The following is a 121,896-nucleotide window of genomic DNA, read 5'->3' on the forward strand; positions in this document are numbered from 1 at the left end:
CCACAGACTGTCCAGGAGTTGGCGGATGCTTTAGTCCAGGTCTGGGAGGAGATCTCTCAGGAGACCATCCGCCACCTCATCAGGAGCATGCCCAGGCGTTGTAGGGAGGTCATACAGGCACGTGGAGGCCACACACACTACTGAGCCTCATTTTGACTTGTTTTAAGGACAATACATCAAAGTTGGATCAGCCTGTAGTGTGGTTTTCCACTTAAATTTTGAGTGTGACTCCAAATCCAGACCTCCATGGGTTGATAGATTTGATTTCCATTGATAATTTTTGTGTGATTTTGTTGTCAGCACATTCAAGTATATAAAGGAAAAAGTATTTAATAAGAATATTTCATTAATTCAGATCTAGGATGTGTTATTTTAGTGTTCCCTTTTTTTTTTTGAGCAAAAAAAAAAAAAAATATTTAAGTTATTTAAAGATTTAAGTTAAATAACACTTGTTTGTTTAGTTTAGTTTGATAAACCTCTAAAGCGTATATTAGAGGGAAATAATAGCACATGTATCCAAAAAAGAGGAGTGAAGGGGCTGAAGCAGTAAACAGATTAGAAACCGAGATATGTGGTTTGGACAAGACATTTCACAGAAAGCACATTTCAAACAGCCTGCAAATTGAAATTTCAGGTGCATGAAATGTATATCAAAAAGGCAGAATATGCACTATTTAGACTTAGAACCAGTTTTTATGAGGGAGGTGAGAAGACAGGCAGGCTAATAGCAAGACAACTAAAAATGCAGAAAACTTCTAACGTAATTCCAGCAAGAGCAATAAGATGGTGACCTCATCCAGAGATAAACAGTGTGTTTAATTTTTTTATGAAGAGTTCTATATATGCTCCTGTTCAGCGAGCACCATAGACATTGATACTTTTTTGTCTGGTGTAGAATTACCTAGATTATCAGATAACCAGGTAGAGGACCTGGACTGTAATATAACAGAAGAGGAGGTTAGAGATGCCGTTTTATCTATGACAGCAGGGAAATCACCTGGTCTGGACGGCCTTCCTGTAGAATATTATAAAAAGTATATTGACATAGTTGTATTGACAGTGGTTTACCAGGAGGTATTTCAAACTGGCTCCAATCCGGGCACCTATAATGAGACTTTGATATTGCTGATTCCTAAAAAGGATAGAGATACTACAGAACCTGGGAATTTTAGAGCTATCAGCCTCCTTGCGATACGCTTAGAGAAGGCACTACCTTAAAATGAAAGGAATTCATACATAGTGACCAAGTAGGAATTATTAAGAACAAGACCTCAACTGATAATACATCTCGTGGTTAAACCTCTCAAATATAGTTCCTATTGCTGCTGTCTCCTTAGATGCTAAGAAGGCATTTGATAGGGTAGAGTGGGCTTTTCTCTTAAGAACCCTATAAAAATGTTGTTTTGGACCTGACTTTTGTAAATGGATAGGGGTCCTCTATTCCAATTCTAAAGCAACAGGACTTACGAATGGAATTATGTCTCCTTTTTTTTTGTCTTTCTAGAGTCACAAGGCAGGGATGCTCGCTCTCCCCTCTCCTGTTCACCATAGTTTTAGAGCCTCTTGCAACAATGATAAGAACAGATCCAGATATTAGGGGTGTACATGGAGGAGGAAAAGAGCACAAGCTGCTTATCTTTGCAGATGATATTCTACTGCTGGTCTCTGATCCTCTTCGGTCTGTACCATGATTACTTACTTGTATGGAATCATATTTTAGTTTGTCCGGCTACAAAATTAATTGGAATAAGTCGAAAGCAATGCCAATTAATGCCATATGTTATCCTGGAGCCGTTACCCCCATTTAATTTGAAATTAGTTCCTAATGGGATGAAATATTTGGGCATTAAGTTGAGCTCAAATTTGGAGGAAGTGATGGGACTAAATTGTGATCCACTACTAGTCAAGATTAAGATCAATTTAGAAAAATTGGAAAATATAAAACTATATTTATGGGGATAGATCAACGTGATTAAAATGGTTGTAGTCCCACAATGTTACCTATGAATAATCCATACCAGTATTTTAAACAACATGACAAATTAACTAAGTATGTTTTGTGGGATAGGAAAAAAAAACAGGATTAATATAAAGATGTGCTCACCAAGGGATGTAGTAGGCTTGGCTTTACCAGATGTTACATTGTACAATTTATCATTTGAAATGGCTAAATTGGCGAAGCATTGGTTCAAAAGGGACGCTGGCTTGGAATGGATAACAATAGAATGGGAACTAAGTTATCCTTTCACCCCTGTTGATACTCTGAAACATAGTCTTACAGGGGAGAGGTCTGTTGATACTCTGTCACATAGTCTTACAGGGGAGAGGTCTGTTGAAACTCTGTCACGTAGTCTTACAGGGGAGAGGTCTGTTGATACTCTGTCACATAGTCTTACAGGGGAGAGGTCTGTTGATACTCTGTCACATAGTCTTACAGGGGAGAGGTCTGTTGATACTCTGTCACATAGTCTTACAGGGGAGAGGTCTGTTGATACTCTGTCACATAGTCTTACAGGGGAGAGGTCTGTTGATACTCTGTCACATAGTCTTACAGGGGAGAGGTCTGTTGATACTCTGTCACATAGTCTTACAGGGCAGAGGTCTGTCAAACTCCCAACACAATTTTGTTACACTCAAAAGAGGTGTGGAGAACAGTACAAAAGATAAGTGGAATTTCACATCTAAAACAAGGATACTCATCATTGTGGCACAATCCTCGGCTACGGATAGGAAAGAAGTCTGTGTACAGGAACAGTGGCCAATGAAAGGAATTCATACTATAGGTGATCTGTACAATGAAGATGTTTTAATGTCATACTCAGATTTGGTACAAAATATGATGCGGGAGACAAGGGACATTTCTGGAAATATTTAGAATTGAAAGAATGTTTGTTAACCGGCTATCAACGAAATCCAGGAAAGAACCCAATAGCTGAGTATTTGGAATTACCCAAACATAAAGCAGCTATTTTCTACTCAATATTTAGTCATTTGCAGAGTAAAGACTGTAAAAACCTCAGAACAATATGGCAAATTTACTTAAAGTGTGAAATTGATGATGATACCTGGTTGAAGATCTTGTCCAGTTCAGGGAGGAACATAAGGGAAGCCAGGTGGAAACTTACTCAATATAAGACACTACTATTATTGGACCCCAACAAGGCTTCATAAGATGGGGCTGACAAACAATTCTCTGTGTCGGAAATGCCAAAAAGACACAGGGACATTTTTTAAAATTTTATTATTATTATTTTTTTATTTTTTTATTTTACCCCTTTTTCTCCCCAATTTCGTGGTATAGTAGCTACTATCTTGTCTCATTGCTACAACTCCCGTACGGGCTCGGGAGAGACGAAGGCTGAATGTCATGCGTCCTCCGATACACAACCCAACCAGCCGTACTGCTTCTTAACACAGCGCGTATCCAACCCGGAAGCCAGCCGCACCAATGTGTCGGAGGCTACACCGTGCACCTGGCAACCTTGGCTGGCGCGCACTGCGCCCGGCCCGCCACAGGAGTCGCTGGTGCGCAATGAGACAAGGAGATCCCTAACGACCAATCCCTCCCTAACCCGGACGACGCTAGGCCAATTGTGCGTCGCCCCACGGGCCTCCCGGTCGCAGCCGGTTACGACAGAGCCTGGGCGCGAACCCAGGGACTCTGATGGCACAGCTGGCGCTGCAGTACAGCGCCCTTAACCACTGCGCCACCCGGGAGGCCACAGGGACATTTTTACACACAATATGGAAATGTATATTAGTGCTACCTTTCTGGAAGGATGTTTTGAAATGTCTGGTGGAGTGTTGACTCCAGTTTCACCAAGAATATGTCTTTTAGGCGATAGAACAGAGTTACCTAACGTAACAAATTAGGAATTGGCACTGATCACTGCTGGTGTGGTTACTTAGAATTTGGAAGGGTCCTACTCCAACCCGGAAGCCAGCCGGCTAGCGTACACTGCGCCCAGCCCGCCACAGGAGTCGCTGGTGCGCGATGAGACAAGGACACCCCTACCGACCAAGCCCTCCCTAACCCGGGCGACGCTAGGCCAATTGTGCGTCGCCCCACGGACCTCCCGGTCGCGGCCGGTTACGACAGAGCCTGGGCGCGAACCCAGGACTCTGATGGCACAGCTGGCGCTGCAGTACAGCTCCCTTAACCACTGCGCCACCCGGGAGGCCCCCTTGTTTCTATTTCTTTGTTGGCCTAGTATGGTTCCCAATCAGAGGCAGCTGTTTATCGTTGTCTCTGATTGGGGATCATACTTAGGCAGCCCTTTTTCTCACCTGAGATTGTGGGATCTTGTTTTTGCATAGTTTTTACTATGTCGCCTGCAGAACGTTAGGTTCATTTATATTTTGGTGTTTTTTGGTGTTCATCAATAAAGAAAGATGTACGTTTACAACGCTGCACCTTGGTCTCATTCCAACAACGATCGTAACAGAGATACTATTTGACTGTGTATATGTGTTATGTTGGAGGATATGTCTTGATGTCATGCTCAATGTTTTTATGCCGTACAATGCTTATTTTTGTGTTTAATAAATACAACTTTAATAACAAAAAAAATGAATATCACATTTACATGAGTATTTAGACCCTTTACTCAGTACTTTGTTGAAGCACCTTCCGCAGTGATTACAGCCTTGAGTCGTCTTCAGTATGTCGCTACAGGCTTGGCACACCTGTATTTGGGGGATTTATCCAATTATTCTCTGCAGATCCTCTCAAGCTCTTGTCAGGTTGGATGGGGAGTGTCGTTGCAGCACAGCTATTTTCAGGTCTTTCCAGAAATGTTCGACCGGGTTCAAGTCTCTGGCTGGGCCACTCAAGGGCATTCAGAGACTTGTCCCGAAGCCACTCCTGTATTGTCTTGGCTGTGTGCGTAGGGTTGTTTTTATGTTTTTTATATTTTTGTAACCTTTATTTAACTATGCAAGTCTGTTAAGAACAAATTCTTATTTACAATGGCAGCCTACACTGGCCAAACCTGGACGACACTGGACCAATTTTGGCAGCCCTATGGGACTCCCAATCACTGTCGGTTGTGATACAGCCTGGATTTGAACCAGGGTGTCTGTAGTGACACATCTTCAAGACTGCTTCGCCACTCGGGCTGTGTCTTGGCTTGTCTTGGCTGTGTGCTTAGGGTCGTTTTCCTGTTGGAAGGTGAACCTTCACCCCTGTCTGAGGTCGTGAGCGCACTGGAGAAGGTTTTCATCAAGAATCTCTCTGTACTTTGCTCCTTTCATCTTTCCCTCGATCCTGACTAGTCTCCCAGTCCCTGCCGCTGAAAAACATCCTCACAGTATGATGCTGCCACCACCATGCTTCATTGTAGGGATGGTGCCAGGTTTCCTATCGATGTGATGCTTGGCAGTCAGGTCAAAGAGTTCAATCTTGGTTTCATCAGACCAGATAATCTTATTTCTTATGGTCTGAGAGTCCTTTAGGTGCCTTTTGGCAACTCCAAGCGGGCTAGAATGTTCCTTTTACTGAGGAGTGGCTTCCATCTGGCCACTCTACCATAAAGGCCTGATTGATGGAGTGCTGCAGAGATGGTTGTCCTTCTGGAAGGTTCTCCCATCTCCACAGAAAAACTCTGGAGCTCTGTCAAAGTTACCATCGGGTTCTTGGTGTCACGACTTCTACCGAAGGTAGCTCCTCTCGCTGTTCGGACGGCGGTCAACGTCGCCGGTATACTAGCCATCACGATCCATTTTTCCTTTTCTGTTTGTTTTGTCTTTGGTTCTTTTTCACACCTGGTTTCATTTGCGTTAATTTCTGTGTGTATAATTGTAACCTGTTGCCTGCCTAAATTTGTGCGGGATTAGTTATTGATTGTGAGGTGCTCGGTTAAATATTACCGTTATTTGTTTTCACAGGTTCTGAAGTGTATGAGTGTCGGAACTTTGTTTGTTCCTCCATACGTTTGCACGGGTTTTCTGTTGTTGAGGGCGTTGTCCTTTTGATTGTGCCATTCCTGTGTTGGTGGACTTTTTATTAAACACGCTTCTCAGACATCCCTGCTCACCTGCGCCTGACTCCTACACCTACCACCTAGACGCAAATTGTCACACTTGGTCACCTCCCCGACCAAGGCCCCTTTCCCCCGATTGCTCAGTTTGGCCGTGTGGCCAGCTATAGGAAGAGTCTTGGTGGTTCCAAACTTCTTTCATTTAAAAATGGAGGCCGCTTTGTTCTTGGGGATCTTCAATGCTGCAGAAATATTTTGGAACCCTTCCCAAGATCTGTGCCTCGACACAATCCTGTCTCGGAGCTCTACGGACAATTCCTTTGACCTTATGGCTTGGTTTTTGCTCTGACATGCATTGTCATCTGTGGGACCTTATATAGACAAATGTGTGCCTTTTCAAATGTCTAATCTATTGAATTTACCACAGGTAATGGAAACAGGATCCACCTGAGCTCAATTTGGAGTCTCATAGCTAAGGATATGAATACTTATGTAAATGTTACATTTGCAAACATTAAAAATAACTTTTTTCGTTTTGTCATTATGGGGTACTGTGTGTAGATTGATTAAATTGTTTTTCCTCATCAATTTTAGAATATGTCTGTAATGTCACAAAATGTGGAAAAAGTCAAGGGGTCTGAATACTTTCCGAACTAGCTGTATGTTGTGGCCAGACATGACTCTGTGTTGTCATATAGCCTACATGCAGAATAGCATGATTGATTTCCCTGCTGTAACTTGCCACACAACCACACAAGGTCATTTATGGAACTATAGTGAAATGGGATCATCTTGGGAACTTTCCCCCCCAGTTGACTGCAGCATAACAACCTTATTTGCTATCTTGGGTCAGACTCAGATCATAGCCTATAGCACACATCTTTGTATAATTGTATTCAATATTTGAAAGAATCAGGACTCAAACAACCTTGTTTAACATGAGAATAGGATGTTTGACGTCTTCAAGGTGTAAGATGACAACGCAGTGTAACATTTTACATTTCAGAATGGAAGGCAATTCATTATCAGTGGGAGAAGACTACGTTTGCTAGGCAGATCTCGAGAGCTTGTTGGTGATCCAATAGGCCTATGTTGTAGCAGCCTATAAAACAACAATGTTAATACCATATTGTTACCTTTAGTGATAATTAACCTGTTTTTTAAACGACAATGATCGAGAGCTCATTCATGATTTTCAATTAATAAGATTTGACTGCTTTTTTGACCAAAACACAGACTTGACTACAGGTGTTAACCTGCGTATCCAATCACTTTGACTATGGCTGCAAATAGGCTATTGACGGGTTATTATGCTTTACGCAATAATGGACTAAATCACAGATCGAGCACATCATTGCAAAAAGTACACAGTAGCCTAGTGGCAAAATAACTCAATTGATTGAATATGAAATTGAGTTCAGTATGATTGAAAAGCCTTTCTATGCCCATGTATGTAGGTAGTTGTAATACAGCCATCTTGGTTTTCATTTGAAGCATCATTTTATCTTTCACTTGTTAGTAAGAATTGCAGATACTTCGGCAACTTTGTGTTTGTAGTCAGCTTCGTTCGGTTGTTATCCGCAGTCACCCACAGGATAGACATCTTGATTCTATGTTTAGCAGATATATTCTGTTAATGAGGTGATGCAGAAGGGCAAAAAAAAGCATCTAACCATGCACTTTGGCTGCTCTGTTAGTGGTCTATTGATGTTAAGAATTTTGTCGTGGAACTGAACCTGCCCCCCCCCCCCCCCCTCCTTCTAAAAAAAAAATAATTTCAATAAATACAACTACAATAGTTTGTTTCAATGTCTTTATTTTTACTCAGGCGGGGATGTCAGAACATAATCCCTTGTCTGTGGTGCATTTAGAAGTACCGACTGCCCATGGCTGCGACAACCACTTTCATGAACTTCTGCCAGGTTGCCTGAATTTCAGGAGTGAAAGAGGCTCCGAACTTGGCGGCAATGACAATTGTGAGGACGTCAGCCAACACCTGTGGACAAAAGACAAAGGAGGACGTTGTTAAATAAGACTGACGGTTTTCTTTTACCTTTGGAATTAGACGTGTTGCTCTGATTGCTATGTGTGTAGGCTTACATCAGTAAAGCCTAAAATATAAGCCTATTTCTCAAGACAGAAGGCATACCCTGAAATTGTCAGGGTCGACGAAGAGTTTGTTAGCGTGGGTCTCGCTCAGTGACTTGTATGTGGCCAAGATGTTGCCCATGTTCTTCACAGCTTTATCCAGAGCTCCACACACGACCTTGCCGTGAGCAGCAACTTTGGGGTTGCCCATGATTGCTGCGGGAGTGGACACATCTCCGAAAGAGCCGAAATAACGCTGAGTCCAGGGGTAGACGATCAGGACTCTGTCATTGCAAGAACGCCGAAATATGTGAATTATTTTCAAATGTATTTCAATTATATGCCTAATTAATACTCTAACATGCTCCATTCAAATGTAACAATATCAACTCAATATTAATAGTAATGATAAGATAACAGGACACGTATAATAGTGTTATAATTACTCATGATCATCTCCACTATAAACTATATTAGATGATATATTTGAATGAGGCTGAAGCCATAACCTACCTTCCCAGAGCCAGTGGTCCGATCTCATTGATATCTACTTTGCCCCAGACAGCACTGATGGTGCTCTTCTCTGCGTCTGTCCATTCAACCATGTTGTCAGTGTTTGTTTTCCGGTTTTGCAACAAGATTAAACAAATTAATGTCTTGTGTAGGGAGACACTGCATGCAATTTATATTTATGAGTGCTCTCCGCCCACTGAAGGCGGCGCATATGATTGGCTCTGGCAAAGATCAGTATTGACCAAGTGAGCGCTTCATCAATTCCAACATCAATTCCAATAATGTATCTGTTAAAAACAACAGTAAATGTTAATTTATTAGCTGTTACAGAATCAAGTCTGTAGATTAGATCCTAAAAGATGGAAGTTTATGTAAATAGGCCTATACAGTTTATCTAGATTAACAACGTTTCAAAATTCGCATGATAACAGCTTAGTTCTCAGTTTTAATTTATTCCTCTGATGCAAGAATAAAAGCAAGGTTATGGCAAAACTCTTCCGAAGATTACACGTCCTTCATTGCAGTGTATGTATAAGGCTATTCTAATGAAAAATGAATGCAACCACTAAACATTTTTATGAATTTGGAATATGGGATAATTCAACATAATTCCGGCCTACAATTTGGCACAGTTTCTTATCTAGGACAAAATTACGCCTTCCATTTTTTTATCGGGGTATTTCAGACCGGTCCCGCCCATTTTAAGTGATTAATTTCAAGACATTAAATATGATAAGCAGAAATGTCCTGTATTATTTGTAGATAGGTGTGTACCCATGTCCTTGCATGACCTCTTTCTTCCTCTGACTTTTTTTGTCGATCATCATTCGAAGTTCAATCAACCTTATAATTGGGAATCATACATACAGGCCGTCATTGTAAATAAGAACGTGTTCTTAACTGACTTGCCTAGTTAAATAAAAAATACAAATGTGTCACTTTGAATAAATATTTTCGAATTGAATGCAGGTCTTTGAAGGTGGATTTGATTTTTGCAATTTAATTTACCAATGTAGTATATATTATAGCACTCTACAATCAAATATAGAGCCTACCTTTAATGATTTAACATTATGTAGGATAGAACGAAATTTGCATCATAATCTAGGTCTATACAATTTCAAATAGCAAATGAACTGTAAATGAAATATTTGGTTATTTTGGCAAAAAAAAAGCTGCATCTTTTGAATGAACTTATTGGAAATATATGTTCGGTTAGGCTACTCTGAAATATCTCGTTTATGCAACGAAAAAATAAAATAATAGCAATAATTATCTTAATCAAACAAATTGTAAAATTGTTGACATCTGTTTGATCTGGTGCATTTCATTTAAATGCATTGTGTTACAGTACATTCAGAAGATTAAATTGTAAAATACAAAAATAAACAAAAAGTTAATTAGGCCCTTATGATGGATATTATTAGAAACATAGCACTATGACATCTTATTTAATATTTCATAAACGCCAAAACAACGGTTCCTACTCTTTCATTATTTAACGTTATTTAGGATTTAAAATAAAATTTTGCCAATTAACTATAAATTAAATATTTGTTTATTTTGGCAAAAGCAGCTGGAACTTTAGAATTAACCTACTGGAAATATATGCTTAATTACATTGAAATAATTTGTTTTATGCAACAAAATAAATAATAATCTTTATCAATCAAACTGTAAAATTGTTGCATCTGTTGCAACAATTAATGTATTTGCATTGCGCATAAAGGAACAATATTAATGATGGATATTATTAGAAACATAGCCCTCTGACATCTTATTGAAGTTATTAATATAAAACGCTAACTTAATATTTTATAAAAGCCAAGAACGTTTCTTACTCTTGGATTTTGACCAAGATGATTGCAGTGTAGGGGGAGTGTACCCTAGTAGCTGGGTGTGTCTGCCGCTCTACTGTGGTATAAAGGGACCTAGTTGTGTAGGCAGTCATCTTCAGATAATTTCTTGTATATTTAATACAGGCCAATCAGAAAGGAGCAAAATGAGTCTGACAGCAAAGGACAAATCTGTGGTCAAGGCCTTCTGGGGCAAGATTAGTGGAAAGGCAGATGTCGTCGGCGCTGAGGCTTTGGGGAGGTAAGCCTTCTTAATTAAAGAATAATGTGTTTAAACTGATGACAGCGGCCTATGTGCCTACCTCGAATAAGCATTTTAACATACAATAAGTAAACTCATTTCATTACGTTGTAGACACAGACGATGGGAGAAATATGATACTCGTAATGCTTAAAAGTTCAGCATCTAACAAAAACTCCAATATGAATATGAATATTCTGTACCTTCCTTTGCAGGATGCTGACTGCTTACCCCCAGACTAAGACCTACTTCTCCCACTGGGCTGACCTGAGCCCCGGCTCTGGGCCAGTCAAGAAGCATGGAGGCATCATCATGGGTGCAATTGGTAAAGCAGTCGGACTGATGGACGACCTCGTGGGGGGAATGAGTGCTCTCAGCGATCTGCACGCCTTCAAGCTGCGCGTTGACCCTGGAAACTTCAAGGTTTGCCCACAGATAACCTATTGTCTGTATATTGATCACTCTGTCTGTTGCTAAAGCACAATCCTTCAATATTAACTTTTAAAATATACTTTTCAGATCCTGTCCCACAACATCCTTGTGACCCTGGCTATTCACTTCCCTTCTGATTTCACTCCCGAAGTGCACATTGCTGTGGATAAATTCCTTGCAGCCGTGTCCGCTGCCCTGGCTGACAAATACAGATAAGACCATCATGAAAGTCCATCGTTGGACTCCAGTTCCTGCTCTGTTGTTATTACAATAAAATAAACAGGCAATGAATGATGTTACGTCCTCTGTTGTGTCCTTATTCCACCACAGTTCACCATCAAAGTCATATTTGAATTGCATCACTGTCACATCTAGATAGAATACATTGAATGAAGAAAGGAAGGGATTAAGTACTAAATGGTGCTTTAGGTCCACCATCCACTAGCTCACTATGTTATTCTCCATAACTTTGGATAGCCTATCTAATACGTGTAACATGCATTTTGCTGACATCATTTAATATTTGATGAATATGGAGTAGTTACAGATGGGTTGGTAAACTGAATGGGTTATATGAAGACGGTAGAGTCACAAAGAAAACCTATTCAGAGAAGAACAAATATGTATTTTATTTCTAAATGAATTTTAAATAGTTTAATAACTTTTAAAAACGGTAAAAAATGACCATGTAATTTGCAACAAGCTACTTAATAGAATTGGCTATTTTGTATTTCCAATGCAGTGAATTAGAAGAGTAGAGAGACATGTGTATTTAAATTCATATGCAGTTTTGCACCGCAAACTATGCAATAATTATTGGAACACTATTTTGTGTGACTCACCGTTATAGGATTCGTATGAATAAATCCCTGCATCAGTCACCCTAATAATGGTTCATCTATCTGTGCGCCTATTAAGTAAAACATCCAAATCATATTTTAAAATGCATTGTGTTACTCAGTGGCGATTTTAGCATGACACTCTTGGTGGGGGGGGGGAAGGAAAAATGGGATGCATGCCAGCAAAGCCAATACACATAAAAACAGCTGATATGGCAGACTTGCTTAAACAAATGCGGTTTCTACTAACATTTGAGATGTACAAACAGGCTATAACCTGTTTTATAGGCTATAACCACCAAGTTAGAACAATCGGCGGAATTAACATGTGAAAATAGACCAACTTATTAGTGTGAGGCACATTGAACGCCGTTTGGGTCTTTACCTGTCAAACAAGACACGTCATATAACACTGTTTGACGCATTAAATAAGCTTTGAATTTGACACGTCAAATAACACAATTATATTATAGAATGTTGTTTGCTGAATTTGCACGTGCAAGCCAAGCACCAAAACTACTATCAGTAGCACTGTCAAAGCTGTACAAAAAAAGCAGCCAAACAACACACGAACGATGTTTTAACAATCCCGCTTCGGAGAAAATAGACCACATTATTAGGGTGAGGCACAGCATACAATACATTTTTGGAATCACCTTGTGAAGGTGGCTCAGTGGTCCTTTGTTGGCAAATGTTGTCATCAAAGTCTGGCATTTTCTGGATTTATGGTGTGAACTCGGGGGGGGGGGGGGGGGGGGGGGGGGAACAGCCACTCCATTGAATATCAGGCTAACATTAGTGGTTTATTTGCAACGCTTTCAGTTAGCCACTGACTCCTTCCAAACGACTTGTTGAATTTGCGATTTCCAACTTGTGTATATCAGGTACCAAGATAAGACCCATGTGCAGACTGTGTGAAGTAACAATGTTTATTATAACCACAGAGGCAGGCAAACGAGGCAGATTTCAGTAATCAGGAAAAGGTTAAAAAATAAAATAAAATAAAAAATAAAAAAAACAGGAGGACAAGAAAAAAACAGGACAAACGCTGGTAAACTTGACGAACTGACAAAAGACAGACAGAAAAACTCAGAACTCCGAACCAATCATGACAGAAAACTGAGCCAATTAGGCGCAAAGCTCTGTATTTTCTGTTGGCTAGACCCACCACCACAGAAAGCACTGAGCTAGGCTGAAACACCTGCATTTTGGAGCTGCCTTACTCAAGAAAGCAAAAAAGAGATAATGTTTGTATGCGGCTTTATTAACACGTTGATGTTTTTTTTAATGTGACACGGATTAATGCATAAAATTACAAGCAAAACAGGCATGCCCTCCTGTTACTCAATTAATGTGTTTAGGTCCAATGCAGCCGTTTTTATCTCAATATCAAATAATTTCTGAATAACAATTAGGTAGCCTATCCCAAAAAAAGCTTCTTAGCCAAGAGCAATTTCTCAAGTAGGAATGTTGCTTGGACTGTGAGAGTGGTCTGAGTGGAGAGGGGAAAACATAAAACTAGCTTTTATTTGCAAAACTCCATCCCATGAAAACAGGCAAGAATTTCAGGCTGTCTTTTCAAACCACTCTTACACTAAAAGGGCATTATCATCATTTTCTCAATTTCACATTATTATTTCAACCTCATAGTTTTACCGTCCAAAAACGGTAAAACATTTATTGACAGTGGATTGCAGTAATTATTTTGTAAGGAAACCAATACCTAAATATCTAAAAACAAGGAATATAAATATCTAAATATAGTTAGGCCAATATATCACTTTAAAATTAGCCAATATTTGTCCATGTTTTAGGAAAGCATTTGGATTTCAAACTGGAAGATATGTAGCCCTAGGTTTAGGCCTGTATCACCAATTTGAACCCTCTAAAGGCCTAACTACACAAAAAAAGAAAAGGTTCCCGAAGTCCCCTTTATGGTTTCTTCAAATTGAAACTGTGGGGGAACCCCTATAAGTTCTTCAAATAACCCCTTTTAGTGGTTCCTCAAACAACTTTTTGAATAACCTTTCAGGGTTCATTTTTGAACTACTCCCCTCCCCAGTTATTATTCTCATGAATAATAATACGCATAACAATAACAACAATAGCACAATATTTTAGTTCTCAGTGTTTATTGTGATTTTAGTGGCAAAGCAGAATAAAAACATCTAAATATGAGGTAAACTCTCAGCAGTGAAAGGTGTAAAGATCTCCTCAATTTAAGAGAAGGTTTGTCCATTGTATGAACTAAATGTTTATTGTTTTATGATGATCTCTCTTTTCATATTTGTGCAAATCTTTCTAATACAGAAAATGGACACAATTCAATGGATATCAATCAACAAAGAGGCAAGAATATGTAGGCTATAAGAATAGGTTGTTGGCTAGCTGTATTGGGTGCAGATGACTGAACTGATCACAGTTTTGTGTCATCAGGTATACAGACAAGGAGGCATACAAAGGTGTGTTAATTGCTATTGGTATGTTATGCAGATCACATTTGCCATCCTCTTTCCTTATCTCATCAATGAATATCCCATAGGCCTCTAGATTATGACCAATTATGTTTATGTTTATGATGTTTATGAAAACCATCATCAAAACAGTTTTTTTCATTCACATTCCCTCATTTTTAGTGTAGAAACCATGTGCCATAAGTACAATTGCAGGAGAACGTTTTCCATAAAAAACAACACTTCAAAAAGATAAACGCTTTTAAATAGATTTTATTTTTTTCAACATGTGTAGCTATGGCACAGGTTCCAGCCTAACAGACTGGTTTGGAGTGTCATCTCTCTTCCATATTGATGCTGTCGAGTGATGCTCTAGTGGTACTGTCTGCCAAGAGCGGACACAACGACAGCCAGGAACTCCTGGAAGGCTTCCTGAGTATCAGCATTGAAAACGGCGGGACCGAGCTTGGCGGCCACGCACACGGTGATGCAGTCGGCGAGGAGCTGTGGAGAGGGGACCGTAAAGGAACCAGATAGAGAATGTAATATTGAAATAAGCTTTACATCGGCTCATAACGCTATTTAATTCATACAACTATTTATTTTTGTATTTTGTTTCAGTTTGCTAAAGTGTAATACTCACCCTGAAGTTGTCGGGATCCACGTGCAGTTTCTCGGAGTGCATCACACTTTTCTCATGAGTTCAAAGTTATACTGGGAAATATTGAAGGGCAGATTGTCCTTGCTGGAGACATCAACCAAGTGATGGACAATATGATTGATAGAAGTACATTTACAGGTAACTCCACGCCAAAGGATAGACTTGCAATACATACAGTGGGGAGAACAAGTAATTAATTTGCATTTTATTGCATGACATAAGTATTTGATAAATCAGAAAAGCAGAACTTAATATTTGGTACAGAAACCTTTGTTTGCAATTACAGGGATCATACATTTCCTGTAGTTCTTGACCAGGTTTGCACACACTGCAGCAGGGATTTTGGCCCACTCCTCCATACAGACCTTCTCCAGATCCTTCAGGTTTCGGGGCTGTCGCTGGGCAATACAGACTTTCCGCTCCCTCCAAAGATTTTCTATTGGGTTCAGGTCTGGAGACTGGCTAGGCCACTCCAGGACCTTGAGATGCTTCTTACGGAGCCACTCCTTAGTTGCCCTGGCTGTGTGCTTCGGGTCGTTGTCATGCTGGAAGACCCAGCCACGACCCATCTTCAATGCTCTTACTGAGGGAAGGAGGTTGTTGGCCAAGATCTCGCGATACATGGCCCCATCCATCCTCCCCTCAATACGGTGGGCGGCAGGGTAGCCTAGTGGTTAGAGCGTTGGACTAGTAACCGGAAGGTTGCGAGTTCAAACCCCCGAGCTGACAAGGTACAAATCTGTCGTTCTGCCCCTGAACAGGCAGTTAACCCACTGTTCCCAGGCCGTCATTGAAAATAAGAATTTGTTCTTAACTGACTTGCCTGGTTAAATAAAGGTAAAATAAAAAAAAATAAAAACGGTGCAGTCGTCCTGTCCCCTTTGCAGCAAAGAATGATGTTTCCACCTCCATGCTTCACGGTTGGGATGGTGTTCTTGGGGTTGTACTCATCCTTCTTCTTCCACCAAACACGGCGAGTGGAGTTTAGACCAAAAATCTCTATTTTTGTCTCATCAGACCACATGACCTTCTCCCATTCCACCTCTGGATCATCCAGATGGTCATTGGCAAACTTCAGACGGGCCTGGACATGCGCTGGCTTGAGTAGGGGGACCTTGCGTGCGCTGCAGGATTTTAATCCATGACGGCGTAGTGTGTTACTAATGGTTGTCTTTGAGACTGTGGTCCCAGCTCTCTTCAGGTCATTGACCAGGTCCTGCCGTGTAGTTCTGGGATGATCCCTCACCTTCCTCATGATCATTGATGCCCCACGAGGTGAGATCTTGCATGGAGCCCCAGACCGAGGGTGATTGACCGTCATCTTGAACGTCTTCCATTTTCTAATAATTGCGCCAACAGTTGTTGCCTTCTCACCAAGCTGCTTGCCTATTGTCCTGTAGCCCATCCCAGTCTTGTACAGGTCTACAATTGTATCCCTGATGTCCTTACACAGCTCTCTGGTCTTGGCCATTGTGGAGAGGTTGGAGTCTGTTTGATTGAGTGTGTGGACAGGTGTCTTTTATACAGGTAACGAATTCAAACAGGTGCAGTTCAAACAGGTAATGAGTGGAGAACAGGAGGGCTTCTTAAAGAAAAACTAACAGGTCTGTGAGAGCCGGAATTCTTACTGGTTGGTAGGTGATCAAATACTTATGTCATGCAATAAAATGCTAATTAATTACTTAAAAATTATACAATGTGATTTTCTTGATTTTTGTTTTAGATTCCGTCTCTCACAGTTGAAGTGTTCTTATGATACAAATTACAGACCTCTACATGCTTTGTAAGTAGGAAAACCTGCAAAATCGGCAGTGTATCAAATACTTGTTCTCCCCACTGTATACTAGCAGAATACATGGACCTTACAGAAAATATGGATATTAGACCATCCTAATGATAGAGAACAAACTGTTTTCTCCCACTGTCATAAAACACATTCCAGAATATATTTATTCTTGATATCTAATTTGATGGTTACTAATGTGATTGATTGCAAGATTGGGCCCATTGCCCTCACAGATCGTGCTGTAGTAGAGTTACATATTGATATGAGGCGGCAGCCTAGTGGTTAGAGTGTTGGACGAGTAACCAGAAGTTTGCAAGATCAAATCACGAGGTAAAAGTTGTTCTGCTCCTGAACAAGGCAGTTAACCCACTGTTCCTAGGCCTTCATCGAAAATAAGAATTTGTTCTAGTATGGCGCCTAGAAAAATAAATATAAACTCGAAAAATGTGAGGAAGGGTAGATTTAGAATCAGCACCATGCTGTTACAAGATGCGATATTTATCCAATCACTAGCAGATGATCTTAGTTCCTTTTTTGCGATCAACATAGGCTCAACTGAAAATATTTAAGTTAAATAACACTTGTTTGTTTAGTTTAGTTTGATAAACCTCTAAAGCGTATATTAGAGGGAAATAATAGCACATGTATCCAAAAAAGAGGAGTGAAGGGGCTGAAGCAGTAAACAGATTAGAAACCGAGATATGTGGTTTGGACAAGACATTTCACAGAAAGCACATTTCAAACAGCCTGCAAATTGACATTTCAGGTGCATGAAATGTATATCAAAAACACAGAATATGCACTATTTAGACTTAGAACCAGTTTTTATGAGGGAGGTGAGAAGACAGGCAGGCTAATAGCAAGACAACTAAAAATGCAGAACACTTCTAACGTAATTCCAGCAAGAGCAATAAGATGGTGACCTCATCCAGAGATAAACAGTGTGTTTAATTTTTTTATGAAGAGTTCTATATATGCTCCTGTTCAGCGAGCACCATAGACATTGATACTTTTTTGTCTGGTGTAGAATTACCTAGATTATCAGATAACCAGGTAGAGGACCTGGACTGTAATATAACAGAAGAGGAGGTTAGAGATGCCGTTTTATCTATGACAGCAGGGAAATCACCTGGTCTGGACGGCCTTCCTGTAGAATATTATAAAAAGTATATTGACATAGTTGTATTGACAGTGGTTTACCAGGAGGTATTTCAAACTGGCTCCAATCCGGGCACCTATAATGAGACTTTGATATTGCTGATTCCTAAAAAGGATAGAGATACTACAGAACCTGGGAATTTTAGAGCTATCAGCCTCCTTGCGATACGCTTAGAGAAGGCACTACCTTAAAATGAAAGGAATTCATACATAGTGACCAAGTAGGAATTATTAAGAACAAGACCTCAACTGATAATACATCTCGTGGTTAAACCTCTCAAATATAGTTCCTATTGCTGCTGTCTCCTTAGATGCTAAGAAGGCATTTGATAGGGTAGAGTGGGCTTTTCTCTTAAGAACCCTATAAAAATGTTGTTTTGGACCTGACTTTTGTAAATGGATAGGGGTCCTCTATTCCAATTCTAAAGCAACAGGACTTACGAATGGAATTATGTCTCCTTTTTTTTTGTCTTTCTAGAGTCACAAGGCAGGGATGCTCGCTCTCCCCTCTCCTGTTCACCATAGTTTTAGAGCCTCTTGCAACAATGATAAGAACAGATCCAGATATTAGGGGTGTACATGGAGGAGGAAAAGAGCACAAGCTGTTTATCTTTGCAGATGATATTCTACTGCTGGTCTCTGATCCTCTTCGGTCTGTACCATGATTACTTACTTGTATGGAATCATATTTTAGTTTGTCCGGCTACAAAATTAATTGGAATAAGTCGAAAGCAATGCCAATTAATGCCATATGTTATCCTGGAGCCGTTACCCCCATTTAATTTGAAATTAGTTCCTAATGGGATGAAATATTTGGGCATTAAGTTGAGCTCAAATTTGGAGGAAGTGATGGGACTAAATTGTGATCCACTACTAGTCAAGATTAAGATCAATTTAGAAAAATTGGAAAATATAAAACTATATTTATGGGGATAGATCAACGTGATTAAAATTGTTGTAGTCCCACAATGTTACCTATGAATAATCCATACCAGTATTTTAAACAACATGACAAATTAACTAAGTATGTTTTGTGGGATAGGAAAAAAAACAGGATTAATATAAAGATGTGCTCACCAAGGGATGTAGTAGGCTTGGCTTTACCAGATGTTACATTGTACAATTTATCATTTGAAATGGCTAAATTGGCGAAGCATTGGTTCAAAAGGGACGCTGGCTTGGAATGGATAACAATAGAATGGGAACTAAGTTATCCTTTCACCCCTGTTGATACTCTGTCACATAGTCTTACAGGGGAGAGGTCTTGAAACTCTGTCACGTAGTCTTACAGGGGAGAGGTCTGTTGATACTCTGTCACATAGTCTTACAGGGGAGAGGTCTGTTGATACTCTGTCACATAGTCTTACAGGGCAGAGGTCTGTCAAACTCCCAACACAATTTTGTTACACTCAAAAGAGGTGTGGAGAACAGTACAAAAGATAAGTGGAATTTCACATCTAAAACAAGGATACTCATCATTGTGGCACAATCCTCGGCTACGGATAGGAAAGAAGTCTGTGTACAGGAACAGTGGCCAATGAAAGGAATTCATACTATAGGTGATCTGTACAATGAAGATGTTTTAATGTCATACTCAGATTTGGTACAAAATATGATGCGGGAGACAAGGGACATTTCTGGAAATATTTAGAATTGAAAGAATGTTTGTTAACCGGCTATCAACGAAATCCAGGAAAGAACCCAATAGCTGAGTATTTGGAATTACCCAAACATAAAGCAGCTATTTTCTACTCAATATTTAGTCATTTGCAGAGTAAAGACTGTAAAAACCTCAGAACAATATGGCAAATTTACTTAAAGTACTTAAAGTAAAATTGATGATGATACCTGGTTGAAGATCTTGTCCAGTTCAGGGAGGAACATAAGGGAAGCCAGGTGGAAACTTACTCAATATAAGACACTACTATTATTGGACCCCAACAAGGCTTCATAAGATGGGGCTGACAAACAATTCTCTGTGTCGGAAATGCCAAAAAGACACAGGGACATTTTTTTTAAATTTTTTTATTTTATTTTATTTTTTTTACCCCTTTTTCGTGGTATCCAATTGTTGTAGTAGCTACTATCTTGTCTCATTGCTACAACTCCCGTACAGGCTCGGGAGAGACGAAGGCTGAATGTCATGCGTCCTCCGATACACAACCCAACCAGCCGTACTGCTTCCTAACACAGCGCGTATCCAACCCGGAAGCCAGCCGCACCAATGTGTCGGAGGCTACACCGTGCACCTGGCAACCTTGGCTGGCGCGCACTGCGCCCGGCCCGCCACAGGAGTCGCTGGTGCGCGATGAGACAAGGAGATCACTACCGACCAATCACTCCCTAACCCGGACGACGCTAGGCCAATTGTGCGTCGCCCCACGGACCTCCCGGTCGCAGCCGGTTACGACAGAGCCTGGGCGCGAACCCAGGGACTCTGATGGCACAGCTGGCGCTGCAGTACAGCGCCCTTAACCACTGCGCCACCCGGGAGGCCACAGTGACATTTTTACACGCAATATGGAAATGTATATTAGTGCTACCTTTCTGGAAGGATGTTTTGAAATGTCTGGTGGAGTGTTGAGGCTTAACAACTCCAGTTTCACCAAGAATATGTCTTTTAGGCGATAGAACAGAGTTACCTAACGTAACAAATTAGGAATTGGCACTGATCACTGCTGGTGTGGTTACTTAGAATTTGGAAGGGTCATGTGACTCCTACTCTGAAACAGTGGATAGAATCAGTGTTGGAGGTAGCATCTTATGCTTGCTAGTATCACTGGTAGAAATGAAAATTCTAGAAGCTGGACGCGTTTTATTTGTCATGTTTCTAAGACTGTGAGGTGATTACTTATGCTTGTGAACCCATTTAGTTCTGTATTGTAACCTGTGAGATTGTCACGCCCTGACCTTAGAGAGCCTTGTTTATTCTCTATTTGGTTAGGTCAGGGTGTGACTTGGGTGGGCATATTTATGTTTCTATTTCTTTGTTGGCCTAGTATGGTTCCCAATCAGAGGCAGCTGTTTATCGTTGTCTCTGATTGGTGATCATACTTAGGCAGCCCTTTTTCTCACCTGAGATTGTGGGATCTTGTTTTTGCATAGTTTTTACTATGTCGCCTGCAGAACGTTAGGTTCATTTATATTTTGGTGTTTTTTGGTGTTCATCAATAAAGAAAGATGTACGCTTACCACGCTGCACCTTGGTCTCATTCCAACGACGATCGTAACAGAGATACTATTTGACTGTGTATATGTGTTATGTTGGAGGATATGTCTTGATGTCATGCTCAATGTTTTTATGCCGTACAATGCTTATTTTTGTGTTTAATAAATACAACTTTAATAACAAAAAAAATGAATATCACATTTACATGAGTATTTAGACCCTTTACTCAGTACTTTGTTGAAGCACCTTCCGCAGTGATTACAGCCTTGAGTCGTCTTCGGTATGTCGCTACAGGCTTGGCACACCTGTATTTGGGGGATTTATCCAATTATTCTCTGCAGATTCTCTCAAGCTCTTGTCAGGTTGGATGGGGAGTGTCGTTGCAGCACAGCTATTTTCAGGTCTTTCCAGAAATGTTCGACCGGGTTCAAGTCTCTGGCTGGGCCACTCAAGGGCATTCAGAGACTTGTCCCGAAGCCACTCCTGTATTGTCTTGGCTGTGTGCGTAGGGTTGTTTTTATGTTTTTTATATTTTTGTAACCTTTATTTAACTATGCAAGTCAGTTAAGAACAAATTCTTATTTACAATGGCAGCCTACACTGGCCAAACCTGGACGACACTGGACCAATTTTGGCAGCCCTATGGGACTCCCAATCACTGTCGGTTGTGATACAGCCTGGATTTGAACCAGGGTGTCTGTAGTGACACATCTTCAAGACTGCTTCGCCACTCGGGCTGTGTCTTGGCTTGTCTTGGCTGTGTGCTTAGGGTCGTTTTCCTGTTGGAAGGTGAACCTTCACCCCTGTCTGAGGTCGTGAGAGCACTGGAGAAGGTTTTCATCAAGAAACTCTCTGTACTTTTCTCCTTTCATCTTTCCCTCGATCCTGACTAGTCTCCCAGTCCCTGCCGCTGAAAAACATCCTCACAGTATGATGCTGCCACCACCATGCTTCACTGAAGGGATGATGCCAGGTTTCCTTCCGATGTGATGCTTGGCAGTCAGGTCAAAGAGTTCAATCTTGGTTTCATCAGACCAGATAATCTTATTTCTTATGGTCTGAGAGTCCTTTAGGTGCCTTTTGGCAACTCCAAGCGGGCTAGAATGTTCCTTTTACTGAGGAGTGGCTTCCATCTGGCCACGCTACCATAAAGGCCTGATTGGTGGAGTGCTGCAGAGATGGTTGTCCTTCTGGAAGGTTCTCCCATCTCCACAGAAAAACTCTGGAGCTCTGTCAAAGTTACCATCGGGTTCTTGGTGTCACGACTTCTACCGAAGGTAGCTCCTCTCGCTGTTCGGGCGGCGGTCAGCGTCGCCGGTATACTAGCCATCACAACCCATTTTTCCTTTTCTGTTTATTTTGTCTTTGGTTCTTTTTCACACCTGGTTTCATTTGCGTTAATTTCTGTGTGTATAATTGTAACCTGTTGCCTGCCTAAATTTGTGCGGGATTAGTTATTGATTGTGAGGTGCTCGGTTAAATATTACCGTTATTTGTTTTCACAGGTTCTGAAGTGTATGAGTGTCGGAACTTTGTTTGTTCCTCCATACGTTTGCACGGGTTTTCTGTTGTTGAGGGCGTTGTCCTTTTGATTGTGCCATTCCTGTGTTGGTGGACTTTTTATTAAACACGCTTCTCAGACATCCCTGCTCACCTGCGCCTGACTCCTACACCTACCACCTAGACGCAAATTGTCACACTTGGTCACCTCCCCGACCAAGGCCCCTTTCCCCCGATTGCTCAGTTTGGCCGTGTGGCCAGCTATAGGAAGAGTCTTGGTGGTTCCAAACTTCTTTCATTTAAAAATGGAGGCCGCTTTGTTCTTGGGGATCTTCAATGCTGCAGAAATATTTTGGAACCCCTCCCAAGATCTGTGCCTCGACACAATCCTGTCTCGGAGCTCTACGGACAATTCCTTTGACCTTATGGCTTGGTTTTTGCTCTGACATGCATTGTCATCTGTGGGACCTTATATAGACAAATGTGTGCCTTTTCAAATGTCTAATCTATTGAATTTACCACAGGTAATGGAAACAGGATCCACCTGAGCTCAATTTGGAGTCTCATAGCTAAGGATATGAATACTTATGTAAATGTTACATTTGCAAACATTAAAAATAACTTTTTTCGTTTTGTCATTATGAGGTACTGTGTGTAGATTGATTAAATTGTTTTTCCTCATCAATTTTAGAATATGTCTGTAATGTCACAAAATGTGGAAAAAGTCAAGGGGTCTGAATACTTTCCGAACTAGCTGTATGTTGTGGCCAGACATGACTCTGTGTTGTCATATAGCCTACATGCAGAATAGCATGATTAATTTCCCTGCTGTAACTTGCCACACAACCACACAAGGTCATTTATGGAACTATAGTGAAATGGGATCATCTTGGGAACTTTCCCCGCCAGTTGACTGCAGCATAACAACCTTATTTGCTATCTTGGGTCAGACTCAGATCATAGCCTATAGCACACATCTTTGTATAATTGTATTCAATATTTGAAAGAATCAGGACTCAAACAACCTTGTTTAACATGAGAATAGGATGTTTGACGTCTTCAAGGTGTAAGATGACAACGAGGTGTAACATTTTACATTTCAGAATGGAAGGCAATTCATTATCAGTGGGAGAAGACTACGTTTGCTAGGCAGATCTCGAGAGCTTGTTGGTGATCCAATAGGCCTATGTTGTAGCAGCCTATAAAACAACAATGTTAATACCATATTGTTGCTTTAGTGATAATTAACCTGTTTTTTAAACGACAATGATCGAGAGCTCATTCATGATTTTCAATTAATAAGATTTGACTGCTTTTTTGACCAAAACACAGACTTGACTACAGGTGTTAACCTGCGTATCCAATCACTTTGACTATGGCTGCAAATAGGCTATTGACGGGTTATTATGCTTTACGCAATAATGGACTAAATCACAGATCGAGCACATCATTGCAAAAAGTACACAGTAGCCTAGTGGCAAAATAACTCAATTGATTGAATATGAAATTGAGTTCAGTATGATTGAAAAGCCTTTCTATGCCCATGTATGTAGGTAGTTGTAATACAGCCATCTTGGTTTTCATTTGAAGCATCATTTTATCCTTCACTTGTTTGTAAGAATTGCAGATACTTCGGCAACTTTGTGTTTGTAGTCAGCTTCGTTCGGTTGTTATCAGCAGTCACCCACAGGATAGACATCTTGATTCTATGTTTAGCAGATATCTTATGTTAATGAAGTGATGCAGAAGGGGGAAAAAAGCATCTAACCATGCACTTTGGCTGCTCTGTTAGTGGTCTATTGATGTTAAGAATTTTGTCGTGGAACTGAACCTGCCCCCCCCCCCCTTCTAAAAAATAAAAATGTCAATAAATACAACTACAATAGTTTGTTTCAATGTCTTTATTTTTACTCAGGCAGGGATGTCAGAACATAATCCCTTGTCTGTGGTGCATTTAGAAGTACCGACTGCCCATGGCTGCGACAACCACTTTCATGAACTTCTGCCAGGTTGCCTGAATTTCAGGAGTGAAAGAGGCTCCGAACTTGGCGGCAATGACAATTGTGAGGACGTCAGCCAACACCTGTGGACAAAAGACAAAGGAGGACGTTGTTAAATAAGACTGACGGTTTTCTTTTACCTTTGGAATTAGACGTGTTGCTCTGATTGCTATGTGTGTAGGCTTACATCAGTAAAGCCTAAAATATAAGCCTATTTCTCAAGACAGAAGGCATACCCTGAAATTGTCAGGGTCGACGAAGAGTTTGTTGGCGTGGGTCTCGCTCAGTGACTTGTATGTGGCCAAGATGTTGCCCATGTTCTTCACAGCTTTATCCAGAGCTCCACACACGACCTTGCCGTGAGCAGCAACTTTGGGGTTGCCCATGATTGCTGCGGGAGTGGACACATCTCCGAAAGAGCCGAAATAACGCTGAGTCCAGGGGTAGACGATCAGGACTCTGTCATTGCAAGAACACCGAAATATGTGAATTATTTTCAAATGTATTTCAATTATATGCCTAATTAATACTCTAACATGCTCCATTCAAATTCAACAATATCAAGTCAATATTAATAGTAATGATAAGATAACAGGACACGTATAATAGTGTTATAATTACTCATGATCATCTCCACTATAAACTATATTAGATGATATATTTGAATGAGGCTGAAGACATGACCTACCTTCCCAGAGCCAGTGGTCCGATCTCATTGATATCTACTTTGCCCCAGACAGCACTGATGGTGCTCTTCTCTGCGTCTGTCCATTCAACCATGTTGTCAGTGTTTGTTTTCCGGTTTTGCAACAAGATTAAACAAATTAATGTCTTGTGTAGGGAGACACTGCATGCAATTTATATTTATGAGTGCTCTCCGCCCACTGAAGGCGGCGCATATGATTGGCTCTGGCAAAGATCAGTATTGGCCAAGTGAGCGCTTCATCAATTCCAACATCAATTCCAATAATTTATCTTTTAAAAACAACAGTAAATGTTAATTTATTAGCTGTTACAGAATCAAGTCTGTAGATTAGATCCTAAAAGATGGAAGTTTATGTAAATAGGCCTATACAGTTTATCTAGATTACCAACGTTTCAAAATTCGCATGATAACAGCTTAGTTATCAGTTTTAATTTATTTCTCTGATGCAAGAATAAAAGCAAGGTTATGGCAAAACTCTTCCGAAGATTATACGTCCTTCATTGCAGTGTATGTATAAGGCTATTCTAATGAAAAATTAGAAAGAGATGCAACCACTAAAAATGTTTATGAATTTGGAAAATGGGATAATTCAACCTAATTCCGGCCTACAATTTGGCACAGTTTCTTATCTACGACAAAATTATGCCTTATTTTTTTAATCGGGGTATTTCAGACCGGTCCCGCCCATTTTAAGTGATTAATTTCAAGACATATGATAAGCAGAAATGTCCTGTATTATTTGTAGATAGGTGTGTACCCATGTCCTTGCATGACCTCTTTCTTCCTCTGACTTTTTTGTCGATCATCATTCGAAGTCCAGTCAACCTTATAATTGGGAATCATGTCCAACTTCCATTGAACCCCAGTGTAGGAATATATCATAGATACATATTAGGCCGTCATTGTAAATAAGAATGTGTTCTTAACTGACTTGTCTAGTTAAATAAAAAATACAAATGTGAAACACGTCACTTTGAATAAATATTTTCCAATTGAATGCAGGTCTTTGGAGGTGGATTTCATTTACCAATGTAATATATATTTTACATGCTCGATTAGGCTACTCTGAAAGATTTCGTTTTATGGAACGGAAAAAAATAAAACAAAAAATAATAATTGTCTATATCAATCAAACAAATTGTAAAATTGTTGACATCTATGTTGCATCTGGTGCAATTGATTTAAATGCATGTAATTTAGCCAATTAACTAAAAATTAAATACTTCGCTGTTTCGGCAAAAGCAGCTGCAACTTTAGAAATAACCTACTGGAAATATATGCTTACAATGAATGTATTTGCATTGCGCTAAAAGGTTAATTATGGATATTATTAGAAACATAGCCCTCTGACATCTTATTGAAGTTATTAATATAAAACGCTAACTTAATATTTTATAAAAGCCAAGAACGTTTCTTACTCTTGGATTTTGACCAAGATGGTTGCAGTGTAGGGGGAGTGTACCCTAGTAGTTGGGCGTGTCTACCGCTCTACTGTGATATAAAGGGACCTAGTTGTGTAGGCAGTCATCTTCAGATAATTTCTTGTATATTTAATACAGGCCAATCGGAAAGGAGCAAAATGAGTCTGACAGCAAAGGACAAATCTGTGGTCAAGGCCTTCTGGGGCAAGATTAGTGGAAAGGCAGATGTCGTCGGCGCTGAGGCTTTGGGGAGGTAAGCTTTCTTAATGAACGAATGATGAGAATGATTGAGTTTAATCTGATGACAGCGGCCTATGTGCCTACCCCGAATAAGCATTTTAACATACAATAAGTAAACTCATTTCATTACGTTGTAGACACAGACGATGGGAGAAATATGATACTCGTAATGCTTAAAAGTTCAGCATCTAACAAAAACTCCAATATGAATCGAACTATTCTGTACCTTCCTTTGCAGGATGCTGACTGCTTACCCCCAGACTAAGACCTACTTCTCCCACTGGGCAGACCTGAGCCCCGGCTCTGGGCCAGTCAAGAAGCATGGAGGCATCATCATGGGTGCAATTGGTAAAGCAGTCGGACTGATGGACGACCTCGTGGGGGGAATGAGTGCTCTCAGCGATCTGCACGCCTTCAACCTGCGCGTTGACCCTGGAAACTTCAAGGTTTGCCCACAGATAACCTATTGTCTGTATATTGATCACTCTGTCTGTTGCTAAAGCACAATCCTTCAATGTTAACTTTTAAAATATACTTTTCAGATCCTGTCCCACAACATCCTTGTGACCCTGGCTATTCACTTCCCTTCTGATTTCACTCCCGAAGTGCACATTGCTGTGGATAAATTCCTTGCAGCCGTGTCCGCTGCCCTGGCTGACAAATACAGATAAGACCATCATGAAAGTCCATCATTGGACTCCAGTTCCTGCTCTGCTGTTATTACAATAAAATAAACAGGCAATGAATGAAGTTATGTCCTTTGTTTGTGTTCTTTTCCCACCACAGTTCACCATCAAAGTCATATTTGAATTGCATCACTGTCACATCTAGATAGAATACATTGCATTAAGAAAGGAAGGGATTAAGTACTAAATAGCGCTTTAGGCGCACCATCCATTAGCTCACTCTTGGCAGAGCCTCAATTCCAATGGGTATATCCACCGGTACGTTGATGTTAATGTGTTGATGTTCTCCATATCCACAGCCAGAATGATTTTGAGTGCATAGGGATCGAACAGGTTTTCTGTTATACTCATCAGAGGTGTAGGGAGGGAGAAGTCTTTGTATCCCCAAAACAGTAATTATACAGATGATTAACAAAACATGCACACCACCGAATTCATACACTCTAAAAATGAGGGGTTCAACAAGGGTTCTTCTAAGATCCCCAAAGTTCTTTGTAGAACCTTAGGGTTCTTGGAAGGGAAAATGGCCTCCAAAAGGTTATTCCAAGAACCCCATAAGAGGCGGGGAACCTCTTTAGTTGGTGGGGGTTCGTGCAGGAACCTGACTGCCCAACTGAAACTTTTGGATTTGAAAGGGCAGCAGGTGCAGGCACTTAACTGAAAAATGTAAGGATCTCCTCAATTTAAGAGAAGGTTTGTCCATTGTATGAACTAAATGTATAGTGTCTCCAGTGTCTCCTGACCCCTCCTGTCTCAGCCTCCAGTATTTATGCTGCAGTAGTTTATGTGTCGGGGGGCTAGGGTCAGTTTGTTATATCTGGAGTACTTCTCCTGTCCTATTCGGTGTCCTGTGTGAATCTAAGTGTGCGTTCTCTAATTCTCTCCTTCTCTCTTTCTCTCTCTCGGAGGACCTGAGCCCTAGGACCATGCCCCAGGACTACCTGACATGATGACTCCTTGCTGTCCCCAGTCCACCTGGCTGTGCTGCTGCTCCAGTTTCAACTGACCTGAGCCCTAGGACCATGCCCCAGGAATACCTGACATGATGACTCCTTGCTGTCCCCAGTCCACCTGACTGTGCTGCTGCTCCAGTTTCAACTATTCTGCCTTATTATTATTCGACCATGCTGGTCATCTATGAACATTTGAACATCTTGACCATGTTTTGTTATAATCTCCACCCGGCACAGCCAGAAGAGGACTGGCCACCCCACATAGCCTGGTTCCTCTCTAGGTTTCTTCCTAGGTTTTGGCCTTTCTAGGGAGTTTTTCCTAGCCACCGTGCTTCTACACCTGCATTGCTTGCTGTTTGGGGTTTTAGGCTGGGTTTCTCTACAGCACTTTGAGATATCAGCTGATGTACGAAGGGCTATATAAATAAATTTGATTTGATTTGATTTGATGTATATTGTTTTATGATGATCTCTCTTTTCATATTTGTGCATATCATTATAATACAGAAAATGGACACAATTCAATGGATATCAATCAACAAAGAGGCAAGAATATGTGGTTGTAATATGTTGTTGGCTAGCTGTATTGGGTGCAGATGACTGAACTGATCACAGTTTTGTGTCATCAGGTATACAGACAAGGAGGCATACAAAGGTATGTTAATTGCAATTGGTATGTTATGCAGATCACATTTGCCATCCTCTTTCCTTATCTCATCAATGAATATCCCATAGGCCTCTAGATTATGACCAATTATGTTTATGTTTCTGATGTTTATGAAAACCATCATCAAAACAGTTTTTTTCATTCACATTCCCTCATTTTTAGTGTAGAAACCATGTGCCATCAGTACAATTGCAGGAGAACGTTTTCCATAAAAAACAACACTTCAAAAAGATAAATGCTTTTAAATAGATTTATTTTTTTCAACATGTGTAGCTATGGCACAGGTTCCAGCCTAACAGACTGGAGTTGGAGTGTCATCTCTCTTCCATATTGATGCTGTCGAGTGATACTCTAGTGGTACTGTCTGCCAAGAGCGGACACAACGACAGCCAGGAACTTCTGGAAGGCTTCCTGAGTATCAGCATTGAAAACGGCGGGACCGAGCTTGGCGGCCACGCACACGGTGATGCAGTCGGCGAGGAGCTGTGGAGAGGGGACCGTAAAGGAACCAGATGGAGAATGTAATATTGAAATAAGCTTTACATCGGCTCATAACGCTATTTAATTCACAATACTTTATTTTTGTATTTTGTTTCAGTTTGCTAAAGTGTAATACTCACCCTGAAGTTGTCGGGATCCACGTGCAGTTTCTCCGAGTGCATCACACTCAGTGCAGTATAGGTGTTCTTGATGTCATCCAGGTTCTGCACCGCTCTGTCCAGTCCGTGCATCACGGTCTTTCCGTGCTTGGCCACGGCGGGGTTACCCATGATTGCAGCGGGTGTGGATAGGTTGCCGAAGGTGCTAAAGTGCCTCTGAGTCCATGGAGACACGATCAAAAGTCTAAAAATAAATATAACAGGCTGGCATTACAATTATACTTAACAATCAATATGGTCTGTATCGCACCAAAGGTGAACACCGCGATGTCCTACTACGCAATTAGTGCTAATTAGCCTAGGTAGCCTATTATCGTGTTATAATTGAATGATATTTAAATAAATATAATAAGAATGTACCTGGCCAGGGCCTGGGGTCCGATCTCATCCACGCTGATCTTTCCCCACAGGCCTACGATGGCACTGCGCTCAGCATCTGTCCAGTCGACCATGTTGACGTTTGTTTGTTGATTTCCGTTGGTACTTGCAAAATGTTACAAGAGATCCCTGGGGTTTTTGTCTCATGGGACGTCCAATTTATTGATGTTCAGAATCTCCGCCCTGAACAGAACACAGCAAATGATTGGATGAATGTCTTGGGGGGCAAGGTCCTCGAGTGTGGCACATATCGCCATTGAGCCAACTTCATCCCACTTTTAAGATAATGCTTGGTCATTTATTACGGATGGAATAAATAAGTCATGATTAGCCTTCATCGGTATTTTTGTCAAAATTCAGTTATTTACATAGTATTTTTCTGTTCAATGTTCTCTACATACTGCATATAGTACTTAAAACCACAATTCATATTGTTAAGTTCGAAATAATATCTGACACCACTCAAACCAATGAAGGTTCGGAACTTTAATGCCAATTATCTCAGGGTAGAACCTTATTTGGCTCTAAATTCTATTTTAATGTATGTTGTGATATTCACATTGAATTGCAATTTTGGGTCTCATTTGAAAAAGAAAATCCTAGATTGGGAGTAAACTATTAAAGAAAGAGCATGACTCGAAATATGTTTTATCTTCATATTCAGACGGACCCACCCATTTGATAGTTCCATATTTCTTGTATTTTTGAATGATTTATCTAAATGTCAGTTGGTGAAAAGTCGTTTCATCTGCCTTCATCAGGGGAATTACATGATGGGTTCTAACTGGACACTATTCAATGTGGATATCAGCCTATTTACTTCAATGAAACCACAGCTTTTTGTTTAATTCTTCTGAAATACAATGCTCTTAGCCTATATATTGTTACAATGTTTAGTGATAGGCCTAGGGTACGCTTTTTAACCGAAACAAAACCTTTCCGATTATCAGGTATATAATTTGTCTCAGTATTTGTGTTGACTGTGAATATTCACTACATAGGTCAACGTGAATATAGGCCAACACGTCTTGATCTGGTTGCAAATTGTAAGTCAGAGAACTTTGAGGTAAAATGTTGACAGTGTGTATTTTAGCCTATTAGCAGAAAAACGATGTTTCAAGTCAGAATTAGGCAGGTCTAATGCACCAAAAAATATATGATTGCCTACTTCATCTATATTTTATTTTATTTAGCAAAAATAAGTACTGTGTAGTGTAGGAAAAATGCCCAGAGGAGGAGCCGAGATTATATCGGGATGTGCCTTCTCTCATGCCTCAATAAAAACAGCCTCTGAGTTTTCCACCCTCACACACTTCTTTTCTCAGCATCGTTAGTTAAGTGGATAAACGGACAAGACAGCTATGAGTCTCTCAGCCAAGGACAAAGCCAACGTGAAGGCCATCTGGGGCAAGATCCTCCCTAAATCCGATGAGATTGGAGAACAGACTCTTTCCAGGTAATTACATAACGATGTATGATAAATTAAGAACTATAACATGTATTCCATTTATTAACACATAACTCCACAGTCAAATATATGGAGGCTATGAATGCGTATAACTATCTCAGCAAAAATATGGACCGAATCCCCGAACATGTGAATGATTATTAAAACGAATTTTGTCTCACCTCATTTCTAATGTCCACGACAGGATGCTTGTCGTCTACCCCCAGACCAAGGCCTACTTCTCCCACTGGGATTCCGTGGCCCCCGGTTCCGCTCCAGTGAAGAAGCACGGCATCACCATCATGAATCAAATCGATGAATGTGTTGGCAACTTGGACGATCTCTTTGGTTTCTTGACCAAGCTCAGTGAACTGCACGCCACCAAGCTGAGGGTGGATCCCACTAACTTCAAGGTAAGAGAAAAAGACACACAAAGAAAACACACAAAAAATCAGAGTTTTTACCTGAATGAAGGTGAAATAATCTATTTCCCTTTTCCTTTCCAGATCCTGGCTCACAACCTGATTGTGGTCGTTGCCGCCTACTTCCCCGCAGAATTCACCCCCGAGATCCATTTGTCCGTGGACAAGTTCCTGCAACAACTGGCTCTGGCCCTTGCGGAGAAGTACCGCTAAACTGGAGTTCAGCTGCTAAACTGTCATCCGAGCTACAAGCTCTCACAGTTTTACATCAGAATTAGACGTTCATCCATGTTTCTCAAACGCAATGTCCTTCCGATATTGACACACTGACAATAAACCTAAATGAAACTCATACAGAGGTGTTTGTCTGTAATTTTCGTTGTCTCCCATTCAGAGGGGCAATATCCATAGAGAGCACAGGGGCACGTACCCCCTCAGAGTTGTCCTCTTAAAAAACGAAATAATGATAATAATAATATTTTTTCTCTGTAATACTACTAGCCATTTAGCAATTGTATGAAGTTGACTTTAGCTAGTTCAGATGGATTCCCAATCTCCCAAACTCATAACTATCTACCAATAAGCCATTTCAGGCTATCAATCAAGTTAGAGAAGCAAGCTTGTCAAAATACTTAAATTTAAGCACCACCCCACAGCCATCCTCACTTACTTTGTGTCCCCTCAGATTTTTGCGAAGCATGAAGCCCCTGCTTACATTGTCTTGTGATATACAGTGCATTCGGAAAGTATTCAGACCCCTTTACCTTTCACACATTTTGTTAGGTTACAGATGTATTTTTAAATTGATTAACAAGTTGTTTTACCCTCATCAATCTACACACAATTCCATATAATAACACATCAAAAACTGTTTTTTAGAAACGTTAGCAAATGTATTAAAAATAAATAAACTGTCACGTGGGACCGCCGAAGAAGATGGCAGCACTTTAGAGAGCTCCTAATACACACATGTAAAAACTACAATTCCACCGCATATACTTTCATTTTTGTCTTAATATATTGACTTAAAGTACAGCTTAATATAAAGATAGTTTACATTTTGAAACATCTCGCTAAAGTGGCGTTATTGGAATGTCGACACACGCTAAAAATGTATTCAAGCCCAACACGCGGTATTCACAGAAGGCCACATCCGCTAGCAAACAAACAGTAAGTCCTCCCGAACACCCCCACCAAGACATGGATTAACACGTAAACCCAGAGAAATCGTTCAATTTTTAGGATCTATTTGAGCAAATGCGAAAGATGAACACGATATTGTTTGATGTTGCATCCGATGTCTCCACGATAAAAAAAACAACTACCGAGCTAAAGGAAAAAGATGATGCGATACAAGAGAGAGGATGAGTGACGGATTTCAACAGTGAAGGATGCCATCTCCCGTCTGGAGAAGGGTAATGAGAATCATGTGAAAAAAATTGATATATTGTGGAATCGTGTTTAATAATTTGAGAACAGAAATAGGAGAAATACGGTGAGATTGGATAATCTGAAAGAGGGGAGTGAGGCTGGCGGTGGACTAATTTCATGTGTGCAGAAATTCATCGCGGGATTCGGATTTGATAACGTGCACGAATTCGAAATTGAACGAACACGTACCAGTTTAACGATGCCTGGCGAGAATAGGCCCCCCGATAACGGTTCTCATCCGCTTCCTACGATCTACAGCCCGGGACAAAGGTACTTAAAGCGGCGAAAGAAAGGGGTGGCGTTCAGTGGGAAGGCCACCGGCTGTCTCTTTCCCCCAGACTTGTTCAAGGAACTGGCAATGAAGAGGAAGAAGTTTGCAACGGCGAAGAAACAGCTACACGAGCAGGTCAGGCACCCACTGCAGGTTATTTTCTGCAGCATCAAAGACAGTTCTGTGATGATTGACTCATCTGAGAAGCAACGTAAAATTCCTAGTTGCTTTGTTTTATTTTGGGATATGTTTTGGGAAAGGATGACACTTCCTTTATGGGGAATGATCAACGTGATTAAAATGGTTGTAGTCCCACAAATTAACTATATCTCTGCAATGAATAATCCAAACTGGTATTTTAAACAATATGACAAATTAACTAAATACTTTTTGTGGGAAAGGAAATAAAACAGGATTAATATGAAGAAGATGTGCTCACCAAGAGATGTAGGAGGCTTGGCTTTACCAGATGTTACATTGTACAATGTATCATTTGAAATGGCTAAATTGGCGAAGCATTGGTTCAAAAGGGACGCTGGCTTGGATTGGATAACAATAGAACGGGACCTAAGTTATCTTTTCACCCCTGTTGATACTCTGTCACATAGTCTTACAGGGGAGAGGTCTGTTGATACTCTGTCACGTAGTCTTACAGAGGAGAGGTCTGTTGATACTCTGTCACATAGTCTTACAGGGGAGAGGTCTGTTGATACTCTGTCACATAGTCTTACAGGGGAGAGGTCTGTTGATACTCTGTCACATAGTCCTACAGGGGAGAGGTCTGTTGATACTCTGTCACGTAGTCTTACAGGGGAGAGGTCTGTTGATACTCTGTCACATAGTCTTACAGGGGAGAGGTCTGTTGATACTCTGTCACATAGTCTTACAGGGGAGAGGTCTGTTGATACTCTGTCACATAGTCTTACAGGGGAGAGGTCTGTTGATACTCTGTCACATAGTCTTACAGGGGAGAGGTCTGTTGATACTCTGTCACATAGTCTTACAGGGGAGAGGTCTGTTGATACTCTGTCACGTAGTCTTACAGGGGAGAGGACTGTTGATACTCTGTCACGTAGTCTTACAGTGGAGAGGTCTGTTGATACTCTGTCACGTAGTCTTACAGGGGAGAGGTCTGTTGATACTCTGTCACATAGTCTTACAGGGGAGAGGTCTGTGGATACTCTTGTCACATAGTCTTACAGGGGAGAGGTCTGTTGATACTCTGTCACATAGTCTTACAGGAGAGAGGTCTGTTGATACTCTGTCAGGTAGTCTTACAGGGGAGAGGTCTGTTGATACTCTGTCACATAGTCTTACAGGGGAGAGGTCTGTTGATACTCTGTCACGTAGTCTTACAGGGGAGTGGTCTGTTGATACTCTGTCACGTAGTCTTACAGGGGAGAGGTCTGTTGATACTCTGTCACATAGTCCTACAGGGGAGAGGTCTGTTGATACTCTGTCACGTAGTCTTACAGGGGAGAGGTCTGTTGATACTCTGTCACGTAGTCCTACAGGGGAGAGGTCTGTTGATACTCTGTCACGTAGTCTTACAGGGGAGAGGTCTGTTGATACTCTGTCACATAGTCTTACAGGGGAGAGGTCTGTTGAAACTCTGTCACATAGTCTTACAGGGGAGAGGTCTGTTGATACTCTGTCAAATAGTCCTACAGGGGAGAGGTCTGTTGATACTCTGTCACGTAGTCCTACAGGGGAGAGGTCTGTTGATACTCTGTCACGTAGTCCTACAGGGGAGAGGTCTGTTGATACTCTGTCACGTAGTCCTACAGGGGAGAGGTCTGTTGATACTCTGTCACGTAGTCCTACAGGGGAGAGGTCTGTTGATACTCTGTCACATAGTCCTACAGGGGAGAGGTCTGTTGATACTCTGTCAAATAGTCCTACAGGGGAGAGGTCTGTTGATACTCTGTCACGTAGTCTTACAGGGGAGAGGTCTGTTGATACTCTGTCACATAGTCCTACAGGGGAGAGGTCTGTTGATACTCTGTCACGTAGTCTTACAGGGGAGAGGTCTGTTGATACTCTGTCACGTAGTCCTACAGGGGAGAGGTCTGTTGATACTCTGTCACGTAGTCTTACAGGGGAGAGGTCTGTTGATACTCTGTCACATAGTCTTACAGGGGAGAGGTCTGTTGAAACTCTGTCACATAGTCTTACAGGGGAGAGGTCTGTTGATACTCTGTCAAATAGTCCTACAGGGGAGAGGTCTGTTGATACTCTGTCACGTAGTCCTACAGGGGAGAGGTCTGTTGATACTCTGTCAAATAGTCCTACAGGGGAGAGGTCTGTTGATACTCTGTCAAATAGTCCTACAGGGGAGAGGTCTGTTGATACTCTGTCAAATAGTCCTACAGGGGAGAGGTCTGTTGATACTCTGTCAAATAGTCCTACAGGGGAGAGGTCTGTTGATACTCTGTCACATAGTCTTACAGGGGAGAGGTCTGTTGATACTCTGTCACGTAGTCCTACAGGGGAGAGGTCTGTTGATACTCTGTCACATAGTCTTACAGGGGAGAGGTCTGTTGATACTCTGTCACATAGTCTTACAGGGGAGAGGTCTGTTGATCCTCTGTCACATAGTCTTACAGGGGAGAGGTCCGTTGATACTCTGTCACGTAGTCCTACAGGGGAGAGGTCTGTTGATACTCTGTCACATAGTCTTACAGGGGAGAGGTCTGTTGATACTCTGTCACATAGTCTTACAGGGGAGAGGTCTGTTGATACTCTGTCACGTAGTCTTACAGGGGAGAGGTCTGTTGATACTCTGTCACGTAGTCTTACAGGGGAGAGGTCCGTTGATACTCTGTCACGTAGTCCTACAGGGGAGAGGTCTGTTGATACTCTGTCACATAGTCTTACAGGGGAGAGGTCTGTTGATACTCTGTCACATAGTCTTACAGGGGAGAGGTCTGTTGATACTCTGTCACGTAGTCTTACAGGGGAGAGGACTGTTGATACTCTGTCACGTAGTCTTACAGTGGAGAGGTCTGTTGATACTCTGTCACGTAGTCTTACAGGGGAGAGGTCTGTTGATACTCTGTCACATAGTCTTACAGGGGAGAGGTCTGTGGATACTCTTGTCACATAGTCTTACAGGGGAGAGGTCTGTTGATACTCTGTCACATAGTCTTACAGGAGAGAGGTCTGTTGATACTCTGTCAGGTAGTCTTACAGGGGAGAGGTCTGTTGATACTCTGTCACATAGTCTTACAGGGGAGAGGTCTGTTGATACTCTGTCACGTAGTCTTACAGGGGAGAGGTCTGTTGATACTCTGTCACGTAGTCTTACAGGGGAGAGGTCTGTTGATACTCTGTCACATAGTCCTACAGGGGAGAGGTCTGTTGATACTCTGTCACGTAGTCTTACAGGGGAGAGGTCTGTTGATACTCTGTCACGTAGCCCTACAGGGGAGAGGTCTGTTGATACTCTGTCACGTAGTCTTACAGGGGAGAGGTCTGTTGATACTCTGTCACATAGTCTTACAGGGGAGAGGTCTGTTGAAACTCTGTCACATAGTCTTACAGGGGAGAGGTCTGTTGATACTCTGTCAAATAGTCCTACAGGGGAGAGGTCTGTTGATACTCTGTCACGTAGTCCTACAGGGGAGAGGTCTGTTGATACTCTGTCACGTAGTCCTACAGGGGAGAGGTCTGTTGATACTCTGTCACGTAGTCCTACAGGGGAGAGGTCTGTTGATACTCTGTCACATAGTCCTACAGGGGAGAGGTCTGTTGATACTCTGTCAAATAGTCCTACAGGGGAGAGGTCTGTTGATACTCTGTCACGTAGTCTTACAGGGGAGAGGTCTGTTGATACTCTGTCACATAGTCCTACAGGGGAGAGGTCTGTTGATACTCTGTCACGTAGTCTTACAGGGGAGAGGTCTGTTGATACTCTGTCACGTAGTCCTACAGGGGAGAGGTCTGTTGATACTCTGTCACGTAGTCTTACAGGGGAGAGGTCTGTTGATACTCTGTCACATAGTCTTACAGGGGAGAGGTCTGTTGAAACTCTGTCACATAGTCTTACAGGGGAGAGGTCTGTTGATACTCTGTCAAATAGTCCTACAGGGGAGAGGTCTGTTGATACTCTGTCACGTAGTCCTACAGGGGAGAGGTCTGTTGATACTCTGTCAAATAGTCCTACAGGGGAGAGGTCTGTTGATACTCTGTCAAATAGTCCTACAGGGGAGAGGTCTGTTGATACTCTGTCAAATAGTCCTACGGGGGAGAGGTCTGTTGATACTCTGTCAAATAGTCCTACAGGGGAGAGGTCTGTTGATACTCTGTCACATAGTCTTACAGGGGAGAGGTCTGTTGATACTCTGTCACGTAGTCCTACAGGGGAGAGGTCTGTTGATACTCTGTCACATAGTCTTACAGGGGAGAGGTCTGTTGATACTCTGTCACATAGTCTTACAGGGGAGAGGTCTGTTGATCCTCTGTCACATAGTCTTACAGGGGAGAGGTCCGTTGATACTCTGTCACGTAGTCCTACAGGGGAGAGGTCTGTTGATACTCTGTCACATAGTCTTACAGGGGAGAGGTCTGTTGATACTCTGTCACATAGTCTTACAGGGGAGAGGTCTGTTGATACTCTGTCACATAGTCTTACAGGGGAGAGGTCTGTTGATACTCTGTCACGTAGTCTTACAGGGGAGAGGTCCGTTGATACTCTGTCACGTAGTCCTACAGGGGAGAGGTCTGTTGATACTCTGTCACATAGTCTTACAGGGGAGAGGTCTGTTGATACTCTGTCACATAGTCTTACAGGGGAGAGGTCTGTTGATACTCTGTCACATAGTCTTACAGGGGAGAGGTCTGTTGATACTCTGTCAAATAGTTCTACAGGGGAGAGGTCTGTTGATACTCTGTCAAATAGTCCTACGGGGGAGAGGTCGGTTGATACTCTGTCAAATAGTCCTACAGGGGAGAGGTCTGTTGATACTCTGTCAAATAGTCCTACAGGGGAGAGGTCTGTTGATACTCTGTCACGTAGTCTTACAGGGGAGAGGTCTGTTGATACTCTGTCACGTAGTCTTACAAACGAGAGGTCTGTTGATACTCTGTCACGTAGTCCTACAGGGGAGAGGTCTGTTGATACTCTGTCACATATTCTTACAGGGGAGAGGTCTGTTGATCCTCTGTCACGTAGTCTTACAGGGGAGAGGTCTGTTGATACTCTGTCACATAGTCTTACAGGGGAGAGGTCTGTTGATACTCTGTCACATAGTCTTACAGGGGAGAGGTCTGTTGATACTCTGTCAAATAGTTCTACAGGGGAGAGGTCTTTTGATACTCTGTCAAATAGTCCTACAGGGGAGAGGTCTGTTGATACTCTGTCAAATAGTCTTACAGGGGAGAGGTCTGTTGATACTCTGTCACGTAGTCTTACAGGGGAGAGGTCCGTTGATACTCTGTCACGTAGTCCTACAGGGGAGAGGTCTGTTGATACTCTGTCACATAGTCTTACAGGGGAGAGGTCTGTTGATACTCTGTCACGTAGTCCTACAGGGGAGAGGTCTGTTGATACTCTGTCACGTAGTCTTACAGGGGAGAGGTCCGTTGATACTCTGTCACGTAGTCCTACAGGCGAGAGTTCTGTTGATACTCTGTCACATAGTCTTACAGGGGAGAGGTCTGTTGAAACTCTGTCACGTAGTCTTACAGGGGAGAGGTCCGTAGATACTCTGTCACGTAGTCCTACAGGGGAGAGGTCTGTTGATACTCTGTCACATAGTCTTACAGGGGAGAGGTCTGTTGATACTCTGTCACGTAGTCCTACAGGGGAGAGGTCTGTTGATACTCTGTCAAATAGTCCTACAGGGGAGAGGTCTGTTGATACTCTGTCACGTAGTCCTACAGGGGAGAGGTCTGTTGATACTCTGTCACGTAGTCTTACAGGGGAGAGGTCTGTTGATACTCTGTCACATAGTCTTACAGGGGAGAGGTCTGTTGATACTCTGTCACATAGTCCTACAGGGGAGAGGTCTGTTGATACTCTGTCAAATAGTCCTACAGGGGAGAGGTCTGTTGATACTCTGTCAAATAGTCCTACAGGGGAGAGGTCCGTTGATACTCTGTCAAATAGTCCTACAGGGGAGAGGTCTGTTGATACTCTGTCAAATAGTCCTACAGGGGAGAGGTCTGTTGATACTCTGTCACGTAGTCCTACAGGGGAGAGGTCTGTTGATACTCTGTCACGTAGTCTTACAGGGGAGAGGTCTGTTGATACTCTGTCACATAGTCTTACAGGGGAGAGGTCTGTTGATACTCTGTCACATAGTCCTACAGGGGAGAGGTCTGTTGATACTCTGTCAAATAGTCCTACAGGGGAGAGGTCTGTTGATACTCTGTCAAATAGTCCTACAGGGGAGAGGTCCGTTGACACTCTGTCACGTAGTCTTACGGGGGAGAGGTCTGTTGATACTCTGTCAAATAGTCCTACAGGGGAGAGGTCTGTTGATACTCTGTCAAATAGTCCTACAGGGGAGAGGTCTGTTGATACTCTGTCACATAGTCTTACAGGGGAGAGGTCTGTTGATACTCTGTCACGTAGTCCTACAGGGGAGAGGTCTGTTGATACTCTGTCACGTAGTCCTACAGGGGAGAGGTCTGTTGATACTCTGTCACATAGTCTTACAGGGGAGAGGTCTGTTGATACTCTGTCACATAGTCTTACAGGGGAGAGGTCTGTTGATACTCTGTCACATAGTCTTACAGGGGAGAGGTCTGTTGTTACTCTGTCACATAGTCTTACAGGGGAGAGGTCTGTTGATACTCTGTCACATAGTCTTACAGGGGAGAGGTCTGTTGATACTCTGTCAAATAGTTCTACAGGGGAGAGGTCTGTTGATACTCTGTCAAATAGTCCTACGGGGGAGAGGTCGGTTGATACTCTGTCAAATAGTCCTACAGGGGAGAGGTCTGTTGATACTCTGTCAAATAGTCCTACAGGGGAGAGGTCTGTTGATACTCTGTCACGTAGTCTTACAGGGGAGAGGTCTGTTGATACTCTGTCACGTAGTCTTACAAACGAGAGGTCTGTTGATACTCTGTCACGTAGTCCTACAGGGGAGAGGTCTGTTGATACTCTGTCACATATTCTTACAGGGGAGAGGTCTGTTGATCCTCTGTCACGTAGTCTTACAGGGGAGAGGTCTGTTGATACTCTGTCAAATAGTTCTACAGGGGAGAGGTCTTTTGATACTCTGTCAAATAGTCCTACAGGGGAGAGGTCTGTTGATACTCTGTCAAATAGTCCTACAGGGGAGAGGTCTGTTGATACTCTGTCACGTAGTCTTACAGGGGAGAGGTCTGTTGATACTCTGTCACGTAGTCTTACAAACGAGAGGTCTGTTGATACTCTGTCACGTAGTCCTACAGGGGAGAGGTCTGTTGATACTCTGTCACGTAGTCTTACAGGGGAGAGGTCCGTTGATACTCTGTCACGTAGTCCTACAGGCGAGAGTTCTGTTGATACTCTGTCACATAGTCTTACAGGGGAGAGGTCTGTTGAAACTCTGTCACGTAGTCTTACAGGGGAGAGGTCCGTTGATACTCTGTCACGTAGTCCTACAGGGGAGAGGTCTGTTGATACTCTGTCACATAGTCTTACAGGGGAGAGGTCTGTTGATACTCTGTCACGTAGTCCTACAGGGGAGAGGTCTGTTGATACTCTGTCAAATAGTCCTACAGGGGAGAGGTCTGTTGATACTCTGTCAAATAGTCCTACAGGGGAGAGGTCTGTTGATACTCTGTCACGTAGTCCTACAGGGGAGAGGTCTGTTGATACTCTGTCACGTAGTCTTACAGGGGAGAGGTCTGTTGATACTCTGTCACATAGTCTTACAGGGGAGAGGTCTGTTGATACTCTGTCACATAGTCCTACAGGGGAGAGGTCTGTTGATACTCTGTCAAATAGTCCTACAGGGGAGAGGTCTGTTGATACTCTGTCAAATAGTCCTACAGGGGAGAGGTCCGTTGATACTCTGTCACGTAGTCTTACAGGGGAGAGGTCTGTTGATCCTCTGTCACGTAGTCCTACAGGGGAGAGGTCTGTTGATACTCTGTCACGTAGTCTTACAGGGGAGAGGTCTGTTGATACTCTGTCACGTAGTCTTACAGGGGAGAGGTCTGTTGATACTCTGTCACGTAGTCTTACAGGGGAGAGGTCTGTTGATACTCTGTCACGTAGTCCTACAGGGGAGAGGTCTGTTGATACTCTGTCACGTAGTCTTACAGGGGAGAGGTCTGTTGATACTCTGTCACGTAGTCTTACAGGGGAGAGGTCTGTTGATACTCTGTCACGTAGTCTTACAGGGGAGAGGTCTGTTGATACTCTGTCACGTAGTCCTACAGGGGAGAGGTCTGTTGATACTCTGTCACGTAGTCTTACAGGGGAGAGGTCTGTTGATACTCTGTCACATAGTCTTACAGGGGAGAGGTCTGTTGAAACTCTGTCACATAGTCTTACAGGGGAGAGGTCTGTTGATACTCTGTCAAATAGTCCTACAGGGGAGAGGTCTGTTGATACTCTGTCAAATAGTCCTACAGGGGAGAGGTCTGTTGATACTCTGTCAAATAGTCCTACAGGGGAGAGGTCTGTTGATACTCTGTCAAATAGTCCTACAGGGGAGAGGTCTGTTGATACTCTGTCAAATAGTCCTACAGGGGAGAGGTCTGTTGATACTCTGTCACATAGTCTTACAGGGGAGAGGTCTGTTGATACTCTGTCACGTAGTCCTACAGGGGAGAGGTCTGTTGATACTCTGTCACATAGTCTTACAGGGGAGAGGTCTGTTGATACTCTGTCACATAGTCTTACAGGGGAGAGGTCTGTTGATCCTCTGTCACATAGTCTTACAGGGGAGAGGTCCGTTGATACTCTGTCACGTAGTCCTACAGGGGAGAGGTCTGTTGATACTCTGTCACATAGTCTTACAGGGGAGAGGTCTGTTGATACTCTGTCACATAGTCTTACAGGGGAGAGGTCTGTTGTTACTCTGTCACGTAGTCTTACAGGGGAGAGGTCCGTTGATACTCTGTCACGTAGTCCTACAGGGGAGAGGTCTGTTGATACTCTGTCACGTAGTCCTACAGGGGAGAGGTCTGTTGATACTCTGTCACATAGTCTTACAGGGGAGAGGTCTGTTGATCCTCTGTCACATAGTCTTACAGGGGAGAGGTCCGTTGATACTCTGTCACGTAGTCCTACAGGGGAGAGGTCTGTTGATACTCTGTCACATAGTCTTACAGGGGAGAGGTCTGTTGATACTCTGTCACATAGTCTTACAGGGGAGAGGTCTGTTGTTACTCTGTCACGTAGTCTTACAGGGGAGAGGTCCGTTGATACTCTGTCACGTAGTCCTACAGGGGAGAGGTCTGTTGATACTCTGTCACATAGTCTTACAGGGGAGAGGTCTGTTGATACTCTGTCACATAGTCTTACAGGGGAGAGGTCTGTTGATACTCTGTCACATAGTCTTACAGGGGAGAGGTCTGTTGATACTCTGTCACATAGTCTTACAGGGGAGAGGTCTGTTGATACTCTGTCAAATAGTTCTACAGGGGAGAGGTCTGTTGATACTCTGTCAAATAGTCCTACAGGGGAGAGGTCTGTTGATACTCTGTCAAATAGTCCTACAGGGGAGAGGTCTGTTGATACTCTGTCAAATAGTCCTATAGGGGAGAGGTCTGTTGATACTCTGTCACGTAGTCTTACAGGGGAGAGGTCTGTTGATACTCTGTCACATATTCTTACAGGGGAGAGGTCTGTTGATCCTCTGTCACATATTCTTACAGGGGAGAGGTCTGTTGATCCTCTGTCACGTAGTCTTACAGGGGAGAGGTCTGTTGATACTCTGTCAAATAGTTCTACAGGGGAGAGGTCTTTTGATACTCTGTCAAATAGTCCTACAGGGGAGAGGTCTGTTGATACTCTGTCAAATAGTCCTACAGGGGAGAGGTCTGTTGATACTCTGTCACGTAGTCTTACAGGGGAGAGGTCTGTTGATACTCTGTCACGTAGTCTTACAAACGAGAGGTCTGTTGATACTCTGTCACATAGTCTTACAGGGGAGAGGTCTGTTGATCCTCTGTCACATAGTCTTACAGGGGAGAGGTCCGTTGATACTCTGTCACGTAGTCCTACAGGGGAGAGGTCTGTTGATACTCTGTCACATAGTCTTACAGGGGAGAGGTCTGTTGATACTCTGTCACATAGTCTTACAGGGGAGAGGTCTGTTGTTACTCTGTCACGTAGTCTTACAGGGGAGAGGTCCGTTGATACTCTGTCACGTAGTCCTACAGGGGAGAGGTCTGTTGATACTCTGTCACGTAGTCCTACAGGGGAGAGGTCTGTTGATACTCTGTCACATAGTCTTACAGGGGAGAGGTCTGTTGATCCTCTGTCACATAGTCTTACAGGGGAGAGGTCCGTTGATACTCTGTCACGTAGTCCTACAGGGGAGAGGTCTGTTGATACTCTGTCACATAGTCTTACAGGGGAGAGGTCTGTTGATACTCTGTCACATAGTCTTACAGGGGAGAGGTCTGTTGTTACTCTGTCACGTAGTCTTACAGGGGAGAGGTCCGTTGATACTCTGTCACGTAGTCCTACAGGGGAGAGGTCTGTTGATACTCTGTCACATAGTCTTACAGGGGAGAGGTCTGTTGATACTCTGTCACATAGTCTTACAGGGGAGAGGTCTGTTGATACTCTGTCACATAGTCTTACAGGGGAGAGGTCTGTTGATACTCTGTCACATAGTCTTACAGGGGAGAGGTCTGTTGATACTCTGTCAAATAGTTCTACAGGGGAGAGGTCTGTTGATACTCTGTCAAATAGTCCTACAGGGGAGAGGTCTGTTGATACTCTGTCAAATAGTCCTACAGGGGAGAGGTCTGTTGATACTCTGTCAAATAGTCCTATAGGGGAGAGGTCTGTTGATACTCTGTCACGTAGTCTTACAGGGGAGAGGTCTGTTGATACTCTGTCACATATTCTTACAGGGGAGAGGTCTGTTGATCCTCTGTCACATATTCTTACAGGGGAGAGGTCTGTTGATCCTCTGTCACGTAGTCTTACAGGGGAGAGGTCTGTTGATACTCTGTCAAATAGTTCTACAGGGGAGAGGTCTTTTGATACTCTGTCAAATAGTCCTACAGGGGAGAGGTCTGTTGATACTCTGTCAAATAGTCCTACAGGGGAGAGGTCTGTTGATACTCTGTCACGTAGTCTTACAGGGGAGAGGTCTGTTGATACTCTGTCACGTAGTCTTACAAACGAGAGGTCTGTTGATACTCTGTCACGTAGTCCTACAGGGGAGAGGTCTGTTGATACTCTGTCACGTAGTCTTACAGGGGAGAGGTCCGTTGATACTCTGTCACGTAGTCCTACAGGCGAGAGTTCTGCTGATACTCTGTCACATAGTCTTACAGGGGAGAGGTCTGTTGAAACTCTGTCACGTAGTCTTACAGGGGAGAGGTCCGTTGATACTCTGTCACGTAGTCCTACAGGGGAGAGGTCTGTTGATACTCTGTCAAATAGTCCTACAGGGGAGAGGTCTGTTGATACTCTGTCAAATAGTCCTACAGGGGAGAGGTCTGTTGATACTCTGTCACGTAGTCCTACAGGGGAGAGGTCTGTTGATACTCTGTCACGTAGTCTTACAGGGGAGAGGTCTGTTGATACTCTGTCACATAGTCTTACAGGGGAGAGGTCTGTTGATACTCTGTCACATAGTCCTACAGGGGAGAGGTCTGTTGATACTCTGTCAAATAGTCCTACAGGGGAGAGGTCTGTTGATACTCTGTCAAATAGTCCTACAGGGGAGAGGTCCGTTGATACTCTGTCACGTAGTCTTACAGGGGAGAGGTCTGTTGATCCTCTGTCACGTAGTCCTACAGGGGAGAGGTCTGTTGATACTCTGTCACGTAGTCTTACAGGGGAGAGGTCTGTTGATACTCTGTCACGTAGTCTTACAGGGGAGAGGTCTGTTGATACTCTGTCACGTAGTCCTACAGGGGAGAGGTCCGTTGACACTCTGTCACGTAGTCTTACGGGGGAGAGGTCTGTTGATACTCTGTCACGTAGTCTTACAGGGGAGAGGTCTGTTGATACTCTGTCACGTAGTCTTACGGGGGAGAGGTCCGTTGACACTCTGTCATGTAATCTTATGGGGGAGAGGTCTGTTGATACTCTGTCACGTAGTCTTACAGGGGAGAGGTCTGTTGATCCTCTGTCACATAGTCTTACAGGGGAGAGGTCTGTTGATACTCTGTCACATAGTCTTACAGGGGAGAGGTCTGTTGATACTCTGTCACATAGTCTTACAGGGGAGAGGTCTGTTGATACTCTGTCACGTAGTCTTACAGGGGAGAGGTCCGTTGATACTCTGTCACGTAGTCCTACAGGGGAGAGGTCTGTTGATACTCTGTCACGTAGTCTTACAGGGGAGAGGTCTGTTGATACTCTGTCACATAGTCTTACAGGGGAGATGTCTGTTGATACTCTGTCACGTAGTCCTACAGGGGAGAGGTCTGTTGATACTCTGTCAAATAGTCCTACAGGGGAGAGGTCTGTTGATACTCTGTCAAATAGTCCTACAGGGGAGAGGTCTGTTGATACTCTGTCACGTAGTCCTACAGGGGAGAGGTCTGTTGATACTCTGTCACGTAGTCTTACAGGGGAGAGTTCTGTTGATACTCTGTCACGTAGTCCTACAGGGGAGAGGTCTGTTGATACTCTGTCACATAGTCTTACAGGGGAGAGGTCTGTTGATACTCTGTCACATAGTCTTACAGGGGAGAGGTCTGTTGATACTCTGTCACATAGTCTTACAGGGGAGAGGTCTGTTGATCCTCTGTCACGTAGTCTTACAGGGGAGAGGTCCGTTGATACTCTGTCACATAGTCTTACAGGGGAGAGGTCTGTTGATCCTCTGTCACGTAGTCCTACAGGGGAGAGGTCTGTTGATACTCTGTCACATAGTCTTACAGGGGAGAGGTCTGTTGATACTCTGTCACGTAGTTCTACGGGGGAGAGGTCTGTTGATACTCTGTCACGTAGTCCTACGGGGGAGAGGTCTGTTGATACTCTGTCACGTAGTCTTACGGGGGAGAGGTCCGTTGATACTCTGTCACAAAGTCTTACGGGGGAGAGGTCCGTTGATACTCTGTCACGTAGTCTTACGGGGGAGATGTCCGTTGATACTCTGTCACGTAGTCTTACGGGGGAGAGGTCCGTTGATACTCTGTCACGTAGTCTTACGGGGGAGAGGTCCGTTGACACTCTGTCACGTAGTCTTACGGGGGAGAGGTCTGTTGATACTCTGTCACGTAGTCTTACAGGGGACAGGTCTGTTGATCCTCTGTCACGTAGTCTTACAGGGGAGAGGTCCGTTGATACTCTGTCACGTAGTCTTACGGGGGAGAGGTCCGTTGACACTCTGTCACGTAGTCTTACGGGGGAGAGGTCCGTTGACACTCTGTCACGTAGTCTTACGGGGGAGAGGTCCGTTGACACTCTGTCACGTAGTCTTACGGGGGAGAGGTCTGTTGATACTCTGTCACGTAGTCTTACGGGGGAGAGGTCCGTTGATACTCTGTCACGTAGTCTTACGGGGGAGAGGTCCGTTGACACTCTGTCACGTAGTCCTACGGGGGAGAGGTCTGTTGATACTCTGTCACGTAGTCTTACGGGGGAGAGGTCTGTTGATACTCTGTCACGTAGTCTTACGGGGGAGAGGTCCGTTGACACTCTGTCACGTAGTCTTACGGGGGAGAGGTCTGTTGATACTCTGTCACGTAGTCTTACGGGGGAGAGGTCTGTTGATCCTCTGTCACGTAGTCTTACAGGGGAGAGGTCCGTTGATACTCTGTCACGTAGTCTTACGGGGGAGAGGTCCGTTGACACTCTGTCACGTAGTCTTACGGGGGAGAGGTCTGTTGATACTCTGTCACGTAGTCTTACGGGGGAGAGGTCTGTTGATACTCTGTCACGTAGTCTTACGGGGGAGAGGTCCGTTGACACTCTGTCACGTAGTCTTACGGGGGAGAGGTCTGTTGATACTCTGTCACGTAGTCTTACGGGGGAGAGGTCTGTTGATCCTCTGTCACGTAGTCTTACAGGGGAGAGGTCCGTTGATACTCTGTCACGTAGTCTTACGGGGGAGAGGTCCGTTGACACTCTGTCACGTAGTCTTACGGGGGAGAGGTCTGTTGATACTCTGTCACGTAGTCTTACGGGGGAGAGGTCTGTTGATACTCTGTCACGTAGTCTTACGGGGGAGAGGTCCGTTGATACTCTGTCACGTAGTCTTACGGGGGAGAGGTCCGTTGACACTCTGTCACGTAGTCTTACGGGGGAGAGGTCTGTTGATACTCTGTCACGTAGTCTTACGGGGGAGAGGTCTGTTGATACTCTGTCACGTAGTCTTACGGGGGAGAGGTCCGTTGACACTCTGTCACGTAGTCTTACGGGGGAGAGGTCTGTTGATACTCTGTCACGTAGTCTTACAGGGGAGAGGTCTGTTGATCCTCTGTCACGTAGTCTTACAGGGGAGAGGTCCGTTGATACTCTGTCACGTAGTCTTACGGGGGAGAGGTCCGTTGACACTCTGTCACGTAGTCTTACGGGGGAGAGGTCTGTTGATACTCTGTCACGTAGTCTTACAGGGGAGAGGTCTGTTGATCCTCTGTCACGTAGTCTTACAGGGGAGAGGTCCGTTGACACTCTGTCACGTAGTCTTACAGGGGAGAGGTCCGTTGATGCTCTGTCACGTAGTCTTAGAGGGGAGAGGTCTGTTGATACTCTGTCACGTAGTCTTACAGGGGAGAGGTCTGTTGATACTCTGTCATATAGTCTTACAGGGGAGAGGTCTGTTGATACTCTGTCACGTAGTCCTACAGGGGAGAGGTCTGTTGATACTCTGTCAAATAGTCCTACAGGGGAGAGGTCTGTTGATACTCTGTCAAATAGTCCTACAGGGGAGAGGTCTGTTGATACTCTGTCACGTAGTCCTACAGGGGAGAGGTCTGTTGATACTCTGTCACGTAGTCTTACAGGGGAGAGGTCTGTTGATACTCTGTCACATAGTCTTACAGGGGAGAGGTCTGTTGATACTCTGTCACATAGTCTTACAGGGGAGAGGTCTGTTGATCCTCTGTCACGTAGTCCTACAGGGGAGAGGTCTGTTGATACTCTGTCATGTAGTCCTACAGGGGAGAGGTCTGCTGATACTCTGACACATATTCTTACAGGGGAGAGGTCTGTTGATACTCTGTCACGTAGTCCTACAGGGGAGAGGTCTGTTGATACTCTGTCATGTAGTCCTACAGGGGAGAGGTCTGCTGATACTCTGACACATGGTCTTACAGGGGAGAGGTCTGTTGATACTCTGTCAAATAGTCCTACAGGGGAGAGGTCTGTTGATACTCTGTCACATAGTCTTACAGGGGAGAGGTCTGTTGATACTCTGTCACATAGTCTTACAGGGGAGTGGTCTGTTGATCCTCTGTCACGTAGTCTTACAGGGGAGAGGTCCGTTGATACTCTGTCACGTAGTCCTACAGGGGAGAGGTCTGTTGATACTCTGTCACATAGTCTTACAGGGGAGAGGTCTGTTGATACTCTGTCACATAGTCTTACAGGGGAGAGGTCTGTTGATACTCTGTCACATAGTCTTACAGGGGAGAGGTCTGTTGATACTCTGTCACGTAGTCTTACAGGGGAGAGGTCTGTTGATACTCTGTCACATAGTCTTACAGGGGAGAGGTCTGTTGATACTCTGTCAAATAGTCTTACAGGGGAGAGGTCTGTTGATACTCTGTCACGTAGTCTTACAGGGGAGAGGTCTGTTGATACTCTGTCACGTAGTCTTACGGGGGAGAGGTCTGTTGATACTCTGTCACGTAGTCTTACGGGGGAGAGGTCCGTTGATACTCTGTCACGTAGTCTTACGGGGGAGATGTCCGTTGATACTCTGTCACTTAGTCTTACGGGGGAGAGGTCCGTTGACACTCTGTCACGTAGTCTTACGGGGGAGAGGTCCGTTGACACTCTGTCACGTAGTCTTACGGGGGAGAGGTCTGTTGATACTCTGTCACGTAGTCTTACAGGCGAGAGGTCCGTTGATGCTCTGTCACGTAGTCTTACAGGGGAGAGGTCCGTTGACACTCTGTCACGTAGTCTTACAGGGAAGAGGTCCGTTGATACTCTGTCACATAGTCTTACAGGGGAGAGGTCTGTTGATACTCTGTCACATAGTCTTACAGGGAAGAGGTCTGTTGATACTCTGTCACGTAGTCTTACAGGGAAGAGGTCTGTTGATACTCTGTCACGTAGTCTTACAGGGGAGAGGTCTGTTGATATTCTGTCACATAGTCTGACAGGGCAGAGGTCTGTCAAACTCCCAACCAAATTTTGTTACACTCAAAAGAGGTGTGGAGAACAGTACACAAGGTATGTGGATTTTCACATCTAAAACAAGTATACTCATCATTGTGGCACAATCCTAGGCTACGGATAGGGAAAAAGACAGTGTACTGGAAACAGTGGCCAATGAAAGGAATACATACTATACGTGATCTGTACAATTAAGATGTTTTAATGTCATACTCAGATTTGGTACAAAAATATGATATGGGAGACAAGGGGCATTTCTGGAAATACATGAACAAATGCTTGCTAGGATCACTGGTAGAAACAACAATTCTAGAAGCTGGACGCATTTTATTTGTCATGTTTCTAAGACTGGGAGGTGATTACTTATGCTTGTGAACCCATTTAGTTCTGTATTGTGACCTGTATTGACTGTGTATATGTGCTATGCTGTGTATATGTGCTATGACTGTGTATATGTGCTATGACTGTGTATATGTGCTATGACTGTGTATATGTGTTATGTTGGAGGATATGTCTTGATGTCATGCTCAATGTTTTTATGCTGTACAATGTTTTATTTTTGTTTAATAAATACAACTTTAATTAAATAAAAACAAATTTAAAAAAATATGACATTTACATAAGTATTCAGACCTTCTCTAAGTACCTTGTTGATGCACCTTTGGCAGCGATTACAGCCTCAAGTTGTCTTGGGTATGATGCTACCAGCTTCGCACACCTGTATTTGGGAAGTTTCTCCAATTCTTCTCTGCAGATCCTCTCAAGCTCTGTCAGGTTGGATAGGGAGCGTCGCTGCACAGCCATTTTCAGGTCTCTCAAGAAATGTTCAAGTCTGGCCTCTGGCTGGGCCACTCAAGGAAATTCAGAGACTTGTCCTGAAACCACTCCTGCATTGTCTTGGCTGTGTTCTTAGGGTTGTTTTTATGGTTGGAAGGTGAACTTTCTTCCCAATCTGAGGTCCTGAGCTCTCTGGAGAAGGTTTTCATCAAGGATCTCTCTGTACTTTGCTCCTTTCATCCTTTCCTCAATCCTGACTAGTCTCCCAGTCCCTGCCACTGAAAAACATCCCCACAGCATGATGCTGCCACCACCGTGCTTCACCGTAGGGATGGTGCCAGGTTTCCTTCAGACGTGAAGCTTGGCGTTCAGGCCAAAGAGTTCAATCTTTGTTTCATCAAACCAGAGAATCTGTATTCTCATGGTCTGAGACTCCTTTAGGTGCCTTTTGGCAACTCCAAGCGGGCTGTCATGTGTCTTATACTGAGGAGTAGCTTCCATCTGGCCACTACCATAAAGGCCTGATTGGTGGAGTGCTGCAGAGATTGTTGTCCTTCTGGAAGGTTCTTCCATCTCCACAGGGTAACTCTGGAGCTCTGTCAGAGTGACCATCGGGTTCCAGGACACCTACACCACCCGATGTCACAGGAAGGCCATAAAGATCATCAAGGACAACAACCACCCGAGCCACTGCCTGTTCACCCCGCTATCATCCAGAAGGCGAGGTCAGTACAGGTGCATCAAAGCAGGGACCGAGAGACTAAAAAACAGCTTATATCTCAAGGCCATCAGACTGTTAAACAGCCACCACTAACATTGAGTGGCTGCTGCCAACACACTGACTCAACTCCAGCCACTTTAATAATGGAAATGGATGGAAATTGACGTAAAAATATATCACTAGCCACTTTAAACAATGCTACTTAATATAATGTTTACATACCCTACATTACTCATCTCATATGTATATGTATATACTGTACTCTATATCATCTACTGCATCTTTATGTAATACATGTATCACTAGCCACTTTAAACTATGCCACTTTGTTTACATACCCTACATTACTCATCTCATATGTATATACTGTACTCGATACCATATACTGCATCTTGCCTATGCCGTTCTGTACCATCACTCATTCATATATCTTTATGTACATATTCTTTATCCCTTTACACTTGTGTGTATAAGGTAGTAGTTTTGGAATTGTTAGGTTAGATTACTCGTTGGTTATTACTGCATTGTCGGAACTAGAAGCACAAGCATTTCGCTACCCTCGCATTAACATCTGCTAACCATGTGTGTGTGACAAATACATTTGATTTGATTTGATTCTTGGTCACCTCCCTGACCAAGGCCCTTCTCCCCCGATTCCTCAGTTTGGCCAGGCGGCCAGCTCTAGGAAGAGTCTTGGTGGTTCCTAACTTCTTCCATTTAAGAATGATGGAGGCCACTGTGTTCTTGGGGACCTTCAATGCTGCAGAAATGTGTTGGTTCCCTTCCCAAGATCTGTGCCTTGACACAATCAGAGACCTGGCAGTGTGGTGCCAGGACAACAACCTCTTCCCTCATTGTGAGCAAGACAAAGGTGCCGATCGTGGACTGCAGGAAAAGGCGGGCCGGACAGGGCTGTAGTGAAGCGGGTCGAGAATTTCCTTGGTTCCTTGGTGTCCACATCACCAACAAGCTATCATGGTCCAAACACACCAAGACAGTCATGAAGGGGGCACGACAACACATTTTCCCCCTCAGGAGACTAAAAAGATTAGGCATGGATCCCTGGGTCCTCAAGGAGTTCTACATCTGCACCATCGAGAGCATCCTGACTGGTTGCATCGCCACCTGGTATGGCAACTGCTCGGCATCTGACCATAAGGCGCTACAGAGGGTAGTGCTTACAGCCCAGTACATCACTGTGACCAAGCTTCCTGCCATGCAGGACCTACATAATAGGCGGTGTCAGAGGAAAGCCCCAAAAATTGTCAGACACTCCAGTCATAGACTTGTAAGTCATAGACTTCTCTGCTACTGCACGACAAGCGGTACCGTAGCGCCAAGTCTAGGACCAAAAGGATCCTTTACTGCTTCTACCCCCAAGCCATAAGACTGCTGAACAATTAATCAAATGGCCACAGTACTATTTACATTGACCCCCCCATTTGTTTTGTACACTGCTGCTACTCGCTTTATATTATCTATGCATAGTCACCTCTACCTACATGTACCGATTACCTCGACTAACCACATTGACTCGGTACCTGTACCACCTGTATATAGCCTATTTATTGTTATTTTATTGATACTTTTCAATTATTTTTGACTTTAGTATATTTGGTAAATATTATCTTAACTCTTCTTGAACTGCCCTGTTGGTTAAGGACTTGTAAGTTAGCATTTCATGGTAAGTATTTTATTGTGTTGTATTCGGCGCATGTGACAAAGTTTGGTTTGATTTGATTTAGATGCCCATGTATGGAGGCTGTTTTTTAATACAGTCATCTCGGTTTTCATTTGAACCATACTTTTATCCTTCACTTGTTTGTAACAATTGCAGATACATCGGCAACTTTGTTTTTGTAGTCAGCATCGTTCTGTTATTATCCGCAGTCACAGTCAGACAGGCTAGACATCTTGATTCTATGTTTAGCAGAGATCTTCTGTAAATGAGTGACGCGGAAGTGCAAAAAAGCATCTAACCATGCCCCTCGGCTGCTCTATTAGTGGTCTGGATCACTCGTAGATATGCATAGGTTTTTAATAAGAGCGTTTTTAAGAGCCACGTTACTGACGAGGCCTCTGGGAAACGACTCGGCTACTAAAGACAATAATGTTCTAGTAATGATCTTAAGGCTATGAAGGCTCGGGGAAACGATGCCCTGAGACTTATATGTATGCTTTGTAAATATTACCTGTAAATAGTTTATTAAAGTGTTCTGCATATCGTACTGGCCGCCCACTTGTTTTCTTTCTTCGATTACCTACCATATAGGGGTTTAGCTCCACTTCCCTCATCTAAATAGGGTATAGCCTAAAATAAAGATGTTAAGAATTTTGTGGTGGAACTGTCCCCCCCCACCCCCCTTCTAAAAAAACATGTTTGTATAAATACAACTACAATAGTTTGTTTCAATGTCTTTATTTTTACTCAGGCGGGGATGTCAGAACATAATCCCTTGTCTGTGGTGCATTTAGAAGTACCGACTGCCCATGGCTGCGACAACCACTTTCATGAACTTCTGCCAGGTTGCCTGGATTTCAGGAGTGAAAGAGGCTCCGAACTTGGCGGCAATGACAATTGTGAGGACGTCAGCCAACACCTGTGGACAAAAGACAAAGGAGGACGTTGTTAACTTCTTGATTCTACTTGAGACGCATATGTCTCAAGTAGGCACCTGGAAATGCAAATGCGCTACGCTAAATGCTAAATGTACTCGTTAAAACTCAAACCTTGATCAAAATTCACAAGCAGGGTATTGAATTAAAGCTACACTCGTTGTGAACCTAGCCAACAAGTCAGATTTTTAAAATGCTTTTCGGCGAAAGCATGAGAAGCTATTATCTGATAGCATGCACCACCTCAAAATGCCTGAATGCGACGTAAACAAAGACTCTGCTTATCCGACGCAGCACAAAACGCAGAAATAAAATATAAAACATTCATTACCTTTGACGAGCTTCTTTCTTGGCACTCCTATATGCCCCATAAACATCACTATTGGGTCTTTTTTTCGTTTAAATCGGTCCATATATACCCAAAATAGCTTTCTATGGAAGCTGTGTCATTCAGAAAAAAACATCGTTTTTAAACGCTGCGTCATTTTTTTAAATTAAAAAAGTCGACGATAAACTTTCACAAAACACTTCGAAATCCTTTTGTAATCCAACTTTAGGTATTAGTAAACGTTTATAATCTATCAAAATGATTACAGGGCGATGTATATTCAATAGCTCCTCGTCTGCAAATCAATGGCTGCCAATGTCCACATTTACAGCGTCCTGGTGGAGACTGGAAGAAACGGAAGCCAGATAGTTGGATTTTCCAACAAAAAATTCAATTGAAAATGATGACAATGGCGACATCGTGTGGAATTTGTATGAATTGCATGCAGGTCGATATTAAATTTTGTCCTCTTTTAACAACCCATGAAAGTGACTTATGGAAATTATTTTTAGCTTTCAGAGAGCAGTTTTTCTTGCGTTTTTCAATGAAACACACGATCTGTTATAGTCGCAGCCGTGATTTAACCCGTTTTAGAAACTTCAGAGTGTTTTCTATCCACACATACTAATCATATGCATATACTATATTCCTGGCATGAGTAGCAGGACGCTGAAAAGTTGCGCGATTTTTAACAGAATGTTCGAAAAAGGAGGGGGTAGAAGTAAGAGGTTTTAAATAAGACTGACGGTTTTCTTTTACCTTTGGAATTAGACGTGTTGCTCTGATTGCTATGTGTGTAGGCTTACATCAGTAAAGCCTAAAATATAAGCCTATTTCTCAAGACAGAAGGCATACCCTGAAATTGTCAGGGTCGACGAAGAGTTTGTTAGCGTGGGTCTCGCTCAGTGACTTGTATGTGGCCAAGATGTTGCCCATGTTCTTCACAGCTTTATCCAGAGCTCCACACACGACCTTGCCGTGAGCAGCAACTTTGGGGTTGCCCATGATTGCTGCGGGAGTTGATACATCTCCGAAAGAGCCGAAATAACGCTAAGTCCAGGGGTAGACGATCAGGACTCTGTCATTGCAAGAACACCGAAATATGTGAATTATTTTCAAATGTATTTCAATTATATGCCTAATTAATACTCTAACATGCTCCATTCAAACTTAACAACATAAACTCAATATTAATAGTAATGATAGATAACAGGACAAGTATAATAGTGTTATAATTACTCATGATCATCTCCACTATAAACTATATTAGATGATATATTTGAATGAGGCTGAAACCATAACCTACCTTCCCAGAGCCAGTGGTCCGACCTCATTGATATCTACTTTGCCCCAGACAGCACTGATGGTGCTCTTCTCTGTGTCTGTCCATTCAACCATGTTGTCAGTGTTTGTTTTCCGGTTTTGCAACAAGATTAAACAAATTAATGTCTTGTTTAGGGAGAAACCCTGCCTGCAACTTATATTTATGAGTGCTCTCCGCTCACTGAAGGCGGCACATATGATTGGCTCTGGCAAAGATCAGTATTGGCCAAGTGAGCGCTTCAGCTCTCGAATTTGATGACATCAATTCCAATAATGTATTTGTTAAAAACAACAGTAAATGTTAATTTAATAGCTGTTACAGAATCAAGTCTGTAGGTTAGATACTAAAAGATGTAAGCATATGTAAATAGGCCTATACAGTTCATCTAGATTACCAACGTTTCAAAGTTCGTATGATCCCTAGCTAAACAGTTTTAATTTATCCAACTGATGCAAGAATAAAAGCAAGGTTATGGCAAAACTCTTCCGAAGATTACACGTCCTTCATTGCAGAGTATAAGGCTACCCAAATGAAAAAATAGAAAGAGATGCATTCAATATACATTTCTATGAATTTGGAAAATGTGACAATTCCTGCTAATTCCGGTTGGGGGAGATTTTCGGCACAACACAGTTTCTTATCTACGACAAAATGACGCCTTCCTTTTTTTATCGGGGTATTCAGACCGGTCCCGCCCATTTTATGTTAATAATTTCAAGACATTAAATATGACAAGCTGTAATGTCCTGTATTATTTGTAGATAGGTGTGTACCCATGTCCTTGCATGACCTCTTTCTTCCTCTGACTTTTTTTTGTCGATCATCATTCGAAATCCAATCAACCTTATAATTGGGATTCATATCCAACTTCCATTGAACCCCAGAGTAGCATATCATAGATACATACAGGCCGTCATTGTAAATAAGAACGTGTTCTTAACTGACTTGCCTAGTCAAATAAAGGTTCAACTAAAAATAAAGAAATACAAATGTGAAATACGTCACTTTGAATAAATATTTTCCAGTTGAATGCAGGTCTTTGGAGGTGGATTTGGTTTTTACATTTAAATTCACCAATGCAATATATCTTATAGCACTCTACAATCAAATATAAAGTCTACCTTTAATTATTTAACATTATGTAGGATAGAACGAAATTTGTGTCATAATCAAGGCCTATACAATTTCAAATAGCCAATAAACTATGAATGAATTATTTGCTTATTTTGGCATAAGATGCGGCATCTTTTGAATCGATTTATTGGAAATAAATGCTCGTTAGGCTACTCTGAAATATTTCGTTTTATGCAACGAAAAATTAAAATAATAATAATAGTAATAATTTATCTATATCAATCAAACAAATTATACAATATTGTTGACATCTCTGTTGCATCTGGTGCAATTGATATAAATGAATTGTGTTACAGTACAGTCAGAAGATTAAATTGTAGAGTACAAAAATAAACAAAAAGTTAATTAGGCCCTAATGATGGATATTATTAGAAACATAGCACTATGACATCTTATTGAAGTTAGTTTCGCTAATTTACCAAGATGATTGCAGTGTAGGGGGAGTGTACCCTAGTAGCTGGGTGTGTCTGCCGCTCTACTGTGATATAAAGGGACCTAGTTGTGTAGGCAGTCATCTTCAGATAATTTCTTGTATATTTAATACAGGCCAATCAAAGAGGAGCAAAATGAGTCTGACAGCAAAGGACAAATCTGTAGTCAAGGCCTTCTGGGGCAAGATTAGTGGAAAGGCAGATGTCGTCGGTGCTGAGGCTTTGGGGAGGTAAGCCTTCTTAATGAAAGAATGATGAGAATGAGTGTGTTTAACCTGCTGACAGCGGCCTACGTGCCTACCCCGAATAAGCATTTTAACATACATTAAGTAAACTAATTTCATTACGTTGTAGACACAGACGTTGGGAGAAATATGATACTCGTAATGCTTAGAAGTTCCGCATCTAATAAAAACCCCTATAATACGAACTATTCTGTACCTTCCTTTGCAGGATGCTGACTGCTTACCCCCAGACTAAGATCTACTTCTCCCACTGGGCTGACGTGAGCCTCGGCTCTGGGCCAGTCAAGAAGCATGGAGGCAGCATCATGGGTGCAATTGGTGAAGCTGTCGGACTGATGGACGATCTCGTGGGAGGAATGAGTGCTCTCGGCGAGCTGCACGCCTTCAAGCTGCGCATGGACCCTGGAAACTTCAAGGTTTGCCCACAGATAACCTATTGTCTGTATATTGATCACTCTCGACATCAACTCTGTCTGTTGCTATGGCTTAATCCTTCAATATTAACTTTTAAAATATACTTTTCAGATCCTGTCCCACAACATCCTTGTGACCCTGGCTATTCACTTCCCTTCTGATTTCACTCCCGAAGTGCACATTGCTGTGGATAAATTCCTTGCAGCCGTGTCAGCTGCCCTGGCTGACAAATACAGATAAGACCATCATGAAAGTCCATCATTGGATTCCAGTTCCTGCTCTGCTGTTATTACAATACAATAAACAGGCAATGAATGAAGTTACCTCCTCTGTTGTGTCCTTATTCCACCACAGTTCACCATCAAAGTCATATTTGAATTGCATCACTGACACATCTAGATTGAATACATTGAATGAAGAAAGGAAGGGATTAAGTACTAAATGGTGCTTTAGGTCCACCATCCACTATCTCACTATGTTATTCTCCATAACTTTGGATAGCCTATCTAATACGTGTAACATGCATTTTGCTGACATCATTTAATATTTGATGAATATGGAGTAGTTACAGATGGGTTGGTAAACTGAATGGGTTATATGAAGCCTCTACCATTTTCATATAACCCCTTCAGTTTACCAACCCCTACTGTATCTGTAACTACTCCAAATGCATGTTACACAAAGAACACCATCCCAACTGTGAAGCACGGGGGTGGCAGTATCATGTTGGGGGGGTGATTTGCTTCAGGAGGGACTGGTGCACTTCGTGAAAAAGATAGCTTCATGAGGGGGGAAAATTACATGGAAATATTGAAGCAACCTGTCAAGGCATCAGTGTAACATGCAGTGGTTGCAAATGGGTCTTCCAAATGGACAATGACCCCAAGCATACTTCTAAATTTGTGGCAAAATGGCTTAAGGACAACAAAGCCAAGGTATTGGAGTGGCCATCACAAAGCCCTGACCTCAATCCCATAGAAAATTTGTGAGTAAAACTGAGAAAAAAAAACGGAAAAAGTGTGTGCGAGCAAGGAGGCCTACAAACCTGACTCAGTTACACCAGCTCTGTCAGGAGGAATGGGCCAAAATTTATTGTGGGAAGCTTGTGGAAGGCTACCCGAAACGTTTGACCCAAGTTAAACCATTTAAAGGCAATGCTAACAAATACTAATTGAGTGTATGTAAACTTCTGACCCACTGGGAATGTCATGAAAGAAATTAAAGCTGAAATAAATCATTCTCTCTACTATTATTCTGACATTTCACATTCTTAAAATTAAGTGGTTGTAAGGGAGTGCGTAATTGGTGGCAGGGAAGTTAGGCGCATGAGAGCAAAACTGGGTGATCAACGAAGCAGTTTTATTCATAAAACCACCGGAAACTAGAACAACAAACAAATGGGTACAAAACCCGTCGCGCACTAGAGAAAACGTGCACATGCACTTACAAAAAACAATTCCCCACAAAGACATAGGGGGAACAAAGGGTTAAATACACAACATATAATGAGGGAATTGAGACTAGGTGTGTGGGAAGACAAAACAAAAGGAAAATGAAAAGTTGATCGATGAAGACCGGTGACAACGACCGCCGAGCGAACAAGGAGAGGAACCGAATTCGCCGGAAGTCGTGACAGTACATCCCCTTGACGTGCGGCTCCAGCAGCGCGCCGACACCGGCCTCGGGGACGACCCGGAGGGCGAGGCACAGGGCGATCCGGACGAAGACAGTGGAACTCCTGCAGCATTGAACATGTCCTCAACCGGAACCCAGCACTTCTCCTCCGGACCATACCCCTCCCACTCCACAAGGTACTGAAGGCCCCTCGCCCGACGCCTCGAATCCAGTATTGAGCTAACGGAGTACGCTGGGGCCCCCTTGGTGTCCAGAGGGGGCTGAGGAACCTCCCGCACCTCAGACTCCTGGAGCGGGCCAGCCACCACCGGCCTGAGGGAAGACACATGGAACGAGGGGTTAATAGGGTAATCGGGGGGAAGCTGTAACCTGTAAAAAACCTTGTTCACTCTTCTCAGGACTTTAAATGTCCCCACAAACTGCTGGCCCAGCATCCGGCAGGGCAGGCGGAGGGGCAGGTTTCGGGTCGAGAGCCAGACCCGGTGACGGTCTGCGCTGTCTTTCTGGCACAGCACGGCCCGCTGAAGGTGATCACGAACAGCTTCCCATGTCTCCTCCGCGCGCCTGAACCAGTCGTCCACTGCAGGAGCTTCGGTCTGACTCTGATGCCACGATGCCAGAACCGGCTGGTATCCCAGTACGCACTGGAAGGGGGAGAGGTTAGTGGGGGAGTGGCGGAGCGAGTTCTGTGCCATCTCGGCCCAGGGCACGAACGCCGCCCACTCCCCCGGCCGGTCCTGGCAATAAGACCGCAGAAACCTGCCAATATCCTGGTTTACTCTCTCCCCCTGTCCATTACTCTCGGAGTGAAACACACTTTTGAAGTGTACAGCATTTTTGGACTCTCGTTGTGAAGATGGCCCAGCAGTCTTTTGTTGGCACATTTTGTCATCAAAGTCTGTCATTTTCTGGATTTCGGGTGGGAACTGGGGGGAAAAAACACAAGCAAGCTAACGTTAGTGTTTTTTTTGCAACGCTTGTGTTAGTGGTTTCTTTGTAACTCTTGCAGTTAGCCACTGATTCCTTCCAAACGACTCATTGTTGAATTTGCGATTTCCAACTCGTTGTGTAATCTGTACAATGGCCGATGAGCACTGATACGTTTTATCTACAATTTCTCTTCATTATTTCTCTTCATATGACAAGGATTTGCCAGTAGATTGTCGAGTTGATGACAACTGATGATGACTGCTAGCTAAGACTTTGAAAGTAAGATGTTGACATGACCAGTCCAATCAAAGCTACAATGTGATATAATGTGATATGATGTCATTCTATCTGTGGCTAATGACCTTGAGCCTTCTTGGATGGGCACTTCTAATATAACTCTATGGCAGACTACAAGGGGTTAAAAGTGTTCGATCTCTACCCTTAGAATTGGGGATGACATACTGTCCCATGAGTGACAGAAAACTGAGCCAATCATGACAGAAAACTGAGCCAATCAGGCGCAACACTCTGTATTTTCTGCTGGCGAGCCCCACCACCACAGAAAGCACTGATCTAGGTTGAAACACCTGCATTTTAGAGCTTCTTCTTCAAAGAACCCTTTTTAATGGATCCTTAAATAACTTTTTTAATAACCTTTCGGGGTTCATTTTTGAACTACCCCCCTCCCCAGTTATTATTCTCATGAATAATAATATGCATAACAATAACAATAGCACAATATTTTAGTTCTCAGTGTTTGTTATGATTTTAGTGGCAAAGCAGAATTTAAAAAACTAAATATTAGGTAAACTCTCAGCAGAGCCCCAAGTCCAATGGGTATATCCTCTGGTACGTTGATGTTAATGTGTTGATGTTCTCCATATCCACAGCCAGAATGATTTTGAGTGCATGGGGATCGAACAGGTTTTCTGTTATACTCATCAGAGGTGTAGGGAGGGAGAAGTCTTTGTATCCCCAAAATAGTAATTATACAGATGATTAACAAAACATGCACACCACATAATTCATACACTCTAAAAATGAGGGGTTCAACAAGGGTTCTTCTAAGATATCCAAAGTTATTTGAAGATCCTTAGGGTTCTGAAAATGGTCCCTAAAAGGTTCTTCCAAGAAGGAGGCATACAAAGGTATGTTAATTGCTATTGGTAGGTTATGCAGATCACGTTTGCCATCCTCTTTCCTTATCTCATCAATTAACAACCATTAGGCCTCTAGATTATGACCAAGTATGTTTATGAAAACCATCATCAAAACAGTTTTTTTCATTCACATTCCCTCATTTTTAGTGTAGAAACCATGTGCCATCAGTACAATTGCAGGAGAACGTTTTCCATAAAAAACAACACTTCAAAAAGAGAAATGCTTTTAAATAGATTTTATTATTTTCAACATGTGTAGCTATGGCACAGGTTCCAGCCTAACAGACTGGAGTTGGAGTGTCATCTCTCTTCCATATTGATGCTGTCGAGTGATACTCTAGTGGTACTGTCTGCCAAGAGCGGACACAACGACAGCCAGGAACTTCTGGAAGGCTTCCTGAGTATCAGCACTGAAAACGGTGGGACCGAGCTTGGCGGCCACGCACACGGTGATGCAGTCGGCGAGGAGCTGTGGAGAGTGGACAGTAAAATAATATTGTTATACACTTTACATCGGCTCACACCGCTATTTAATGCATAAGACTATTTTCCCCTAATTGCCTCGAAGGAAAATTGGTCATACCTTAAAAAATATATAATAATTGTATGAAGCACAAAATTGTAGGCTATATGTATTACGTTTAGTACTCACCCTGAAGTTGTCGGGATCCACGTGCAGTTTCTCTGAGTGCATCACACTCAGTGCAGTATAGGTGTTCTTGATGTCATCCAGGTTCTGCACAGCTCTGTCAAGTCCGTGCATCACGGTCTTTCCGTGCTTGGCCACGGCGGGGTTCCCCATGATGGCAGCGGGTGTGGATAGGTTGCCGAAGGTGCTAAAGTGCCTCTGAGTCCATGGAGACACGATCAGAAGTCTAAAAATAAATTAAACAGGCTGCCATTACAATACGAAATTAGTGGTAATTAGCCTAGGTAGCCTATTATCGTGTTATTATTTAATGATATCTACATAAATATTTTATAAATGTACCTGGCCAGGGCCTGGGGTCCGATCTCATCCACGCTGATCTTTCCCCACAGGCCTACGATGGCACTGCGCTCAGCATCTGTCCAGTCGACCATGTTGACGTTTGTTTGTTGATTTCCGTTGGTACTTGCAAAATGTTACAAGAGATTCCTGAGCTTTTTGTCTCATGGGACGTCCAATTTATTGATGTTCAGTATCTCCGCCCTGAACAGAACACAGAAAATGATTGGATGAATGTCTTGGGGGGGCAAGGTCCTCGAGTGTGGCACATGTCGGCATTGTGCCAACTTCATCCCACTTTTAAAGATAATGCTTGGTCATTTAGGCGTTTCCAAATTCTAATTAATACGGATGAAATAAACAAGTCATGATTAGCCTTCATAAACACATGCATACTTAATTATACAATCTAACATAATTTCAAAAAGTAAAATGTATAGATAGACCTTTAAAAGTTCCTTTAGCCCTAAATACTATTTGAATTGATCGTTGTAATATTGGCATTGAATTGTAATATTATCTTCATAAAATTATAATTATTGATGTAAGTGTTTATTTAGGATCTCATTAAAAAAAGAAAAGCCTAGATTGGGAGTAAACTATTAAAGAAAGAGCATGACTCGAAATATGTTTTATCTTCATATTCAGACGGACCCACCCATTTGATAGTTCCATATTTCTGGTCTTTTTGAATGATTCATCTAAATGTCAGTTGGTGAAAAGTATTTTTATCTGCCTTCGTCAGGGGAATTACATGATGGGTTCTAAATGGACACTATTCAATGTGGATATCAGCCTATTTACTTCAATGAAACCACAGCTTTTTGTTTAGCTCCACTGAAATACAATGCTTGTAGCCTATATATTGTTACAATGTTTAGTGATAGGCAGAGGCAACGTTTTGCTACCAGAACAAAACCTTTCCATCGATTTTTCCATCGAATCTTTTGTAGGTTACAGAATCGATTTTTCCATCGAATCTTTTGTAGGTTACAGAATTACTCACCAATGAGTGCTGCAATATTAGACCTTACGAGTAGTATTACTTACGACTAAACTTTTAATGCCTCAATATTTTCTTTACAATTAGTGTTTCAAAAACCCGTCGTTATTCAATCTATATGAAATAAATACAACACTTTTTACAAACGAAGGTATTATGTGCTAAGGTCATATGTTGGGCATTACACGAATTGGCTCGGTTGCATAATTATAACGTATAAAAAACATGAATCATGTCTTGGACAAATTCCCAATCAGAGGTGGAGCCAAGATTATATCGGGGTGTGCCTTCTCTCATGCCTCAATAAAAACAGCCTCTGAGTTTTCCACGCTCAAAAGCTTATTTTCTTAGCATCTTCATTTAAGTGGATAAACGGACAAGACAGCCATGAGTCTCTCAGCCAAGGACAAAGCCAACGTGAAGGCCATCTGGGGCAAGATCCTCCCTAAATCCGATGAGATTGGAGAACAGGCTCTTTCCAGGTAATTACATAACGATGTATGATAAATTATAGAGTATGTACATGTAGACTGTTGAAATTATTAACACATAATTCCTCAGTCAATTTGGAAGCTATAAATGTGTAGCCTACACTCTGAGAAAAAAGGTGCTATCTGGAACCTAAAAGGGTTGTTCAGCTGTCCCCATAAGATTACCCTTTGAAGAACCGTTCTTGGTTCCAGGTAGATAACCCTTTTGGTTCCATGTGGAACCCTTTTCCCAGAGGGTTCTACCTGAAACACAAAAGGGTTCTACTTGGAACCAAGAAAGGATCTAACTGGAACCAAAAAGGGTTATCTTATGGGACAGCCGAAGAACCCTTTTGGAACCCCTTTTTCTAAGAGTGTTTTGTCGGCGAAGATATGGACGGGAACCCCGAACGAATGATTATTTAAGATGAATTTGGTCTCACCTCATTTCTAATGTCCACGACAGGATGCTTGTCGTCTACCCTCAGACCAAGGCCTACTTCTCCCACTGGGCTTCCGTGGCCCCCGGTTCCCCTCCAGTGAAGAAGCACGGCATCACCATCATGAATCAGATCGATGAATGTGTTGGCAACTTGGACGATCTCTTTGGTTTCTTGACCAAGCTCAGTGAACTGCACGCCACCAGGCTGAGGGTGGACCCCACCAACTTCAAGGTAAGATCATTTAAAAAATAATAATAATAAATAACACTTTTACCTGTGTGAATGTGAAATAATCTATTTCCCTTTTGCTTTGCAGATCCTGGCACACAACCTGATTGTGGTCATTGCCGCCTACTTCCCTGCGGAATTTACCCCCGAGATCCACCTGTCCGTGGACAAGTTCCTGCAGCAACTGGCTCTGGCCCTGGCCGAGAAGTACCGCTAAACCGCAGTTCAACTGTCAATCTGTCATCCGAGGAATAATGTCCATCCAATATCGACACACTGACAATAAATCTAACTGAAACTCATACCGAGGTGTTTGTTGTTTGTCATTTTAATTGTCTTACATTGTCTTGTGATTTATATCGTAAGCTACATTTGGGTTATCTTGTAGAATGGATTTGTCAAGTCAAGTATAAAATAAAGTTAACACCCTATTTCACAGTATTTCAAGGGTATTTCATAAAAATGATGCACTTCACAATAAATGTATATTTTTACTCCACCTTTGCATACACCTTGACATTAAGTTCCAAATGTACGTGCCTGAGACCAAAATGTTATGGCCAGACATCACTGGTCCGCCATGGACGTCACCAGGACCTGGCTTTCAGGGCTTTAGCCCGCTATGATTTGGGTCAGCCCTGAATCTTTTGCGCTGCTGCAATGGTTTAAAAAAAGTGTAGTCAACTGAATGCGCCACTTAGTTCATGGATCTGTGGTTACTTGAACCCCCCGAAGTCATCCAACAGTTATAACCAGGAGTGTAGTGCTGCGGGTCCACAGCGGAGCGACGCTCTGCAACTTCTTAAAATGGTGATATGTCTCGCAAGATCACTTCATGATTGATTTGTATTCTACATAACAAACCACCTGTAATAGCATGATAATGTCAGGCTACTGTCATACCAAAAACACCCTGTAATTTCTTAATTTAGGATGATTGTGCTGAAATGTAAAAAAAAAAAAATTATATATATATATATATATATTTTAAAGATCATGTGGTGGCTGTGTTTACTATTCTAAAATGTGATTAGTTAGGCCAGTTAACCCCCCTTACTTACATCATTCAAGAAAATTGAAATGCGTATTCCCATGAAACTGATTGGGATCAAATGGTTGGCATGCATGCAGCATGGACGTTTCACCTGTACAACGTGAATAATTATCATTATCATCGACAGTGATGATGGCCTGATTTATCATGAGGTAGGCCTAATTTGGTGTTTTAATATTTAAAAAATAGAACATTTTCCTTTAGCCACTTACAGTATGTGTAGGCATAGGCAATCATGCAATTTGGTTGATGCGTTGTATGTAGCCTACATTCTATAATTATTTTATACAATTGGCTTCATGATGGTATGTGTGGTCAACTGATGATTCTAGCATCGTTTTGATTGGACAGCATCACTGCGCTGCTTTGAGACAAGGAACTCAGCTTGATAAATCAAGACATCAATCAATGTCACATGTTTGTTTTCACTGGATCTCCGTTTGGATATTTGGTTACAATTAGGCTGGGAAATGTTCTCATGATCATTAGTCTAGTAATTGAAAGCAACGCAGATCTTCTATGCGAACACACGTTAGGCCTACTGTGTAGTCTACCCGATGAGCTTCCCTGATGTTTTCCTGAACTTTCCAATACTTTTCTGATGCATTTCAGTCATTTAGCCTACTGATGCGAATACACTTTTTTTTTTTTTTTTACACTTTTCTCATAGGCTAGTCATTTGACATATTTTTTACGTCGTTGTTGAGACGTCGTCTCAACAACAATATAGCTGAAACCACTATTGGCTTCTTTGACTTACTGAGACCACTTGCTGATAGATCCTTTTAAATATTATTGTAACAGTAGGCCTACCTACACAATAACCACATATGGCGTTACTGACCACAATCGATTGAATTATTAAGAATTGGTGATTTGGCTTTGGGGAGAGCACAGCGCATGGAAGAAAACATAGCGCTACAGAAAGGGGTCCTGGAAGTGATGCAGAGAAATTGAAATACATTTGCCAAATTATGTAATTAGTGTGAGTATTTGTAAAATGTGACACTTTCTGAAATGTTTTTTTTTTGCAGAACACCTTCCAGAATCCTCGCATTGTCTTAACCCCTGACATGATACCATTCTAAATAGCATAGAAACTCTTCTACACTAAAATACAATAAAAAAATAAAGAGACCACATTTTTTAAGTCGATACTGGAAAATTGGGACACCTTGATTGGCAAAGTGGGACACTTAATTATTTATTGTAAAGGATAAATTAAAGAGTATATGAGTAATTTCAATATTTTAATGATAAACTTCAATTATTCATACAAATTAAACGATTTAAAATATTATTTATTTATTTTTGTGGAACATTAAGAATTATCATGTATAATAATCATTATTATTATCATTATTATTATTATTCTTATCATCATCATACCTGATTATAATTATACTATGTAGCCTGTATGTAATTGTATAGCCTATAAATAAAATATAATGAACTTGATGCAAGCCTATCAGCTCAACATTCTCAACACTACATACATGGACATGTTCTAGAACGAAACCAGAAAGACCTTCCCGCTTAACAATTTCAATTAATGTTTTATTGTCACCAGAGTCAAATACTGCGAAATAAACTGCTTTTAGTATGGATATGAATATAGCTAGGATTTTTTATGTTGGTGGGGTAATATCTTTCTAAGTAAAATGCAGCTATGCTATCTCTTTCTAGCAAGCAAGCTGATAGCAGATTTGAGGAAATTTAGGATGTACATTTTATCCTATTTAGAAAAATGATTTCTGTTAATAAGAAACCACACACAGAGACGCATACATAGCTCTCCCTCGCCCTCCATTTGGCAAATCTGACCATAATTCTATCCTCCTGATTTCTGCTTACAAGCAAAAATTAAAGCAGGAAGTACCAGTAACTCGGTCAATAAAAAAGTGGTCAGATGAAGCAGATGCTAAACTACAGGACTGTTTTTCTAGCACAGACTGGAATATGTTCTGGGATTCCTCCGATGGCATTGAGGAGTACACCACATCAGTCATTGGCTTCATCAATAAGTGCATCGATGACGTCGTCCCCAAAGCGACTGTACAGTACGTACTTACCCCAACCAGAAGCCATGGATTACAGGCAACATCCGCACTGAGCTAAAGGGTAGAGATACCTCTTTCAATGAGCAGGACGCTAACCTGGAAGCTTATAAGAAATCCCGCTATGCCCTCCGACAAACCATCACACAGGAAAAGCCTCAATACAAGACTAAGATCAAATCGTACTACACCGGCTCCGATGCTCGTCAGATGTGGTAGAGCTTGCAAACTATTACAGACAACAAAGGGAAGCACAGCCGAGAGCTTTCCAGTGACACGAGCCTACCAGATGAGCTAAATAACTTCTATGCTCTCTTCGAGGCAAGTAACACTAATGCATGCATGAGAGCATCAGCTGTTCCAGGCGACTGTGTGATCACGCTCTCCACAGCCGATGTTAGTAAGACCTTTAAACAGGTCAACATTCACAAGGCCGCAGGGCCAAACGGATTAATAGGGCGTGTACTCCGAGCATGCGCTGACCAACTGGCAGGTGTCGTCACTGACATTTTCAACCTCTCCATGTCTGAGTCTGTAATACCAACATGCTTCAAGCAGACCACCATAGTGCCTGTGACCAAGAACACTAAGGTAACCTGGCTAAATGACTACCGGCCCATAGCCCTCACGTCTGTAGCCATGAAGTGCTTTGAAAGGCTGGTCATGGCTCACATCAACAGCATTATCCCAGAAACCCTAGACCCACTCCAATTTGCATACAGCACCAATGGATCACAGCTGATGGATCCACAGCTTCAAGTTCCTTGGTGTCCACATCACCAGCAAACGAACATGGTCCAAGCACACCAAGACAGTTGTGAAGAGGGCATGACAAAACCTATTCCGCCTCAGAAGACTGAAAAGATTTGGCATGTGTCCTCAGATCCTCAAAAGGTTCTACATCTGAACCATCGAGAGCATCCTGACGGGTTGCATCACTGCCTGGTACGGCAACTGCTTGGCCTCCGACCGCAAGGCACTACAGAGGGTAGTGCATATGGCCCAGTACATCACCAGGGCCAAGCTTCCTGCCATCCAGTACCTCTATACCAGGCAGTGTCAGAGGAAGGCCCTAAAAATTGTCAAAGACTCCAAACACCCTAGTCATAGACTGTTCTCTGCTACCGCACGGCAAGCGGTACCGGAGCGCCAAGTCTAGGTCCAAGAGGCTCTATTGAACAAGGACAACCAAATCTGCTAGAGTGATTGTGTGATCTGCAGTCGGCTAAACACAAAGGCCACAATAATTGCTACAAAACATGACTCCATTCATTTTTAGATCCGACAGCAGGCTCTATCAACCAATGACATTATTGGTTGAACTTTCCCAGGTGCAAAAATGAAATAAATAAAGCTATAGCGCATAATTATGTCTGTCTGTTGTGCCCATACAGAATGATAGAGGCCTCTAGTGGCCAAAAGCACCATTGAGGGCTTCCACCATGCTTCTGCCATTTTAAAGTAGGCCTAGTCAAAGTAGTCAACTGGGTGGGGATTCCTATGGGCTGTAGCCTCAATGTCGCTGCTGTCACAGACGCTAGAATGGCACAGATATAAAGATGAGTCCTCTATCTATATCTATGAGTGTGCCTCTTCGATAACTCCAATGTATGCTTAGGTAGGTATCTCTTATATGAAAGTGTGAGAGTGCCCTCTGCTGGAGATTTGATTGAGGGGGGAAATATCCAGGAACTGCTTCCAATAAAAAGAAAGCGCCACAACGTGCCAGATAGTAACAGCAGAGGGCGCTATTAGATTTGTAATAGGAAGACCTCATTTCTCCTTGATGCGTGGCTCTATTGTACACATTTCTGACCATATTACAACTCTACTAATATGGAACTTATTAGGCCTATGACAAATATGAAACGTGTCGTATTGGCTATTGAGGATCGCTATTGTCAGTTTGCACTTGCCCACGAATTTACCTAGCCTGTAATCGTACTTTATTGAAATTAGATAATTATTAAATATCCATAGGCCTATACCCTACAGGCCCAAAAGGCACAATCAATAAAGGAAGATAACACGGCCTAACTCCTTGCCAGGTTGTGGTCTATAACTATATGTTGCTTTGAGTTAAATCATATTCAAGTGAGTGAGGTACTTGGGGCCCTTGTTAAGGTCATCGGCACCATGAACTTTACCAAGTACCAAGACATTTTAGCCAAAAACCTGGTTGCCTCTGCCAAGAGGCTGACATTTGGCCGCAAGTGGATCTTACAGCAAGGCAATGACCCCAAGCACACATCAAAATCCTCAAAGAAATGGTCAATTGACCACAAAATCAACAAATCAATATCAGTCTCGGAACCTCATTGAACCCCATTGAAAACCTCTGGTTTGAATTAAAGAGGGCAGTCCAGTCAATTGAGCAATTTAGTTAGTAGCCTATAAGATGAGGATAAAAAGCAGAAACCCGCACACTGTTCTTACTAGTATCACTGCTCTTTATTAAGCTGTACTTATCGGCCTCGAGGCCTTCGTGAACAAGAGATACCTACCTCAGATGTGCGAGTGCCTGATGAATTTTCAATATGAGTAGGCCTATAAAATAATATAATTGTCCCATTTTTTTTAGTATACAATATAGCTCAGAATTTGTATTATTTATTTTATACAGTATTTTGTGCACATCTTAATAAAATCAAATTGTATTTGTCACATGAGCAGAATACAAAAGGTGTTGACTTTACCGAGAAATGCGTACTTACAAGCCCTTTCCCAACAATGCAGAGTAAGTAAGAAAAATGGGTGCCAATAATTTGGTCAAAAGTAAACCTTTCCATTCACGTTACATTATCTCAGTAAAATTTGTGACGATTGGCTTTACAGCCTACTAACATGACCACACCCATCGCTGTGTTTAGGGAGGAGTGTACTTAAAAAACGCTGCTCAAACAAAGTATAAGTGCATGGGGTTCCTTAACCTCCATTAAGAACCCTGTCAAAGCAACCTCATAGCCAGCAACATGGTTGAGTGGACAGACTTTGAGCGCGCCACAATCCAAAGCATCTTCTCAAAGATGGACTACGATGACGTGGGCCCCGCGGCTCTTTCCAGGTAGGCTACCTTTAATACCCTATTTGATGTCAGCGTTATGGTGCCTTCAACACTGTTGCCGACAAATTATTGGAATTAGTCATGTTGTTAACGCTTTTTTTTTTTTTTTGGTTATTATTTGACATATCCGCGTAATTTACGCATAATGGATATCTCCAAACGACAAAAACAATTTATTTATGTGCATTGAGTGTATGCATATATCACATTTGTGTAATTATTGACTGTTAATTATTTCTACAGGTGTCTGGTTGTGTACCCCTGGACCCAGAGGTATTTCGGTAACTTCGGAAACCTGTACAACGCAGCTGCCATCCAGGGAAACCCAATGGTCGCCGCTCACGGAAAGACCGTCCTGCGCGGACTGGACCGGGCTGTCAAGAACATGGATGACATCAAGGCCACCTACGCAGAGCTGAGCGTGCTGCACTCCGAGAAACTGCGCGTGGATCCCGACAATTTCAGGGTAAATTAGTTATCCTTTTCTAATCCACAAGGTCACATTATATTTGCCTATCTTTTAAAATAGTGTGGTAGAATGCGTTTTCTTACAATGGTGTGGCAGAATGCGTTTTCTTACAATGGTGTGGCAGAATGCGTTTTCTTACAATGGTGTGGCAGAATGCGTTTTCTTACAATGGTGTGGCAGAATGCGTTTTCTTACAATGGTGTGGCAGAATGCGTTTTCTTACAATAGTGTGGCAGAATGCGTTTTCTTACTTGTCCATTTGCTCCTTTATTTTGTAGCTGCTGGCTGACTGCCTTACTATTGTCGTAGCTGCGAGAATGGGTGCTGACTTCACCGCTGATGTCCAGGGCGCTTTCCAGAAGTTCCTGGCCGTCGTGGTGAGCTCCCTGGGCAGACAGTACCACTAGAGCCCCTCCACTCAGAGACGGACGACCACCAGAGGACCAACAAGCCCGGAGGACCAACAAGCTCAGAGGACCAACAAGCTCAGAGGACCAACAAGCTCAGAGGACCAACAAACTCAGAGAACCAACAAGCGCAGATCATTTGTTTAGAGGCACATGTTGTTCCTTCTACTAAAGCAAATAAAATCTTCCGCAAATATTTTTTATCTGTGCCTTATTTTCTTGCATGAACATCAATATGGTTAATCAGATATTGATCATGTGCAATATACAAATATTTAGCAAATAACCAAAATATTTGCCAATTAACCACACTGACATGTTACATTAGCTGTGCATGAACTAACCAATGCAACTAATAAATACAACCGTGTGTTTAATGGTGCAGAATTGATACTATGCGTTTAAATGACATCAGGACTGCAATGATTCATTCCTGATTCAACACACAATCATCTCCTTCATAAAATTTGAAGAGAACTTTTCATAACAGATCTGGTATTCAATGTTAGGTTCATGTATTAGTCTGGCAAGAAATTGTTGATTGGTTGAGAGTTTAAACCTAGACTCCCTAGTTGCTACAGTTGAAATCGGAAGTTTACATACACTTATGTTGGAGTCATTAAAACTCGTTAACAAACTATAGTCTTGGCAAGTCGGTTAGGACATCTACTTTGTGCATGACACAAGTAATTTTTCCAACAATTGTTTACAGACAGATTAGTTCACTTATAATTCACTCTATCACAATTCCACAGGGTCAGAAGTTTACATATACTATGCTGACTGTGCATGTAAACAGTTTGGAAAATTCCAGCAAATGATGTCATGGCTTTAGAAGCTTCTGATAGGCTAAATGATATAATTTGAATCAATTGGACGTGTATCTGTGGATTGATTTCAAGGCCTACCTTCAAACTCAGTGCCTCTTTGCTTCACATCATGGGAGAATCGAAAGACATCAGCCAAGACCTCAGAAAAAAAATTGTAGACCTCCACAGGTCTGGTTCATTCTTGGGAGCAATTTCCAAATGCCTGAATGTACCACGTTCATCTGTACAAACAAGAGTACGCAAGTATAAACCCCATGGTACCACGCAGCCGTCATACCGCTCAGGAAGGAGACGCGTTCTGTCTCCTAGAGATGAACGAACATTGCTGCGAAAAGTGCAAATCAATCACAGAACAAAAGCACCTTGTGGACCTTGAGGACCTTGTGAAGATGCTGCAGGAAATAGGTGCAAAAGTATCTATATCCACAGTAAAACGAGTCCTATATCGACATAACCTGAAAGGCTGCTCAGGAAGGAAGAAGCCACTGCTCCAAAACCGCCATAAAAAAAGCCAAGACTACAGTTTGCAACTGCACATGGGGACAAAGATCGTACTTTTTGGAGAAATGTCCTCTGGTCTGATGTAACAAAAATAGAACTGTTTGGACATAATGACCATCGTTATGTTTGGAGGAAAAAGGGGGAGGCTTGCAAGCCGAAGAGCACCACCCCAACTGTGAAGCACGGGGGTGGCAGCATCATGTTTTTTTTATTTGACCTTTATTTAACTAGGCAAGTCAGTTAAGAACAAATTCTTATTTTCAATGACGGCCTAAGAACAGTGGGTTAACTGCCTGTTCAGGGGCAGAACGACAGATTTGTACCTTGTCAGCTCGGGGGTTTGAACTTGCAACCTTCCGGTTACTAGTCCAACGCTCTAACCACTAGGCTATGTTGTGGAGGTGCTTTGCTGCAGGAGGGACTGGTGCACTTCATAAAATAGATGGCAGGAAATGAGGTAGGAAAATTGTGTGGATATATTGAAGAAACATCTCAAGACATAGGTCAGGCAGGAAGTTATAGCTTGGTTGCAAATGGTTCTTCCAAATGGACAATGACCCCAAGCATACTTCCAAAGTTGTGGAAAAATGGCTTAAGGACAACAAAGTCAAGGTATTGGAGTGGCCATTACAAAGCCCTGACCTCAATCTTATAGAAAATTTGTGGGTAGAACTGAAAAAGTGTGTGCGAGAAAGGAGGCCTACGAACCTGACTCATTTAAACTAGCTCTGTCAGGAGGAATGGGCCAAAATTCACCCAACTTATTGTGGGAAGCTACCCAAAACGTTTGACCCAAGTTAAACAATTTAAAGGCAATGCTACCAAATACTAATTGAATGTACAGTATGTAAACTTCTGACCCACTGGGAATGTGATGAAATAAATAAAGCTGAAATAAATAATTATCTCTACTATTAGTCTGACATTAAAAAAGACAGGGAATTTTAACTTTGATTAAATGTCAGGAATTGTGAAAAATGGAGTTTAAATGTATTTGGCTAAGGTGTATGTAAACTTCCGACTTCAACTGTACATCGATTTTGGAAATTAATAATATATACCCATTGATTCTTAAAGAATATAACTTATAAATGCCTCATGAGCTCAGTTCAACTGTCGTACCCCATCAGAACCCAATATATAAGCTTGTTTTACTCTTTTACTCTGATTGCAAACAAATTAAATGTAAACAGACACTGCATAGCCTCAAAACATGGTTAAAACTATAATGCTGATATCATGGATAGTCAGTCCTTGCATCCATAGCTCTGTCTAGGATTTTGAGAGTGGTCACATCTCTCTATGCCCATCCCTCAGCTTTTTACCAAAACAGACCATGACTACTTTGTCATTGTTTCAACTAAGGATTCTAGCTTTATCCAGATCAACATGAGATACATTTTTGTTTATTAATAACAATAAATCAGTTAGTCAAAAGAACCCTATAAAATACAAAATACATTTATCAGAGGCACCTCCTGTCCTTGACAACTTTGAGTTTAGGAAATTGTATTTTATAAATACTATCAATCCATTCATAATATAAACATATTCCTTAATTAGTCTAATTATATAATATATATTACTTTGTTATATCAAATCGTTTTTTCCAATTTGTTTATGTGTTCCTATGTCAAATAGTTTGTTCAATCTTGTTAATCAATAGCAAGTTCTAAGCGAGCCATTTGATTGATCTATAGGCTACTATTTCAACTTTGTTTCCCTTCTCTGATTTCATTTATTTACTTCTAAACTTTTACTGCTAAGTTCTCTAAGGACCGCTTTGTGTGGAAATGTTTTGCATATAGTTTCCATTTTCTTTATGAATACCTTTTTGACTTTCGATGTCTTTCAGACTTGCAAACAGCAACTTATTTAATCATATCAGGTCCTGTTCTCTACAAAACAACTAATTAAAAACCAAAGTAAAGACCAAAAAACGTAATTATGTGCGTTTTGACATTTAATTATATTTTAGAACAATACAGAGCTGAGCACAGTGCTGATCAATGCTGCAATCCGTCTGGTCTGATGCCTTCTGTCCACATCTTATCGGTACTTCTCAGACAGAGCCCGGCCCACCGCTGCCAGGAACTTGTCCATGGCCACATGAGCTTCGGGGTTGAAATCATTGGGGAACAAGATAGCCAGCACCACCAAGATGTTGTGGGACAGGATCTACAGGACGAAAGGAATGAACATTAGTACGCTACATGTTTTAATAGGATATTTTATTTAATAATCTACGTTGTCCATTTTACTGTAAAGAGTACCCGATATATTTTAAATGCATTTTAACGATACATTTTCATTTGGTGTCAACGGTAAACAAATTATTATAAATAATGCTGTGACTGTCCTGACCTTGAAGTTGGCGGGATCGACACGCAGCTTGAAGGCATGCAGCTCGCTGAGGGCGAGGAGACCTGCGCTGATGTCGTCGATGCTGGCCACGGCTAAACTGATGCCTCCCATGATGGTCCCACCGTGCTTCCTGACTGGGGCAGAGCCGGGGCTCAGGTCCTTCCAGTGGGAGAAGTAGGTCTTGGTCTGGGGGTACACAACCAGCGTCCTGCACCGGAAGAAAAAAAAACAGGTCAAGAAAGATGGAACACTAACACCAAACAGTCTACATTTTTACTTCAAAAACAGCTATAAGATTAGCAGCACGACAGCCATTACCTAGACAGAGCATCGCAGCCGATGTCCTCAGCCTTACCGGCCACCTTAGCCCAGAAGGCCTTGACCATTTTCTTGTCCTTAGCGGTGAGACTCATGGTTGTAGTTAAAGACGATGCTGGAGTAGAAGTTCAGTGATGAGCTCTTACAAACGAAGACTTTTTATATTAGCCGCGAGCCCCACCCAATGCAGACCCACCTCCAAGATAAACAAGATACAACATCCATTTTGTTAATGTTCAATAGGCACAATCCCTCACACGTTATTACATTTCACTGCTTATTTTACTGGACAAAAACACAAGTTGGTACAATCCTCCATACAAGACGTACAAAGACATTGTTAGCACTTTCTGAGCAGCACACAATATCAAACATAAAACACACAGGGTAGAGATGGATAAAAACATATATATACATGATTATGACAGTCATTGAAGTCTACGAAGTTTTTAGTATTAGAGATGTGTTAAGAGGTTTTTTAATGCTGGTAGTTTTCACAAGGGAGTCGGTAATATCCATATTTTATTTCAGTACAAAATAATTCAATATTCGTTTATTTATTTATTTATCACTCTGGCTTTATGGTATTTAACCAATAAAGAGAAGTCTACTTGTATTTTCAATAGGTAAATTGCTTGTATCATAAGTAAGAAATAGAAGCCTGTATTCAGAAATATGGAGAAGTTGACAGTAGAGATGCATTACCCCCAAATAGACTGGAATATTGCAACTATAAAAATTAATATTAAATGGGGTCGACCTTACTAGCACAGCAAGAACATAGAGGTGAAATATCAATTCATTTGTTTAGAAATGTATTACAAGGATACAAATGATGTTCTATCTTAGTAGGCTATTTCATATATCTTAGTAATATATTAATATCGTAGTTATATCGTACTAATATCTGACTATAGGCATACACAGAGATAGTTGAGAAATGTTTCTCAAAGTAATTGAATCCCCAACAAGTGTAATTAATGTGCAATAGGTATATATCTTCAGATATAGATGTGTGTTGAGAATGGTATATTTCCCCACTATTTGGGGCTTATTTTTGTTAATATTTCTAATAATGTAATAATTGGTATGTAACCTAATACTTAAATTAATGATTTCATCATGGATTTTAGGACAATGTATTATTGTCAAATTGCTTTTAAACATATATGGTAAACAGTAAAACTTCACATTATTATCTCAGTAAAATCTGTGACTTTTGGCTTATACATACATCCCCTTACCATGACCCCACCCATCGCTGTCTTTAGGGAGGAGCGTCCCGATCCTTTTAAAAACGCTGCTCAAACGAAGACAAAGTGTAAATGATTCGTTAGCCTCTGTGAAAGAAACTTCAACAGCTAGCAACATGGTTCAGTGGACAGACTTTGAGCGCGCCACCATTCAGAGCGTCTTCGAGAAGATGGACTACGATGACGTTGGGCCCGCGGCTCTTTCCAGGTAGTGCGTTTAAAACTGTGGTCTACAAATTATTGGAATTAGTCATGTTATTATACTGTTATTATATTATTATGCGCTTGTTATTATGATTTTCAAGACGAAGTCGTATTTGAGACAAGCGTGTAATTAACGCGTAATTGACATCTCCAAATGACACATTAATTGATTTCCGTAAGATATGTGTGTATGCAGATATCACCTTTGTGTAATTCTTAACTGTTTATTATTTCTACAGGTGTCTGGTTGTGTACCCCTGGACCCAGAGGTATTTCGGTAACTTTGGAAACCTGTACAACGCCGCTGCCATCCAGGGAAACCCAATGGTCGCCGCTCACGGAAAGACCGTCCTGCGCGGACTGGACCGGGCTGTCAAGAACATGGATGACATCAAGGCCACCTACGCAGAGCTGAGCGTGCTGCACTCCGAGAAACTGCGCGTGGATCCAGACAACTTCCGGGTAAATTGAAATGTTCTACTTCGCACAAGTTACTTGCCTATCTATGGGGTGGCATAGATGGTGTGGCAGAATGCGTTTTCTTACTTGTCCATTTGCTCCTTTCTTTTGTAGCTGCTGGCTGACTGCCTTACTATTGTCGTTGCTGCGAGAATGGGTGCTGACTTCACCGCTGATGTCCAGGGCGCTTTCCAGAAGTTCCTGGCCGTCGTGGTGAGCTCCCTGGGCAGACAGTACCACTAGAGCCCCTCCACTCAGAGACCGACGACCACCAGAGTACCAACAAGCGCTGATCATTTGTTTAGAGGCACATGTTGTTCCTTCTACTAAGAGAAATAAAATCTTCCACAAATTAATATTTTTTTAATCTGTGCCTTATTTTCTTGCATGAACATCAATATGGTGGCACATATGCATTATGAACTAAGTGTGTAAATATTTCAACCTTGTTAATCAGATATTGATAATGTGCGATATACAAATATTTAGCAAATAACTAAAATATTTGCCAATTAACCACACTGACATGTTACATTAGCTGTGCATGAACTAACCAATGCAACTAATAAATACAACCTTGTGTTTAATGGTGCTTGAATTAATACTATGCGTTTAAATGATATCAGGACTGCAATGATTAATTCCTGATTCAACACACAATCATCTAACTCAAAAGTTCAAGTAAACTTCTCATAACAGTTCTGGTATTCAATGTTAGGTTCATGTATTTGTGTGGCAAGAAATTGTTGAGTGATCGAGAGTTTAAACCTAGACTCCCAAGTTGCTGCAGTTGAAGTCGGAAGATTACATACACTTATGTTGGAGTCATTAAAACTCGTTTTTCAACCACTCCACAAATATCTTGTTAACAAACTATAGTTTTGGCAAGTCGGTTGGACATCTACTTTTGTGCATGACACAAGTAATTTTTCCAACAATTGTTTACAGACAGATTAGTTCACTTATAATTCACTGTATCACAATCCCAGTGGGTCAGAAGTTTACATACACTAAGTTGACTGTGCCTTTAAAAAGCTTGGAAAATTCCAGAAAATTATGTCATGGCTTTAGAAGCTTCTGATAGGCTAATTGACATAATTTGAGTCAATTGGATGTGTACCTGTGTATGGATTTCAAGGCCTATCTTCAAACTCAGAGCCTCTTTGCTTCACATCATAGGACATTCAAAAGAAATCAGCCAAGACCTCAGAAACAAAAATGTAGACCTCTACAAGTCTGGTTCATTCTTGGGAGCAATTTCCAAATGCCTGCATGTACCACGTTCATCTGTACAAACAAGAGTACGCAAGTATAAACCCCATGGTACCACGCAGCCGTCATACCGCTCAGGATATGACGGCTGCGTGGAGATGAACGAACATTGCTGCGAAAAGTGCAAATCAATCACTGAACAAAAGCACCTTGTGGACATTGAGGACCTTGTGAAGATGCTGCAGGAAATAGGTGCAAAAGTATCTATATCCACAGTAAAACGAGTCCTATATCGACATAACCTGAAAGGCTGCTCAGGAAGGAAGAAGCCACTGCTCCAAAACCGCCATAAAAAAAGCCAAGACTACAGTTTGCAACTGCACATGGGGACAAAGATCGTACTTTTTGGAGAAATGTCCTCTGGTCTGATGTAACAAAAATAGAACTGTTTGGACATAATGACCATCGTTATGTTTGGAGGAAAAAGGGGGAGGCTTGCAAGTCAAAGAGCACCACCCCAACTGTGAAGCACGGGGGTGGCAGCATCATGTTGTGGGGGTGCTTTGCTGCAGGAGGGACTGGTGCACTTCATAAAATAGATGGCATTATGAGGGAGGAAAATTGTGTGGATATATTGAAGAAACATCTCAAGACATAGGTCAGGCAGGAAGTTAAAGCTTGGTTGCAAATGGGTCTTCCAAATGGACAATGACCCCAAACATACTTCCAAAGTTGTGGCAAAATGGCTTAAGGACAACAAAGTCAAGGTATTGGAGTGGCCATTACAAAGCCCTGACCTCAATCTTATAGAAAATTTGTGGGTAGAACTGAAAAAGTGTGTGCGAGAAAGGAAGCCTACGAACCTGACTCATTTAAACTAGCTCTGTCAGGAGGAATGGGCCAAAATTCACCCAACTTATTGTGGGAAGCTACCCAAAACGTTTGACCCAAGTTAAACAATTTAAAGGCAATGCTACCAAATGCTAATTGAATGTACAGTATGTAAACTTCTGACCCACAGGGAATGTGATGAAATAAATAAAAGCTGAAATAAATAATTCTCTCTACCATTAGTCTGACATTAAAAAAGACAGGGAATTTTAACTTGGATTAAATGTCAGGAATTGTGAAAAACTGTACATCGGTTTTGGAAATTAATAATATATACCCATTGATTCTTAAAGAATATAACTTATAAATGCCTCATGAGCTCAGTTCAACTGTCGTACCCCATCAGAACCCAATATATAAGCTTGTTTTACTCTTTTACTCTGATTGCAAACAAATTAAATGTAAACAGACACTGCATAGCCTCAAAACATGGTTAAAACTATAATTCTGATATCATGGATAGTCAGTCCTTGCATCCATAGCTCTGTCTAGGATTTTGAGAGTGGTCACATCTCTCTATGCCCATCCCTCAGCTTTTTACCGAAACAGACCATGACTACTTTGTCATTGTTTCAACTAAGGATTCTAGCTTTATCCAGATCAACATGAGATACATTTTTGTTTATTAATAACAATAAATCAGTTAGTCAAAAGAACCCTATAAAATACAAAATACATTTATCAGAGGCACCTCCTGTCCTTGACAACTTTGAGTTTAGGAAATTGTATTTTATAAATACTATCAATCCATTCATAATATAAACATAGTCCTTAATTAGCCTAATTATATAATATATATTACTTTGTTATATCAAATCGTTTTTTACATTTTGTTGATGTGTTCCTATGTCAAATAGTTTGTTCAATCTTGTTTATCAATAGCAAGTTCTAAGCGAGCCATTTGATTGATCTATAGGCTACTATTTCAACTTTGTTCCCCTTCTCTCGATTTCATTTATTTACTTCTAAACTTTTACTGCTAAGTTCTCTAAGGACCGCTTTGTGTGGAAATGTTTTGCATATAGTTTCCATTTTCTTTATTAATACCTTTTTGACTTTCGATGTCTTTCAGACTTGCAAACAGCAACTTATTTAATCATATCAGGTCCTGTGCTCTACAAAACAACGAATTAAAAACCAAAGTAAAGACCAAAAAACGTAATTATGTGCGTTTTGACATTTAATTGTATTTTAGAACAATACAGAGCTGAGCACAGTGCTGATCAATGCTGCAATCCGTCTGGTCTGATGCCTTCTGTCCACATGTTATCGGTACTTCTCAGACAAAGCCCGGCCCACCGCTGCCAGGAACTTGTCCATGGCCACATGAGCTTCGGGGTTGAAATCATTGGGGAACAAGATAGCCAGCACCACCAAGATGTTGTGGGACAGGATCTACAGGACGAAAGGAATGAACATTAGTACACTACATGTTTTAATATGATATTTTATTTAATAATCTACGTTGTCCATTTTACTGTAAAGAGTACCCGATATATATTTAAATGCATTTTAACTATGCATTTTCATTTGGTGTCAACGGTAAACAAATTATTATAAATAATGCTGTGACTGTCCTGACCTTGAAGTTGGCGGGATCGACACGCAGCTTGAAGGCATGCAGCTCGCTGAGGGCGAGGAGACCTGCGCTGATGTCGTCGATGCTGGCCACGGCTAAACTGATGCCTCCCATGATGGTCCCACCGTGCTTCCTGACTGGGGCAGAGCCGGGGCTCAGTTCCTTCCAGTGGGAGAAGTAGGTCTTGGTCTGGGGGTACACAACCAGCGTCCTGCACCGGAAGAAAAAAAAAACAGGTCAAGAAAGATGGAACACTAACACCAAACAGTCTACATTTTTACTTCAAAAACAGCTATAAGATTAGCAGCACGACAGCCATTACCTAGACAGAGCATCGCAGCCGATGTCCTCAGCCTTACCGGCCACCTTAGCCCAGAAGGCCTTGACCATTTTCTTGTCCTTAGCGGTGAGACTCATGGTTGTAGTTAAAGACGATGCTGGAGTAGAAGTTCAGTGATGAGCTCTTACAAACGAAGACTTTTTATATTAGCCGCGAGCCCCACCCAATGCAGACCCACCTCCAAGATAAACAAGATACAACATCCATTTTGTTAATGTTCAATAGGCACAATCCCTCACACGTTATTACATTTCACTGCTTATTTTACTGGACAAAAACACAAGTTGGTACAATCCTCCATACAAGACGTACAAAGACATTGTTAGCACTTTCTGAGCAGCACACAATATCAAACATAAAACACACAGGGTAGAGATGGATAAAAACATATATATACATTATTATGACAGTCATTGAAGTCTACGAAGTTTTTAGTATTAGAGATGTGTTAAGAGGTTTTTTAATGCTGGTAGTTTTCACAAGGGAGTCGGTAATATCCATATTTTATTTCAGTACAAAATAATTCAATATTCGTTTATTTATTTAGTTATCACTCTGGCTTTATGGTATTTAACCAATAAAGAGAAGTCTACTTGTATTTTCAATAGGTAAATTGCCTGTATCATAAGTAAGAAATAGAAGCCTTTATTCATAAATATGGAAAAGTTGACAGTAGAGATGCATTACCCCCAAATAGACTGGAATAGTGCAACTTTAAAAATAAATATTAAATGGGGTCGACCTTACTAGCACAGCAAGAACATAGAGGTGAAATATCAATTAATTTGTTTAGAAATGTATTACAAGGATAAAAATGATGTTCTATCTTAGTAGGCTATTTCATATATCTTAGTAATATATTAATATCGTAGTTATATCGTACTAATATCTGACTATAGGCATACACAGAGATAGTGGAAAAATGTTTCTCAAAGTAATTGAATCCCCAACAAGTGTAATTAATGTGCAATAGGTATATATCTTCAGATATAGATGTGTGTTGAGAATGGTATATTTCCCCACTATTTGGGGCTTATTTTTGTTAATATTTCTAATAATGTAATAATTGGTATGTAACCTAATACTTAAATGAATGATTTCATCATGACCCCACCCATCGCTGTCTTTAGGGAGGAGCGTCCCGATCCTTTTAAAAACGCTGCTCAAACGAAGACAAAGTGTAAATGATTCGTTAGCCTCTGTGAAAGAAACTTCAACAGCTAGCAACATGGTTCAGTGGACAGACTTTGAGCGCGCCACCATTCAGAGCGTCTTCGAGAAGATGGACTACGATGACGTTGGGCCCGCGGCTCTTTCCAGGTAGTGCGTTTAAAACTGTGGTCTACAAATTATTGGAATTAGTCATGTTATTATACTGTTATTATATTATTATGCGCTTGTTATTATGATTTTCAAGACGAAGTCGTATTTGAGACAAGCGTGTAATTAACGCGTAATTGACATCTCCAAATGACACATTAATTGATTTCCGTAAGATATGTGGGTATGCAGATATCACCTTTGTGTAATTCTTAACTGTTTATTATTTCTACAGGTGTCTGGTTGTGTACCCCTGGACCCAGAGGTATTTCGGTAACTTTGGAAACCTGTACAACGCCGCTGCCATCCAGGGAAACCCAATGGTCGCCGCTCACGGAAAGACCGTCCTGCGCGGACTGGACCGGGCTGTCAAGAACATGGATGACATCAAGGCCACCTACGCAGAGCTGAGCGTGCTGCACTCCGAGAAACTGCGCGTGGATCCAGACAACTTCCGGGTAAATTGAAATGTTCTACTTCACACAAGTTACTTGCCTATCTATGGGGTGGCATAGATGGTGTGGCAGAATGCGTTTTCTTACTTGTCCATTTGCTCCTTTCTTTTGTAGCTGCTGGCTGACTGCCTTACTATTGTCGTTGCTGCGAGAATGGGTGCTGACTTCACCGCTGATGTCCAGGGCGCTTTCCAGAAGTTCCTGGCCGTCGTGGTGAGCTCCCTGGGCAGACAGTACCACTAGAGCCCCTCCACTCAGAGACCGACGACCACCAGAGTACCAACAAGCGCTGATCATTTGTTTAGAGGCACATGTTGTTCCTTCTACTAAAGCAAATAAAATCAGCAAAATAATATTTTCATCTGTGCCTTTTTTTTCTTGCATGAACATCAATATGGTGGCACATATTGCAGGTTAATAGGCCTTATATGGTAATATGATTGGCTGTGGGTGTGAATATCGCAATAACCTTGTTAACCAGATATGGATAATGTGCAATATATAGAAATATTTAGCAAATAACACATCTTTTTTTTGCAATTAACAACAATGACATGTTACATTAGCTGTGCATGAGCGACCCATATAATGAAGACAAACGTGTGTCCAGAGATGCAGCATTGATACATTGAGTCAAATAAGAGCAGTGCTGCAATGATAAATTCCTGTTTAATTACACACAATCGTCATTCATAAAGGTTCAACAGAACTTTTCAGAACAGATCTTGGTTGATGTATTAGCGTGGCAAGGAATTGTTGAATGTTCGAGAGTTTAACCAGATCAAAATGATTTTTTTTTAAATGAATAATAAATAATACGTCAGTTGGTCAATAGAACCCTATAAAAACATTTATCAGAGGTACCTCCTAAAGTGTTCAGATAGGACTCTATTAAAGTCATTAGATTACAGATGTGTAACGGCAGATTTCCTCCTAAGGATCGGACCAAGATGCGGCGTGGTAAGTGTTCATGACGATTTTATTAAGAAAAGCACTGAACACTATGAAATCCAAAAACAATAAACTAATACGTGAAATAAGCAAACCGAAACAGTCCCAAACACTGACACAGGAAACAAACACCCACAAACCAACAGTGAAACCCAGGCTACCTAAGTATGATTCTCAATCAGAGACAACTAACGACACCTGCCTCTGATTGCGAACCATACTAGGCTGAAACAGAAACCTAAACATAGAAACACAAAACATAGACTGACCACCCCAACTCACGCCCTGACTATACTAAATAAAGACAAAACAAAGGAAATAAAGGTCAGAACGTGACAAGATTATTAAATCAATGAATTAATCAACCAATATTCTTAAGAAATTCAACAAGCTATACTGTCTGTGTATTTCATTTTACATCATGTATAAATGCAACTTGTAACTTTTCACATTTTATGACAACTAAACCCCATTGGTTTATAAAAATGCATTAACAATATGTTACAATTATAGCATGATCAGCAAAACCACTAGGTTATGTTTTACACGTTATATACGTTTTTATGTGTTTAGGAAATGTAATTAATAAATAATATTAATCAATTCATGATATATATATATATATATATATATATATATATATATATATATTTATATGAGTCCTTAATTAGCCTAATTATCTAACATATGTTATTTTTGTATGTCAAATTGTTTTTGTTTATGTGTTCCTATGTCAAATAGTTTGTTCAATATTGTCGATCAGTAGCAAGTTCTAAGCGAGCCATTAGATTAATCTATTAACTACTATTACAACTTTGTTCCCCTTCTCGATTTTTTAAATTGTACTTTTTAAACTTGTACTGCTAACTTCTCATTAATAGTAGACTGATGAATCAATTAATTAATCAACCAATATTTCTAAGAAATTTAACAAGATATACTGTGTATTTCATTTTAAATAGTGTAAAATTTGACATTGAACTGTTGACATTTTATGGAGACTGAACCACATTGTGTAATACAAATAAATGAATAATATGTTACAAATATAGCATGATCAGCCAATCAAAATCATTAGGTTATGTTTTACGTTTTAGTTTTATAGATAATCTCAGATTATAATCTATCCATAATGTTTACAAATAATATGTTGGTAGTCGATCAAATCCTTTCCCGATGTTGTTTACAAGCATTTCGCTACACCCGAAATAACATCTGCTAAACATGTTTATGTGACAAATAACATTTGATTTGATTTGTTTGTATGTCAAATTGTTTGTTCCAATCTTGATTTTCAATAGCAAGGTCGAGGAGGGCTATTTGATTCATCTATGGGCTACTGCCGGTATTTGTACTTAGAGTTCCTCGTTACCCCTTTAATATTTTTAGGCTACATACGAAACCTTTACTGCAAACTTCTTAGAGGACTGCTCATGGACATGCGGCAATGTTTTGCATTGTCTCAGTTTTCTATATGAATACGTTTTTGCATTTCGTCAAGATTTTGAGAAATAGTTATTTCAGCAACGTATTTCAAATAGCAACGTATTTCATCATATCAAGTCTAGACGTATTTCATCATTTCAAGTCTACAACACGACTCATTAAAAAGCAAAGTAAAGTCCAGATAACATGGTTATGTGCGTTTGAACATTTATTCATAATTTAGAACAAGACAGAGCATTGAGCACATGCTGCCATATGTCTGGTCTGATGATGCCCCACAATTAATCTGTACTTTTCGGCCAGAGCCAGGGCCAGTGCGGCCAGGAACTTGTCCACGGACACACGAACCTCTGGGGTGAAGTCAGCGGGGAACAAAATGGCCAGCACCACCAATATGTTGTGGGACAGGATCTACAAGAGGAAATAAATGGAAATAAGTTCGTATGCATCTTTAATGTAGGGTATTTTAGCATACGTTGTATATTCTACTGTAAAACGTAGCCTACTGAAATGTAAATAAATATTATACTGTACTCACCTTGAAATTGGCTGGATCTATACACAGCTGGAAGGCGTGCAGCTCGCTGAGGGTGAGGAGACCTGCCGTGAGGTCGTCGATCTTGATAGTCTTGCCATGCTTCCTGACCGGGGCAGAACCGGGGCTCAGGTCCGGCCAGTGGGAGAAGTATGTCTTGGTCTGGGGGTACATCACCAGCATTCTGCACGGGTGGAAAAATACATGTCGAGATTTAAGGCTAGCTGACACCAAATTGTATATTCTAAAACAACAATATAGCATTTGGATAATTCCATTACCTAGAAAGAGCATCGCATCCGACGTCCTCAGCCTTGCCGGACACCTTAGCCCAGAAGGCCCTGACCACGGCCTTGTTCTTTTACTGAAGTAAAAGTTCAGCGATGAGCTGTTACAAACGAACGTTTTTATATTAAACAAGCTACATGGCAGACCCCAGACCCACCTCCAAGATACGTGCCAACTTGAACGTATTCCATTTTTTGTTGAAATTGGAGTATTGCCAATTTTCATAGATAAGAAGTTGAAACACAGATGACTCGTTTTTAAACGTAAGATTTAACATGTTCAAGACACTTACACATTGAGATGTACGGGGATGGGCCTCGTTTCCCAGGTGCGATGTTATTTAAGCATTACGATGGTCCTACCAGATACACCCTTATTTACAAGCCAACTTTATAAGAGTTTGTTGTTTCCCAAACAAGCACATAAAGAGAATGTTCGCTAAGTGCGTCGATACTGATATAATCCAAAGAAAAGCAGTGCTGCTCTCAGATCAGCTTTCGCTCACCTTAACATAAGAATTATTCCACAAGAATACTGACGACGGATCAGCACCTAGAGAGAAATTGCGACCTATGGCTGCAAGTAGGCTATTGGGGCAGATTATTAGCCTATGCTTTCCCAATAATAATGCACTAAATTACATATTGGATCCCCATTGCTCACATATTTTCACACATCATGAAACACATTGAGACAAAAAGGACCTAGTTGCAAAATATAACTCAATTAACTGAACATGAAATTGATTTCAATATGATTTAAATAGCCTACATAGGCCCATGTAGCATATGTATCTTTCAATGCAGTCATCTCAGTTGTATCCTTCACTTGTTTGTAACAATTGCAAATACTTTGGCAACTTTTTATTTTTTGTCGACTTCGTTCTGAGGTTATCGGCAATCACAGTCAGACAGATAGCCTAAACATATTGATTATATGTTTAGCGGAGATTTGTAAATAAAGTGACCGGGAAGTGCAAAAAAGGTTTCATTTGGTATATGACTTATTTATTTGATGCATAATTATCGTAAACAAAGGGTAATAATTTGGATAATAATTGTGTATGATTTTATATGAGCGAGACTGATTTAGATTGACTAAAGTGAATAAATTGATTTCTAATCCTGACCCCGCAATTAATTAATATCAAAAAAATGATTTACTTATCAGTTAATACCATGTTGCCCAATACATTCAACGTATTGAGATGGTTGTTGCCAAGAAAAGGGTGTTTCTAATCAGAACAAGGCAACCAATTGGAGCTTTTAGGGTGGAACTCATTCAGAATGGCAAGATAAACGTGAGCCTATACTTCACTGATAAACAGCCCTTTAGCTCGGTCCCTTTCAAGAAAGTCAACTTCTTTCGTTCTCAAAACATTCTTGCTGTCTACCACATTTTGCAGTGACTGGTGGTAATTTCCAGTCTTTGTTATAGTAATTCACAAAGCTAGCACTGAAAAATAGAAAACTACTGTTATCTACAGGCTGTATCACATCCGGCCGGGATTGGGTGTCCTATAGGGCGGCGCACAATTGGCCCAGCATCGTCTGGGTTTAGCCGGGGTAGGTCTTGATTGTAAATACGATTTTTTTCTTAACTGACTTGTCTAGTTAAATAAAAGTTTTTTAAAAAACGTCTTGATGGTGCTTTTATAAGGTACTAACAAAAGAGACACATATTGCCGGTGTGAAACTTTTCCATAAGTCGACCTCAGTTGCCGTTTAGGCATTTGGCAGAACTATGACTATATGGTGTTGGTCGATAAGACCAGCTGGTTGGCAAGGAATGATAGATTACCATTAACTTTTTATGGACATTTGATGTCGTTTTTGGCATGAATCCTCCAAGTTTGATTCGTCCATTGGGTCGGAGGGATTCAACAGAAATTAAAACGCCCCAGTGCCGGACACTGACAGATCTCACAGATAAACATGGTTGACTGCATAGTTGAAAAGCGGAAGCTCATCATAGAGACCTGGGGAAAAATCAAGGTCAAAGTGGTTAGACCCCTTGCTTTGAGATGGTCGGCATATAATAATGCACGGAAATAAAATATATTGATAATATATAATTTGGCTGTTCTAGTCTTGTTTTAGATGTGTGCGAAATTCTATGGATTCGTTGAATTAAATTGATTAATTTATATGATGTATAGTTTAATGTAATGTGTATTTTCCAGGTGTCTTATTGTATATCCATGGACTCAGAGGTACTTTGGAACCTTTGGAGACTTAAACAGAGCAGCGGCTATCATGGGCAATAAAACAGTTGCCAAGCGTGGCATCACTGTGCTGAACGGCATCAAGCTGTTCAGCACAGCGAGCTGTGTATATACAGTGCCTTGCGAAAGTATTCGGCCCCCTTGAACTTTGCGACCTTTTGCCACATTTCAGGCTTCAAACATAAAGATATAAAACTGTATTTTTTTGTGAAGAATCAACAACATGTGGGACACCATCATGAAGTGGAACGACATTTATTGGATATTTCAAACTTTTTTAACAAATCAAAAACTGAAAAATTGGGCGTGCAAAATTATTCAGCCCCTTTACTTTCAGTGCAGCAAACTCTCTCCAGAAGTTCAGTGAGGATCTCTGAATGATCCAATGTTGACCTAAATGACTAATGATGATAAATACAATCCACCTGTGTGTAATCAAGTCTCCGTATAAATGCACCTGCACTGTGATAGTCTCAGAGGTCCGTTAAAAGCGCAGAGAGCATCATGAAGAACAAGGAACACACCAGGCAGGTCCGAGATACTGTTGTGAAGAAGTTTAAAGCCGGATTTGGATACAAAAGATTTCCCAAGCTTTAAACATCCCAAGGAGCACTGTGCAAGCGATAATATTGAAATGGAAGGAGTATCAGACCACTGCAAATCTACCAAGACCTGGCCGTCCCTCTAACCTTTCAGCTCATACAAGGAGAAGACTGATCAGAGATGCAGCCAAGAGGCCCATGATCACTCTGGATGAACTGCAGAGATCTACAGCTGAGGTGGGAGACTCTGTCCATAGGACAACAATCAGTTGTATATTGCACAAATCTGGCCTTTATGGAAGAGTGGCAAGAAGAAAGCCATTTCTTAAAGATATCCATAAAAAAGTGTTGTTTAAAGTTTGCCTCAAGCCACCTGGGAGACACACCAAACATGTGGAAGAAGGTGCTCTGGTCAGATGAAACCAAAATTGAACTTTTTGGCAACAATGCAAAACGTTATGTTTGGCGTAAAAGCAACACCCTGAACACACCATCCCCACTGTCAAACATGGTGGTGGCAGCATCATGGTTTGGGCCTGCTTTTCTTCAGCAGGGACAGGGAAGATGGTTAAAATTGATGGGAAGATGGATGGAGCCAAATACAGGACCATTCTGGAAGAAAACCTGATGGAGTCTGCAAAAGACCTGAGACTAGGACGGAGATTTGTCTTCCAACAAGACAATGATCCAAAACATAAAGCAAAATCTACAATGGAATGGTTCAAAAATAAACATATCCAGGTGTTAGAATGGCCAAGTCAAAGTCCAGACCTGAATCCAATCGAGAATCTGTGGAAAGAACTGAAAACTGCTGTCCACAAATGCTCTCCATCCAACCTCACTGAGCTCGAGCTGTTTTGCAAGGAGGAATGGGAAAAAATTTCAGTCTCTCGATGTGCAAAACTGATAGAGACATACCCCAAGCGACTTACAGCTGTAATCGCAGCAAAAGGTGGCGCTACAAAGTATTAACTTAAGGGGGCTGAATAATTTTGCATACCCAATTTTTCAGTTTTTGATTTGTTAAAAAAGTTTGAAATATCCAATAAATGTCGTTCCACTTCATGATTGTGTCCCGCTTCTTGTTGATTCTTCACAAAAAAATACAGTTTTATATCTTTATGTTTGAAGCCTGAAATGTGGCAAAAGGTCGCAAAGTTCAAGGGGGCCGAATACTTTCGCAAGGCACTGTACATCAAGAACGCCTACGCCAAGCTGAGCGTTCTGCACTCTGAGAAACTTCATGTGGATCCCGACAACTTCAGGGTAACATTTTGTAGTTGAAAAGACATGAATAATATGAGTACTAATGGCGTGCCTAAAACAAAATTAACAATACGTTTTACCTCATTGATTTACATCCAAGAGGATACTGCTATTGCAAATAAATGATTAACGTTTCAATCGTTTCCTTCTCCCAGCTGCTGGGCGACTGCCTCACGGTTGTTCTGGCCTCCCAGATGAGGCGCGGCTTCACGCCAGACGTCCAAGCGGCCTGGCAGAAGTTCCTGACCGTGGTCATCTCTGCGCTAGGCAGACAGTACAACTAAAGACATGTTCTATAGTGGAATACACATATTTTATTATAGAATACATTTTGTATGAATAATAAAATATTCTGTTGAGCACACGTCCATGCTCTTCATTTCATTCTGTTTGAGGGGGCAGTAAAATAGGAGCCAATAGAAAATGTAGCCAAGCCTACTTGAACTCTTATGCCTTTGGCCTAAGTGAGATTGAGAAACCTCTCTTTGACGCTGGGGTCACGAGAGAGAGTATATTTGGTCAAATATCACAAGCAGCAACGAATTCTAATCAACTGAATAATCAATACATTCATCAGTATTATGTTATAGTAATTATATCAAAACGTTCCTTCTTTTCTAATACACTACCGTAGGAAAAGTAACGTAGTCTATCAGAAAATATGTTGCCCAGGTTAACTTTTATTTGCCTCAGGTAGGCGGAATTTGCATAGACAGTATCAGTCAAAAGTTTGGACACACCTACTCATTGGAACCGCTATTATCTTTACATTTTTAGAACACACTCAAGAACCTCCAGAAGCTAACCAGCTAACTGGCTGGCTACAAGCTATTTGGTCATTGTTAGTTTTCTAACCTGGATAATCACTCGCCAGTCCAGCTTCCCTGCCCCATCCACCGCTGCCCCTTGGACACTGATCACTTGGCTACATAGCTGATGCATGCTGGACTGTCCATTAATCACGGTAATCCATTCTGCTTGTTTATGTTTTATCTGTCGGCCCCAGCCGCACTTAGGCTCTGTGTGTAGTTAATCCGACCCTCTCTGCCTAATCAATCGCCATTCTACCTGCTGTTGTTGTGCTAGCTGATTAGCTGTTGTCTCACCTACTGTTTTAGCTAGCTCTCCCAATTCAACACCTGTGATTACTGTATGCCTCGCTGTATGTCTCTCTCATATGTCAATATGCCCTGTATACTGTTGTGCAGGTTAGTTATCATTGTTTTAGTTTACAATGGAGCCCCTAGTTCCACTCTTTATACCCCTGTTACCTCCTTTGTCCCACCCCCCACACATGCGGTGACCTCACCCATTACAACCAGCATGTCCAGAGATACAACCTCTCTCATCATCACCCAGTGCCTGGGCTTACCTCCGCTGTACCCGCACCCCACCATACCCCTATTTGCGCATTATGCCCTGAATATATTCTACCATGCCCAGAAACCTGCTCCTCTTATTCCCTGTCCCCAACGCCCTAGGCGACCAGTTTTGATAGCCTTCAGCCGCACCCTCATACTACTCCTTCTCTGTTCCGCGGGTGATGTGGAGGTAAACCCAGGCCCTGCATGTCCCCAGGCACCCTCATTTGTTGACTTCTGTGATCGAAAAAGCCTTGGTTTCATGCATGTCAACATCAGAAGCCTCCTCCCTAAGTTTGTCTTACTCACTGCTCTAGCACACTCTGCTAACCCTGATGTCCTTGCCGTGTCTGAATCCTGGCTCAGGAAGGCCACCAAAAATTCTGAGATTTCCATACCCAACTATAACATCTTCCGTCAAGATAGAACTGCCAAAGGAGGAGGAGTTGCAGTCTACTGCAGAGAGAGCCTGCAAAGTAATGTCATACTTTCCAGGTCCATACCCAAACAGTTCGAACTACTAATTTTGAAAATTACTCTCTCCAGAAATAAGTCTCTCACTGTTGCCGCCTGCTACCGACCCCCCTCAGCTCCCAGCTGTGCCCTGGACACCATTTGTGAATTGATCGCCCCCCATCTAGCTTCAGAGTTTGTTCTGTTAGGTGACCTAAACTGGGATATGCTTAACACCCCGGCAGTCCTACAATCTAAGCTAGATGCCCTCAATCTCACTCAAATCATCAAGGAACCCACCAGGTACAACCCTAACTCTGTAAACAAGGGCACCCTCATTGACGTCATCCTGACCAACTGGCCCTCCAAATACACCTCCGCTGTCTTCAACCAGGATCTCAGCGATCACTGCCTCATTGCCTGTATCCGCTACGGAGCCGCAGTCAAACGACCACCCCTCATCACTGTCAAACGCTCCCTAAAACACTTCTGTGAGCAGGCCTTTCTAATCGACCTGGCCCGGGTATCCTGGAAGGACATTGACCTCATCCCGTCAGTTGAGGATGCCTGGTCTTTCTTTAAAAGTAACTTCCTCACCATTTTAGATAAGCATGCTCCGTTCAAAAAATGCAGAACTAAGAACAGATATAGCCCCTGGTTCACTCCAGACCTGACTGCCCTCGACCAGCACAAAAACATCCTGTGGCGGACTGCACTAACATCGAACAGTCCCCGCGATATGCAACTGTTCAGGGAAGTCAGGAACCAATACACACAGTCAGTCAGGAAAGCTAAAGCCAACTTCTTCAGGCAGAAGTTTGCATCCTGTAGCTCCAACTCCAAAAAGTTCTGGGACACTGTGAAGTCCATGGAGAACAAGAGCACCTCCTCCCAGCTGCCCACTGCACTGAGGCTAGGTAACACGGTCACCACCGATAAATCCATGATTATCGAAAACTTCAACAAGCATTTCTCAACGGCTGGCCATGCCTTCCGCCTGGCTACTCCAACCTCGTCCAACAGCTCCCCCCCCCCCGCAGCTACTCGCCCAAGCCTCTCCAGGTTCTCCTTTACCCAAATCCAGATAGCAGATGTTCTGAAAGAGCTGCAAAACCTGGACCCGTACAAATCAGCTGGGCTTGACAATCTGGACCCTCTATTCCTGAAACTATCCGCCGCCATTGTCGCAACCCCTATTACCAGCCTGTTCAACCTCTCTTTCATATCGTCTGAGATCCCCAAGGATTGGAAAGCTGCCGCAGTCATCCCCCTCTTCAAAGGGGGCGACACCCTGGACCCAAACTGTTACAGACCAATATCCATCCTGCCCTGCCTATCTAAGGTCTTCGAAAGCCAAGTCAACAAACAGATCACTGACCATCTTGAATCCCACCGTACCTTCTCCGCTGTGCAATCTGGTTTCCGAGCTGGTCACGGGTGTACCTCAGCCACGCTCAAGGTGCTAAACGATATCATAACCGCCATCGATAAAAGACAGTACTGTGCAGCCGTCTTCATAGACCTTGCCAAGGCTTTCGACTCTGTCAATCACCGCATTCTTATTGGCAGACTCAGTAGCCTCGGTTTTTCGGATGACTGCCTTGCCTGGTTCACCAATTACTTTGCAGACAGAGTTCAGTGTGTCAAATCGGAGGGCATGCTGTCCGGTCCTCTGGCAGTCTCTATGGGGGTGCCACAGGGTTCAATTCTCGGGCCGACTCTTTTCTCTGTATATATCAATGATGTTTCTCATGCTGCGGGCGATTCCCTGATCCACCTCTACGCAGACGACACCATTCTATATACTTCCGGCCCGTCCTTGGACACTGTGCTATCTAACCTCCAAACGAGCTTCAATGCCATACAGCACTCCTTCCGTGGCCTCCAACTGCTCTTAAACGCTAGTAAAACCAAATGCATGCTTTTCAACCGTTCGCTGCCTGCACCCGCACGCCTGACCAGCATCACCACCCTGGATGGTTCCGACCTTGAATATGTGGACATCTATAAGTACCTAGGTGTCTGGCTAGACTCTAAACTCTCCTTCCAGACCCATATCAAACATCTCCAATCGAAAATCAAATCAAGAGTCGGCTTTCTATTCCGCAACAAAGCCTCCTTCACTCACGCCGCCAAACTTACCCTAGTAAAACTGACTATCCTACCGATCCTCGACTTCGGCGATGTCATCTACAAAATTGCTTCCAACACTCTACTCAGCAAACTGGATGCAGTTTATCACAGTGCCATCCGTTTTGTCACTAAAGCACCTTATACCACCCACCACTGCGACTTGTATGCTCTAATCGGCTGGCCCTCGCTACATATTCGTCGCCAGACCCACTGGCTCCAGCTCATCTACAAGTCCATGCTAGGTAAAGCTCCGCCTTATCTCAGTTCACTGGTTACGATGGCAACACCCATCCGTAGCACGCGCTCCAGCAGGTGTATCTCACTGATCATCCCTAAAGCCAACACCTCATTTGGCCGCCTTTCGTTCCAGTTCTCTGCTGCCTGTGATTGGAACGAATTGCAAAAATCACTGAAGTTGGAGACTTTTATCTCCCTCACCAACTTCAAACATCTGCTATCTGAGCAGCTAACCGATCGCTGCAGCTGTACATAGTCTATTGGTAAATAGCCCACCCATTTTCACCTACCTCATCCCCATACTGTTTTTATTTATTTATTTTTCTGCTCTTTTGCACACCAATATCTCTACCTTTACATAACCATCTGATCATTTATCACTCCAGTGTTAATCTGCATAATTGTAATTATTTGCCTACCTTCTCATGCCTTTTGCACACAATGTATATATAGACTCCCCTTTTTTCTACTGTGTTATTGACTTGTTAATTGTTTACTCCATGTGTAACTCTGTGTTGTCTGTTCACACTGCTATGCTTTATCTTGGCCAGGTCGCAGTTGTAAATGAGAACTTGTTCTCAACTAGCCTACCTGGTTAAATAAAGGTGAAATAAATAAATAAAAAAATAAAATTCAAGGGTTTTTCTTTATTTGTACTATTTTCTACATCAAAACTGTGAAATAACACACATGGAATCATGTAGTAAGAACAAAAGTGTTATTAAGCAAATCAAAATATAGATTTAGATTCTTCAAAGAGCCACCGTTTGCCTTGATGACAGGTTTCAACACTCTTGGCATTCTCTTAACCAGCTTCACCTGGAATGCTTTTCCAACAGTCTTGAAGTAGTTCTCACATATGCTGGCTGCTTTTCCTTCACTCTGCAATCCAACTCATCCCAAACCATCTCAATTGGTTTGAGGTTGTGTGATTGTGGAGGCCAGGTCATCTGATGCAGCACTCCATCACTCTCCTTCTTGGTCAAATAGCCCTTACACAGCATGGAGCTGTGTTAAGTCATTGTCCTTTTGAAAAACAAATGATAGTCCCACTAAGCGCAAACCAGATGGGATGGAGTATCGCTGCAGAATGCTGTGGTAACCGTGCTGGTTAAGCATGCCTTGAATTCTAAATAAATCACTGACAGTGTTACCAGGAAAGCACCCCCACACCATCACACCACCTCCATACTTCACAGTGGGAATCACAAGTCTCACAAAGAAATGGCGGATGGAACCAAAAATCTCACATTTTGACTCATCAGACCAAAGGACAGATTTCCACGGTCTGATGTCCATTGCTCGTGTTTCCTGGCCCAATCATGTCTCTTCTTCTTATTGGTGTCCTTAAGTAGTGGTTTCCTTGCAGCAATTCAACCATGAAGGCCTGATTCACGCAACATCAACTGTTGTCGAACAGTTGATGTTGAGATGTCTGTTGATTTGTTTAACCCTTTTTTGGTAACTACATGATTCCATTCATGTTATTTCATAGCTTTGATGTCTTCACTATTATTCTACAACTGCCACGCCCTGATCTGTCTCACCTGTTCTTGTGATTGTCTCCACCCCCTCCAGGTGTCGCTTATTTTCCCCAGTGCATTTATCCCTGTGTTTCCTGTCTCTCTGTGCCAGTTCTTCTTGTATGTTTTCAAGTCAACCAGCGTGTTTTTTCCTGTGCTCCTGATTTCTATTCTCTTTTTCTAGTCTTCCTGGTTTTGACCCTTGCCTGTTTTTCTGGACTCCGTACCCGCCAGCCTGACCCTTCTGCCTGCCTTGACGTCGAGCCTTTCTGCCACTCTTTACCTCTTGGACTGGTTTTGACCTTTTGCTTGTCCACGACCGTTCTCTTGCCTACTCCTTTTGGATATAAATAAACTACAAAGACTCTAACCATCTGCCTTCTGTGTCTGCATCTGGGTAAAGAAAAACCCTGGAATGAGTAGGTGTGTCCAAGCTTTTTACTGGTACTGCAGCTGAACGTTGGCATTCCAAATGGGTTTGAAGAGCAACGTGCCTAGTGTTCGGAAAAGCACCTGAATTGAAACACTATTTAAACAAGACGACCCAAGAGGACTTTAACATTATTATAACATCATTACAACACATTAGGAAGTGTGTAGCGTTATCATTAGGCATGGTGCTGGATCCATCCTATAAGTAGGCATATAAAAAATGCAGATATAGGCTATTTTACTAGTTGCCTTTTGGTGACGAAATAGGCTAATCGCGTTATGCTATGGGATAGGAAACAAAAAGGGTAAAACATATTGTGAACATGATAATCATTGGCTCACCTTTCCTCGTTATCTCTCTGGTCGAGAGAAGTGGAGGTGCCGAGGTTAGAGTAGCCTTCACATTAGTTTCACCAGCGCCACCCTTTGAAAAGCAAGTGAGATATACTTCAATTATACACGTACAGTGCCTTGCGAAAGTATTCGGCCCCCTTGAACTTTGCGACCTTTTGCCACATTTCAGGCTTCAAACATAAAGATATAAAACTGTATTTTTTTGTGAAGAATCAACAACAAGTGGGACACAATCATGAAGTGGAATGAGCTCAGTGAGGTTGGATGGAGAGTATTTGTGAACAGCAGTTTTCAGTTCTTTCCACAGATTCTCGATTGGATTCAGGTCTGGACTTTGACTTGGCCATTCTAACACCTGGATATGTTTATTTTTGAACCATTCCATTGTAGATTTTGCTTTATGTTTTGGATCATTGTCTTGTTGGAAGACAAATCTCCGTCCCAGTCTCAGGTCTTTTGCAGACTCCATCGGGTTTTCTTCCAGAATGGTCCTGTATTTGGCTCCATCCATCTTCCCATCAATTTTAACCATCTTCCCTGTCCCTGCTGAAGAAAAGCAGGCCCAAACCATGATGCTGCCACCACCATGTTTGACAGTGGGGATGGTGTGTTCAGGGTGATGAGCTGTGTTGCTTTTACGCCAAACGTAACGTTTTGCATTGTTGCCAAAAAGTTCAATTTTGGTTTCATCTGACCAGAGCACCTTCTTCCACATGTTTGGTGTGTCTCCCAGGTGGCTTGTGGCAAACTTTAAACAACACTTTTTATGGATATCTTTAAGAAATGGCTTTCTTATTGCCACTCTTCCATAACGGCCAGATTTGTGCAATATACAACTGATTGTTGTCCTATGGACAGAGTCTCCCACCTCAGCTGTAGATCTCTGCAGTTCATCCAGAGTGATCATGGGCCTCTTGGCTGCATCTCTGATCAGTCTTCTCCTTGTATGAGCTGAAAGTTTAGAGGGACGGCCAGGTCTTGGTAGATTTGCAGTGGTCTGATACTCCTTCCATTTCAATATTATCGCTTGCACAGTGCTCCTTGGGATGTTTAAAGCTTGGGAAATCTTTTTGTATCCAAATCCGGCTTTAAACTTCTTCACAACAGTATCTCGGACCTGCCTGGTGTGTTCCTTGTTCTTCATGATACTCTCTGCGCTTTTAACGGACCTCTGAGACTATCACAGTGCAGGTGCATTTATACGGAGACTTGATTACACACAGGTGGATTGTATTTATCATCATTAGTCATTTAGGTCAACATTGGATCATTCAGAGATCCCCACTGAACTTCTGGAGAGAGTTTGCTGCACTGAAAGTAAAGGGGCTGAATAATTTTGCACGCCCAATTTTTCAGTTTTTGATTTGTTAAAAAAGTTTGAAATATCCAATAAATGTCGTTCCACTTCATGATTGTGTCCCACTTGTTGTTGATTCTTCACAAAAAAATACAGTTTTATATCTTTATGTTTGAAGCCTAAAATGTGGCAAAAGGTCGCAAAGTTCAAGGGGGGAGAATACTTTCGCAAGGCACTGTATCAAGCAAGGTGTATTAGCTTACCCAATCAATCAATATTCTTATTGACAAAACGTATTACTCCGATTTTGTCCACGCACCTAGCAAATGGCGACATGCTCCTTATAAGCTGCTACTACGACATCAGGCTAGATATTGGTGAACAAAGCCTATGCCGGATATACCCTCATGCAAGGCACACACATATGCATTTACCTATATGTGGGGAAATCTGAGTGACATCGCACGACGTGGTAAGGACTATAGATATTCAGCAGCATGTGACTTGAACGACAGACCTGGCCTAACCGTAACTACTGACCTACTGAGAAAATGTAAATCAACCTTCAACACACCTTACCGGAAGGGGTGAACACAAGTGTTGCCTTGCTGTTGCACAGATAAGAAAGCAATCTTGGCACTCAACCTTTGCCAACGAGATTTCCATTATCATTTGTTTGGTACCACCCTTGACAAAACAGGGTCAGATGAATGAGAAGTACCTTCTGTACATTTTGGTCATTGGAGTAGGCCTATTTACTGAATGAATGTATTATCCAATTCATTAATGAATGATTACATAAACGAATTAATCAATGAATGAGTCAATAAAACAAATGAACGCCTAAATAGCCAAAATAATAGCAATCAGACATATTCCAAAGACCATTCCTTGTGCATAAAACGTCCTGCTTACAGTATTCATTATATTATAAGAAGTATAAAATACATTGTTGCATCATGCATAATGTAGCCTTTAGATTCATGACAATTTGAAGCATGATTGTTCCGTTTTCCAGCACTATCGTCATGACACTTACACATACTGTATATCCGTGCGTAAAAGGTAACATTTGTGACTGATCATAATGCAATAGCAATATATTGCTGGTACATAACGGATGGCTATCACCAAACTCTACATTGTGTACATCCAATGACTTCCAGTTGAAGGTGGAGCTAAGCCAAAGAGATCTTTACAGACCATATAAATACTCCCAGTGTCCACTCTTATGGCACCAGCAATATATTGTGTCCTAGAAACCGCTAGAATGAGTCTCACAGCCAAGGACAAACAGATCGTGACAGCCTTTTTTGGAAAGGTGTCTGGCAAAGCAGAGGACATCGGAAATGAGGCTCTCTCTAGGTAACGACATCTTTATATATTGAACAGATTGTTCTGTAACAGAGTTATGCGGTGCATTTACGCACGTTAAATCATAATACATCATCACATGTTTTTATTTCCAGGACCCTGGTGGTGTACCCCCAGACCAAGACCTACTTCTCCCACTGGACGGACCTGAGCCCCGGCTCTGCTCCCGTCAAGAAGCACGGTCTGACCGTCATGGGAGGCGTCCTGGAAGCGGTGACCAAGATCGACGACCTGGCCGGTGGTCTTCTGACCCTGAGCGAGCTTCACGCCTTCACGCTGCGTGTGGATCCCGCCAACTTCAAGGTGACTAAATAACTTACTGAATCAATAAAACGATTCACCCTTTCTCAAAATATCACAGCGGCAACAGTGTCCAAATTTGAGTCCTATGTATGTATTTTGTGAAGGTTCCAATTGAATCTTCAGAAACACTATATTTTGCATATGGACTGGGCCTAAAACGCTTGATAATAATATATCTATTCCCTCTACATCTACAGATCATCAACCACAACATCCTGGTGGTGCTGGCCATGCTGTTCCCTGACGACTTTACCCCTGAGGTGCACGTGTCTGTGGACAAGTTCCTCGCCAAGTTGGCCCTGGCGCTTTCCGAGAAGTATCGTTAAAAGGCGAGAAGATAAATCCTCTCGGTTTTCTGTGTTGATCATAAATTTGCGCATGTTGTATGATATGAATCATGGAATAAAAATACCGTCATCAACAACTGTTTATCTTGATCGTTTTTATTTAAAGGGAAAGCGGATTTTGCAATGTAAACAATTGTGTGGCGAAAACAGCCAGGCTTAGCATTATGCATCAATTAAACATGACACAAACACAATAGGTTTGGAGAGCCCTGTTATAACATGCATCTTTCAATTGCAACGTCTGCTTATGCCCACACATGTTGTCTCAAGAACATTTTATATTTGTAATTCCCTCAAACACTAAGTTAGGCATACCTCATTTCAAAATAGGCCATCATCACTGTCAATCGTGGATGATAGTTATTACCGGCAAAACTGCGTCTTTATTCCAATAATTTGATAGGTCTTAATTAGTTTCATGGAAATAGTCTATGTATTTTGATCTTGTTGAATGACTATTTAGAGCAGATGGTGTTAACAGACCTAAAGCCTTTCTTGTATTTTGTTTCAATCAAAGCATATATCCCGTTGAGTTTTGGCGCATGATACTTTTTGTTTTGTTTTGTTTGTACTATTCAGCTTCAGCTAACCATTCTAAAATCTCATTAGAAATGATGAAGTGTTTTTGGTGCAACAGTAACATTAGCCTATCGGCCTATTATGCTATGCTATTATATTTGGTTCTGTTATGTAAAATAATAATTCATCGTTATGTGATCTTACGAGACATTGATTCAGCTTTGATCTAACTTTACTAAACGAGCACCATTGTGAGAAGTGCTAATCTTCTATTTGTAATAATAATAATACGTGATGAGTAAGACTATTAGGCTTAAGCAACAGATCTTGATGAGTGTTATTGTAACAGATTGGAGAGCCTTCATGGTTCCAAAAGGACAGCGCGAAATTAACTTTGATTTGATAAGCTTGAACACATGGTTACAATATTCCCTATTACAGAATAAAATAAAAACATAGGGGTAAATAATCAATTCATATTATTTATTTGCAAAGATTGAATCAATAAATCAATTGATCAAATAGCGCACATAAATCATTACTACGTAGAATTAAAGGAAATTCGTTTTAAAACAGCCATAAAATCATGATTTTGCTGTGGTGTCACGTTCTGACCATAGTTCTGTTCTTTTATTCTTTATTCTGTGCTTTGGTCCGATCCTTACTCCTCCTCAGACGAAGAGGAGGAAATCCTTTACATGTGGTGTATTTATGCATCTCAATAAACTATGATCTAAATGCACTTCCAACTTGGCCCAATACAGCCTGGTTCCTCTCTAGGTTTCTTCCTAGGTTCTGGCCTTTCTAGGGAATTTTTCCTAGCCACTGTGCTTCTACACCTGCATTGCTTGCTGTTTGGGATTTTAGGCTGGGTTTCTGTACTTTGAGATATTTGCTGATGTAAGAAGGGCTTTATAAATACATTTGATTTGATTGGAGGCGTACCAGTAGAAATAAGCTGCACAACTTCTAGACTTACATAAACCACAAAAAAAGATGTAGGTCTATTGACGTGGACCTTTCATTTGTTTAAAATAGATGTTAATGTAGGCCATACATGTTGACAAACGAACACATAATGAAAGCGATGACAAATATATTTTCGATTTAGCACTTTATTTTCCCTTTAGAATCGATACATTTATGATACATGCAATGCAGGGCGCTGGATGTTGCTCTGTTTCTGTTGAACGCTCTAGTGGTACTGTCTGCCCAGGGAGCTCACCACGACAGCAAGGAACTTCTGGAAAGCACCCTGGACGTCAGCGGTGAAGTCAGCACCCATTCTTGCAGCAACGACAATAGTCAAGCAGTCAGCCAGCAGCTGCAAAATAAAAAATAAAATTGACATGTATAAAAATGCATTCTGGCACACTATTGAGAGTAGAATATGACCTTGTGAAGTATAAAAGTATAACTAATTTACCCGGAAGTTGTCGGGATCCACGCGCAATTTCTCGGAGTGCAGCACGCTAAGCTCTGCGTAGGTGGCCTTGATGTCATCCATGTTCTTGACAGCCCGGTCCAGTCCGCGCAGGACGGTCTTTCCGTGAGCGGCGACCATTGGGTTTCCCTGGATGGCAGCGGCGTTGTACAGGTTTCCAAAGTTACCGAAATACCTCTGGGTCCAGGGGTACACGACCAGACACCTGTAAGTGAATAATGGGATTTTGAGTGACTGCATTAATCATGTAATATGCACGAGGTCAAATGTAAATGTAGGCCTATTTTTAAGGAGGCATGACAAAGAGCAAAGACCTGGAAAGAGCCGCGGGGCCCACGTCATCGTAGTCCATCTTCTCGAAGATGCTCTGGATTGTTTTGCGCTCGAAGTCTGTCCACTGAACCATATTGACGTTTGTGATGTATCACTCAAGATGATATGTACTGTTCATGCTACTGAAGGGACAGCTTATATACGCGTTTTGTCTCCACACCAAAAGCCAACTATTGGTCTAGCTGTTTTGAGTGGGCTGGGTTAACAATGGTTGTAGAAATTCATTGCAGTACCACGCCAGCCTACTGTAGATTACAACGACCGAAAGGAACAAATCACCAAGACAGTGACGATAGTTCTCATGTGCCTTTTATGCTCATTCATTAATTATCATCATTATTTATTACCAATTCATATTTGAAATGATTTAAGTGGCGTTGGTGGAAACATGGACAGTGTAATATTCCCGTGACTGCCGTGTATAGACAAATAATTAACACTTTGTTTTTCAGAAAGTCAAATTAAGAAAAAAGTTCTGCCAAAAGCCGATAAAGAAAATATGTTGCCTGCCTTTTATTTTATTTGATTTAGGCCTAATAAAACATGCATTTTAGTGTTTTTTAAAATAATTTATTTTCCTTTTATTAATCTACATTTTTTTGATGATAAAGCATGTTTTCATTCACAATACCATTTTTTTTACTATAGTATTTTATTGAATAATATGACTTAAAATTACGATATCAAGATGTGTGTGCCTATGTTTTTTCAAGTAAGTGCACGTTTGAGCAATTATTTAAATAATGATTGGTGTATGAAGTTGTATAATATTAAATGGTGCAAACTAACCTAATAAATTACCTATTGTAGTCATCTTTGTAAGAGCTGGGCCATTCTCATGTAAAGTTTGGGTCAGAAATCTGATCCAAGACCAGTGCTTCTGGCTTATTGATTATTTCATGAAATAATAACCTGGTCTAAATACTGGTAATGCAGGTCTCCAGAAGACAAACAGTAATGACATATATCACATAAGGATGTAAGGTCATATCATGTATTGTATTTAATTTTATTTCACCTTTATTTAACCAGGTAGGCCAGTGGAGAACAAGTTCTCATTTACAACTGCTACCTGGCCAAGATAAAGCAAAGCAGTGCGATAAAAACAACAACGTACAGTCATAATGATTGTGATACAATAATGGTAGCCTAATAATGATAATGATGATCATGATGATAATAATGATAATGAAGGTGGTGGTTACCTATTACTAAAGTAATTGCTATTACTATCAATGGCATTTTTTTTTGATTTCACCTTTATTTAACCAGGTAGGCTAGTTGAGAACAAGTTCTCATTTGCAACTGCGACCTGGCCAAGATAAAGCATAGCAGTGTGAACAGACAACAACACAGAGTTACACATGGAGTAAACAAAACATACAATCAATAATACAGTAGAACAAACGAAAGAAAAAAAAACAATGTGGACCCACAGTGGAGTAGTTTTCAACTTTGTGGATAGTGGATATATTTGTGTTATTATTTCAATCATCAATAATTATATCAATAATCTAGGTCTATCAATTAAATAAATAAGTAACTAAACATTAAAACACATATAGCCTACGATTAATCACCAAGGACAACAACGTTTCAGATTCGATCCGTAGGATTCATTTATTGCAACTTTTCATTTCAATTGGTACCCTACAAAGATTGTAAAGTGGAAATCTGTCTCATTGCTTAACGGAACTTCTCAGACAGAGCCAGGGCCAGCTGGGCCAGAAACGTGTCTGTGGCCACGTGCAGCTCAGGGGTGAAGTCGTCAGGGAACATCATGGCCAGCGTCACCAGCATGTTGTGGTTTAAGATCTGGGGATGTGAAAAAAGAGCAGAAACATTATTAGAAGCATATTTCACGAGTATGTTTCTGAAAATTGAAATCCATACATTAAGCTATTACAGTATTCAAACTTGGACGGTTGCTAATGGAAAAAATCTACCAGTGAGAAAGAAAACAAGTGCATTTTTAACTATTTACTAACCTTGAAGTAGACAGGATCCACTCTCAACATGAAGGCGTGCAACTCGCTGAGTATAAGAAGACCAGCACTAAGGTCGTCAATCTTCCCAATGGCATCCAGGACGCCTCCCATGCCCCTGACCGGGGCAGATCCGAGGCTCAGGTCCTTCCAGTGGGAGAAATATGTCTTGGTCTGGGGGTACACCAGCAGCGTCCTGGGAGGTTGAAAACATACGTCGGTTAAGCGTGGCATGTTTATCGTTGTACTATATGACCCCACTGTTTAATTTGATTTGCATGTGCGAGTTCCATTTTTACGCACGTGTATGGTAAGGAATTTTCAACCATTCACAAGTAATTAAAATGTCTTAAATACTTGTATTGATCAATTACTTGTATTAATAATTCAATAATTGTAATTACCTGGAAAGCACCTCGTTGGCAACATCCTCTGCCCTGCCGTCAACCTTGCCAAAAAGGCCTTGACAATTGCCTTGTCCTTAGCGGAGAGACTCATTGTTGCTTCAACTTCTTGACTTGCTGCCAACCAACTCAATAGAGCTCACTCTTTCGGGGCACTTTTTGTGTATTGTCTGATCTGCCCAAGCACAATGCTGCTGCCCAGAAACCACCTCCAAAAGAGACCCGTTGGTTATCTCTTATCATAGCGTGCCATCTTAGTTGTTTACAACTCATGGCACACAGCCAAGTATAGATAAAAAAAAGTTATGGGCGTATGGCAAGGTTATTCAACCGTTATTTTCTTCTTTCTTTTAGTGGATTTGTTATTATTATTTTATTTAGAATGTTATGAATATCGCTGGCAAAACAGCATAAACGAATGTTGAATGGCATACCGAGAGTAGAAAAGAGGAGCATACATTTTTTTTATTATGTCAACTTTATTTCTCAACTCCTAATATTGAGCCCAATAACACTCACTGGAGAATCTGACCTATGCTTTGAAAAAGGACCTGCTAATAGGCTAGTGCCGCAAGTGCTGCTGGCTGCTGTTAAGCTTTCTTGACTTGGACATTCCTTTGTTTATCCAGCTAAACAGCTGTTTTTAGCGAAAATGTGTTTGGAGTTTACACTTCCTCTTCCACCTATAACGGAGGAGGTCAACATAATTAAAAACAATCTACCAAATTAATATATATTCATTTTGAAATGTTGATTACTTCTCCTTGCCATTGACACTACATGACCAAAAGTATGTATCCACCTGCTCATCGAACATGGGAATGATTTGCTGCAAGAACAGCCTCCACTCTTCTGGGAAGGCTTTCCACTTGATGTTGGAACATTGCTGTGGGGACTTGCTTCCATTCAGCAACAAGAACATTAGTGAGGTCAGGGACTGATTTGGGCTAGTCGGCATTCCAATTCATCCCAAAGGTGTTCAGTGAGGTTGTGGTCAGAGTTCTTCCACACAGATCTCGACAAACCATTTCTGTATGGACCTCACTTTGTGCATGGGGGAAATGTAATGCTGAAACAGGAAAGGGCCTTCTCCAAACTGTTGCCCCAATGTTGGAAGCACAGAATTGTCTAGAAGGTATGTATGTTGTAGCGTTAAGATTTCCCTTCACTGGAACTAAGGGGCCTAGCCCAAACCATGAAAAACAGCCCCAGACCCATTCCTCCTCCACCAAACTTTACAGTAGGCACTATGCAATCGGACAGGTAGCGTTCTCCTGGCATCTGCCAAACCCAAATTAGTCAGACGAACTGCCAGATGGTGAAGCGTGATTCATCACTCCAGAGAATGCGTTTCCTCTGCTCTGCTCCAGAGTTGGCAAGCGTTACACCACTCCAGCCGAAGCTTGGCATTGTGCATGGTGATCTTAGGCTTGTGTGCGGCTGCTCGGCAATGGAAATCCATTTCATGAAGCTCCTGACAAATAGTTATTGTGCTGACGTTGCTTCCAGAGGCAGTTTGGAATTCCAGAGTGAGTGTTGCAACCAAGGACAGACGATTTTTACGCGTAATGCGCTTCAGCACTCGGCGGACCCATTCTGTGAGCTTGTGTGGCCTACCACTTTGCGGCTGGGCAATTGTTGCTCCTAGACTTTTCCACTTCACAATAACAGCACTAACAGTTGACCAGGGCAGCTTTAGCAGAGCAGAAATTTGACAAACTGACTTGTTGGAAAGGTGGCATCCTATGACTGTGCCACTTTGAAAGTCACTGAGCTCTTCAGTAAGGCCATTCTACTGCCAATGTGTGTCTATGGAGATTACATGGCTGTGTGCTCGATTTCAAACACCTGTCAGCAACGGGTGTGGCTGAAATAGCTGAACCCATTCATTTGAAGGGGTGTCCACATACTTTTGTCCATGTAGTGTACTTTTGTATATACAGTATAGTGTATCATTCACCTGATCATAAGACAAGATGTGGATTTTTTTCCCGCTAACTTCCTATGGGGTTCCTTGGGTCGCCGGTTTGACAGGGCAAGACAATTTTGAAGACCCCTGGCCCCTGGAGATATGGATATTCAACAACAATGAGTGAACTCCCATTCTCAACAGAATGAAAACAGGAGTCCACAACACTTTAGAGCTGGACAGTAGGGTCAAAGCCTTTGTCACAATTTAAGCTTATACTTTGTCAACATTTGGCCATAACACGACAACACAAGGATTCTCTTTAGACTGTGAAAATGTTGTGCTGAAAGGACAGCTCCGCTAATCGGTCAGGATGCAGCATAGAGACAGCGATGGTCAGGATGAACTTGGTGGTGCTGAAGAACAGCTCCAAAATTTAGAGAAATCGTACTGATGATGAGGGCACACTTTGTCTCAACAGCTACCAAATATTAGCCACTGTAATAGTTTTTGTAGTTTCATCCTAATAACTATATTTATATGGATTCATTGAATGAAATTGATTAATTTATATTATGTATCTTATAATATAATTTGTATTTCCCAGGTGTCTTATTGTATATCCATGGACTCAGAGGTACTTTGGAACCTTTGGAGACTTAAACAGTGCAGCGGCTATCATGGGCAATAAAACAGTTGCCAGGCATGGCATCACTGTGCTGAACGGCATCGAGCGAGCTGTGTAGAATATGGACGACATCAAGAACACCGGCACTCATTGATTTACATCCAAGAGGATTAATCCAACTTAAAATTCTCTTTTTTATGTCAGTTAGGATCACCACTTAATTTTAAGAAATTTTAATGTTACAATAAAGTAGAGAGAATTATTATTTCAGCTTTAATTTATTTCATCACATTCCCAGTGGGTCAGAAGTTTACATACTGTACACTCAATTAGTATTTGGTAGCATTGTCTTTAAATTGTTAAACTTGGGTCAAACGTTTTGGGTAGCCTTCCACAAGCTTCCCACAATAAGTTGGGTGAATTTTGGCCCATTCCTCCTGACAGAGCTGGTGTAACTGAGTGAGGTTTGTAGGCCTCCTTGCTCACACACGCTTATTCAGTTCTGCCCACACATTTTCTATAAGATTGAGGCCAGGGCTTTGTGATGGCCACTCCAATACGTTGACTTTGTTGTCCTTAAGCCATTTTGCCACAACTTTGGAAGTATACTTGGGGTCATTGTACATTTGGAAGACCCATTTGTGACCAAGCTTCAACTTCCTGACTGATGTCTTGAGATGTTGCTTCAATATATCCACATAATATTCCTCTATTCCATCTATTTTGTGAAGTGCACCAGTCCCTCCTGCAGCAAAGCACCCCCACAACATGATGCTGCCACCCCCTTGCTTCACGGTTGGGATGTTGTTCTTTGGCTTGCAAGCCTCCCCCTTTTTCCTCCAAACATAACGATGGTCATTATGGCCAAACAGTTCTATTTTTGTTACATCAGACCAGAGGACATTTCTCCAAAAAGTACGATCTTTGTCCCCATGTGCAGCTGCAAACTGTAGTCTGCCATTTTTATGGCGGTTTTGAAGCAGTGGCTTCTTCCTTCCTGAGTGCGCCTCCACAGTCCAGTACGTTCTGTGCCTCCTCCTCGCACTCGCCCTGAGGTGCGTGTCATCAGCCCGGTGCCACCTGTACCGGTCCCACGCATCAGATCTCCAGTGCGCCCCCACAGTCCAGAGCTTCCGGCGACAGTTCCCAGTCCAGAGCTTCCGGCGACAGTTCCCAGTCCAGAGCTTCCGGCAACAGTTCCCAGTCCAGAGCTTCCGTTGACAGTTCCCAGTCCAGAGTTTCCGGCGACAGTTCCCAGTCCAGAGCTTCCGGTGACGGGCCACAGTCCAGAGCTTCCAACGACGGGCCAAAGTCCGGAACCTCATACGACGGGCCACAGTCCGGAACCTCCAACGACGGACCACAGTCCAGAACCTCCTACGACAGGCCACAGTCCGGAACCTCCAACGACGGGCCACAGTCCGGAAACTCTAACGACAGGCCACAGTCCGGAACCTCCAACGACGGGCTACAGTCCGGGGCCTCCAGTGACGATCCCCGGGGCCTCCGGCAATGATCCTCAGTCCAGAGCCTCCGGAGATGATCCATGGTCCGGTTCCACAAAAGCGGAAGGATCAGCGTAAGGAGGGGGGGCTGCATCAAGAACCGGAGCCGCCACCGAAGGTAGATGCCCACCTGGACCCTGCCCTATAGGTTCAGGTTTGCGGCCGGGAGTACACACCTTTTGGGGGGGTGGGGTACTGTCACGCCCTGACCTTAGATATCTCTGTTTTCTATAGATTTTCTATAGATTTTGGTTAGGTCAGGGTGTGACTAGGGTAGGTACTCTAGTGTTGTATGTCTAGGGTTTTGTAAAAAGTTTTAAAGATATGTGAAGAGGGGGGGCTGCATCAAAACCGGAGCCGCCACGAAGGTAGATGCCCACCTGGACCCTGCCCTATAGGTTCAGGTTTGCGGCCGGGAGTACACACCTTTTGGGGGGGTGGGGTACTACACGACCTTAATACGTCCTACTGATTTTCTATAGATTTTGGTTAGGTCAGGGTGTGACTAGGGTAGGTACTCTAGTGTTGTATGTCTAGGGTTTTGTATGTCTAGGGTTTTGGGGATCACATTTAGGCAGTCCTGTTTCCCACTTTCTGTTGTGGGATCTTGTCTATGTGTAGTTGCTTGTCTGCACTATATTGTATAGCTTCAGGTTTGTTTGTTATTTTGTTAGTTTGGTGTTCATTCTTTTAAATAAGAGAATGTACGAATTCCACGCTATGCCTTGGTTCGTTCCTTATAACGAACGTGACACTCACTATATGACGGCTGCATGGTCCCATGGTGTTTATACTTGCATACTATTGTTTGTACAGATGAACGCGGTACATTCAGGCATTTGGAAATTGCTCCCAAGAATGAACCAGACTTGTAGAGGTCTACATTTTTGTTTCTCAGTTCTTGGCTGATTTCTTTGATTTTCCTATGATGTGAAGCAAAGAGGCACTGAGTTTGAAGGTAGGCCTTGAAATCCATACACAGGTACACATCCAATTGACTCAAATTATGTCAATTCGCCTATCAGAAGCTTCTAAAGCCATGACATAATTTTCTGGAATTTTCCAAGCTGTTTATTAAAGGCACAGTCAACTTAGTGTATGTAAACTTCTGACCCACTGGAATTGTGATACAGTGAATTATAAGTGAACTAATCTGTCTGTAAACAATTGTTGGAAAAATGACTTGTGTCATGCACAAAGTAGACTTGCCAAAACTATAGTTTGTTAACAAGATATTTGTGGAGTGGTTGAAAAACGAGTTTTAGGGGCCTCCCGGGTGGCGCAGTGGTTAAGGGCGCTGTACTGCAGCGCCAGCTGTGCCATCAGAGTCCTGGGTTGATAAACAAGATTGAAAAAACTATTTGACATAGGAACACATAAACAAAATGCAAAAAAACGATTTGATATAACAAAGTAATATATATTAGATAATTAGGCTAATTAAGGACTATGTATATATTATGAATGGATTGATAGTATTTGTAAAATACAATTTCCTAAACTCAAAGGACAGGAGGTTCCTCTGATAAATGTATTTTATAGGGTTCTTTTGACTAACTGATTTATTGTTATTAATAAACAAAAATGTATCTCATGTTGATCTGGATAAAGCTAGAATCCTTAGTTGAAACAATGACAAAGTAGTCATGGTCTGTTTTGGTAAAAAGCTGAGGGATGGGCATAGAGAGATGTGACCATTCTCAAAATCGTAGACAGAGCTATGGATGCAAGGACTGACTATCCATGATATCAAAATTATAGTTTTAACCATGTTTTGAGGCTATGCAGTGTCTGTTTACATTTAAATTGTTTGCAAACAGAGTAAAAGAGTCAAACAAGCTTATATGTTGGGTTCTTATTGGGTATGACGGTTGAACTGATCTCATGAGGCATTTACAAGTTGTATTCTTTAAGAATCAATGGGTATATATTATTAATTCCCAAAATCGATGTACAGTTGAAGTCGGATGTTTACATACACCTTAGCCAAATACATTTAATCTCAGTTTATCACAATTCATTTAATTCTGACATTTAATCCAAGTTAAAATTCTCTGTTTTATGTCAGTTAGGATCACCACTTAATTTTAAGAATTTCGAATGTCAGAATAATAGTAGAGTGAATGATCTATTTCAGCTTTTATTTATTTCATCACAGTCCCAGTGGGTCAGAAGTTTACATACTGTACACTCAATTCCTGAGCAGCCTTTCAGGTTATGCCGATACAGGACTCGTTTTACTGTGGATATAGATACTTTTGTACCTGTTTCCTCAATCCAGCATCTTCACAAGGTCCTTTGCTGTTGTTCTGGGATTGATTTGCACTTTTCGCACCGATGCACGTTCATCTCTAGGTGACAGAACACGTCTCCTTCCTCCTCCTCCCTTCTTCCTCCTCCTCCCTCCTCACCTTAGATATCTCTGTTTTCTATAGATTTTGGTTAGGTCAGGGTGTGACTAGGGTGGGTACTCTAGTGTTGAATGTCTAGGGTTTTGTATGTCTAGGGTTGTTGTAGGTCTAGGGGTTTTGTATTTCTATGTTGGCCTGATATGGTTCCCAATCAGAGACAGTTGTTTATCGTTGTCTCTGATTGGGGATCATATTTAAGCAGCCCTGTCTCCCACTTTCTGTTGTGGGATCTTGTCTATGTGTAGTTGCCTGTCTCCACTATATTGTATAGCTTCACGTTTCGTTTGTTATTTTGTTAGTTTGTTTGGTGTTCATTCTTTTAAATAAGAGAAGGTACGCATACCACGCTGCACCTTGGTTCGATCCTTATAACGAACGTGACAGAAGATCCCGCCATTTAAGGACCAAGCAGCGTGGTCAGGAGGAATGGACCTGGGAGGAGATTCTGGATGGAGCCGGACCCTGGACGCAGGCTGGGGGAGTATCGCCGTCCTCAGGAGGAGATAGAGGCAGCGAAAGCAGAACGGCGATATTACGAGGAGTTGTACCAACGAGACAAGCACGAGAGGCAGCTCCAAAAAAGTTTTGGGGGGGTGCATACGGAGTGGTCGGCGGAGCCGAGGGCTGAACCAGAGCTCGATGCAAGTGAGGAGCTTAACACAAGATTCCGGAGAGAAGTGCTAGCATTGAGAGCGTTGCAGAGCGGGCGTGCTGAGGAACGTGTGACTGGTCAGGCACCGTATTATGCAGTGATGCGCATGGTGTCTCCAGTTCGCATTCATAGCCCGGTGTGCTGTATTCCAGCTCCCCGCATTGACCAGGCTAGAATGGGAATCCAGCCAGGACGGATGGTGCCGGCTCAGCGCTCCTGGTCTCCAGTATACCTCCTTGGACCAGGATATCCTGCGCAGGTTCTGTGAACTGTGTCTCCGGTATGTCTGCACAGCCCAGTGCATCCTGTGCCAGCGCCCCGCATTTGCAGGGCGAAAATAAACATCCAGCCAGGACGGGTTGTGCCAGCTCTACGCTCCAGACCTCCAGTGCGCCTCCACAGTCCAGTAAGTCCTGTGCCTCTTCTCCGTACTCGCCCTGAGGTGCGTGTCATCGGCCCGGTGCCACCTATACCGGTCCCACGCATCAGGTCTCCAGTGTGCATCCACAGTCCAGTACGTCCTGTTCCTGCTCCTCGCATTCACCTTGAGGTATGTGTCCCCAGCCCGGTACCACCATTGCCGGCACCACGCATCAGATCTCCAGTGCGCCTCCACAGTCCAGTAAGTCCTGTGCCTCCACTCCACACTCGCCCTGAGGTGCGTGTCATCAGCCCGGTGCCACCTGTACCGGTCCCACACATCAAGTCTCCAGTGCGCATCCACAGCCCAGTACGTCCTGTGCCTCCTCTCCGTACTCGCCCTGAGGTGTGTGTAATCAGCCTTGTGCCACCTATACCGGTCCCACGCATCAGGTCTCCAGTGCGCCTCCACAATCCAGAGCTTCTGGCGACAGTTCCCAGTCCAGAGCTTCCGGTGACAGTTCTCAGTCCAGAGCTTCCAGCGACGGTTCACGGTCCGGAGCTTCCAACGATGGGCCAAAGTGCGGAACCTCTAAGGACGGGCCACAGTCCGGAACCTCCAACAACGGGCCACAGTCAAGGGCCTCCAACGACGGTCAACAGTCCGGGGCCTCCAGCGACGGTCCCCAGTCCGTTGTCTCCAGCGACGGTCCCCAGTCCGGGGTTTCCAGCGACGGTCCGCAGTCCGGGGCCTCCAGCGACGGTCCCCAGTCTGGGGTCTCCAGCAACAGTCCCCAGTCCGGGGTTTCCAGCGACGGTCCCCAGTCCGGGGTCTCCAGAGATGATCCCCTCTGGCGATGATCCGCAGTCCAGAGCCTCCGGAGATGATCCATGGGGGGCTGCGTCCAAAACTAGAGCCGCCACCGAAGGTAGATGACCACCTGGGGCGGCAGGGTAGCCTAGTGGTTAGAGCGTTGGACTAGTAACCAAAAGGTTGCAAGTTCGAATCCCCAAGCTGACATGGTACAAATCTGTTGTTCTGCCCCTGAACAGGCAGTTAACCCACTGTTCCTAGGCCGTCATTGAAAATAAGAATTTGTTCTTAACTGACTTGCCTAGTAAAATAAAGGTAAAATAAAAAAATTAAAAACCTGGACCCTCCCCTATAGGTTCAGGTTTGTGGCCGGGAGTCCGCACCTTTTGGGGGGGTGGGGTACAGTGTTGTATGTCTATAGATTTTGGTTAGGTCAGGGTGTGACTAGGGTAGGTACTCTAGTGTTGTATGTCTAGGGTTTTGGGGATCATATTTAGGCAGTCCTGTTTCCCACTTTAGTTTGTGGGATCTTGTCTATGTGTAGTTGCCTGTCTGCACTATATTGTATAGCTTCAGGTTTGTTTGTTATTTTGTTAGTTTGGTGTTCATTCTTTTAAATAAGAGACTGTACGCATTCCACGCTATGCCTTGGTTCGTTCATTATAACGAACGTGACACTATATGACGGCTGCATGGTCCCATGGTGTTTATACTTGCGTACTATTGTTTGTACAGATGAACGCGGTACATTCAGGCATTTGGAAATTGCTCCCAAGAATGAACCAGACTTGTAGAGGTCTACATTTTTGTTTCTGAGGTCTTGGCTGATTTATTTGGATTTTCCTATGATGTGAAGCAAAGAGGCACTGAGTTTGAAGGTAGGCCTTGAAATCCATACACAGGTACACATCCAATTGACTCAAATTATGTAAATTAGCCTATCAGAAGCTTCTAAAACCATGACATCATTTTCTGGATTTTTCCAAGCTCTTTAAAGGCACAGTCAACTTAGTGTAAACTTCTGACCCACTGGAATTGTGATACAGTGAATTATAAGTGAACTAATCTGTCTGTAAACAATTGTTGGAAAAATGATTTGTGTCATGCACAAAGTAGATGTCCAACCGACTGGCCAAAACTATAGTTTGTTAACAAGATATTTGTGGAGTGGTTGAAAAACTAGTTTTATTGACTCCAACATAAGTGTATGTACTCTTCCGACTTCAACTGTAGCAACTTGGGAGTCTAGGTTTAAACTCTCGATCACTCAACAATTTCTTGCCACACAAATACATGAACCTAACATTGAATACCAGAACTGTTATGAGAAGTTTACTTGAACTTTTGAGTTAGACGATTGTGTGTTGAATCAGGAATTAATCATTGCAGTCCTGATATCATTTAAACGCATAGTATTAATTCAAGCACCATTAAACACACGGTTGTATTTATTAGTTGCATTGGTTAGTTCATGCACAGCTAATGTAACATGTCAGTGTGGTTAATTGGCAAATATTTTAGTTATTTGCTAAATATTTGTATATCGCACATTATCCATATCTGATTAACAAGGTTGAAATATTTACACACTTAGTTCATAATGCATATGTGCCACCATATTGATGTTCATGCAAGAAAATAAGGCACAGATTAAAAAAATATTAATTTGTGGAAGATTTTATTTGCTTTAGTAGAAGGAACAACATGTGCCTCTAAACAAATGATCAGCGCTTGTTGGTACTCTGGTGGTCGTCGGTCTCTGAGTGGAGGGGCTCTAGTGGTACTGTCTGCCCAGGGAGCTCACCACGACGGCCAGGAACTTCTGGAAAGCGCCCTGGACATCAGCGGTGAAGTCAGCACCCATTCTCGCAGCAACGACAATAGTAAGGCAGTCAGCCAGCAGCTACAAAAGAAAGATGCAAATGGACAAGTAAGAAAACGTATTCTGCCACACTATTGTAAGAAAACGCATTCTGCCACACCATTGTAAGAAAACGCATTCTGCCACACCATTGTAAGAATACGTATTCTGCCACACCATTGTAAGAAAACGCATTCTGCCACACCATCTATGCCACACCATAGATAGGCAAGTACCTTGTGTGAAGTAGAACATTTCAATTTACCCGGAAGTTGTCTGGATCCACGCGCAGTTTCTCGGAGTGCAGCACGCTCAGCTCTGCGTAGGTGGCCTTGATGTCATCCATGTTCTTGACAGCCCGGTCCAGTCCGCGCAGGACGGTCTTTCCGTGAGCGGCGACCATTGGGTTTCCCTGGATGGCAGCGGCGTTGTACAGGTTTCCAAAGTTACCGAAATACCTCTGGGTCCAGGGGTACACAACCAGACATCTGTAGAAATAATAAACAGTTAAGAATTACACAAAGGTGATATCTGCATACACACATATCTTACGGAAATCAATTAATGTGTCATTTGGAGATGTCAATTACGCGTTAATTACGCGCCTGTCTCAAGTACGACTTCGTCTTGAAAATCATAATAACAAGCGCATAATAATATAATAACAATATAATAACATGACTAATTCCAATAATTTGTAGACCACAGTTTTAAATGCACTACCTGGAAAGAGCCGCGGGCCCAACGTCATCGTAGTCCATCTTCTCGAAGACGCTCTGAATGGTGGCGCGCTCAAAGTCTGTCCACTGAACCATGTTGCTAGCTGTTGAAGTTTCTTTCACAGAGGCTAACAAATCATTTACACTTTGTCTTCGCTTGAGCAGCGTTTTTAAAAGGATCGGGACGCTCCTCCCTAAAGACAGCGATGGGTGGGGTCATGGTAAGGGGCTGTATAAGCCAAAAGTCACAGATTTTACTGAGATAATAATGTGAAGTTTTACCGTTTACCATACATGTTTAAAAGCAATTTTACAATAATACACTGTCCTAAAATCATCAATTTAAGTATTAGGTTACATACCAATTATTACATTATTAGAAATATTAACAAAAATAAGCCCCAAATAGTGGGGAAATATACCATTCTCAACACATGGAAATACATGTAATATGCCTACTATCTGAAGATATAGACCTATTGCACATTAATCACACTTGGTGGGGATTCAATTACTTTGTCTGAGAAACATTTTTCAACTATCTCTGTGTATGCATATAGTCAGATATTAGTAAGATATAACTACGATATTAATATATTACTAAGATATATGAAATAGCCTACTACGATATTACATATTTTTTATCCTTGTAATACATTTCTAAACAAATGAATTGATATTTCACCTCTATGTTCTTGCTGTGCTAGTAAGGTCGAACCCATTTAATATTAATTTTTATAGTTGCACTATTCCAATCTATTTGGGGGTAATGCATCTCTACTGTCAACTTCTCCATATTTCTGAATACAGGCTTCTATTTCTTACTTATGATACAAGCAATTTAGCTAATGACAATACAATTAGACTTATCTTTATTGGTTAAATACCATAAAGCCAGAGTGATAAATAAATTAACGAATATTGAATTATTTTGTACTGAAATAAAATATGGAAATTACTGACTCCCTTGTGAAAACTACCAGCATTAAAAAACCTCTCAACACATCTCTAATATTAAAAACTTCGTAGACTTCAATGACTGTCATAATCATGTATATATCTATATATTTTTTATCCATCTCTACCCTGTGTGTTTTATGTTTGATATTGTGTGCTGCTCAGAAGGTGCTAACAATGTCTTTGTAAGTCTTGTATGGAGGATTGTACCAACTTTTTGTCCAGTAAAATAAGCAGTGAAGTGTAATAACTTGAGGGGGATTGTGCCTATTGAACATTAACAAAAGGCATGTTGTATCTTGTTTATCTTGGAGGTGGGTCTGCATTGGGTGGGGCTCGCGGCTAATATAAAAAGTATTGGTTTGTAAGAGCTCATCACTGAACTTCTACTCCAGCATCGTCTTTAACTACAACCATGAGTCTCACCCCTAAGGACAAGAAAATGGTCAAGGCCTTCTGGGCTAAGGTGGCCGGCAAAGCTGAGGACATCGGCTGCGATGCTCTGTCTAGGTAATGGCTGTCATGCTGCTAATATTATAGCTGTTTTTGAAGAAAAATGTAGACTGTTTTTGTGTTAGCATACCATCTTTCTTGACATGTTTTTTTTCTTCCGGTGCAGGACGCTGGTTGTGTACCCCCAGACCAAGACCTACTTCTCCCACTGGAAGGACCTGAGCCCCGGCTCTGCCCCAGTCAGGAAGCACGGTGGGACCATCATGGGAGGCATCAGTTTAGCCGTGGCCAGCATCGACGACATCAGCGCAGGTCTCCTCGCCCTCAGCGAGCTGCATGCCTTCAAGCTGCGTGTCGATCCCGCCAACTTCAAGGTCAGGACAGTCACAGCATTATTTATAATAATTTGTTTACCGTTGACACCAAATGAAAATGTATCGTTAAAATGCATTTAAAATATATCGGGTACTCTTTACAGTAAAATGGACAACGTAGATTATTAAATAAAATATTCTATTAAAACATGTAGCGTACTAATAATGTTCATTCCTTTCGTCCTGTAGATCCTGTCCCACAACATCTTGGTGGTGCTGGCTATCTTGTTCCCCAATGATTTCAACCCCGAAGCTCATGTGGCCATGGACAAGTTCCTGGCAGCGGTGGGCCGGGCTCTGTCTGAGAAGTACCGATAAGATGTGGACAGAAGGCATCAGACCAGACGGATTGCAGCATTGATCAGCACTGTGCTCAGCTCTGTATTGTTCTAAAATATAATTAAATGTTAAAACGCACATAATTACGTTTTTTGGTCTTTACTTTGGTTTTTAATTAGTTGTTTTGTAGAGCACAGGACCTGATATGATTACATAAGTTGCTGTTTGCAAGTCTGAAAGACATCGAAAGTCAAAAAGGTATTAATAAAGAAAATGGAAACTATATGCAAAACATTTCCACACAAAGCGGTCCTTAGAGAAGTTAGCAGTAAAAGTTTAGAAGTAAATAAATGAAATCAGAGAAGGGGAACAAAGTTGAAATAGTAGCCTATAGATCAATCAAATGGCTTGCTTAGAACTTGCTATTGATTAACAAGATTTAACAAACTATTTGACATAGGAACACACAAACAACATGGAAAAAACGATTTGATATAACAAAGTAATATATATTATATAATTAGGCTAATTAAGGACTATGTTCATATTATGAATGGATTGATAGTATTTATAAAATACAATTTCCTAAACTCAAAGTTGTCAAGGACATGAGGTGCCTCTTATAAATGTATTTAGTATTTTATAGGGTTCTTTTGACTAACTGATTTATTGTTATTAATAAACAAAAATGTATCTCATGTTGATCTGGATAAAGCTAGAATCCTTAATTGAAACAATGACAAAGTAGTCATGGTCTGTTTTGGTAAAAAGCTGAGGGATGGGCATAGAGATATGTGACCACTCTCAAAATCGTAGACAGAGCTATGGATGCAAGGACTGACTATCCATGATATCAAAATTATAGTTTTAACCAATGTTTTGAGGCTATGCAGTGTCTGTTTACATTTAATTTGTTTGCAATCAGAGTAAAAGAGTAAAACAAGCTTATATATTGGGTTCTGATTGGGTACGACAGTTGAACTGAGCTCATGAGGTCTTTACAAGTTATATTCTTTAAGAATCAATGGGTATATATTATTAATTCTCAAAATCGATGTACAGTTGAAGTCGGAAGTTTACATACACCTTAGCCAAATACATTTAAACTCAGTTTTTCACAATTCCTGACAAAGAGGATACTGCTGTTGCAAATAAATGATTAACGTTTCAATCGTTTCCTTCTCCCAGCTGCTGGGCGACTGCCTCACGGTTGTTCTGGCCTCCCAGATGAGGCGCGGCTTCACGCCAGACGTCCAAGCGGCCTGGCAGAAGTTCCTGACCGTGGTCATCTCTGCTCTAGGCAGACAGTACAACTAAAGACATGTTCTATAGTGGAATACACATATACATTTTATTATAGAAGACATTTTGTATGAATAATAAAATATATTGTTGAGCACACGTCCATGCTCTTCACTTTATTCTGTTTAATGGGGCAGTAAAATAGGAGCCATTAGAAAATGTAGCCAAGCCTACTTGAACTCTTATGCCTTTGGCCTAAGTGAGATTGAGAAACCTCTCTTTGACGCTGGGGTCACGAGAGAGAGTATATTTGGTCAAATATCACAAGCAGCAACGAATTCTAATCAACTGAATAATCAATACATTCATCAGTATTATGTTATAGTAATTATATCAAAACGTTCCTTCTTTTCTAATACACTACCGTAGGAAAAGTAACGTAGTCAATCATGTTGCCTCAGGTAGGCAGAATTTGCATAAACAGTATCAGTCAAAAGTTTGGACACGCCTACACATTCAAGAGTTTTTCTATATTTTTACTATTTTCCTACATTGTAGAATAATAGTGAAGACAGCAAAACTATGAAATAACACATATGGAATCATGTTGCAACCAAAAAAAGTGTTAAACAAATCCCAAAATATATTTTATATTTGAGATTCTTCAAATAGTAAGTTAAGAACAAATTATTATTTACAATGACAGCCTACCGGGGAACAGTGGGTTAACTGCCTTGTTCAGGGGCAGAACGACAGATCGGGGATTCGATACAGCAACCTTTTGGATACTGGCCCAACACTCTAACCACTAGGCTACCTGTCACATTCACTCATACAGCTTCACCTGGAATGCTTTTCCAACAGTCTTGAAGCAATTCCCATACATACTAAGCACTTGTTGGCTGCTTTTCCTTCCCTCTGCGGTCCAACTCATCCCAATCCATCTCAATTTGGTGGAGGCCAGGTCATCTGATGCAGCACTCCATCACTTTCCTTCTTGTTCAACTAGCCCTTACACAGCCTGGAGGTGTGTTGGGTCATTTTCCTGTTGAAAAACAAATGATAGTCCCACTAAGCCAAAACCAGATGGGATGGTATATTGCTGCAGAATGCTGTGGTAGCCATGACGGTTAAGTGTGCCTTTAAATCTGAATCACAAACAGTGTCACCAGCAAAGCAACCCCACACATCCTCCTCCATACTTCACGTTGGGATCTACACATGCGCAGCACTTGATGGTTTTTGCGACTGCACATGAGGAAACTTTCAAAGTTCTGGAAATGTTCCACATTGATTGACCTTTGTGTCTTAAAGTAATGATGGGCTGTTTATTATCTTTGCTTGTTTGAGCTGTTCTTGACAGAATATGGGCTTGGTCATTTAAATAGGGCTATCATCTGTACATCACCCCTACCATGCCACAAGGGTGGCTACTTTGAGGAATCTCAAATATAAAATATATTTTGATTTGTTTAACACTTTTTTCGTTACTACATGATTGCATATGTGTTATTTCATAGTTTATGTCTTCACTATTATTCTACAAAATTGTAAAAATAAATAAAAACCCTTGAATGAGTAGGTGTGTCCAAACGTTTGACTGGTACTGTATATAGGCCTATAAAACGAACACACAATTGGAAATAATGTGAATTTAAACTTGTCTAGCAGTGAGCTCATATTTGGACGATTTGGTGCTCTAACAAGAGGTGGGGTGCATATTGAGAAAGGGCATCTATCTTTGTCTCTGCTTATCTCAAAGGAAACATGCGTCAGTTTTATCATTGTGTTCTGGTTCCACCCTAGTCGCTCAGTTAGCGTGGCACTGGGATGGTATGCATGTACTTCGATTCAGAGAATATTTCCGGGATAGTATGCCCTACGACATCAGAGTCACTTTCCTTGTTTGAGGTCAATTGGCTATTAATAGCATATATATTAGGCACATTCTGAACATTTGACCTTTTTGTAAGAAA

The 121,896-nt window shown here is 41.9% G+C and overlaps 19 protein-coding genes and 3 pseudogenes across 21 annotated transcripts; 11 read left to right on the top strand and 11 right to left on the bottom strand.

Moving 5' to 3' along the window:
- Positions 1-7,777: 7,777 nt before the first annotated feature.
- Positions 7,778-10,405, bottom strand: LOC139421249 (hemoglobin subunit beta-1). Its single transcript, XM_071171948.1, has 3 exons — positions 8,580-10,405; positions 8,128-8,350; positions 7,778-7,974 (listed from the first exon to the last, which is right to left on the bottom strand). Exons 1-3 carry the CDS (start codon positions 8,669-8,671, stop codon positions 7,846-7,848), a joined length of 444 nt encoding a protein of 147 aa, XP_071028049.1. The 5' UTR covers positions 8,672-10,405; the 3' UTR covers positions 7,778-7,845.
- Positions 10,406-10,445: 40 nt separating this feature from the next.
- On the top strand, positions 10,446-11,407 carry LOC139421250 (hemoglobin subunit alpha-1). The gene is made up of 3 exons (XM_071171949.1): positions 10,446-10,676; positions 10,892-11,099; positions 11,196-11,407. Exons 1-3 carry the CDS (start codon positions 10,582-10,584, stop codon positions 11,322-11,324), a joined length of 432 nt encoding a protein of 143 aa, XP_071028050.1. The 5' UTR covers positions 10,446-10,581; the 3' UTR covers positions 11,325-11,407.
- Positions 11,408-14,697: 3,290 nt separating this feature from the next.
- On the bottom strand, positions 14,698-25,519 carry LOC139421253 (hemoglobin subunit beta-1). Of its 3 annotated transcripts, XM_071171953.1 has the most exons (4): positions 25,363-25,519; positions 24,911-25,133; positions 24,689-24,757; positions 14,699-14,832 (listed from the first exon to the last, which is right to left on the bottom strand). In XM_071171953.1, exons 1-4 carry the CDS (start codon positions 25,452-25,454, stop codon positions 14,773-14,775), a joined length of 444 nt encoding a protein of 147 aa, XP_071028054.1. In that variant the 5' UTR covers positions 25,455-25,519; the 3' UTR covers positions 14,699-14,772. The 3 variants fall into 3 exon arrangements, with proteins under 3 accessions (XP_071028053.1, XP_071028054.1, XP_071028052.1); XM_071171952.1 differs by lacking the exon at positions 24,689-24,757 and having other exon boundaries at positions 14,698-14,904; XM_071171951.1 differs by lacking the exon at positions 14,699-14,832 and having other exon boundaries at positions 24,561-24,757.
- Positions 25,520-26,799: 1,280 nt separating this feature from the next.
- On the top strand, positions 26,800-27,795 carry LOC139421252 (hemoglobin subunit alpha-1-like). Its single transcript, XM_071171950.1, has 3 exons — positions 26,800-27,054; positions 27,280-27,487; positions 27,584-27,795. The coding sequence occupies exons 1-3, from the start codon at positions 26,960-26,962 to the stop codon at positions 27,710-27,712; spliced, it is 432 nt and encodes a 143-aa protein (XP_071028051.1). The 5' UTR covers positions 26,800-26,959; the 3' UTR covers positions 27,713-27,795.
- A 1,788-nt stretch (positions 27,796-29,583) lies between these two features.
- Positions 29,584-32,494, bottom strand: LOC139421254 (hemoglobin subunit beta-like). The gene is made up of 4 exons (XM_071171955.1): positions 32,014-32,494; positions 30,367-30,567; positions 29,968-30,190; positions 29,584-29,830 (listed from the first exon to the last, which is right to left on the bottom strand). Exons 2-4 carry the CDS (start codon positions 30,456-30,458, stop codon positions 29,699-29,701), a joined length of 447 nt encoding a protein of 148 aa, XP_071028056.1. The 5' UTR covers positions 30,459-30,567; positions 32,014-32,494; the 3' UTR covers positions 29,584-29,698.
- LOC139421255 (hemoglobin subunit alpha-4-like) lies at positions 31,691-32,605 on the top strand. Its single transcript, XM_071171956.1, has 3 exons — positions 31,691-31,840; positions 32,037-32,244; positions 32,338-32,605. Exons 1-3 carry the CDS (start codon positions 31,746-31,748, stop codon positions 32,464-32,466), a joined length of 432 nt encoding a protein of 143 aa, XP_071028057.1. The 5' UTR covers positions 31,691-31,745; the 3' UTR covers positions 32,467-32,605.
- A 21,676-nt stretch (positions 32,606-54,281) lies between these two features.
- Positions 54,282-56,290, bottom strand: LOC139421257 (hemoglobin subunit beta-1-like; annotated as a pseudogene).
- Positions 56,291-57,797: 1,507 nt separating this feature from the next.
- Positions 57,798-58,694, top strand: LOC139421259 (hemoglobin subunit alpha-1-like). Its single transcript, XM_071171959.1, has 3 exons — positions 57,798-57,942; positions 58,166-58,373; positions 58,483-58,694. Exons 1-3 carry the CDS (start codon positions 57,848-57,850, stop codon positions 58,609-58,611), a joined length of 432 nt encoding a protein of 143 aa, XP_071028060.1. The 5' UTR covers positions 57,798-57,847; the 3' UTR covers positions 58,612-58,694.
- A 3,623-nt stretch (positions 58,695-62,317) lies between these two features.
- On the bottom strand, positions 62,318-63,293 carry LOC139421256 (hemoglobin subunit beta). Its single transcript, XM_071171957.1, has 3 exons — positions 63,088-63,293; positions 62,749-62,971; positions 62,318-62,565 (listed from the first exon to the last, which is right to left on the bottom strand). Exons 1-3 carry the CDS (start codon positions 63,177-63,179, stop codon positions 62,434-62,436), a joined length of 447 nt encoding a protein of 148 aa, XP_071028058.1. The 5' UTR covers positions 63,180-63,293; the 3' UTR covers positions 62,318-62,433.
- Positions 63,294-64,346: 1,053 nt separating this feature from the next.
- LOC139421258 (hemoglobin subunit alpha-4-like) lies at positions 64,347-65,530 on the top strand. The gene is made up of 3 exons (XM_071171958.1): positions 64,347-64,569; positions 65,024-65,231; positions 65,317-65,530. Exons 1-3 carry the CDS (start codon positions 64,475-64,477, stop codon positions 65,443-65,445), a joined length of 432 nt encoding a protein of 143 aa, XP_071028059.1. The 5' UTR covers positions 64,347-64,474; the 3' UTR covers positions 65,446-65,530.
- Positions 65,531-71,311: 5,781 nt separating this feature from the next.
- On the top strand, positions 71,312-72,279 carry LOC139421260 (hemoglobin subunit beta-like). Its single transcript, XM_071171960.1, has 3 exons — positions 71,312-71,403; positions 71,647-71,869; positions 72,151-72,279. The coding sequence occupies exons 1-3, from the start codon at positions 71,312-71,314 to the stop codon at positions 72,277-72,279; spliced, it is 444 nt and encodes a 147-aa protein (XP_071028061.1).
- Positions 72,280-75,659: 3,380 nt separating this feature from the next.
- LOC139422225 (hemoglobin embryonic subunit alpha-like) lies at positions 75,660-76,387 on the bottom strand. The gene is made up of 3 exons (XM_071173393.1): positions 76,293-76,387; positions 75,975-76,182; positions 75,660-75,788 (listed from the first exon to the last, which is right to left on the bottom strand). The coding sequence occupies exons 1-3, from the start codon at positions 76,385-76,387 to the stop codon at positions 75,660-75,662; spliced, it is 432 nt and encodes a 143-aa protein (XP_071029494.1).
- Positions 76,388-77,661: 1,274 nt separating this feature from the next.
- LOC139421261 (hemoglobin subunit beta-like) lies at positions 77,662-78,451 on the top strand. Its single transcript, XM_071171962.1, has 3 exons — positions 77,662-77,753; positions 77,989-78,211; positions 78,323-78,451. Exons 1-3 carry the CDS (start codon positions 77,662-77,664, stop codon positions 78,449-78,451), a joined length of 444 nt encoding a protein of 147 aa, XP_071028063.1.
- A 3,126-nt stretch (positions 78,452-81,577) lies between these two features.
- LOC139422226 (hemoglobin subunit alpha-2-like) lies at positions 81,578-82,307 on the bottom strand. The gene is made up of 3 exons (XM_071173395.1): positions 82,213-82,307; positions 81,894-82,101; positions 81,578-81,706 (listed from the first exon to the last, which is right to left on the bottom strand). The coding sequence occupies exons 1-3, from the start codon at positions 82,305-82,307 to the stop codon at positions 81,578-81,580; spliced, it is 432 nt and encodes a 143-aa protein (XP_071029496.1).
- A 1,151-nt stretch (positions 82,308-83,458) lies between these two features.
- LOC139421262 (hemoglobin subunit beta-like) lies at positions 83,459-84,248 on the top strand. The gene is made up of 3 exons (XM_071171963.1): positions 83,459-83,550; positions 83,786-84,008; positions 84,120-84,248. The coding sequence occupies exons 1-3, from the start codon at positions 83,459-83,461 to the stop codon at positions 84,246-84,248; spliced, it is 444 nt and encodes a 147-aa protein (XP_071028064.1).
- Positions 84,249-86,621: 2,373 nt separating this feature from the next.
- LOC139422529 (hemoglobin embryonic subunit alpha-like) lies at positions 86,622-87,881 on the bottom strand (annotated as a pseudogene).
- A 1,278-nt stretch (positions 87,882-89,159) lies between these two features.
- LOC139422530 (hemoglobin subunit beta-1-like) lies at positions 89,160-91,541 on the top strand. The gene is made up of 4 exons (XM_071173687.1): positions 89,160-89,251; positions 89,408-89,528; positions 91,168-91,257; positions 91,413-91,541. The coding sequence occupies exons 1-4, from the start codon at positions 89,160-89,162 to the stop codon at positions 91,539-91,541; spliced, it is 432 nt and encodes a 143-aa protein (XP_071029788.1).
- Positions 91,542-100,278: 8,737 nt separating this feature from the next.
- On the top strand, positions 100,279-101,050 carry LOC139421263 (hemoglobin embryonic subunit alpha-like). The gene is made up of 3 exons (XM_071171964.1): positions 100,279-100,412; positions 100,517-100,724; positions 100,922-101,050. Exons 1-3 carry the CDS (start codon positions 100,279-100,281, stop codon positions 101,048-101,050), a joined length of 471 nt encoding a protein of 156 aa, XP_071028065.1.
- A 1,735-nt stretch (positions 101,051-102,785) lies between these two features.
- On the bottom strand, positions 102,786-103,440 carry LOC139421266 (hemoglobin subunit beta-like). Its single transcript, XM_071171967.1, has 3 exons — positions 103,349-103,440; positions 103,017-103,239; positions 102,786-102,914 (listed from the first exon to the last, which is right to left on the bottom strand). The coding sequence occupies exons 1-3, from the start codon at positions 103,438-103,440 to the stop codon at positions 102,786-102,788; spliced, it is 444 nt and encodes a 147-aa protein (XP_071028068.1).
- Positions 103,441-105,053: 1,613 nt separating this feature from the next.
- On the bottom strand, positions 105,054-105,850 carry LOC139421267 (hemoglobin embryonic subunit alpha-like; annotated as a pseudogene).
- A 9,959-nt stretch (positions 105,851-115,809) lies between these two features.
- On the bottom strand, positions 115,810-116,711 carry LOC139421264 (hemoglobin subunit beta-like). The gene is made up of 3 exons (XM_071171965.1): positions 116,620-116,711; positions 116,162-116,384; positions 115,810-115,938 (listed from the first exon to the last, which is right to left on the bottom strand). The coding sequence occupies exons 1-3, from the start codon at positions 116,709-116,711 to the stop codon at positions 115,810-115,812; spliced, it is 444 nt and encodes a 147-aa protein (XP_071028066.1).
- A 1,276-nt stretch (positions 116,712-117,987) lies between these two features.
- On the top strand, positions 117,988-118,717 carry LOC139421265 (hemoglobin subunit alpha-1-like). The gene is made up of 3 exons (XM_071171966.1): positions 117,988-118,082; positions 118,192-118,399; positions 118,589-118,717. The coding sequence occupies exons 1-3, from the start codon at positions 117,988-117,990 to the stop codon at positions 118,715-118,717; spliced, it is 432 nt and encodes a 143-aa protein (XP_071028067.1).
- The last annotated feature ends 3,179 nt before the right edge of the window (positions 118,718-121,896 follow it).

The sequence above is a fragment of the Oncorhynchus clarkii genome, chromosome 12 (assembly GCF_045791955.1).
Source record: "Oncorhynchus clarkii lewisi isolate Uvic-CL-2024 chromosome 12, UVic_Ocla_1.0, whole genome shotgun sequence".
In the NCBI taxonomy this organism is placed as follows: domain Eukaryota; kingdom Metazoa; phylum Chordata; class Actinopteri; order Salmoniformes; family Salmonidae; genus Oncorhynchus; species Oncorhynchus clarkii.

Coding starts and splice junctions, on each gene's coding strand:
- LOC139421249 (XM_071171948.1), bottom strand. CDS start 8,671: ATGGTTGAATGGACAGACGCAGAGAAGAGCACCATCAGTGCTGTCTGG. Junction 8,351..8,579: donor GGACCACTGGCTCTGGGAAG/GTAGGTTATGGC, acceptor TTGCAATGACAG/AGTCCTGATCGTCTACCCCT. Junction 7,975..8,127: donor TCGACCCTGACAATTTCAGG/GTATGCCTTCTG, acceptor TTTTGTCCACAG/GTGTTGGCTGACGTCCTCAC.
- LOC139421250 (XM_071171949.1), top strand. CDS start 10,582: ATGAGTCTGACAGCAAAGGACAAATCTGTGGTCAAGGCCTTCTGGGGC. Junction 10,677..10,891: donor GGCGCTGAGGCTTTGGGGAG/GTAAGCCTTCTT, acceptor CTTCCTTTGCAG/GATGCTGACTGCTTACCCCC. Junction 11,100..11,195: donor TTGACCCTGGAAACTTCAAG/GTTTGCCCACAG, acceptor TATACTTTTCAG/ATCCTGTCCCACAACATCCT.
- LOC139421253 (XM_071171952.1), bottom strand. CDS start 25,454: ATGGTTGAATGGACAGACGCAGAGAAGAGCACCATCAGTGCTGTCTGG. Junction 25,134..25,362: donor GGACCACTGGCTCTGGGAAG/GTAGGTCATGTC, acceptor TTGCAATGACAG/AGTCCTGATCGTCTACCCCT. Junction 14,905..24,910: donor TCGACCCTGACAATTTCAGG/GTATGCCTTCTG, acceptor CCCTCTCCACAG/CTCCTCGCCGACTGCATCAC.
- LOC139421252 (XM_071171950.1), top strand. CDS start 26,960: ATGAGTCTGACAGCAAAGGACAAATCTGTGGTCAAGGCCTTCTGGGGC. Junction 27,055..27,279: donor GGCGCTGAGGCTTTGGGGAG/GTAAGCTTTCTT, acceptor CTTCCTTTGCAG/GATGCTGACTGCTTACCCCC. Junction 27,488..27,583: donor TTGACCCTGGAAACTTCAAG/GTTTGCCCACAG, acceptor TATACTTTTCAG/ATCCTGTCCCACAACATCCT.
- LOC139421254 (XM_071171955.1), bottom strand. CDS start 30,458: ATGGTCGACTGGACAGATGCTGAGCGCAGTGCCATCGTAGGCCTGTGG. Junction 30,191..30,366: donor GGACCCCAGGCCCTGGCCAG/GTACATTCTTAT, acceptor ATTTATTTTTAG/ACTTTTGATCGTGTCTCCAT. Junction 29,831..29,967: donor TGGATCCCGACAACTTCAGG/GTGAGTATTACA, acceptor CCCTCTCCACAG/CTCCTCGCCGACTGCATCAC.
- LOC139421255 (XM_071171956.1), top strand. CDS start 31,746: ATGAGTCTCTCAGCCAAGGACAAAGCCAACGTGAAGGCCATCTGGGGC. Junction 31,841..32,036: donor GGAGAACAGACTCTTTCCAG/GTAATTACATAA, acceptor TGTCCACGACAG/GATGCTTGTCGTCTACCCCC. Junction 32,245..32,337: donor TGGATCCCACTAACTTCAAG/GTAAGAGAAAAA, acceptor TTTCCTTTCCAG/ATCCTGGCTCACAACCTGAT.
- LOC139421259 (XM_071171959.1), top strand. CDS start 57,848: ATGAGTCTGACAGCAAAGGACAAATCTGTAGTCAAGGCCTTCTGGGGC. Junction 57,943..58,165: donor GGTGCTGAGGCTTTGGGGAG/GTAAGCCTTCTT, acceptor CTTCCTTTGCAG/GATGCTGACTGCTTACCCCC. Junction 58,374..58,482: donor TGGACCCTGGAAACTTCAAG/GTTTGCCCACAG, acceptor TATACTTTTCAG/ATCCTGTCCCACAACATCCT.
- LOC139421256 (XM_071171957.1), bottom strand. CDS start 63,179: ATGGTCGACTGGACAGATGCTGAGCGCAGTGCCATCGTAGGCCTGTGG. Junction 62,972..63,087: donor GGACCCCAGGCCCTGGCCAG/GTACATTTATAA, acceptor ATTTATTTTTAG/ACTTCTGATCGTGTCTCCAT. Junction 62,566..62,748: donor TGGATCCCGACAACTTCAGG/GTGAGTACTAAA, acceptor CACTCTCCACAG/CTCCTCGCCGACTGCATCAC.
- LOC139421258 (XM_071171958.1), top strand. CDS start 64,475: ATGAGTCTCTCAGCCAAGGACAAAGCCAACGTGAAGGCCATCTGGGGC. Junction 64,570..65,023: donor GGAGAACAGGCTCTTTCCAG/GTAATTACATAA, acceptor TGTCCACGACAG/GATGCTTGTCGTCTACCCTC. Junction 65,232..65,316: donor TGGACCCCACCAACTTCAAG/GTAAGATCATTT, acceptor TTTGCTTTGCAG/ATCCTGGCACACAACCTGAT.
- LOC139421260 (XM_071171960.1), top strand. CDS start 71,312: ATGGTTGAGTGGACAGACTTTGAGCGCGCCACAATCCAAAGCATCTTC. Junction 71,404..71,646: donor GGCCCCGCGGCTCTTTCCAG/GTAGGCTACCTT, acceptor TTATTTCTACAG/GTGTCTGGTTGTGTACCCCT. Junction 71,870..72,150: donor TGGATCCCGACAATTTCAGG/GTAAATTAGTTA, acceptor TTTATTTTGTAG/CTGCTGGCTGACTGCCTTAC.
- LOC139422225 (XM_071173393.1), bottom strand. CDS start 76,387: ATGAGTCTCACCGCTAAGGACAAGAAAATGGTCAAGGCCTTCTGGGCT. Junction 76,183..76,292: donor GGCTGCGATGCTCTGTCTAG/GTAATGGCTGTC, acceptor CTTCCGGTGCAG/GACGCTGGTTGTGTACCCCC. Junction 75,789..75,974: donor TCGATCCCGCCAACTTCAAG/GTCAGGACAGTC, acceptor TTCGTCCTGTAG/ATCCTGTCCCACAACATCTT.
- LOC139421261 (XM_071171962.1), top strand. CDS start 77,662: ATGGTTCAGTGGACAGACTTTGAGCGCGCCACCATTCAGAGCGTCTTC. Junction 77,754..77,988: donor GGGCCCGCGGCTCTTTCCAG/GTAGTGCGTTTA, acceptor TTATTTCTACAG/GTGTCTGGTTGTGTACCCCT. Junction 78,212..78,322: donor TGGATCCAGACAACTTCCGG/GTAAATTGAAAT, acceptor TTTCTTTTGTAG/CTGCTGGCTGACTGCCTTAC.
- LOC139422226 (XM_071173395.1), bottom strand. CDS start 82,307: ATGAGTCTCACCGCTAAGGACAAGAAAATGGTCAAGGCCTTCTGGGCT. Junction 82,102..82,212: donor GGCTGCGATGCTCTGTCTAG/GTAATGGCTGTC, acceptor CTTCCGGTGCAG/GACGCTGGTTGTGTACCCCC. Junction 81,707..81,893: donor TCGATCCCGCCAACTTCAAG/GTCAGGACAGTC, acceptor TTCGTCCTGTAG/ATCCTGTCCCACAACATCTT.
- LOC139421262 (XM_071171963.1), top strand. CDS start 83,459: ATGGTTCAGTGGACAGACTTTGAGCGCGCCACCATTCAGAGCGTCTTC. Junction 83,551..83,785: donor GGGCCCGCGGCTCTTTCCAG/GTAGTGCGTTTA, acceptor TTATTTCTACAG/GTGTCTGGTTGTGTACCCCT. Junction 84,009..84,119: donor TGGATCCAGACAACTTCCGG/GTAAATTGAAAT, acceptor TTTCTTTTGTAG/CTGCTGGCTGACTGCCTTAC.
- LOC139422530 (XM_071173687.1), top strand. CDS start 89,160: ATGGTTGACTGCATAGTTGAAAAGCGGAAGCTCATCATAGAGACCTGG. Junction 89,529..91,167: donor GCATCACTGTGCTGAACGGC/ATCAAGCTGTTC, acceptor GGGGCCGAATAC/TTTCGCAAGGCACTGTACAT. Junction 91,258..91,412: donor TGGATCCCGACAACTTCAGG/GTAACATTTTGT, acceptor TCCTTCTCCCAG/CTGCTGGGCGACTGCCTCAC.
- LOC139421263 (XM_071171964.1), top strand. CDS start 100,279: ATGGCACCAGCAATATATTGTGTCCTAGAAACCGCTAGAATGAGTCTC. Junction 100,413..100,516: donor GGAAATGAGGCTCTCTCTAG/GTAACGACATCT, acceptor TTTTATTTCCAG/GACCCTGGTGGTGTACCCCC. Junction 100,725..100,921: donor TGGATCCCGCCAACTTCAAG/GTGACTAAATAA, acceptor CTACATCTACAG/ATCATCAACCACAACATCCT.
- LOC139421266 (XM_071171967.1), bottom strand. CDS start 103,440: ATGGTTCAGTGGACAGACTTCGAGCGCAAAACAATCCAGAGCATCTTC. Junction 103,240..103,348: donor GGCCCCGCGGCTCTTTCCAG/GTCTTTGCTCTT, acceptor ATTCACTTACAG/GTGTCTGGTCGTGTACCCCT. Junction 102,915..103,016: donor TGGATCCCGACAACTTCCGG/GTAAATTAGTTA, acceptor TTTATTTTGCAG/CTGCTGGCTGACTGCTTGAC.
- LOC139421264 (XM_071171965.1), bottom strand. CDS start 116,711: ATGGTTCAGTGGACAGACTTTGAGCGCGCCACCATTCAGAGCGTCTTC. Junction 116,385..116,619: donor GGGCCCGCGGCTCTTTCCAG/GTAGTGCATTTA, acceptor TTATTTCTACAG/ATGTCTGGTTGTGTACCCCT. Junction 115,939..116,161: donor TGGATCCAGACAACTTCCGG/GTAAATTGAAAT, acceptor TTTCTTTTGTAG/CTGCTGGCTGACTGCCTTAC.
- LOC139421265 (XM_071171966.1), top strand. CDS start 117,988: ATGAGTCTCACCCCTAAGGACAAGAAAATGGTCAAGGCCTTCTGGGCT. Junction 118,083..118,191: donor GGCTGCGATGCTCTGTCTAG/GTAATGGCTGTC, acceptor CTTCCGGTGCAG/GACGCTGGTTGTGTACCCCC. Junction 118,400..118,588: donor TCGATCCCGCCAACTTCAAG/GTCAGGACAGTC, acceptor TTCGTCCTGTAG/ATCCTGTCCCACAACATCTT.